General features: G+C 41.0%; 1 protein-coding gene across 3 annotated transcripts; it reads left to right on the forward strand.

Moving 5' to 3' along the window:
• The first annotated feature begins 63064 nt into the window (after window positions 1-63064).
• Window positions 63065-121637, forward strand: ARHGAP28 (Rho GTPase activating protein 28). Of its 3 annotated transcripts, none has more exons than XM_077933142.1 (15): window positions 63065-63375; window positions 96349-96551; window positions 98385-98602; window positions 99478-99565; window positions 100608-100765; window positions 102686-102851; window positions 106645-106736; window positions 107421-107498; window positions 109029-109191; window positions 110660-110742; window positions 112432-112629; window positions 114655-114798; window positions 115686-115810; window positions 116267-116325; window positions 117299-121637. In XM_077933142.1, exons 1-15 carry the CDS (start codon window positions 63263-63265, stop codon window positions 117388-117390), a joined length of 1980 nt encoding a protein of 659 aa, XP_077789268.1. In that variant the 5' UTR covers window positions 63065-63262; the 3' UTR covers window positions 117391-121637. The 3 variants fall into 3 exon arrangements, with proteins under 3 accessions (XP_077789268.1, XP_077789270.1, XP_077789269.1); XM_077933144.1 differs by having other exon boundaries at window positions 63366-63439; XM_077933143.1 differs by lacking the exon at window positions 63065-63375 and adding an exon at window positions 86927-87179.
• The last annotated feature ends 259 nt before the right edge of the window (window positions 121638-121896 follow it).

Consider the following 121896-nt stretch of genomic DNA (forward strand, 5'->3'; position numbering starts at 1 on the left):
CCCCTGGGTGCCTTCTTTCCGGGATGCCTCGGAAGCGGACCCTTCGGACTCCTCCCCTTCTCTCCGGCGGGCTTTGGGACCCGGCTCTCTCTCCGGACTGCCCATTGCGCCCCCCTCCTGTACATTTGAACTTGGCGCGCGCGCGCTGCCCCTGACCTTCCTTTTGACCGTTACCTTGCTCTCTGATGCAGGCGTGGCTAACCCTGACTCATGTCCTTCCGCTGACGGAAGGCTGCCTGCTGCCGATGTTTGGGACTCCTCCCCCTTACTGCTCTCCGGTGGGAAAGTTGGTCCCGATTTCCAGCTGCTGCTCTCTGAATCCCCTCTGGCCCCTCCTTCCTGGGGTGTTCCCTCTGGCAACCCCCTGGCTCTGACCACTGGGGCCCCTTTCTGTGAATCCTCTGATTCACTGGAGAGACTTAGAGACCTCGGATGGCTACCCTCGCTGACTTCTCCCTCAGATTCCTCTCCCTCGGTCTCTACTTCCTCCCTCTCCTGTCCCTCTGCTCCTGAACCCCTGACAATAAGGGAAAACTGCTTTGCAAAAATGGGTCTAAAGGTAAAGGTAAAGGACCCCTGACAGTTAAGTCCAGTCGCGAACGTCTCTGGGGTTACGGCGCTCACAGGGACGCGGACTTATAAAAAATATTGGGGGGGCCCGGGAAAGCTCATGAATAATAAATAAGCTCATGAATATGCAAATAAAGTGGCGCTGCCTCCTCGTGAGCGAATAGGGGAGAGCGTGCTGCGCCTATTAATCAGCTCCAAAGGAAATTGGGTGGAGCTTTTGCTCGGGAGGGAGGGCAGGAGGCATGCAGCCCGCCCCTCCCTGTGCATTTTGGGCTGGGGGAGGGGCGGCGATGGCGCTCTGCTGGAGGGACGCCGGAGATTATTGGGGGGGCGGAGCCCCCCCAAACGAATTTTTGAGGGGGCTCGGGCCCCCTCAAGCCCCATGGAGTCGGCGCCTATGGGCGCTCATCTCGCTTTACTGGCCGAGGGAGCCGGCATACAGCTTCCAGGTCATGTGGCCAGCATGACTAAGCCGTTTCTGGTGAAACCAGAGCAGCGCACAGAAATTTGTATAATTAGGAGAGATTGATAGAAAAACAAGAACTGTTTTTAAAGATCAGATACTGATGTGGAAATGTGAAGAATGACGTTTAAGAGAGGAAAAATGAGAAACTGAGAAAAAATTGAAATGACAAATTTCCCTGAATTAACTGTCTGAATTAGATTGCATCATTTATATGAATTGTTGTTGCTGTTTTCCAAAAAACACAACTGTAAAAAACTGCCTTTGATAAAATTCCTTCTCCACTGCAATCTGAACCCTAAGCATGCAAAGAAAGCTTTAAATTGTTGTGTGCTGAAGCCCCGTTTTAGCTTTACTAGAAGAAAAGCTTGTCTAAAGATTTGTAGGTCACATTTAACAAGGTAAGTTGTATTAAGGCTATTTTAGGCATTGATTGAACTACTTCTGGACTGTGGAAAAGGTGATATCCCAGTCTGCTCTCCCATTGTGCTTGCATTGCTCCCTGACCAAGGGTTTCATAAAGCGTAATCAAATGAGCTTTCAGAATTGGCCACATGCACACCAGTCCAGCCAGCTGTGCCCTCCAAAGCTCATTTCTGTAAGCAGCTTACTTGATATTTTGGAACTTTTTGAAGCATCTGACATAATCACTATTTACACTAGCAATGAAGCCCCCCCAAAAAGGGGGGGAGGAAGAGGCCTCATAATACCAAAATTACAGTTCCCTCCAACCAAGCTCTAACAGTTTCCAGGCCAAATGTTTTAAAGCTCACCTGACACCTTTGCCCTTCTACTGCAACTACAACTGGTCTTGCCTCTGATGGCTACAACAGGGAGTCCTGCTAGTCTCCTCTGGGTGACATCTCACCTCCTCACTGATGCCTAGAATGCTGTAACAGCCCCACATGCCAAGAAGCCTAAGAAATATAGTCATCCAGTTCACACCATGGATGCCAGATGCCATGTTAAAGTTGCATGTTACATTTTGCTGCTCAAAGTGGGCAAGATGCAGAAGCTGACAGAACTGGCTGTTTAATCTTACTTCAACATTGGTGACAATAAAATGTCCTCTACTGCACCCGAACCAGCTGGCTAGTTTAGAGGGGCCATGGCAAGCTACATAATATCCAGCAGGATTAGGAAGGACTGATAGGGGGCTGTTGCTGCTGCTCCCCATCATCTGCTACCTGAGGCAGTCACCTCACTTTGCTTAATGTATGAGGAGCACCCAGGCCACAATAGTGTGAGATCTCTCTTGGGAGAGTAAGAGACCAAAATGATGGTTGGCATGCATATTCCAGCCATCCATTTTCAAGGGGGCCAAGAAAGATGCAAAATACATGGAAATTAAAGTGCATAGAAAGCATTATCCCTGTTGAGCATGGAGTTAATGGGATTAAATTTGGTGTGAATATTTTTCACAAAATTCTCTGTCTAAAGTTTGGCTCTGCTTGACTCCCGTTTTCAAGGAGAATAAAGAAAGATGCAAAATAGATTATATTCCAATACCTGAAGCAAACCCTCTGGAGAACCATGTGGCAAAGAGGGCTGAAAGAGTTTCAGGAAGTCCCTGAAAATCAGTCAGAGGCATTCCATGAACAGAGCTCCTACTCATGGAATGTGCTTTTCCCCAGTTTGGAGGGATCTCCCCTTCCCTCTCAGTACTTCACCCATGCTATTCAGCAAGGTCCCCTGACCAATAGGAAAGGCTGGGGGGGCTAGCAGCCCCCTCCATTTGGCCTTTGTCCAGAGCCATCCCTACACATTTTGTGTATGCTATTTTAAATCTTGTTCCAATGCCCTTCTCACAAGTACAGAATTTGCCTGTCTTTTCTCAGTAAATCAATACATTTGTTCTCTTCTCAAGGCTTTCCATTATTTTAGAATCCTATTTACTTTTTTGTTTGGATAAAAAAAATTCCATGTGTATTCCATGAGAAGACTAACTTAGAAATGTCCCAATACAGCAAGCCAATTCTGTCCATGGGCACAGCTAACAGAATATAAATTCTCATGTGCAGGCACATAACATTGTACATCCAAGATCCATTGTTGTGTCTGGATGTGTCTTTGAAGTAGGTGGGGTCTGTTTTCCCAGGTCTGAAACCATCAACTATCAACTGAAGGTATTCTGCTTCTTTGCTATCTTCTACTCAAGAAATTCCCTGCCAGAATATGTATATGGTGCCACCTCTCTCCCATCCTTCAAATCCCTCCTCAAGAGCCACTTGTTCCATGTAGCTACTGAATTATGTTCTTAAATCTCACCCCCCCATGACGTAATGTAAGGGCATTTGCCCATATTCTCTTTTCCCAAGCCTTGTTTGTCCCATCACCGTTCCCCCCCCCCCTTTCCCTATGGTCTTCTTTGGATTGTAAGTTCTTTGGGAGCAGGAACTTGTCTATATTGCCTATGAAACTTTGTAAGGTGCAACTATGTATGGCATAAGGAGAAGAAAGAGGGAGGAAGGGGGATAAGGAAGATGGGAGGAGTGGTAGCATGGCATTCCAAAAGAGAACAAAAGAGAGCATGTCTGCTAACAATACAGCATGTCTTCTTCAATATCCTTTTACCACATTTGTAAAATATGATACACTATGGTTTGGGATGTGCTTAGCAGATAACGGCGAGCTTACACTTTTTAAAATTAAAACAATATACCTCTGACTATATGATGTGTTGCATACCATATGAATTGGTAGTAAAATATATATGCTCTTTTCACAGTTTGAATTTAATAATCTAATCAATCATCCATAATTCATGGGCTGCATAATAAACAATCATACAAAACAACTATAACTTTTGCAAATTCAACAGAAGAAAAATAGTCAACTTTTTATTAATTTATTTACGCTAAGACTGCTATTTATGAAGCGTATGTCAGTGCTTAATAAAAAATGATCTCAATAAATTCAGTAAGAAGACAAGCTATTCATTCTTTTAGCATATGAAGAAAATGAATGGGAAAATAGGCTTCCTGTGCAAACGAGCTATTTGAAATCTCTGCCCATGACATGCAATTACCGACTCTGGACTATGTATCACCAGCATTGTCTTGATTTCTGTCTTGCATTTAATTACTGGTAATGCTTCACAACTTGCTGCAGTAGAACATACCTTTTTCCATTCATATTTTATATCTTCCTCTCCCTCGGTTCTTAAGGACATGCTCAGAAATATCTGGAAACCCCAGAGGGTTTAATTTAAAGTAGGAAATAAATCCACACAACCCACAGTGTTGTGTTTTGGTTTTTTCGGAAAAAGTACAGTACAGCACTTTGACTGATGAAGCTAGAAAAGGACATTAATCACCACTGCAAGGTAGTTCCTTTAGGCTTTACTGTGAAGCAAGAGCTTATCTTCTAACTAGTCCAATGGTTCTCTAGTAGGAAAAGATAGCATCAGTCAATTAGAAACAAGAAAACCTATAATTATCAACTTGTAGTCTTCCACAGTCATCAGGGAGAAACATCTTTTGCCTGGCACTCCACTATCTACAACAAAAGAGATTTGATTTATAGTATTTTCTGCTGGCTTCTATTACACCAAGGCTCAAAACTACACAGGGTGTTCAGTTATGCCATTTCCCCCCGCACAAGTCATTTGTTTAAATTTTTAAAAACCTTGAAGGTTGTGACTAAGAGTGGGGAAATGACAGGCAGGGTCATTGGTTGATTTTGCCTGCAGCAAGATAAATTTAATAAAAAAAATTATGCCTATACTAAATGGCAGCTGTTCTTCAGAGTTTCAAATGGGGCATTCCCAGCCCTACGTGGAGATGTTCTACCTCTGAGGCACGACTCTTCTCTGGAGAAAGACCCATATATTTTCTTCAATGACTGGGAAACCAGCTTGAAAGTGGGGACACTGCCAGGAAGGCAAATGTGAGGAAGGCTATGGGTTAAGGAGTCCCATCTCTCATCACTCTTTTAGCTCTCAGTTGCAGGTTTTGAGTTTTAAAAAATCAAGCTGTCAAAGAGAATCGTGCAACTGTTATTGTTTAATATATGACAGAATCAGAGGGTGGCCTTGTTAAGGGCCTTCCCTTTTCCCACAGGAGTGAAGGAACCTCCTTTAAAAATATATACTGTTATGGGTCTGTGGCCAGTGGCGGAGCTTCATGTTCCAGCACCAGGGGCAGAGAGCAGGCAGGGGCAGGGCTGGCATGCGTCCCAAGGGTGGGGTGCCCAGCACGGGCAGGGGGGCAGCCGCGATGGCACCCTGGGGGTCACACTGCCAGGGGCGATGCACTCTCCCCGCACTCCTCTTCCTCCACCAGTGTCTGTGGCCTCCCCATGGAGGATCACTGTGTCTTCACAAAGCAGCAACATTAACAGTAAACTCCTTCAAACCTACCACCCATAAACCTACCACATTTATATGTTGCTGCTCAAGACTGAAAGCAAAAAAACCCCCAAAATTGCTGTGCATCCCTATTACTCCACTGAACTTTTGTGATCCGAGGCTCAAAGATGCTTGTCAAGATGCTCTTGCGGTGCATTTTAGAAGGAGTGGGATTTCAAACAAATGCATTGCAGGGAGGGACCCAACTGAGTAAATGACTTCTTGTGCTCCTTTAAGAAGCATGCAGAAGAAAACCTGTATTCTAGGGGGAAATGATTTGGCTTAAGCACATAACACTACCTGCTGATGCTTTCAGGAAGAAAAGTTTCTGACATACCTCTTAATTTGCTGCCATTTGATACTATGAGAACAAGTGCATCTTTTGTATGTGTGTGTGTGTGTGTGTGTGTGTGTGTGTGTGTGTGTGTGTGTCTGTGATCTCTTCCACAAATATGTGCAAAGAGGCCATTTGATTGTGGTCCAGTTTCCTTTTTCCTCTCCCCCCCCCCTTTTTTTTTTTTTTGCTTAGCAATGAACTGTGCTTATTTTTTGCTTAATTTTTTTTATTAAGTATTTTCTTGGTTTACAAAGTACACACCTTGTCACTTTTTAGAAGTTGTATAGCTTTTCTACAAATCAGTTACATTTGTTATGAGACATTAGTGTTGAGTACAGTATAAGGTCACAAAGAAGAGGGGGAGAGAGGAGGAGTGGTGGTGAAATTGATATATTTTTTGCAGTGTATGTGTGGGGTTTTGTGTCAGCATCAACTAGATAGGTTCTATTTCTATTCGCTTGTTACATTTCCGTGGTACTAAGAGGTTGGGGGCCCAGGGTACAGTCGGTTGTCTGTGGTTGTCTTTTTGAGGGAAGGAGGGCTTGTTGTGTCAACAACTTCTTCCAAAGGACCTAGTTGGAGAATTTGTTGAGTTCCCAAGAGCACTGATCAATTTTTGCATCTGAATAAGACATGTTCTTGCTTTCTTTTCTACCCTACTGCAAAGGCTTGAGTAAATAATTTCAAGAATTCTACATGAAACCCATATAACATCACATCTTATCTTTTAGCAACTGGTTATTTAGCATTTCCTTTGGGCACAGTGTACAGAGCTGTGGCCCACCTAAGCACATTTACTGAAACTGACAAGGCATACTCCTGAGAAATGTGCTTATGACTGAAATAGCAGACTTTATTGTATCAGTTTAAACACTAATATTCTCATTCCCTCTATGTAGAGACAAACAATTCTTTTGCCAAACTCTCCTGATAGAAAACACTGAGATAGTTAATAATGGTAAATGACAGAACATGAATGTTGATAACTAACCCCAAATATTGTGTATTTCTTCTACTTCTACTTCTACTTCTACTTCTACTTCTTCTAACTATCATCCCTCCTACATAAATTAACCTATGGTTATATTCCCAAATTTTGCTGACCCTTCATTGTTTACAAAGAAATTACTTCCATAATGTCCTAGACCTAGAATATTAAATAACCGAATCTTACTTCATCTTCCTGACTCATACACTAGGGGACCTAGAAGTACAGTACCTCGGCCGCCTACTGTTCTTTACAAATTACTTTTCCTTGATACTGGATAAAATACAGCAAGGCTCTTTTATTTAGCCTTTTTTTTTTCTTTCAGATTCAAAGTGAGACCTAGCAAATATGCTGCCACCTTATGGGAGAGAAAGACATGCTTCTTTTATTTTTTTAAACTTACAATGCGTAATGGTTGATTCTGCATCTTTGAATTCAAGGGAAGCTCGTTGCTGACTTCAGGGAAGCCAAACTACAGAAGACAGCTTGCCATGTTGTGTACATCTGTTTGTTTAATGATGAGCATTTGGTAGTATAAATAGTGTCTTTGTAATACTTCTAGAAATATCAGTAGCATCTCAGCTCTCTGCATGCAAGGATGTCTCAACAATGGCTGTGGGAATAAAAGTTATTAAAGAAAAAAACAATGGAATTAACACTATGTATATAGAGGAGGCAAAGGAGAGTGACGTGAAGAAGGCTGTTAAAGAAAAGCTTCTAAAAGTCATGCATAAGAATAATACTGGAAAACAAAAGGAAACCTTGAGAAGAGCTCAATTTGTTTCTGAAAGCTTGGCATATGGTTCTGCTAATTCATGTTGATGATATAAAAATAAAATATGGGGCTAAAGAAGAAAAGCTGCAAAACAACAATAAGTTAACAAAAAACTATTTAAAAAATCACACTTAAAAAGCAAATTTATTGTCTGATAATAATTTGCCAATGATGGGTCTTTCCAGAAATGTTTGCCATTTCTAAAATAAGACTGAATGAAAGCTCCCACACCACAGTGGTACATGCATGGTTCAGAATTTTGGGAAATAAGAATGAAAAAGGCAAGCATATGAGTGTGATGGAAGTACATGTAAGTATACCAAGATAAGAATAGTTACGTCTCAGATAAGGGAAAGACTTTTTAACATGGGGGGAGAAGACATGATAAAGATGCACAGTGTAGAGAAAGTAGATAGGGATGCATTTTTCTCCCTCTGCTGAAACACTAGAACCCAAGGCCACCCAATGAATTTGAATGGTGGGGGATTCAGATCAGGCAAAAGGACATAGTTAGACTCATACCCTCCAACATTCCACTGAAGAAAATTGGGACACTCCTCTTTCAGTCAGCTGAAGTCAGCTGACTTGCGTGACAGTATGGCACCAGTGCTGGCTGCAACCTCTCCCCCCCCCCCCCCCCCCGCCGAGCTTGGTGGCAGTGGTGCTGAAGGGGAGAAATGGGACATTCCAGGATACAATCAAATCCAGGATGGTTTCCATAATTCTGGGATGTCCCAGGAATATCGGGACAGTTATAGGCTATGTAAATGATGGGTCTTTCCATTTCTCAAGGTCAGAATGGATGCAGCTTGAATGAGAGCTGTTGCTTCAGCCATGAAATGGGCCAGACCAAAAGGTTATATAGGATTTGGAGGCCCCATCCTTTCCTGGCTCTCAGCCAGGCCCTCAGCCAAGCAGGTGCATCCATGCACTGTCCCTTCCTTCCAAGTAGCTTCACATTGCTGCTAGCTGAGTACTTTGGAGATGGCAAGCTTGAGATCTGAACAATGACAGGAATTCACAATATGTCAGTGGTGCCGTTGGGGCAGAAATACGCCATGGGGGGGGGGGGCACTCAACGAAATGAACAGGAGGGGCCGCAAGCACAGCAGGGCTGCCTTATCATATTTTGAAGTAAATGAAATTCTACACATCATTAGCTAAGACTAGTAAGCCCAGAGTCTAAAAAACAAAACAAAAAACCTTAACTTCTTGATATAGAGATGGCCACCAATTTTAATGGCTTTTCAATGAGATCAGACAAATTACTAGAGGGTATCAATGATTACTGGTCCTGCAGTCTATATGACTTCTTTTATCAGAGGCAACATCTTGCTGGTTACTATTTGCCGGGGCACATGGGCAGGAGAGTGTGCCTCTGCTCAAGTCCTGCTTGTAGGTTTTCCATAGACATATGTTGTCGTCTCGTGCTGACCAGCCATGGCAGAGCTCAGTGGTGGGAGAGGCCAGCCAACCAGCCAAGTCTCAGGAGGGTACTTGTCTGGAGGCCAAGTCCTTATGAAAGGTTCAGTCTAGTCCTAAGGTCAGGAGTATCTCAGTTCATGTAGTCAGACCTTCCGGGGGTCAAGAAAGCCGAGAGTCCAAGGTCATGAGAAGCAAGAAACAGCAAGGTCTGGCCAGGGACTGACTGAGGCTGGAAACCCTGCTGAAGAAAGCTGAAGCTAGCTGGTTCACATCAGGAACAAGAAGGCTGACCAGCAGTTGGTGGAGTCACTTCACCTTCTGCTCCTTCAGGCTGCTGCTCAGAGGTAAACCCAATTCCTGGCCCATGACAACAAATGCTTGGCCACTGGGGGAACAGAATGCTGACCTAGATAGTCCCTTGATCTGATGCAGCAGGGCTCCTTGTGTATAAATGTATTAGTCACTTAATATTTTGTTGGGCATTGTTATTTATGTAGGTTAACTTTCATTACTATCAGAAATTTTGCAACCGTATGAGTCAATTCTTTCTTCCCATACATTTTCTGTGCATCCTGTCCTGCTGCATCATAGCTTTAGTGGGAATGGTTTATCATCACATGCTTACAATTAGAAACTATGAGATTATGTCACTTCTACTTTGTTCTGCCATCATCTCTTGCGGTTCTCAGGGAAATTTCCGGTCTACAAAATCTAAATAAAACCCAAGCGTAGCAACATTACTGCAAAGCACCAAAAAGCTCCTTGGCAGATAATATATCACTTTACTTGTTATGACTCACAGGTTGCTGCAAGATTATAAATGTAGACTGTTTGTCTGTAATTATGCAGCTAGCTATATGCAAAACAACTGCAAAGCTGTGTTGGCAAATGGAGGGGAAAATGTGTTTTGGCCAGGTTTCACAAAAGCAACAAAAAAACCCAAAACCAATGTTCAGGCGGCAGAGACTAGTTTAACTGGGAGGATGCCAGTGGCTCCTAATCAAAACAGAGATGCTTTACTTAAGGCAAATATACCAAAGTACATGGAAGTGAAGCCATCACTTTGGCATTTGGCTAATGACAAAGATGCTGTCTCGTTATTAAAATGGTAAATAATTGACTGTGTTAGGAAACATTTTCAAATAAATGTTCTCACACAGTTCTGACTATAGCTGTATATCCTGTTCAGTGCATCAAAGGCAGCTTAGAAGGTAGATCCACCAGTTGTTTATCCTAGTATACCAGGGAATTGCTGCTGCAGGGCATCTCTGTAAATTCCATAGGCTTGCAATATATGCCTGTGCACAGAGACAGAAAATTGGCACTGCTTCTGCAAAAGATTGGTCTACTTGCCACAGCCGTGTAATATGTCAGCAAGCAGTTCACACAGGGCATTTTTCTTCCACGAGCTATAAAAATCAAAAGTGTAAAGGGAATGAGCAACTATGTGTTGGTTGCTCACTTTTTACACTGCTCGCCTGGATGGACTGCTCATGTGAAGAACTATCTATCAATGGAAACAACTGTGGTCATTTTTTTAATCACCAGAACTAAGAGATTACCAAGGATAACACATCAGGCATCTGAGGAAGTGGACTCTGCCCCCTGCCAACTCTTATGTCATCTTGGAACCAGTGTGGTGTGCTGTAGTGGTTGACCCTGGGAGAGAAGGGTTCAAATCTCCCTTCGGACATGAAGCTCACTTGGGCAACCTTGAGCCTCTCAGCTTCACCTACATTGCAGGGTTGTTGTGGGAATTCACTAATTGTATGACACCTTGAGCTCCTTGGAGGAAAAGGTGGAATAGAAATGTATGAAATGAAATAAATTAATTCTATATAAAATAATAAATTATTAGTCTTGAAGTTACTGCAAAAGGACTTGTGTTTTCCCCAGAGATATAATATATTACCCAGCAGTGCCTTCCTTATACAGTCATTTTCTCTCTCTACCCCTCTTCAGGCATTTTGCCGGTTAGTGTACATGGCCAGTTCCATGGCTTCTGTTGACTGGTCGCCCTACGCTTCTGGTCATTTCTACTTCTGTCATTCGCGAGGTCACCAGTATCAATGATGAAGGCAAGTTTGGTCACCACTTGAATGGCACCCCCTAGTTCTTCATTTTTCGTTATGACTGCCATCCATTTTTTTGGGAGGAAGGAACTGAACGGTCGCTGCAAATTGCTGTAAATTCAGTTGGGTGGGTCACTCCAAATGAACAGCCAGGGCCTTTGACAAATGAAAAATAGTGAATGATCCTTTCCTGGATGTTTGTAGTTTACCCCCAAGGGCAATTCTGTTGCTCAGAGCTGTGGTCTGTGTGGGCAGTGTTTGTGAGAAAGGAGTTTTGGACTTTGAACTGAAAAGGAGAGCTGAAAGTTCAACTGGAGTTAGCTAAACTGGGGTGCAACTCTGGAGCTGCCAGCTACACCTGTCTATGAGAATCTGGCCCAGAATTAGCCGGTGTGCCGTCTGCTTCTGAAAGTGTAGTTGTCCCCACTATGCTCTACTTTGAAATTTGTAAACAAAGCCCTAGAACTTGTCATGACTCAAAAGTAGAAAGCTCTTAATGTTATACAGTGACATTTGTTTGATGTTTTATTGGACTCTGCCATGTGCTTAAATAGCTAACATGTTTTGCTTCAAGGAAAAGAAGAAAATTTATGTGTTTCTCAGCCACCTATGCTACCAAGTCCACTGACTAATTAATGAGAATTGACAATCTGATCATGTCCCATTTGTTTTATTAACTTTTAGCATTTCTCATTTCTCCTGGAAATTGTTTCAAGTTTTATTTGAAAGGATTAATCTCTCTCAAGTGCATTCCATGAGATGGAGAAGTCTCCTTTCTGAGCAACTTTCTGAAGATAGAATCTATTGATGCTCACAGTGTTCCAGCGACTTCATGGAGACCACATTTCTCTCAGCTTGCCATTTAAGAATAAATTGTTTCTGGAGCTGGACCTATGATTATGTAAATAAACCATTAACACTAAGGAAGCTACACAACCTTAGATCAGCCGTATTTGTTGCCTTTGTTTTATGGTATTCCCAATTTTTATGGGGACCACCTGAGAACAGCATGTCTGTTTGAAAGTCAAAGAGCTGTTATGTCAGCTGCTGCAGTGGCAGTGAAGAGAAGACAACATTTCAAAAATATATTCATTTGTGTTGCTTTTTTCTGCAGCCCTTTACAAAACATTCATTTATTTATTTCATAAAATTTATATACCGCTTGATTGGAAAAGGGGGGAAAAAACAACCTCAAAGCAGTTTGCAAGAGATAAAACAGTAAAATAAGAGGGGGGGTCACAATCATACTTTCAAAACATACAAACACCTCAGGTTACAAACACTTTAGGTTACAAACTCCGCTAACCTGGAAGAGTTACCTCGAGTTGAGAACTTTGCCCCAGGATGAGAACAGAAATCGTGTGCCGGTGGCGCAGTAGCTGCAAAAGGCCCCATTAGCGAAAGCATGCCTCTAGTTAAGAACAGTTTCAGGTTAAGAACGGACCTCCAGAATGAATTAAGTTCGTAACTAGAGGTACCACTATACTAGAACAGAATAAAATAACCTCAACATTATAGCATCAGGGTAGGTTTGTCTAAACAATGATGTTTTAAGCAGGTGCTGAAAAGAACACAGTGGTTGATCTGAATAGGCAGGCCACATTTCAGAATTATTTTTTATAAAACATAGAATCACCAAGCGTCATATAGTCTACTCCCTTGCAGTGCAGGAATCTCAACTAAAGCATCTATGACAGGTAGCCATCCAGCCTCTGCTTAAAAACCTCCAAAGAAGGAGAGTCCACAACCTCCTGAGGGAAACCATTCCACTGTTGAACAGCTTTTACTGTCAGATAGTTCTTTCTGGTGTTTAGTCAGAATCCCTTTTCTTGTAACTCAAATCCATTGGTTCATGTCCTACCCTCTAGAGCAGGAGAAAACAAGCCTGACCATCTTCCATGTGACAACCCTTGAGATATTTGAAGATGACTATAACATCTCCTCTCAGTCTCCTCTTTTCTGGGTTTAACATACCCAGCTCTCTCAACCTCATAAGCCTTGGTTACCAGACCCTTGATCATATTGGTTGCCCTCCACTACACACATTCCAGCTTGTCAACATCCTTCTTAAATTGTAGTACCCAGATTGGACACGACATTCCAAATGTGGTCTGACTAAGGCAGAATAGAGTGGTACTACAGTGGAACCTCGTGTTACGTACCATCCCCCTTATGAATGCTTTGGGTAACCTGCTCCTCTAACCCGGAAGTAGATGCCACTAGTTGTGACCTTTGCCATTTCTAGTAGATGCCGCTAGTTGTGATGAGAGCAGAAGTCATGTGCTGGCGGCGTGGCAGCAGCGGGAGGCTCCATTAGCGAAAGTGAACCTCATGTTAAGAATGGTTTCAGCTTAAGAACGGACCTCCAGAACGAAATAAGGTAACCGGAAGTACCACTGTATTACATCCCATGATCTGGACACCCACAAAATTGTTAACTTTTTTGGGGGGGACAAACCCCAACTGTTGAGCTTTTGAGAAAACCTAACCCAAAAATAGTGATTTTAAGCTTTTTGAGCTGTTTCTGTTGCTTTTTCTCTCATGTTGCCATACTTCTGGGTTTCTCCTGACATTCTGCTGATTCGGCAAAATTCCCTCCAACATCATTTTTGCACCAGGAAACCAGGACATGCCAGGAATTTTCCTGATGCATGGTAAGCCTATCAAAACAATACCATTACCTTATATTTAGTTTTGCCTTCATCTACTAAAATTTAATTCATACAGGGACCTTATAAAAGTGGCTAATCCATATGCAAATTTCTGTATGTTATTTATCTTCCAATATCATCTAGCAAGCCATAACACTTGTGCAGATGTTCTGAAGGATGCAGCTCATATCAAACTACTACAGTATTTCTTCTTTTTTCTTTACTGTCTGCAGGTTTTTTCCCCTTCTCTCAAAAATCAAGCAGAATGTGATTGCAGATAGATTACATCTGGCAAACAGCTGCTAAGCACTGAAAAGGAAGAGCTAAAAGAATAATATACAAATTTCCTATTGCTAAATCCCCTTGATGAAAAATTAAATTGACAATTCAACACTTCAGAGAAAACCATCCATCCAGATACTGTGCACACATCTGCTATGTTACAAACATTTCTAGTAAATGTATCTTCAGGGTGTTTATTATAAATTGGCTATAGAAAACACCGATAAAAAACAGGTATTGCCTTTGAAGAAAAGTACTGAATAATCTGCAATCTGAAAAAGTAGATGATAAGGTAGTTTTCAAGGCAAATTCTTCACTCCATTACACTTTGTGCAGTAAGGAATTAGACCAGAAAACGACCTACACCTTCCCCACTTAGAAAAAGATCTTGTTTCTAATCTGAATCCCACAATGTATAGAAATTACATTCAATCAGGACAGTAAATGTTACATTTTACAAAGCAGGCTTTGGGTGCATTTGAGATATCGTACAGTGATTTCAGTAGATTATGTAACATGCTGTGCAATCCCAAGAATGTTTTGTCAGAGAAGAAAATACCACGTAGTTCAATGGGACTTGCTTTCTAGCAAGGCTGGCTATGACTGTGGAAGTAGGGTGCAGCATTGCCTGTCATCATTGCTTGGCTTGCTAGAAGATGTGAGACCTGGAAGAAAGGGAGCAGCACAAACTGAGCCTACCCTGTTTTGCCTGTTTTGTATACATTGCCATTAGATGACCATGTATTGATGGGAGGCCTGTAGCTCTGTAGCACAACGCATAATTTAAACACACAGGATTCTGGGTTGTGTTCATGGCATCTACAGGAAGAGCTGGCAAAGATCCCTGCCTGAAACCCTGGAAAGCTACTGCCAGTTAGGTAGACAAAATACTGAACTAAATTCACTGCATCGAAGAGTGGATCAGCTGGTAAGTGTAAATCAAGGTGGAGCACCTGTGGCCCATTGTGGGTGTAGCTCCCAGCACCCCTGACCATTGGCCATTTGGAATAGACAGAAGTGGACTAGATCAGGGGTCAGCATGGCTTACCGGCCATGGGCCAGATCACTCCCGTGGTGGGACAGATCACTCCCGTGGGCCAGAATGACGCAGCGCAGCATGACGCCAGAAATCGTGTCTGCACATGTCTGCGGTGCTGGAAATCACTTCTGCGCATGCCCAGATGCTGAAAATCATGCCTGCGCAGAAGCAATTTTCAGCTTCTGGGCATGCACAGAAGCAATTTCTGGTATCTGTGTATGCGCCGACGTGATTTCTGGCACTACTTGGAGAGCTCCTGCTCCACGCTGCACTGGTTTAGCGCAGTGCGCAGGGGACTCACCAAGTGGGCAGCTCAGTTCGGGGGTGGCTCGTGGGCTGGTAAAACGGTCTTCATGGGCCACACGTTGCCAACTCCTAGACTAGATTAACCAAACTATCCAACTTAATGAAAAGAAACATCACTTGTCCTCAGATGCAATACTTTGTAATTGCGTCAGTTCACACATTTAGCTACTACAAGCAGATATGCATACATGTATGAACTAGCAGGTCAAATATTTTTCATAATTTTCTGGGAATGAAAAATAAGTCATCCGTGTTAAAGCAACCCACATTTGTTCACTCGTCCTTAAAGTTTATCTAAAATGTGTTCCGTTTTCTGTGATTGGCCTCCTGTCATACAATCTGTCAATCTGTCAAGCCAGGTTGCAAGGCAATTTGAACGGGTGCCACACTCATTTTCTCCTTCTTCTTTATTTGCAAAGTTTCTGAGTATAAGAGCATAAGGAACTCCTTCTGGATCAGACCAAAGGCCCATTTATTCCAGCATCCTGTTCTCACAGTGGCCAATCAGATGCCCACAAATATCTTTATGCAACATAAAAAATAATATACATCGAAGAGCTGAAAATGCGAAACATGTTCAGCTACACACAGAGCACCTATATTAATTGACCCAAATATTTTGTCAAAATGTGGCTAAATAAATATGCCTTTCATATCAAAAGAATATTATTTGCTGGTAATGTGAAGGGCAAAATATAATGACTCATTCAACCTATTGGCTAATGAAGATTAAAGAAAAGATTATTAATGAAGAGGCAAAAGCTATAAGTTGGTTTAGCTAAGTATGTGAAACTCAATAAAAAAATAGATTTGTTTTGTATCTTATTTGATAAAATTTCACTTATCTTCCACACAGAAGTGTGTGTAGAGGACATAAAATACCACATGACTGCCCTAAACGGTACTTCACTTTGTCACCTGCTGTGAGCAAAATTGACTGGCTTTCTTTTTTTTTATCTCATAAAGAACGCCACAGGAGAAAGAACTACAGGGAGAAGAAGTACGCTCTGTGATGCCTTGTATTTTGACACACAATGTAACAGATGACAATTCAAAAAGGGGGAAAGACTGCAATCCTACACACCCTTCCCCAGGACTAAGTCCCATTGAATTCAATAGCACTTACTTCATAGTAGATATACACAAGATTTCACTGTTAAACACTGGAATTGTGGCATCTTGGATGTGTAAAGTAAAATACATCGTTATTTGTTTATAAAAATCAAATAGTATAAATAAGATCAATATAGTGATGCTAGCTGGGAATAAAGTGTAACACCTGACAGTGTGTTATGAGTTGCCTTAAAGAGCTCTTTTTTAAGCAGGATAAAAAGAAAAACTGGTTCCAAACTAGGGTCATTCCAAGCCATTCCAAGTGCAATGCAATTCAGAATGCTGAACTTAGGTAACCAAATATGAAAAACAATTATCGTTATTTCATTAGAACTCATGATTAGTGAGGCCTTTGCGATGTATTTTGCTGAGCAGTTAGTTCATATCCCTGCCTGATATTTTTGAATGATATAAACTAGAATCCTAAACAAGCCAGGTTATGGATGTTATTACCCTTTTATAATGTCAACACATTTGTATAGGGAAGTTGTTTTACTGTTCAATGTTTTATTATGTTTTTATATATGTTGGAAGCCACCCAGAGTAGCTGGGGCAACCCAGTCAAATTGGTGGGGTACAAATAATAAAATTATTTTTATTTTATTTTATTTCAGTGGATATTGTTAACATAACTCTAAAATAAAATGAAGCCAAATTCATTGGTAAAAGCAAATATTGGAGAAACTGGTTTTTCTAAACACCCTCAAAACAATAATAAAGGTGCAGAATTCAGATTTCAAACAGATTCAATACCACTGACTAGAGGCAAGTTTGCAGTGGATTGTTTGGCACCAAGGATGAATATATTTATAGCTTCTCCTGTGTCATATTGATGCGATGTGACAAATTAAGAAAAACTTGGAAGCAATTCTCACTTCAAAACAACAGCTTGCGGGAAATCCTTAGAGAGAGAAAATACCACTAAACCCAAAATGAGCCCTAACGAGTCACAGGTATTTTGATATAATATTACAAAAGTTCTCTCCTAATGGACCCACACAATTGCAAACAAACTAATCCATCTTTTCCCAATGAATTTCTTTTTCTGTGCATGTGTTTAATCTATTTGGCTACCCTGTTAAAGACATTACCTTTGTTTTAAAAAGGAACAGAGGTCACCAGCACAGGATACTCCTAGATCCAACACTGTCCCTTTGAGGCTCAGGAGGCCTCAGTGGCAAAGAGTGACTATTTCCAGCTGTGATAAAGTCACCAACTGCAGTTCTTTTTGGACAGAGAAGACTTTGCCATTGCACTCCACAGACTGGATGGTTGCAGTGCACTGCATGGGGCTGCCAGTGAAGACAACCCAGAAACTTCAATTTGTTCAAAATACAGATGCTAGGTTACTGGTCAGCCCTTGCCACCGATGCCACCGGAGCGATGCCACCCCCAGCAGAGCAAAGTGGAGCTGCGCTGAGCCACCTGCACACCTGGGCAGGGGAGAGCCTGGCCAACCGACGTGGCCTTTGGTAAGCGAAGAGGAGCACCTGGCAAGGCTATGCTGGGGTTGCCTGGTTCACACCCACTCAAAAATTGTGTGCCTGGGGCCACGGCACCCCACCCCACCCCACGCTATGCCCCTAACTGGGTTAGATTACTTCCTCAAGTGGATTGTGATATTATATTGTACCCAGTGGCAGCATAACCTCACATATCCCCCCAAACGACTCCCCCACCCCCAATTTCCCACTGATTCTATAAGTAGCTTATTTGGGCTAAAAAGAAAATGAGTCAACAGGTTTCTTTTTCATGCTGCGAATTTTGTCCAGTTGATTTCTCTGAAACAGAATAAATTACAGTAAATGAAGAAGAGAGATTCGTCAGCTCTTTTAGGCAAGCAGTTCCTCCAGTCTGATGTGCTAGAATCTAAAGTGCTACATGATAATTTATGTTGAATTTATGTTGAGCTGATTCAAATTAATAACCTCTCTAGCAATACTAAAGACTGCTGTAAATTATAGAATGAATATAATCTGCATCAAGGCTGTCCCTAAGAAAAAGCAGTCAAGTTGTTCATAGCAACCTTAACTAATCATTTTATTATCGTTAGATGGCCAAATAAACTCTGGGAGGAGATAATGTCCCTAGGCACAAATGATCAAACTCAACTATAATGTATCTATTGACATGTATTATGAAATTACTTGGATTAAGATAATAAGCCCATACAGCCATTGGTTCTCTTGTGCATTCTACCACAAATTAGCAGTTAAATGAGTGGCAAAATTTGCTTACCTCTTGGTAGTTGGATATAGATGAACAAACTGTCCAGGAACAAAATAACTCATCACAGGTTAGTTTAGACATTTGTATTGCTGCATAGTTCCATCTTCCAGAGTAAACCTTTTTCAATGAAACTCCAGGACAAGCATTATGTAAACCACTTTGAGGTTTTTTCTACAATCAAGTCATCATGTGGATCTAGTTAAAGGGTTAAGCAATAAAATGGTGATATGAAGTGGTATGTGATCCTGCTAATGAAGTTTATAATAGGGTTACATGCCACCCCAATCTCTGCCAAGTGATGTGAGATTCCAGGGATCTTAGCACTTAACCAGAGTTTGTGTTTCCTTTGGGGAAAATGAGGCACAGCAGAGACTATAGTGTCTTTAAGATCTATGGTTTTATTTACACACACACACACACACACACACACACACACACACACACGCACACACACACCCCTTACTCTTTATGGAAGGAGTATATTACAGCCCAAGAGTGTCTCTGGTTGCTTCTCCCATAGCTTTGGCAAGCTTGGGCCCAGAGCGGAAGCCAGCCATGCTTCCCAGTCTCTGGATACAGCCTCTCCCTGCCAATCTGCATGGAGTTCTGCCCACTTCCCCTTCCGCTTACGTCATCACCAGAGGTGCCAGCTTCTCAGGAGGATAGAGGGCGCCCGATGTCAAATGTGTGACATTGCGAGGAGCCTGGGGAGGAGCTTAATGTCCTCAGTATATTGAGGAACCACGGCCAAATCAAAAAAATATTGGGTGGCCCAAAGGGCCTCAGCCCCCAGGAGCTGGCATCTATGATCATCACCCACTGTAACCCTGGCAACTTCCTCCTTTGTGCCTGACAGTGTCTTCTTTTTGTTAATGAATTGCATTGATGGATTAATGACTGCCCATTTCAGCCTTTGTTTCTTAATGGCTTATAGCTGGTTAACTAGTCAAGCTGGCATGGCCTATTATCTTAAACTTAATCAAGCAGTGTTTAGCACAGTTTTACTCAAATTTTTATTAATTCTCACTTTACTAATTTTGGGAATTATGAGTGACTTGCACCCATAGCTCTGGTACCCAACTGTGGTCCTGATAATATAGCCACATGGTTTCATCCTAAATTCCCCAGTTCCTCTGGTCAGTGTTCCTCTGGTCAATTTGTTAAGATGAAAGGTGATACATAATATCATTACTCCAGAGGCCTTGCTCATGTTCATGATGCTATGGTCTTAATATACAGTGAGGTGGGTGGCATATCTTTATTTAGTTAAAGGTAAAGCAGAGCAGATTTGTATCCTAAGGACCTAATCCCCCTAGTCTTGTAGTCAGAAACAGTTTCCATAGTTGTAGAAACTTTCTGAGAATGCTCTTGGTAGTAATAATTTTTCATCTATAATCAATGAGTTATGTCTTTCGAGATACATTCCAGTTCTTTTCAGAAAATGGCCTTTCTTTAATCTACTTAATGCAAAAGGTTACAACACCCCATCTGATTGCTGCATTTGAAAACAGGCTTTCCTTTTAAAAAAGGAAAGAGTGCCACCTATCTGCAGATTTAAAAACTCAAATTTTGCTAAGGTGCACTTTAAATTATTATTATTATTATTATTATTATTATTATTATTATTATTATTAAAATTGCACTTGGATACTGCTGCAGGGTTTTCTTGTGGTAATCATACTACCACAGGTCAATTTTTAGAAAACATTTTGGTTCAAGTCAAATTGAGACTCACAGTATCATTTCATTGTGCCAAATAAATAAATAGCTGGTGCAGTCCAGATATTGTGGGACTCCGATTCCCATTAACCTCAGCCACCACAGTCAATGTTCAAGGATGATGGGAGTTGTAGTCCAAAAGTTGGGAAGGCACCAGGCTGGTGATGGATGGAGTATAGGGTTATATCCCACAGTGGTCTTCCTCTGGAGCTGCTGACTGAGAATAATGATTTGTGCATCTAGCCAAGTCAGTTCTAGAACAAGAAAGCTAAAGTCACAATAAATTTGTTAGTCTTTAAGGTGCCACTTGGTTATTTAGGGGCGCAACAGAAGGTGAATTTGACTTGAAGGGGGGGGACTCTTCTTGAGGATGACAGGTGCTTTGAAGGCAGCATGACTGATGGTCATGTACCAAGGAGAGCAGAGGAGCTAAAGATTGCAGGCAGAACATCCTTGTTAAGGATTTCTGTGTATTATACATTATGGCCAATGAATCCTTCTTTAATTACCTAAATACTTTTCAGAAGAATTCTCATTTAGTAGGTGGATACATTTTTAACAATAGGATCTTTTTTTCCCTTTAAAAAAGGAGCAACTGTAAATACCTTTTTATGTGACTGGAAAATTACCCTGGTCATTGAAATGGGGATGCTTAATTTAGCACAGTGGCTAAATGCCAAATCGGTTAACTAAATTCTGCCTGTGTACAGTCTTCTCATAGCTTTTGTTGTAATCTGCTGCAGTTTCAGCCTTCAATTATTTGTGTGCTCACAGCAAAACACTGCCAAAAGGTACCATCGTTTGAATGCTGCATAAAACATGACCAAGAAGGTGGTCTCATATGATGGCATTGGTTACAATATCCACACCCCTACCTGAAGGTTGACTATGTTGAATGACTGCCTAGATGGGGAAGGATGCAATGCCGGATTTATGTATAGGCTAAGTAGGCTGAAGCCTTGGGCCTCTAAATCTAGGGGGCCTTGCCATCCTGCCCTCCTCCCAGTGCCGCAGTCTCCCCTCTCCCAAAATTGCAAACCCAAGACTTCATGCAAGGGCAAGGCAACTCAGGCCCAGCAACTATGAGACTCAGGGCTGGCCAGTGGGGCCCAATTTGAAGCAGTGGGGCGCAACTTTTTTTTTTTTTTTGTAGGGCCCCAGTTCACAGCCAAAGTCTGCAAAATCTTATAGATATAAATAAAATCCATCTAGATTGCCCTGATGCGGGGGTCCCTTAGGAGCGGCACACGGGGCCCAATTTGGCCCAATTGCTCCAATTCCCCTAAGGTCAGCCCTGATGAGACTGTGCAGGGGTTGGACTGACAAGCCCTGCACCTTCTAGGTCCCTGGTGTCACTATTCAGAGTACAGACTCAAAGACTTGTTATGAAAATAAGGGGGGGGCACTTATTGGAAATCAGTTTTGTCACCTCTCCCCTCCCCCAAACCCTGAGACAATGAGCCCAGCCACCTTTTATTCACAGTCCCATAAGCACTACACTACAGCATGGCCATAAACCTGTACGTTCAACCGCTGAAATATACACCCAATATATAGCAATGGAGATTTATGTTACTGCTTTATGAATGAACACTGTGTTTTATGAATGGACTCAGTGTTTTGTGAATTACCTAAGAGCCACCAATAGGAAGCTCTAGAATCTGACAGCTAACCAATTGGGTACTACCAAACAGTGACCCCTATTGCTGAAAGCAGGTAACTAGCAGGGAATGTTTCAGCTCAGCCTTTGCCCTGTTGACTGAAGACCCTCTGCTGTGCAGATAATGGAGAAAGCTCGTAAATTGTATACCTTCTGGCATCCTGGCCAACCCTGTTACACTGGTGTAAACCCTAGTGCACCAGAAGCCCAGAATAGCAGTAAATAAAATCTGCTCATACGTCAGTGACTGATAAGACTTGTCAACCAGTTCTTCCAAAGTCTCCCTAAATTATAAAGCTCCAAAAAACAGGCCAAAAGAGAGCAGGTATGGGAAGAGTGAGGCATACAATGGGCACCACCAGTGAAAAGGCCCTGCTCTGTGTAGCTCCTGCCCTGTCATTTGATAGGGTGCCCACTTGCCCTCCATCTTGACATGGAATGCTCTCTATTGGAGTCTCCAGGTCCAGTACAAAGATCATAAGAAGGGAGAGCAGGGACCTTGAAGTTCCCAGCAGCTGTTAATCAAGCAAGCAAGCACACAGGTCACCTTTGTTGAAGTCAGGATGCCTATGTCCTGGCCAGGCCTGCACCCAATCTCCTTTTTGTGCAATCTTGTTTGTCCTCAGTAACCAAAATTACCAAAACGTTATCAACATATACAAGCAGAAAAGTTGTTTTCCTTCATTTGCAAGGAATCGTACAAAACAAAGTGGCACTAATAAAGAAAAGTTCCAGGGTGGCAACAGAAAGCAAACTGAAAATGCTTTTGCAGTTCATCAAAACTATCCAGCAATATCAAGTAATAAGAAAACTGCTGCTATTAACAGTAATCCTTGTAGCTGGTTAGTTGGTTTGGCAACTTCCATGCACATGACGTGTGATGCTAATTATTTCCCCCAAGAGTTAAATGATAACTAATAAAGGGCAGCTACAGTTGCAAATTTCAACAAAATATCTGTGAAAGGAAGAGGAGCAGGTTTGCTCAAGTGTGCTGCAGGTAGAAATACTGTTTGTAATGTGAGAGCAGTAGTTTATTTGCTCAAATTAACAAGTAAGAAAGTTTTGAAAAATTAAATTCTAGATTAAAATTGATTACTTAATTGAGAAGGGAATTGTAACAAAAACACTGGGGCCTAATTTGAATTGTAGAGTGCCAGGTATTTGGTGGGCAGACCAAAGCACTCATCAGGAGAGCTATGAGATTCAGGTGAGGGTCAGATGCCTTGTCAATCCCAGCCAATTCCTTACCAAGAGGAACTTTTGTAAATCCTGACAGCAGAGGTTTCCAAAAGTTTTGGGCCAATGGGCACATTTACAAACCAGTGAAACTGCCATTGGCACTATACACATACCATAGCCACACACATCACTAACCCCCCCCCACACACACACACACTGCAATCATACACACACATCATGAACACATGCACATATGCCTGCTGCCCCCATAGCATTTTTTGGCAGGGGATTTACTAGCTGGGAAGATGAGACTTAACCCTTCCCTTCCCAACTGCAACCCTCACCGCTGAATCTCCCCCACCATAATTAGCATTGAATGAAGCTTTGTTTTGGGTACAATAGAGAGCTTCTTTGAAGCCTAACTGCACTGGGTGAAGGAGAAATGAGACCCTGCAGACACCAGGGAAGACCTCTGCAGAGACATGTGGTCTGTGGGCACCAGGCTGGTGACCTATGTCTATAGTGTTTGCGGTTGTAACATTATTTTATGTCAAGTATACTGCTGTGGTGGATTTACTGACACATTCTCTATTGCTAATTCATGCAACTAGCCCAGGAACTACTTGTGAAAGACCATTTAAAAACTGAATTGCTTGCATCTTCTATATGAAACCCTATTAAAATGAACAGTGACAGGGAGATTTCTTTAGAAGAAGAATTTTCCCCATAAATGAGGCTTTTCTTTTTTCCTATCAGATTACAGAGATAATCATCATCTCCCAACAGTATATTTCTCAGGTTTATTGTAATTCAGTGACGTAGAAGCTCTTCTTTTTAAAAGTGAGTTGAGAAAATATATCAGATAAAATCTGAACTCTCAGAATGAATTTCATTTTTATCATATTAAGAAGCTGCATTTTTTGTTTCAGCTTGTAACGGGGCGGGAAACCAGCTGGATTAAAAGAACCTGTTCTGATAAATGCTTAATAGCATACTTTTTCTCTTCTGTGCTCATAAATCGGTCTATAATGTTCCTTGAAATTCAATAAGTATAAGAAAGGCCACGGTTTGTATGGTAATCAGTACATTACATGTGACCCAACGGGAGAACCAAGATAAAATCTCACATATTGCTTTAGCCTGAAAAGCAAACCCAAATTTGGATCGATGCTATGATACTTGAGGGCCAGGTTAACCCCCGACCCCTGTACCATTTCTTTAACTGAAAAACCACCTTTCTCCTACCAGTATTCATTTCAGTGTGAGAAGTACCACATGGGTAACCATCAGTTCCCCTCTTCTGTAGTTTGTAGAAGCTGCTGAGTAGGATTTGTTTTGGGGGAAAATTTCAATGGGGGAATTCCCACTTAATCACATCCTATAATGGAACTCCAGTGTAAGTGGTTCCCACAAGGGAGCTGCAGAAAGAAGGTGGTTGGTCAAGGACACCATGGATTCAAAAAGGTTGGAAACCACTGGTGTAGGGTTTCCTCCTGAGCCTTTTCTTCTCCCAAAGATGTTCCACATGACAGTGGGTAAAGGACATTAAGTCCCATTGATCCCAGTGAAGAGATACTATATTTTTCCGTGTATAAGACTATATTTTCCCCCAAATTTTTTAAGTTTAGAATTCGGGGTTGTCTTATACACGGAATGTTGCAATTATTTATTTCTTAATTTGGGGCTCAAAAAATAAGGGTCATCTTATACATGGGGGCATCTTATACACAGAAAAATACGGTATTTGAATGTGCTTAACACTGCTACTAAAATAGATGAGACTTTAAAAGTATTCAAGTCATAGATCATGCCCTTTGGATTATTATTTTTTAAAAACTAGTGTATCTCTCTATAAGATACTGTATGGAGCTCAGTCAGCCTTAATTTTATTATCCTGTGGGGAAATAATGCAATATCATCTGAATTAAGCCAGTTTCTCACTGCACCGGAATATTTTAAGACGTTCTTAATGCAAATTTGAAAGATTGAGACCCAAAGAGGCAACTTCTACTTTTCATAAGACAGCTGATGTGAATAATAAAGATATTCATACTCAGCAGTATTTCAGAGAAATATGCTCACTGGCTTCCTTGTGTAGTCTGGTGAGAAAAGTAATTGTATCGCTGCAGCTCAAAAATGCGGAAAACACATTCATATGGGCAGTAAAAAAGATTTGAGGGCAGTAAAAAAGATTTGATTTCTCTCATCCTGTATCACAAATGGATGAAATCAATCTGCTGCTATAGAGCTGCTGCTGCTGTTCCACTCTTATTTTGAATTGCAGCATGAAAGTGAATATAATTGTGTGGTTTAAAAGACTTCAGAGCCCATTGGAGAATTTTTTACAGACCCTTTCCTCCTATGTGCCATAACCACTCGAACATGTGCTATTTATCTCAAATAAAGGCCTTCTATGTAAGTAGAAAATAGTTGAACACAATTACTTCTGTGGTATATTTAAATTCTTATGTTATTTATCCTCACAACAATCCTGTGAGGTAAACTAGTCTAGTTGAGGCCCACTTACACTGAAAAGTAACCCTCCTTGACTGGACCCATGCCATGATGAATTCAGCTCTGCATTTTCACCACTTACCACCCCCAGGTACCACCTTCCTTTCTCCATAGCTTACCTGCTGGCAGAAGCAAAACAATGAGGCCTCTCTTGAGACTTCAATTCCCTTCAGGTCTGGAAGGCTGAGACAGGAGCATCCCATGTACCAGGGACCCTGGGAAATCCATGGCACCTGCTATGGAGCTCAGGGTGGCCCTGGGAAACTGTTGCTCCAACATTCCAGGTGCAAAGGAATGACAAGAAATGAACCAATCATGCCTTCCCATCATTGTCCTTACTCCTACTAGATAAGGTTTGGGCAGTAGAAAAGGATGGTGAGGTAGGACCTAGGGCAGCATTCGCCAATCTGTCGCCTTTCAGATGTTTTGGACTACAACTCCCATCAGCCCTGACAACATGGCCAGTGGCAATAGATAATGGGAGCTGTAGTCCAACACATCAGAAGATTATGATGACACCAGGTAAAGAAAGACTGACCTTGAGACTCGTAAAGCAAATGTAGCTGAGAACATTGTCAGTGTTGCCTTGCCTTCTATCTTTCATTTGTCTAGATGAAAATTTCTGTCAGAGAGAAAACGTCTGTCAGAGAAGCTGATATAACACATTTCTCTAGGCATTTTTGCTTTGCTTGTCATCCAGAGATCTTTGCCCCAGGTGAGCCAGCTACTATCATGTGAGGCAACCCACCAGACAAACGGCAAGTGCTGTTGGCTTTCCCACATAATAGTTGACCTCCCACCCCAGGACCAGTTTCAGGACCAGGACTCCAGAACCCATTCTAAGGCAGCTACAAGCTGTTATTTCTTATGATGTTCCAGAATTAGACAACATCCGGTGCTCTGGGGCATTGTGGAAACTGAAAATCATGTTTTGCAACAGCCCTCTACTGTTGCCAGGGAGGCCCATGGCTGGGGATATCGTCCTCACAGAAGAAAGCTTGTGGCAGACATTTTGCTGAGGGCTCCCTCCAAGCTGGAGCTGCTCATGGTTTCTACAGCTGGACCGGTGTGATTATGGTAGAAGGGCAAGCTTCATGTGGAAATAGGCCCCTATACACAGCTCCCTTTCATGCAAAAAGTTGCCGCACATGTAATATCCCAACCTCTGGCACTCAGAGTATGATGAAAGTCCTTGTTGGTACAAGGCTAGTCTGAAGGAACACCTGCTGAAGAGATGGTTGGGCTGTTAAACTTTGACAGCAGTGGGAGGGGTTCATTTTAGTCAGTTATGTTTCTTTCCCCTCTCTTATTTGCTTCTCTGTTATATTTACTTTGTGCACTCTGTGGCATTTCTTGTAAAACCAAAAACAAAATGGAGACTTCATTCACTCCCCTGCTTGTTCACTAGAACAGCGATGAAGAAACGATGTCAAAAAAGGTAACTATTGCACTAAAGTTCAGCATGTACTACAACCACTAGATGGCATCGATTCAGCATCTAAATTCAAGATATGGACTCTATAGTAAGCATACTTAACAAATAAAGTTCAGCAACCATATGTGAGTGGGCTTTTTAAAATTTACATTTTTAAAAATATGTTTCGGAAGACAGTGTGGTGCATATACCTTGGTTGTAGGGAAGGAAGGAAGGAACTGCTAGACCAGTTGCTTGCTCAAGAGTAGCTTGACCAATCAAGTTGAACAGGCAGCATTTGGGGATGGGTGGGGCTGGTAAGATGCTGGAAACTTCCAGATGCCTCCTAAGGACTTATGAGCCTCAGATTGCCTTCACTGAGGTTGCCTCAGTGTGTTCCAGGAGGGATTCAAGCTCATACCAGAGATTAAATTTTTCACAATTAATGGAGATTACAGTAAGTAGAGCCAGAGGCGATGGCAGGCAGAGTGGGCTAATCCTAGTTTTATCTTCCTCCCTTCTGAAAGCTACAAGGGAAAACAGAGACTAAGAAAGAGGACCACGGACTGATCTTAAGCAAGGCAACTGGCAGGTGGTGGCTGACAGAGGAGAGATGGAGGTTGGTGGGGCAGTGCCCTATTTACCCTACTGTGTACAACTTCTGGAAAAAGCAACATTTCTGCTCAGATACCTTATGCACACAGTTTAACAAATTCTATGTCTGTGAAATCTGATGCAACCTGAAATGAAGTGCTTCTGATCTGCACTAAAATTGGACCCAAATTTTGCACTTCCCTAAATTTTGTGATACAGGGTTGGAGCCAATGAAGTTTTACTTAGAGTAGATCCATTGAAACAAATGAATTCAATTAGTCATGCACATTAATTTCAATGGGACTACTCTGAACATGACTAACACTGGATGCAATATACAGTTTTCAGGTCTAAACAACAACCCCAGAAACATTTTAAAATGTTAATGTTAAGACAAACGTGTGCATTGTACAATAAACTTGTAAAATATATAATATACTGTTATCAACAGTACAAAATGTACCGCAGGTGCTGCAGTAAGGGAAATGGCAGGTTCTGTACTACCTGGTGGCCATATATATACAATCCTATATATATCTACTCAGAATTAAATCACATTAAGTACAATGGGACACCTAGCTGAAAGGGTATTGGATTGCAGTGCTTGTGTTCATATGCATCCATTTACATACACATGTACTGAAAACAAGATGCATCTATCCCTGTCCAGCTATTTTATGTATGTGACAGCCCCATCCAGTATTGCCAAAGGTCAGGGATGATGGGAGTTATAGCCTAAAATATCTGAAGGCTGATGAAGGCTGGTCTAGGAACTTAGGAGAGCAAGTTGAACCACCGACAACAACTAGTTTAACTAGGTAAAATTAGGGACAGTGGTTTACAAGGGACAGATACCAGAAAACTGAAATTCTCCCTAGTAAATGGAGATCCCCCAATTGTTGGAGGAAAGGGAGTGGCACTTCTGTCTTGGTTTGTTTTTTAAATAATCTGAAACACTTTTGTTTGTGGTATATTGCTCGTGATGACATTGTGCATGTTTACTATTGCTTATTTACTATTTTTAAATTCCCAAATACTTCAAACATGACTTAAAGTCAAGGAGGAGCCAGGGTCCTGGCAGAATGATTCATTATTCCGAACAAAAGTGGTGAAGTTGACTTATGGTTAATGGAACGAAAACAACCCAGCGGGGGCCTCCGTGATTTTGTTATGCCAAAAGGAAAGGGTGAGATTGATTGCACTCCTGAGCCAGGAATAATAGAAAAGCTCCCTTCTACATCGCATCACTTCTACAAACAGCTCCAGTATTTGTTTTGATTATTCACTAATTTGGCCTTTAGTAGAAAGCCATTGTGTAAGTAAAACATTGGTCATAAGGAAAGGGATCAGCTTTGTGATTACTGTAGTATGTAACCAGAAAGTACAGTAGTACATTCAAAGCAGGAATGTCACCATGGCCTCTCATAAAGACCTGGTTTTGTTAATGAAGTGCTGACTTAATTTCTTCATTATGACATGGGCGAAAACTGCCACATCTGGAGTAAATAAAAGAGTACAGAACCTAAGCCCTTCCTTTCATGTAAGAAATGTCCATATGATTTTGGAGAATGAAATGCTTTGATCAAATGCATGATTCTATCCAGATTCTTTCAGTGTGCTGTGTTATCAATGCTCACATGCACTTATGTGCATTAATAAAGTGTTGGGTAGAGGGAGAGAAAATTTAATCTGATTTTGCATGCAGTTATATCAATAATCTTTTGTATTACCACTTTCAAGTGCATCAGCCAAAAGCTGCACACACAAAAAAAGAATCTGGACAGAAATATGTATCATCCAAGATCTGGGGGAAGGCAGTTTTATAGATATTTGCATATATATAGGTGATATGGGGAAGGGAGTGGATGCAAGTGAAATGGAGGTAAAGGCAGCTGCAGCAAACTCTGTATGCTCCAGTTTCTATCGCTCTATTCTATTCTATTTTTATACATTATCCTAGTTGATTAGGATGGATGGTGAAGAGAAAACAAGTTTCCTCCTTAGCTTTAAAGGAGCAATGGGCGGTCTACAACTTTTTGCCTTTACCTCTTCTGAAGTGGGCTGGACTTATATATTTGAAGCAGACGAGAGGCAGAGATTGCACATGTGAGAGTGGAGGCTGAAAGCTCATGGAAAGGAAATTTATTTGTATATGCAGAAAGGAAAAGATTGATGCTCTGAATGTTATAGGGGAAGCAGCAATGGAATATCTGTTGGAGAAAGCAAACACATTTCCTTCTCCTGAACTAGTGGATTCATGTGTTACTTTAAACCACAAGAGGGCAAGACTTGCTTGTAGTCTTTGCTTCATCTAAGTTAACTCCACCCCTAAAATCTGAGCCATTTTTGTTTGTTCTCTCCAGATGAGATGTCTCCTACTTTCTCTCATCTCCACTCATCCTGTAAATAGTTCTTGCATGAATAAAGCCTTTGAACTCCATAAACTGTAAGTGATTACTATAATATAATTCATTCAAGCTGCATGGTCTTACAACAATATCAGTTAAGGCACCCTTCCTCAGCTAGAGGCCCACCTGTTTTGGACTGCAGGTTCCACTTCACCCAGGCAGCATGGCCATGCCACAATTTGTAAACCAAAACAGCTGGAGAACACCAGGTTAGGGGTGGTTGAGCTAAACAAAGTCTGAATCAGTCCAACTCCATTGCCATTGGCCCTCAGATTATACGAAGCCTTGAAACTGCTTGCAAGAAAAGGTCGTGTGCCTTAGTTTGCTCACCCTAACCAAGATAAATGTTCAGTATCTAGGCCCAAACTACACAGAGGGCTTTACACAATCAAGATATGTATTAGTGAATGTGTGAGATGGAGTGGGATCATGCACACCAGCCATGCCTCCCACTTGCCAAGTACTCAGTTTCATCCATGTGACAGGAAGCCCTGTGTGCACTTCTTTCTCAATGATATCAGGCACATGGCACAGGAGGGGCAGGTGATAGGTGTGCACTAGCATGCAAGGGACATGTCTGGCAGGCCTGATCATCCTCCTCCATCAGGTTACATGCAAATGTAATGTATAATGATAGGGGAAAGACCACATTCAGTTAAAGCCATCAGTAATTGAGAAGGGAAGGTTGAAGTTCATGGTTTTGTTTTGTTTTCTAAAGCCTTCTGGTGACCATTATATGCATTTGTGTGTAACTTGTTGTTTGAGGCGTAGTTTCCTGAAGAAGGAAAAGCTTTGGTTTTCATTTTGTCTTAACAAAACACTTTAATCAAAAAACATTGCAAGTCATTTTCTAGGCTAATAAAATGTTCTTGTTTCCGCCGTCCAGCAGTTCACGAGAGTGAGCTAGCTAGCATTAAAACTCCAAAATATATATTTTTATTGCCAAACATGTAATGCAACAGAATTTGATGTAGTGTAGTAAAATAAAGGCTGCGCTCTCGTAAATCTGTGACTGTGGGTTTACGAAGCGACTTGATTCCATGGGTTCAGTGATGTCGAGACCCACTTCCGAAGTCCAGTCAGGAAGGAAGTCTGCAGGGTCACCCTTTCTCAGAGCGCAAGACTTTTTCATGTTATGTCTATTCTTTGGGAACAAGGGTCAGGATGTTTAGGGGACTGCTTTGAAAAGAAATATTATTTCACATTGAGATTATTAGGGGAAAGAGAGGAAGAACTTCAATACTGTGTTCCAAGTTCAGTGGACACTTTTGCCATATAAATGTGCTTAGGTTTGTGAGGTAAAGATGAAGACAGATGTCACATTTAAGACCTGTGCGAAGTGGAAGTGTCATCATCAAACCACATTTGCTGCATTTCAGCATAGCTGTTTCCAGAATGGTGTGTTCAAACAACTTTCCCGTATTTAGACTTTTATGTCTGGCTTCAGTCTAATGCAGACAAACCTAAATAGAAACCTTGAAGAAGACCACACAAGGAGTCCAGCATTCAGTATGTATTAGAAAATTCAAATCGTAGACCTGAAACATTGAATCTGAAACATTGTTTCCTGTAAATGGTAGTCATTAACGCCCCAGCACTAGACACAATGTGCAATGCATGCTTGGAGAAACATCTGTTTGCTAGCCTCTTTTCGGGGGGGGGGATTCAAAGCAAGGGCAGTAATATCATTGTCCATATGGCAGCTTCACCTCCTAACATATCCTTTCCATTTGTTGCTGTTACATTATTGTAACTTATTCTTCAATATTTAATGAGCAGCATCTTGGCTTTTAAAAGATGAATAATTCAAAGGTGTGGAGAGATGCTAAGAGCTTTGTTGGCCCTCTGAAAATGGCATACCCCTAATCACGTTATATTTGCTTTGTTTCATTGATATTTTTTAACGTGGGGAAATGTATAGAAGAGTGGAGCATAAGAGGAAGATCACTAGTTTTCTGTTGCTTTCCTGTTGACTTTCACATACCCAGATACCTGGACTTAGTTTAGTTTAGAAGCCTCATAAACTGCCTGAAGTTTTGTATCAAGGCTGCAGCCTGTTTTTCCCCTTAAGGCAGGGGTGGGGATCTAAAGGCCCTCAGGATGTTTTTGGACTACAAATCCCATAATCCCTGATCTTTGGCCATGCAGGCTGGGGGTAAAAGGAGCTGTACCCAACAACATCAAAGGGGGGAAACAAGCTGGAGTCTTATCCCTGGTTTCCTTGAAGTAAGCAGCATTGAACTCAATTGAACTTATTTCTTTGTATTATTATTCACATTTATTAATTTGATTTATATCCTATGCTTTCTCCTGAAGGAGTCCATGTACAGGATTGTGTTCTTAATGCATTCATGCATTTAACTTCACATCTGGCCTTTAGCCACATAAATTTTTAGCTTCTGAAAAGGGAACTACCTTTATAGTTTGTCCAGGGAAAGGTTTTTGTTAACCTTTTTCTATAGTTCTTGAAAAATTCCACTTTCTGTCATTCATAGTGATATATCAACAGGCATCCCACTGAATATTAATATCTCCCTTTCTCCCTCAATATTTGTGTCTCACTTTCCCCTTTGCATCCCCCCATTTCAGGCATTTCCATGCTTTCCTGAACGGATATGCCTGTGAAACATAAACTCGGCTTATGTTGATTGTGTATCTTATCTAGCACATGTTCCTCATGGCTGTAGCTGTAATGTTATAGAAACAGAATGCATTTGTTTTGAGAAAACGTATTGCCTGCAGTAAGTGAGCCTGCATTTATACTTAGTAATTTATTTAATTACTGTTACTAAAACTGGCGACATGTTTACTCCTCATTTTATCATTTGCTCTTTTTATCATTACCACTTGTTACATAATGGAGAGCTTATTTGCATCAGAAAAATCTGTGCAACGGCAAGGATACATTTAAGAGATTGGGGTAGTTCTTTTTTGGTTTTTTAGAGGCACTGCTGGGATGGTTGGGGCAGTTCTAATCTTTAATAACAATTTTAAAAGTTAAGACTCCAATCCTATGCATGCTTCCCAGTCAGAATGTAAATGGGGCTTAATTGTGAGTAGAAATGTATTGCACATGATTCTAATGTGTATTTATGCATGTTATTGTTGTCGTACATTTATGAAATACATTTGTGAGCATCAGGGTTCTGTTGACTCAAATCTGTTCACCAAGAATACATGTATTCTGGTCTCCCTAGGGCAACAGGATCCCCAAATTCATTTCTTAAGAAATATGGGTAATCTGGTTTCCAGATTGGTACCGTCTGGAGACTCAGAGATTTTCTTACATGGTATATCAGGAAAACAGAAGAGATAACTTTCAGAAAATTAAGAAGGTGTTCCATCATTCAGAGGCCTAGGTAAGGGGAATTCCACAGCGGAAGTGGGATAGCACACACAATTGCAAGCAATTTTGCAGTTATGTATGCAAGAATATGTGAATAGAACAACTGGAACCATTTTATGATAGCCAGTGATACCATGCATATGTTAAAATATTTCCATGAATAAATAGGGCATTGACCCACACTGTAGTTCTGTTAAAGGGGGGAGGGGATGCAGATAAGAGGCAGCTAGGACATTAAGCAAATGTGTGTGTTTTTAAAAAATGAAACAAGTATTCAATGGCTACTACCTCAGCTCACTTTTGATTGTGGATGGTAATGCTAAACAGGATTCTTGGAGTGGGTCTCTGGAATTTCCCTTGTTAAACTTCATAATTTCTCCCATCCACTCTAAAAAAGCATTAATCTTTCCTAGATGAAACAGGGAGCAAAAAATGGTGCACTACCCATTAAAAGTAATCCAACCCTCAGAGAGAAGAGATCTCGGTGGCTCCATCTGTATAGCCTGAAAACAAAGCAGCACATCTAATGCATAGACCACCAAGATAATTCATTGCTCATATGGGAGCCACTATACCCATGCATTAAAAGGTAATTTCCTCCAACATGATGGAAATGTTTTCATAAGAATTGAGCAGATGTACACAGATCAGGCAATTTTAATGTAAATGTAAAGCTGGGTTTGTTTGATTTGGTGGTGGTTGCTTTTTTAAAAGAATTATTTATTATTTCATTTGGGTCACTTTATTAATACAAAATGCCACAGGCACTCTGAAACAGCAAATGGAAAAAATGATCCCTTTTGCCCCCCAAGAATGAGGGGGATATGGCACTTATTGAAGTTAGAAGGAAGTAGCAATTTGATTCTCAATTTCAGAGGGCAGATATATACAACAAAAAGCGTCTGTTTTACTTAAGGCCTTCCAGGACATATCCTTTATACTGTGTGCCTTACTATTTTGGATGTGTGTGCTGCCTATCCTGTCCCTCATTGCCAGGCAAAGAGCTTAAATGCCCAGCTCTGTTTCTGCCCAAGGTGTTAATGCATAGATCTAATTGGTACATAGAGAAGGCACAGGTTACAGAATATGGAAGATGCATAGTAGGTATAGACACATGGCTATGCACAAGGAAGATGTTCCCTGAACCTTCCTTTTGAAGGGCAAATGAACTAGGCAAGCAAAAGGCTTGCGATTTGGGACCTTTCCTCCTGTTTACTCCAAAGGCTTAAAAAAGTTGGCCAGGTCTGGTAATGTGGGCTTGAGTGAGCACATCTTTGTTTGAGACACTTTCATGCCATGTGATGCCTAAAGTCTTCCTGATACAGCACATGTGGAAGGCGTTGAGGCATCGCTTCCATAAAGCAGCGAGCGGAACAGGCAAGCCTTGGTAGACCTTCATTCTTCCATACCCTTTTGGAGATGCAAGCTACTGCCGTAGCTGCCTTTCTAATAATGTTTGTCTAGCTCAGTGTCAATGGAGAGGTTGCTGGTTATGGTGGAACCTAGGCCGACAAAATAGTCTATCACCTCAAGCGTGTGGTCACCAGTGCTGATGCATTGAGTGCTGATGACGTCCTGACCCAGGATGATGGCCTTCAGCAGGCTGATGGTAACTCCCTGCAGGCTTGGGCAAAACAGTTGATGAGTCACTGTAGATTTGGGCTGCACTGTCAAGGCTGTGTCATCTGCAAACAACATCTCTCAGATAAGAACCCACCACAGTTTTGCCTTGGTGTGGGGACATGCCAAGTTGAACAGATGCCAGTCACTCCTCAAATGGAAGTATGGTGGTACCTCGAGTTACAAATGCCTCAGGTTACAAACACTTCAGGTTACAATCTATGCTGACCTGGAAGAGTTACCTCAAGTTGAGAACTTTGCCCCAGGATGAGAACAGAAATCGTGTGCCGGTGGCATGGCGGCAGCAAGAGGCCCCATTAGCATTTCTCCTGCAGCTGGCACAGTGAGAAAATCATGTTGACAGTTGACTTCTAAAGCCGCATTATGACTCTGTCAGCCGGGGAATTGCATGGTAGTTGTTACAGTCATGGTGGTCACCTTTGTTCTTACAGAGGGTCACAATGCTGGAGTCGAGCATGTCTTTTGGCATGGATCCTTTTCCCCAACACTGCAAGAGGAGGCCATGGAGGTGTCTTACAAAGATGAGACATGAAGGTTGGCAACATCAACCCCGCCATATGGGAATCCCTTGCAGACAACCGCAGTGCCTGGAGTCAGAAGGTCAGGTCATGCATCCGTAGCAGTGACCAAAGGAGGAATGCCTGCTAGGAGGACTGCAGACAGAAGAAATGCCATGGTGCTTCTGCAGCAACACAGCTGGATGCCTTCATCTGCCCCAGCTGCAACAAAACATGTCTCTCCTTTTTGGACTCTACAGCCACAGCAGGCACTGTAACCTTCCAGCAGTTGGACTTCACCCACAAAGTATGCCACAAAGGCACACTTCTCTATTGTCTCCCAAGGTAGACGGATGCCAACAACAGCTGAGTTGGTTCATAAGAAAGATCAAATTGCTATTGAAGACACAGCATCAGGTTGGTCAGTTAACAACCCTTGCAGCTATTTTGCAGAATAGCCTATAAATAGCTTTGTAGTTGTTCTGCGTGATAAAGCCTCTGATCGGTCCCAAAATATATAATGATACCGAGAGTATTATGTGTGTTGACTAACACAATACACATCTTTGGTTTTACTGAATGTATTTATTTATGCTCTATACAGGGAAGATTTCATTAAGATCAGTTTGTTCCTCAGTAGGCATTTGAGGACAGTCACTGGCACCCTGACAACAAAAGCCTGTCATATGATTCAGAATTTCTTCATTCCACAAGAGGTCAGATAAACAGAGCCTCCCCAGCTCTCCCAAGGGAACATCTAAAGCATCTCCAAGTCACAACAAACTATGGGTGTTCCTGTACACAATCAAGAGATGTGCAAATAACATTTGAGGTCAGCTCATGTTTTAAAAATTCATTCTTAGAGATGCACAATGGAGAAATGCTTTATTAATCTGTGGTTGTATTATTTTCCAGCCATGAATAGTTATTTGTATTTCTATCAAAATTGTACAAATGTTAACACAGTGACACATTCCTTAACTATAGCCTGATAAGATCCTGAATGTGTTATACTGTTTCTGCTGAAACCTGAGTCATGATATTTTTGGGGTTTTTTTTGGGGGGGGGGTTTGCTCAGCAATTCTCATGGTAGAAAATGGAAGGTGGAGAATTTTTCAGGATCAAGTGCACATTAGGCATTATGAGATTCTTTCTTCAGCTGGTGCTTAAAACAAAAACAAAAAAATGAAGCCGCTTGAGGGAGATGGAAAACAGGGAGAGACTGTTAAGTCCCCTCCCTTTCTATTTTGCAAGCAAAAACCCAGCCTCCTCAAGCTGATGTTTCTCCCACAATAAAAGGGAACTTACAGGAAATGTGTGCAGATAAAAGCAACACTCTGTTCTTTGGTTAGGCTTTCTTCGCTTCGCTGAATTCTAGCTCCCTAACTCTATTTGCAAGTTTTGCAAGTTTGTATTCATTAGAAATTACCTGTTTAATAGGAACGTGTTATGTACTGAGTTGAATATGATCAAAAAGGCAGCAGTCTGATTGGTCCTAGAACAATAGGATTCAGAATGAAGCAGTCTGATTGGTCCTAGAACAATAGGGTCCAGAATGCAGCAGTCTGATTGGTCCACAGGAGCCACCCAATCCAGCTCCAGGTGTAAGTGAATCCGCAACCAGATTGGCCTACAGGTGAATCCCGGAATTAGCCAATCACGTGGGGCCCATTGTGTACATAATGTATATAAAGCAGACATTCTGGGAGAACTTCCATTCCTCCTCACCACTATGAGCTGAATAAAGAGCATGAAATCCACTCTTGACTCCAAGTATATTTCAGAATGTGTCTACTTAATGGTTACTCATTCTGACTTTTGGTCCACAGCAGCAGATCCTGCCCTCCCAAAGTTTTGGACTAAACTTCCATAACTCCTAAACAGGTGGCCTTGGTAGCTGGGGCTGATGGAAGTTGTAGTCCAAAACATCTGAAGGGCACCAAGTTGGGGGAGGTTGTTCTAGAGAAACTGGCTATGAATTTACTTTCTGTACACTGTAGTCCCTCTGAACTCTATAAAGTTCAGTGGTATTAACAGATACCCTTTTAAGGTTATAACCCAACAGTTTTCTACCCCTAACATAGAGCCCCAACTTCTGGTCTCCTCTCTTCTAAATTTGGAAGTGATAATTATTTTGTAAAATTTGCTATTAGAATTGCACGTGCTCTTCCCCTGGTATGGCCTGAATATATAATGAAGACTTACTGTAGATTTCTCTTCAGAGTCTGTGGCTACTTGTGTTAAGTGGCTTCTCTGAAATAAGATTTTCTTCTTCTGTGAGATCCAGTTCAGAGCATATGGTTCTGCAATTAATGTTTAGCAACAAACACCAATCTGACCTGGCCTGCTACACAGATTTTTATCTTCAAATTTGGATCACTCAGTACCTTCAAAGCTCTCCCAACATATGGGCCATCTTGATTTTAGCTTAGATGCTGTTTCGCTTTGGGAAGTTTTCAGTCAATTTGAAAAGCCACCAGACAATCTCATGTCTTAGGTTCAGAAATAATTTAGTACCTGGGGTATTTTGCATGCCAAAAAACTTTTACTTATTCATCGAACTTTATTTCTGCATTTTCTAATTTTCTGTATTTAAACTATGAGTGTTTAAGGCTATTTTGAAACTATTTTGTGTTTTTAAACTATGACAGCCTTGGAGATTCGTTCTGTACAAGCTTGTTTGGAACAAGTTCTGCCTTACTGGCACTGCTAATTTAATTCACATAATGTAATTGCTTAATATTTAATAGCTTGCTTCCCTGAAATTCTCTGTCATGATATACATTTGCTTGTCCTTTATTAAAAGAATTCAGAGGTTTATTTATGGTTTAGAATTTTCTTTGCATGTCCTCCAAAATATTTCTCAAAAGCTCCTGTAGCATTTTGGTCATCTTATATGAAATGCAGTACTAAAAGGATAGTATTATATCCATGTCACAGTGTGTTTTAGATTAATTTTAAACAACTGTAATTTAGATATAAGTCCAATATTACCTGTATATGAGATCTCATAGTGATGTTCTGCAGATGTACTGCAGACATCTGCTACATTCCATGTGCAATGGCAGTTACACTTCAACACACAAAGCTCAACAGCTTTAGTGTACATGCTGGAACTATTGGATGTTTTCAGTGCCTTTTGGAGTCGGGGAGAGAAGACTCCAAAGTTGTTTTAAGAAAGGAAGGAAGGAAGGAAGGAAGGAAGGAAGGAAGGAAGGAAGGAAGGAAGGAAAGAAGGAAGGAAAGAAGGAAGGAAGGAAGGAGTCGTGGTGCAGCTGAGCTAACCAGCATGGAGAATTAATTATACAGTGGTACCTCGGGTTAAGAACTTAATTCATTCTGGAGGTCTGTTCTTAACCTGAAACTGTTCTTAACCTGAGGTACCACTTTAGCTAATGGGACCTGCTGCCGCCGCACGATTTCTGTTCTCATCCTGAAGCAAAGTTCTTAACCCGAGGTACTATTTCTGGGTTAGTGAAGTCTGTAACCTGAAGCGTCTGTAACCTGAAGCATCTGTAACCCGAGGTACCACTGTACAATGAAGCTTTCCACCCAACATGATATGATTCCAGTTTGTTATCTGGACATGTATAATAGATGGCGGGTGGGTGGGTATCTGTATTCTTGAACAGTGAGACTGCAGACCTTGTACTTCTTAATCACTTCCTTCTTTTTAAAAAGTTGTAAAATTTAAAGTTTAATGTTCCCAGAAAATTCTAATAATAGAAATTACCGTAACATGCAGTACCTTCACTTAATGTGCTAATTTTCTAAGCAATGCCATTTTTTGTCCTATTCCATTAAGTTACTTCCTTTACTTATAACTGATTTAAGTCAACAGTCCTCTGCTTTGCAAGATCACCTGCAACATGGTTGGTCACCATTCATTTCGCCTCTCTCATCCTTTCTCTTTCCTTGCCCCTCTCTTTCCCTTTTATTCTCTCAAAAAATGCCAAAGGGTGGAAAAATGCAACCCTACCAAGGCTTGGTTTCCTTTGGAAGGATACTTGCTCATATTTTGTAATACTTATTTTTATTACATATATACAGGTTGACCTTAGAGAGGGGTTCAGCATTAAACACCCCAGCAACATCCCCAGTTCACTGTAGCTGCAGGGAGAACGGCTAACATCTTCAGAGCCCCAACAATCCCAGCTCTGGCCTTTCCTCAGTCTGCCAGTCTGTTCTTTTCATTTTCTGCTTCTACAGAGACCTGGGTTACCACATTCCTTAGCTGGGAGGGGGCAGAAGAGACATACAGTGGTACCTCAGTTTAAGAACAGCCCTGTTTATGAACTATTCAGTTTACGAACTCCACAAAACCGAAAGTAGTGTCCTGGTTTGCGAACTTTACCTCAGTCTAAGAACGGAAGCCGAACGGTGGAAGGGCACAGGCAGCGGGAGGCCTCATTAGGGAAAGTGCGCCTCAAGAACGGACTTCCAGAACAGATTAAGTTCATAAACCGAGGTACCACTGTATCTCTTTCCGGAACAGTCTCATTGCTCATTCCCTAGACATTGTGATTCAGCTATTGAAAACCATTGGCCACCAGCAAGTCCAAAGCTTTGCCCAAGTATGCCTTAGGCAACTGATAGAAAACCCATTCTCAGGAAGAGAAGAAACCCAAGGGAGCAATTCACACCATTCCACCTCAGTTTGCAGGATTATAGACAGAATGCTCAAGAGTTTTGAAGTCCTATAAATGTGGCGGACATCATGGTTGTCAAACAGAGAACCTTTAGCAGTGGAAGCTGACCCATTAGGGCAAATAAGTCCCTGTCCCACCAACATCAGTCTTCCCTCAGCCAGGCCCCACCTACCTGCCATTTTACTTATGAGTCCTGTCACCTTCCTTCAGCCTGTCAGCTTCCTTCTCCTTGGTCTCCTTGTTTAAAAAACTCTTCAGACTAATCATGAAAGTCTAAACAGGAGCCGACACACCTGGGATGTTGGGGGTTGTGGTTCTGTGTGCACTCTGTCAACACCCTTGGTTTTAGCATTGGTATGTTAATGTTATTGCCTGAAAACACCTTAGAGCCACAGGCTAAAGGAGAGCCGCAGGCAATGATAGCTTGTCTGTTATCATCCTCCTAGCCTTGGGCATCAGGTTATTCAGGGCGGCTGATTTTGCCTGCTATAAAACTCCCCACCGGTAGGCAGTCATTCTGATGGGTAGCAGGCTGTGGGTAGAGATGGGGGGGGGGAATTAATTCAGTTGGCATTAATAGGCAAATCTACCTAATTTGCGCTTTCCAAAACAATCTGAGAACCAAAACACAGGCATCCTTCAAAATTCACACCTCTCATTTTTTTCAGTGCACTTTTCCAGCCAGGTAATGTTTAAGGAAATGCATATGTCACGTTAAACACGCATACAAATAAATGTACTGGTGAAAATAATATACAAAAATGCATTCTATTAGGAGAAAATACTTTGCCAAAAGTGTGTAGATTGGGCAAAATTGCATATAAACATATGTATATTAGGAGAAACCTATGTGTATTAGGACAGAAGCAACATTTGGGTTCATCGGGCATTCATTTAAAACTCTTGCCTTAATTTTTATCCTGAAAGAGAAGCAAAATAAACCCTTCTGTATAAAATATGAAAGTATGTATAGCAATTATTATTATTTATTATTCTGTCTGTGCATCAAAATATAATCCTTTGAAAATGTAATAACTCTTTATCCAGCACTTGGCCATTACTGAGCAACTCCCAAAGAGGCCTTTCCTTCTCTGGGCTGAAGTTCCCTCAGCTTGTCCTTAATATTATCTGAGGCTTTAATGGAAGCAAAGAAATCGTAAAAAGTCATCATGTACCTTGGCAATTAATATTTAATGTGCTTAGTAAAATACATTTCCTGGCAAATGCCTCCTGCGGAGATGGTTTCCCAAACCCTGGGGAATTAGTTCTGCTTTCCTTGTAGTCCATGGTTAAATCTCTTTTCCAGAATGAGCCACTAGCACAAAGAAAAAAAGTTTAAACGTGTACTACTAAATAAAATCAAGAGAAAGAAAGAAAAAAATATATCGGAAGAAACATGAATAACATTGGTTAAGAAGGAGAAACCTTACTGTGTTTCAAGCAAGAAAAGAAAAGATGGATAGGAAAGGTGCCCTTACTGACAATTTTAAGAAAATTATCAATAGTGCGACCAAACTTGGAACACTGTGTACAGTAGGAGTGGACAGAAGAGAGATTGGGATCTAATGAGGATCTTTGAGGGATTTACAGTAGATCGGCAAGGGGGTTCTGACACCCAGCTGCTTAACAATAGTCAACAACATGACTTTTCCCACTTAATAAATTAAGTTGGTGAAGCAAAGAAAGCTCACCAAGAATGGACTTCCATGCAAACAGGTAGTGAGTTAGGTTCAACTCTTGCACTGAAAATGAATTCCTAGGCTCAGAATGTGCTCAGAGGTACCCTGATCTTTTTATTCATTTGCTACTGAGTCACCTTTATTTGATATTTATAATGCTTAATCCCGATAGACTATAAGCAGTGCCTTTTTCTGGGGGTATGCAGTGTCAGGACCTTTTTTTCCAAATGTTAGAAATGTGGCACTTAGTGTAACAACTTCATGGTGAGTATTGGCTCCTTTTTTCTATTAAAAAAAAAAGAGCACCGACTATAATTAATTATTATCTGCCCCCTGTTGCTTGGCTTTGCACATTTTTTTAGTCTTGGCTTGGAGTTTTCCTTTGTTCCTTGGTTGCTGTGTAATACTGAGCAGTTTGTTCCTTGCTTACTGAGCACAGAGACTGAAAAATAGGCATAGCAGAGCTGGTATTGCCATAAGAAGAAGTCATTGCTTGTGGAAAGAGAAAATCTTGCACATCTACCCACATGCACTTCAGGTTTACCCCCCGCCCACCCACACATCATAGAAGAGCCAGATTCCGCTTGCAGGCTGCCAGCTGCCTATCTTTGGTTGGTATGAAACCAAGAATTATGGGTGGAAAATAGTCAAATTGCCATCAAAATGCCCTCAGGAAACCAACTGCATGGACCAAATATTCATGCTTTTCAGACCTCAAGCGAACATGCATTTTGTGCCAGATAGGGAATCTAGGAAGGAAGCAAAGGCAGCCTTTTACATCCAGCTGGCAGAAAAGGCAGTGCCAGTTGAAAGTGTATACTTGCAGGATTTAGCATTGAAATAACCACAGGCAAACTGTTATGACAAACATTTTATATCAAAATCTGGCACCAAAAGAAAGCAAATGTATAAAAGAGCTACAGTAAAATCCTACATATGTCTACTTGGAAACCCCACTGAATTTAGTTAGACTTACTATCAAAGTGTGTCTAGAACAGTATAACTTATTCAGTAGTGTGTTGGAGTAGCTGTTTGCAGCATGGATTCTGAAGGACAGTTGCAGAGCACATGCTTGGCTTTTAGAAGGTTTCAACCATAATCTGCAATGTCTCTAATTTAAGCAGGACTGGGGAACCTCCAAATATTGATGGACTACAATTCCCATAACCCCTGGCCATTTGCAAGGTTGATTGGGCTTGATGGGAGTTGTAGTCCAACAGCATTCTGGAGGGCCACAGGTTTCCCAGTCCCGATCACGTATAGGAACGCCTCCCACCTGACCCCAAAAAGTTGCCATCAGAGCATGACTCACTCAGCTTCATCTGTTCAATGTTAGATGCAATACAACAGTAGTAGTAGCAAAACTTCACTGCTTGAGTTACAACTTTCAGCCTCTTGAACACTGATAGCTCTGGTATTTTCATATCACATTATGAGCAAGTATGTACTCTTTGCCCATGGTAATGCTCGCCAACAAAATGTTTGAATTAAAGATTTGAATGCTGCTTCAGATCTAGTAGGGGATGGGAGTCCGTATGGTCAGTTTATCTCAACTGCCCAGTGGGTGGTTGATTTGGGGGCATAAGCTGCACCATTTCCCCTTAACACTTTCCAGTCATAAGGTTGCTGGTCCCAGAATGTCACTCATGGCAAAAAAAAGGCAGAAACTATTCTTGCTGCTACTTCCTTCTCTCTGTAGCCCTCCGAAAAGCTTCTTTTGAGGGTTGGAGACTTTTTAAAACAGTAAAGGATCTGATGTGAGATGCTGCGGGCAAATGGGGGAATCCTTGAAAATCACCTCCTTTCCTTTCTCCAGCAGGAACCTCCACTGGATCTCAGTTCCTTCTGCAACAGGGGGGCATAGTCTGAAACCAGCCCCTAGTGTTTGAATTTGTAGCTGCCTGGCAAGCAGTAAATAGCAGTGCCATAGTCCCAAGTCTGTCACAGATATTTTCCCCAGATGACATTAGTCAGCCTCGCCCAAATTACTGTGGGCTTGAAATTCCTTGAGAGTGCACAAAGGTCATGGCTACTTGCTCCAGTTCCTCTGTTTCTTGTCCCAGCTACCTTACTTTGCAGCTGTTAAGGCCTTCTCAAGTTTTCTCCCAACTTCACAGATGCCAGTTCTTGACATATATTAATAGATGCAGTGAGTGGGAGGAAAATAAGGACAACATCAACATACTTTGCATTGGTTTCTGCTTCTTTATTGCCCCACCCCATAGCTGCCTTCCACATATTGATTTAGCTCTGGTGGTTACATTTCCACTGTATTTTTTCACTCAGCTTACCAGTGTCTTGGCAAACTGTCCATGTTCTTAACCCATTTGCCCAGGTGAAGCTCTCCAATACGCACATGGAACCAGTGAAAGCAGAGGCAAACTCAGAGTCTTTAATGTCAGAGAAAAGTTGCTCCTCATGTTCACATTCAACAAAGCTAGCCACCATACAAAAAAAGAGGGCTAAGAATACTTTTGAGGTTGTGTTACGAGACAAAAATGAATGCAAGAATCTAGACAAAAGTACTCACAGAGAATTATTTTTGTGTAAAATGAACAGCATAACCTTCAGAGCCTTCCAATAATTTTCATGCATCTAGGAGTCACTTTTAGCCACAATTTCTAGAGGGATAGCCATGCTAGTTTGTTGTACAAAAACAACCTGTGCTTGTTTTTCATACATATCAGCTTTACCACAATTGTCAGAGACCACTTTTTGTTTTGCATTTCCATCTGACCTCATCATTTCCTTTTCTCTCTCTCTCCACCCAAATACATATGCATGTGCGCCTAAGTAAACAGTATATTTGTGTGTATGTGTGTGCGCACGCTCATCTGTATCTATCAACTGAAGATAATGCATCTGATGAAGTGGACTGTAGTCCCCAAAGCTCCTTTTATGAATTGCTTAGCGATCGTTTACATGCATAAGCTGTATAAATAAATAAAAGCTTATGCCATAATAAATTTGTCAGTCCTGAAGGTACCACAGGACTCTTTGTTATTCTCAGCTGCTTATCTCATAGCCCAGTTAGCTGCATGGAGCATGCCATTCTACATCTGGAAATACATTTATCTTTCAGAGATAGTCTGTTAACACCCTTTAAAGTTCTCCTAGGATCTTCCTAGGAACTCTTCCAACTTTTGTGTCATAAGCTTTCTGTCTCTATGGACTCTGACTCAGTAATCAAGTTTTGAATATATACGTCTCATGGTGGAAATTTCTATTTTGCAATGGAAAAATACTAATGATTATAATGGGGTCATTCTGGATGTTTTGGGTGTTCACATAAAGAGCAGAAAGGGGTAAAGAGGAAAAGAAAGGAAAGGAGAGAGAGAGGGAGAGAGGGAGGGAGGGAGGGAGGGGGAGGGAGGGAGAGAGAGAGAGAGAGAGAGAGAGAGAGAGAGAGAGAGAGAGAGAGAGAGATTGGTTATTTCAACACTTCCTGTATTTATTTTACAAAATTATATGTGGGTCACATATGCTAGCAAATATTATTTGACAGCTCTTGAGTCCTTTAGAAGTGCTTGTGGGCTTAGCTTTTAGAAATTTTTTAAACTGAAAGAGAAAACACAAGTGGGTATCACAAATATAGCCTCTTTCAGCCAGAGTTGCAAATACAGTGCAACTTCACTTATCTAGATAGCCTTAAGGAAATCTATATTATCCAGTTGTCCAGATGTATGACTTGACAAAAGCTATAAGTTCAAAGTATTATATGGAGACATGGGATGTCAGGGCTCCTTCTGGGGCAGTATGTCTATCTTTGGTCCCCGCCCTGCACTAAGCTCTCACCTGTGGCTTGTAGAAGCTGTCAGCAGGTGACAGCAGCCACAGTCCAGGAACATCTTTGACTGGCCAGCTAAACCAGGTGAAGGTAGCCAATGGGTCTCAAACCCTCAGTGAGTTAGGGACTTCCCTGCTTGTGAAGACAGGCTCCAGCAGATCAAGCAGACAAGACCAATGGTGGGTTAAGAAGGCAGTTTATGCACGTGCTGTAGAGGGAAGTGAGGGGCAGATAGGGCTTGTAGGAAAAGGAAAGCTCTGATCCTAACCTCTGCTAACTTGCAGGATATCTTTAGGAGAAAAAAAAATGGTTAAGGAGTAAACCCTACACAAATCCAGAGTAGATTCCCTAAGACGGTGGTACTCTTCCTTCTGGCAACTCCTGCAGCCAAGTTGGTGCCAAACATACTGCTCTGCTTTCCTTTGGACTACATCAGTGAGGCCCAGAGGGGGTGTTGCCATAGACCTCCATACACACTGCTCAGGCTTGTTCCGCAAGGAGGTCACTTTGGTGCTGCTAATGTAGCAGTTTGACTTCACCCCTGGAGGTGCACTCCATTGTCTCTCGAGACAGATGGGTGCCAACAATATGGAGATGTAATTATTATGTTATGGGTATGGGGAGCCAAGTTTTAAATCAGTGGCAGCTAGTGCTCATTGGAGCTGATAAGGCAAAAAGCAGAGAAGCCAAATAAAGGTAGGACCAGAATCAATGAGAGGCAGAACTAATTTTAGTTTTGTCCCATCCTCCTCCCTCCTGAGTTCTACAAGAGCAAAACTGAGGCTAAGGAGGAGGAACCTGGTAACCATGGACTGACTGACTGTAAGCAAGAAGGCAGGCCGATCGGGGCTGGCTGAGGGCAGAGTAAGGTTAGTGAGGCAGTGCCCCTAATATACCAGCCTCAGCTGCTCCAACTCCCTGCTTTTTACTTCCTCAGAGCATTAATTTAATGCAGTGAGATACTTCTCATATTTGGGATCACTGAAACAGAAGAGTTGCCCCTCAGTTCATAAGAGATCCAGACTAGGCACTCTTGCTTTGTAAATGTAAAACACATTGGTGGGCCTCAGGGGCTCTAGTTTGTTTGTTTTTAAGCAGACCATGGAAGACTATAGGCAGCCCACCCTTGAAGTATATGGTGTGGCAGACATGGCAGCAGCTGTTCCCAGACAGATGCCTGCCACAGCAAGTATTTCAACTCTGACAGGCAAGGCTACGGGGATTTGGGTGGGGAGATGCTGCACATCTGTTTTGTTGACTCAGGCAAAAGTCTGCTGACATTAAAGCTATTAGCAATCCTTTCTAACAGGACCAGGACTTGGGTCTGGGCCACCTCTGATATGTCATCCTCCAGTTCTGAATCTGCACTACATTTTCCACACTGAGAATTAGATTACTGGAGCTGGAATTAGAATCAGGTTGTGCCATCTGCATTGAATTCCTTCATTTCACCAAAGACCACTTCCTTTAACAATTTGTTCTGTAAGGAGGAAGGGAAACTGGAGCCACGCCACTGATTATGTTCTTCCCCAAATACACAGCTTGTAATTAGATCATCTGTTGTGAAAGAAGTGCCAAAAACAAATTCCAGTCTTATCTCTCTTTCTTCCCTCCTGCTTTTAAGAACGATAAATCTGATGGGGACCTACTCAAGTGTGCCCCATTTGCCCTGATTCAGCAAGGACTTCAACATATCTATTGCTCTGCAGATTTAATATACAAAACTGTGTTGTAAATCTGGTTCCTGGGGCAGGCTTCTGGCATCTAGCACACTCAAGACCGTGTGCACATTTCCTGATACTGAATTGGCAGCCATGGGTGACGCCAGGCAAATGCCAGGCATGGTCAGCTTTGATGGCACTAATCCAGGCCTCCCTCCTCTTTCCTCCCTCTCCTCATGAGTACTTCCTACACTTCCAAATGCAGGATTGGCACTGTGTGGGAGCTGAATGTGGAGTTATATTTTACATGTTGTGTAAGTTGTCTTACAGGAACTCTGTTTCTTAAGAATTCACTTCTTCCCACACAGTTGTATTCTCCTCTTAGGGCCATTCGACTGACCAACCTGAGAGTGGGGAAGTTGTCCCAACTTAAATCCACTTTGCAATCCTCTGCGCTTCTAACACTGCCACCATCTCCTCAAGGGATGGGACATGCCAGGGAGTGTGTCACTCCAAATATGTAACACTTGAAGTAACACTTGAGGCCTAAGAAACTTGGTCCTATATTCATATTTGTGACCTGAGCCAACGTAAGAAATGGCAAGATAGAAAAGATTTGTTGAACTAGGACCACATTTTTATTATTACAAACTGTTGCAGGGGGGAAATGAGCAATGTGGGAAGCTATTCAAGTAAAATGAGATAGTCAAACTGTCCAGGACAAGGTCATGACCTCTTTACCTGGGCTAGATTGTTTAGGTGAGTAGGAAAGCTGTCCTGACCTCACTCCCACCCACAGCACTACAACTCCAGGCAGAAAAGCAGGTTCGTCTCAAGGATGCTCCATATATCTAGCTAAGGGTCCCACAGCCCTGAACAGCTGGCCTTTAGAAACTCCCATCACTCTCAGTTATTGTTATCCCTTCCAGTTAATTTCTACTGCCTTCCTGCCACAGGGCAGGGAAAAAAACTCTGTTTAATCCCACTAGCCTTATCTGCCAATGATAAAATCACACAGGCCCCACCTGTAACCCCTTCAGGAAGTTGTCATAACTCAGATCTGACAAATTAATGTCATCGACACACTATAATTCAGCCCTGGCCATCTTAACTTCAGAGTTTGGCACCACAGCTCTCCCTGACCTGGCAAATGTTGGATGTAGCTCCCTATCAACTTTCTTACATTTTGCATGTCACTCTGCCACTGATCCTATGTCATGCCATTGGCCCAGCTACTGGATGGTTGCTCACTGGCTGAATCCCAGTTGACTTTAATCAGCTTTATTCCCCACAAGAGAGTTATTATTATAATTATTTGTTTCCCTGCATTATCTTCTACCAAAGCATTTGTTTAAAATACAAGGACATCAATAATAAATTTATTCAGGGACAATTCATCACCATTCCCTCAACTATGATGAACATGAAGAAATAAAAAGACAGAACTTATGAACAGAAGCTTTAAATTAAAGGCACAGTGGCCTTTAAAAGCAACACTAGGCTGATGGGTGCTGTGAGGCAGAGCCTCAAAGCTAACTTCCCAGCCATGGGGCTACCAGCCACTGCCACATACTGGCAGGGGGTGATGAGAAATGATGGGGAGGCTGCACCAATGGAACCAATACAGTATAGCTGCATGGCATCAACCTCCCTGCCATCTTGCACTTTCCCTCTTCCTCCTGCGAAATGGCAGCAACCTCACTATTGTGAAGCGAATATTGCAGATCCACCCCAGAAGTTGAGCTGCGTCTGCATTCTTCTCTGTAAAAAGTAAACAAACAACAGGTGACAATTCTGGAGACTAGAGTTAGTGTGGAAGCAACCTCCTTCTTGGGTTCTGAACCACATCACTAACTGAACACATATTTATTGAGAGATCTGTTTTTTTCTTCTTATTTTAGGTTAAAGCCTGCTTTGTTTTACTAGGAAATCCTTTTTGGCTGATTTACAAGTATGCGTCAGATAAATGTCTTGCTACGAAACCTGTTTGCTGTAATCACAAGACTAACAAAACAAGCAGTTATAATTTAACAATTCTTTTTGTTCTATCAGTAACCTAGTCCTGTGCTTATCACTTAAGATGCAATTCAAGCTGAAACTGTGAACTAACCTGCCAGAGCATATCTCTAATTCTACTGCTTTGAGGGGTTCGTAATTTAACATGACAATGCATTTTTCACAGCAGATTACTTCTTTTTGGAATGAAAAAAGAATTCATGAAACTTTGCAAGCTGACTTTTCCAGGCATTTTGCATCAGATATGCAGGTACTTCTTAGTTTTGAAAAGATCCAGTATAAATTCATATCATGGGCTTACAAGCATGCTGCAAATTGAATTATTATGTAATGGTCCATTTGAAAAAAATAACATGTTGGAATGAAAGGTCATGTAAGTCCACATAACATAAAAGAAAAACAAGTTTAATATAATGAAGGTTGGAGAATGGAGGGTGACCATCTGTGTAAGATGAAGGGTTGATCATTCCTGCTCCTAGTCTTACTTCAGCCATGAACTCCATATGGAATCCTAGATGAGCCACTAATTATTTCAGCACTGGTGGAGGAAGAGGAGTGCAGGGGGAGCGCACCACCCCCGGCAGCACGATCCTGGCAGGGTGCCATCACGGCTGCCCCCCCCCCCCGTCCGCGCTGGGCGCCCCACCCCTGCAGGCACCCCGTCACACCCCCAGGATGCTTGCTAGCCCTGCCCCCACCTGCGCTCCGTCCCCCGGTGCCAGAGGATGAAGCTCCGCCACTCTATTTCAGCCCCATCTTCTGTTAGCAATAGATGGATTCTAATACTGGCCTGAATTACAAGGCTGTTGTGAACGAGTTTATTGAAATATTATATTGTCATTTCAGATGCTTTCAATTCCGGGGTTAGAGACAAATTACAGTTAATGCTTTGTCACTGGTTCAGTTCAGACATCATACCAGGTCATGATTAAGGAAGATTAACTATGGTTTGAAATTATCTGAATTGACAAACCATTATTTGTGGTAGTCCAATGAACCACAACAAGAAACCAGAGTTTGAAGTGGGCTTGCAAATCATGGTTTGCACCAACTAGTTTGACATGAATGTCTTGATAAATCATTACAGACCGTGGTTATGAGTGGCTATTGCAACTACAGACTGGAGTGTTGAGCAGTGGAGGTAAACATGAAAGCATACAAATATTGCTTACCTCCATGGCTGCATACACAGCATTCATCTAAAACACATTTAAAGCATGATTCACCCTCCACAAAAAAAGAATCCTAGGAACTGTAGTTTGTTGAAGGTGCTGGGAACCTAGGCTTCTTTGCAGGGGTGCTTAAAATGCCTGGTTTGCACAGAGCCTGTTTGAGAAGTCAAACTATGGTTCAAGTTCTGAATTACGACCATGGTTTGGCATGACATCTAAACCGATGATAAACTTGGAAGTGATTATAGAAGGCATCAAAGAGCAAGTGAAGAGTCAAAATGAGCTCTGTGCTCCAGACAGAGGCAACATTGACACACAAAGGCATTTCAGCTTAGTAATATGCTGAGTAGGCTAAATGTTTGACCAGAGAATGAGAAGATGGGGGAGAAGGGAGGATAAGTAACAGAAATGGAAACCAGCTGTGTAGGCTGGGTGGTATGTTTATGGCTTCCCTGCTATTGACTCAAAGAAAAGTTGGGAAGGATCGATGTTGACAGTGATGTGAAGATTTTAATAAGCAACTGATAGTGAAAGTTAAAAATGAGAGGTAAACTGCAGTGCATTTATCCAGTAAATGTAAACATTGCCTAAAATCTTCATAGTTCCGTTTCCTTCAGGACAGCTATGACATATATAAGTTACCCACTTTTTATTTGATTTTGTTTCAGCACAGATCGACCAATGAGGTCTAGAACTACAACAAAGGGCCATAGAAAATGATTTGGATTTAGAGTAAACCTTTAAAACTCTACTTCTAGAAACTGTTGTCCCTGTTCACTAAACTCCACCCCACCTTCCCGCTCCCACATGCATACACGTAGACACCACACCAGGCAGCTTTTGAGGTGCTTTCCAAAGGAAGAGCAAATCCTGCTCTGGCTGCCAGTTTTTGATATTGTAGCCCATCAGCACTAAAAGATAAATGCTTCTGATTTTCCGCTTTTGAAGCAAAGCAGACTAGAATGTATTTCTGCGACACAAACATACTGGCAAGTAAAAATCATCTGGAGGTCACAGGTCAGCCTGAGCATGAAAGAGTCTTGCCATGGTGTTTAAGCTCTTGCTTACCATACAGTATAAAGTTAAACAACAGATAGAAAAGAAGAGGAAGAGGGAGGGGAAGCATCTATGGTTATGTATCTAGATTGTAAGGAAATATCTGCACCCATGATACATAGCTCTCTGTGTGAGAAAAGGGCACAAAGTAAGAAACTGAAGAACGGAGATTAGTGAATTATACAGAAAGTGCAAATCACAAGGCAGAAATAGCCAGTGACTATACTGAGGAATCATAAGGAGCAAAGTAAATGAGGGAGGAACAAAAATGATCAGCCATGTCAAGTGAAGTGGCAATCTCAAGGAAGAGGAGGTTAGAACAAGTTTAAAGTGTGGCATGTTAACGACATTAGCAGAGGCAGATTCCACAACAGACTTGTCTGGTTCCAAAGAAAAAGTTAAGATAAGGTAAATAATTGGCATGTTTAACCAAATCTGGAGAGAATGAAAAATGAGATAGAATAGCAGAGGGATAGAAATACATTAAGTGAGAGAAAGGGGTTCTTCTAGAACTAAAATATTGGAGCACTCACCTAAATAATGGGACACTTTGTCTAAAAAGGAAGGAAGGAAGCAAGGAAGGAGTGGACTTGAAATAGGAAATAAATTTTGGCTGTTTTTTTCTAGATTAGTTTTAACTGCTTTAAAATGGCTACTGATGATTACTTTCAGACATACGTTGAGGTAACATTTGTTGCAGCATTATGTAATTTCAGTCAGTCAGTGTGATTTCAAACAAAGGAAGCATCATGATTAACTGATGGACTAGAGTTCTCTGATGGTATTTTTTTGTCTGGCAAAAAGAGAAACTGGATTAAAATTAATACTAACTTCAAAACAGATTTTTGCTTTGTCTTAATTAAATTCAAAAATCAACATGTGTTTGTTTTTTCTGTATTAAATTCACAGAAGCACCTGCTGCGCTCTTCACCCCCAGCACTAAAGAAGTGCCACAGCAGGGCTGCAGTGCCAGCTTGTTTTAAGGCCTTTGAAGAGATAAACAAGTTAGCATAAAAATGTAGATTCCAATGTGGCCCTTTTTATGTCACTTTAATTGTCCCTTCACCCACAGTAAATTTCCTTAGCACACCCATTCCTCTGCACCCAAGGGGAAAATAGCCCAGATTATTTTAAGCGGTGGGTCATAGCTATTTCTAGCACACACAAAAAAATCTGCCTGAGGACATTTCTATACAGATAGAAGACAATGTTCTGAGGGGGTGGGGAACCTCAAAAGCAAGTTTCTTTGGTGAATGGCTCCGCCGGGGTTCATTTCAAGAGTCATAAAAAAATATAATTTTCATAGCTTGACCTCAACGCAGTTTACCCAGCTCCAAAAAATTAAATTACTGGTTCCTCTCTCTTTTTTTAATGATAGCAACGAAGTATCTTTGTCACAGCTGAGTTTTCAAAACTAGGTCACATTTTTTAAAAATGTAATAACAGGTGTATGGGGGGGCAGAAGTAAAGGAAGGGTTTGGAAGAAGAGGTCCTAATTCATAGTCAGAGGCAGGTCAGGCAACCTACAGTCATCTGCAAATTTACAAAAGCGAGAGATCTATTCAGACATCTGGCAAGTGTTACCTCCCTCTTCTGATATCTTTGGTTCTGCCTATTGCTGGCATGCAGTCCTGGACAGACCATCCCAAATGAATGTGACCAAAAAAAGGTTTTCCCCTGCTCCAAGGGGTCTATAATCTCCTTGAGATCTTTTATTTATTTTAAGGGTCATTATGAATGCAACACACGGGATGGGGAGGCTTAAGCCTTCCCTCTCCAACCACAATCCTGGTGAAAATTGGGTGCCCTGGGGAAATTGTTAAGAGTTAGGGGCAAAGGCTCGCATTGTTCCCAGTGAACCATGGCTGTAAGAGAGACATCTTTCCAGGAATGTTGGGGCCCTGGTGAAGATCAGACCCCTAAATAAATTTAAGGGTCTGCCTGCCTTCGCCGTCAGGGGAGGTGGCTAACATGCTTTTTGTTGAAAGGGTCTGCATTTATTTGGGTAGGTTCCTAGAACTTTCCTTCGATCAGTTCAATATGCAGCCATACAGAGCTCAAAATTTCCCTCCGTGTTCCTGATCCTATCAGTGTTGTGTGATGATCCATCTGTGTTTTGGCAGTCATGCACATTCTGGGGTGAATAATAATTCTATAAAATTTGTTTTGCCAATGTTAGAGAGAAAACTATCAGAATCCGATTCCATGTGTTGCTCAGTAACTGTGTTGAGCTCTGTCCACGAACTTTTGTCAATACTTCCATCGGTGAAATTGTTGGTTTCAGATGAAAAGTCAGTTAGCTTTCTTCCTGCAGAGCAAGCTTATAGTAGTTATTAGCATTCATGCTAGTAAACTTAAACAAGGGGAAGAAATTATTTTAAAAAATAAAACCATAACAACAATAATAGAAGAAGAAAGGTACAGAAGGTGAACAATGACGAAGGAAAGTAGGCTTAAGATTACTAAAACCAAAAACCAAAAAGAAACACCCAACCCAGCTGGCGTGTTGTCTAGAAAGGCTTTTCCTGTCTTTAGTCTTAACATTTCTGTCTGTTCTCTAATCACATATTTCAAAGGAGCATACTTAGCTCTGTTTTTATTTCCATGAGTATGATAACCAATTTCCTGGAGTGTTGATGATTTCTGAAGTAAAGAACTAGAATTCGTTTACCCTTCTGAACCTGAACGTTACAGATATTAAATTCCTGTACATCAGGGGTAGGGAACCTGTCACCCCCGCCCACAATGTTGTTGAGCTTAGATTCTCAGCATGGCCAATAGTCAGGTACGATGGGAATTGTAATCCAACAACATCCAGAGGGGCACAAATCCCCATTCCTGCTCTTCACAAACCTCCTGCTCTCCGACAACCTCAGCAGCCCAAATAAGGTTTCTTTTAATGAAAAATATATGCTTCATTTGCCTCTCTTACATTGAAAATATTATATACAGTCACACAATTCTGATATGAAGGCCTTCCCATTGTAAGGTTTTCATACAACAACAAAATAGGGCTTATTGCCTTTTATGTGAACAGGAAGACGGGAAAATCACAGTGTGCTTACTCTTTATATTTTCAGAGACAAGTGAGTAGAAGAAACTGACTCCTTGCTGGCCCTAGACGTTTTCATGAGTGACTTATTAGTAACAGGAATCTTAATTGTAGTAAAATCAAGGCATTCCTTGGTAATTGTTAAATAACTTTAGAACATGTTCTGTGCTATATTAAGTTTTCCTGTAATACACAACAACTCATGTAATACTGTATAATGCAAAAATCTCACTACCACTGCTCATAAGCAGAAAACAATGCTATCACAAGGGCAAAATTACTAACATAATGATGAACTGAGCTTTTAGCAAATAAGGTAATCACTGTTTTCAAACAGAAACTCTTGTTCAGTAAAGTACTTTGCTCAATGCTGAATTGCCTAATCAAGTTATTGTTGTATATTCCTGTACCAATTCATAGATCATTTTCTATGCACTTACGACTTGGTCCATTTTAGTATATGTTTAGCAGCACAGATTGCCTCAGGACAACTAAGCATTTGTTCCATGTCTGAATAATTGTTTTTGTCATAACTGTTTTCTGGAAATTTTCTATCCAAGTAGCAAGCTGCCACATAAATCAGTACTGACCAGTACTGACCACAGCTCTTAACCCTTAAGAGCTTGTTCCAAGTGCATCAGCATCAACAAGAAATAACTTACCTATGACACTGTCCGCTTATCGTTCTACTTAGACTACATAGGTTGTGATTTACCAATCTACTGATGCTTCAAGTACCCACAAAAATAAATGGCATAAAATAGATCTTTCATTGTTGAATCAATAGATGCTTTAGTAGTTGGATTCAGGGCTCCTTAAAGAATTCACCAATCTGTTTGTTCCCTTCTCTATTTCAAAAAAAATGGTGCCTTCTGCTATGCTTTTTCCATGCTTTGCAGAACTGTCCCTGTTAGTTGATGTACCACTTCTGACCTTCTAACCCCACTTTTTCAGCAAAGCTTTTATTTGGTCATCATAGTGTGGCTTTTCTCTATACTGTCTGCTTACTTACCAGTCTAAAGACTCACCCAGTCCTCTGCACTGCTTTGCTGAGCATTGTTCTGTTTCTTCAACATAATCTTACATATTTTACCAGGAATTAGATTCCTCTGACAAAGAACCATGTCACTCTGTGTCTTTCATCTACTATGTGGCTGGTTCTAACTAAAACATGGGAAAAGCATGTTCTTTGCTTTCCCTAAGGCATCAATTAGAAGCCACAATATCAAATAAGTGAGTCTTATGCTAAACCTCACATTGATGTTCTAGGGATATTGATCTCAGTTAATACGAATAATATAATATACAGTGGTACCTTGGGTTACAGACGCTTCAGGTTACAGACTCCACTAACCCAGAAATAGTACCTTGGGTTAAGAACTTTGCTTCAGGATGAGAACAGAAATCGTGCAGCGGCGGTGGGAGGCCCCATTAGCTAAAGTGGTACCTCAAGTTAAGAACACTTTCAGGTTAAGAATGGCCCTCCAGAGCGAATTAAGTTCTTAACCCAAGGTACCACTGTAATGGCAGACATCCTTTCCTCTTGTGACCTTATTAAGCTCTAGGTTGTTGCATGTTTCTCCCCATTTTTCTCCCGAAGCTTGTTTCATAATTTATTTGTTTTTACAATATTTGTCTCCCACCCGCTATCCATGGAGGCAATGTGAATTTTGCAAACCAAACTAGCTACAAAGATAGAAAACAAAGATGCCAATCCTAAGAACACTTAGTAAATTAATGGATTTAAAAACTGAAGTACACAGACTGGAGAACAAAGTGCTAAAAACAACCTTGAGAAGGCTGGAAAACTTGGTTGTATGATTCATTACCCCAGATGCAAATGGCTTCTTCTTGACTGAAACACATTGGATACGCATAGGCCTTCTTTATTACCATTACTGCACACACTAAATGTAGATAAACATTGAAAGATTCTCTGCAAGTAACTGAAGCTGAACACTCCAAGTAGAAGGGAAATGAGTGTTTTGTTTTCTGGAAAATCTTTTTAACTCACTGGATTTGTACTCGGGACTTTATTGAACTTCACTGGTGTACCCACAGAACAAAAAGGTCCAGATGATTTGACCATATGGACCAAACCACAGAGGAAGAAAAAAGTGTATATTTAGTTATAATGCATCAAAATTATATATAAAAAACTAATACCATTTACATGCAAATAGAAAGTCTCCTTTTGTGCTGTTGCTTCATTTATGGAGCTCTTGTTCCGCTTCTTTTGCACAGGAACATGGTCCAAGCACCACTGCATCCCTGATATCTTTAGCAGATGGAAGCAGAAAGAGGCACATGAACTCGTCTGCTCACCAGTGTATGGACTGGAGATATGTATTTGAAAGAAACCCAGGGCCCTTGCAAATATTGAATGGAATCCAGCGCTAAACTGCTTTGAAAAACTAGTGGTGTGTAACTTTGTTTCTGCTTCAGTGAAGCTTTAAAAAGTTATCTTGGATCACTGAATCTGCAGACAGATGTGTAAGGAGGGAAGCAAGGTTGACAGGAGGAAACTGCTGGCTGCCTTTGGGACAGAGTGAAAGCTGCCTTTTAAAATGCAGAGATTTGCACTTCTATGTTGGCATATTAATTCTCAATATAATTTGCAAGGAAGACTCAAAGAACACCACAGACAGTTTACACTGAAATGCTCTCAAGTGCTGATGCATCCATTTGTCATGTCTGAAACAAATCCTGGTACTCACTGGCACCAAAAGGATGACTTCTGGTTGACCTCTTCCATCTGACTGCAAGCCTTTTCAAAGATGTGTCCCATGGTTGAATTCCCTGGTATCTGTCTTCCTCTGTTTATCACCGCTTTCCCAATGCAGTTAGACAGTTTGCACTGCAGCAAAGGCTACAGTACTAGGCAGATCACCTTTAAATGGGGAATTTTGGGATATAAATGGTTGGTATATTATAACTAGTCTTATAGCTGTTCATGATCCAATACAGACCTTACCTTTGAACTAACCTAGGAATATTGCAGGGGACTGGGGAGATTTAAGCCCATTGAGAGTAACTGAGTACCATATTCTCCCACCCGTAACATGTATAAACTAATTACTTTGTAGTCCATCAATCATTACTCTCCACTATAAGTTATGTGGAGTCTTACAAAGCTTTCTATCCATAATGATTGCTTTGTTATGGGAATATAATCACACTGTCTCTGATCAAACAAGAGCGAACGTGTTGCTTCCTTTTGAGAGATATCTACAAGATCAAAGCTTGTGTGTAGCCATCACATAAAGTAGTGCAACCACAACACAAATCTTCACGTTGCTGAACTAGCTTGCTAGTGTTGTCCCACTGTGAAATATTGGACTTTCATGAAATTTAAAATTCTGTATTCTGCATTAGGGCAATATCTTTATCAGGCATGCAAGCTTTCAAGTTCTCCAGAATTCTTTATCATTCTGCATGATAAGCAATGCTGGGAGTGGAGGGAGGGAGAAGAGAAAGTTGTGAGTCTGCATATTGTAGGAGTCTTAAGTTGGAATGTGGGACGTATTCAAATAAGGCTTTGTAGGTGCTGTGCAGATTTCAGGTTGTACCACGACCATTTGAGAAGAATAAACAAAAAAATGGTTGATTCCCCATCTTAAGAATTTTTACTTGCTTGCTTTTTCTTATGAGCTAACATAGCAACATTCTTTTTTGTATGACAATCAAAGTTTGTCATGGACCTACTATTCACTACAGATTATACTTTTATTCCACAAACTCTGCATTTTGTAGGGTACGAAAGCACATGAACAAAGCCTTTGTGCACACAGTTCAAACATGTGGGAACCACATGTGCAATTCTGCTCCCTCTCCACAAATCAATTGTACATTATTGGTAGACTGTGGAAAAAGGTTTCAGTGTTGTTTGTTTGTTTGTTTGTTTTAGAAAACTCTATAGTTTTTCATAATGGGAAAACTCCCACACAGATATATTTGGGTCTAGCTTACGCTTTCTAATTGTGACCATTCCTTTCTAGCAGCAATGGTCACAAGCAGTTGTGATTTTGAGACCAGTGCATCAGGTCTTTGAAGTGTGCTTTAAGAACTGATTCAAGTCTAGCCCAGCTGGGAGTTAATATATAATTTGTTTCCCTTTCATTGCCCGAATTAGTATGTTGTGTTATAATGTTGAAGATGATAGAGGTTCAGGCACCACTGTGCACCAGCAGCTGAAGTTTGAGCTATACAGGTACAATATATTTTATGCTGAAGACAAGAATAGAATTAATGGATCTATTCATTTGAAATAATAGGGCAGAATACTCAATGGAAAATCTTTAAGATCAACCTATATATAGAATGCCTTCTACTATTAAAGTTCATTTTGATTGCTAGCAGAAGTTGTTCTACAGATGCATCATGGGGATTATGCAAGTAAAATGTGAATTCAGCCAGCTACAAACACACAGTAAACTGTGATGTGGACAAGCCAACAAATTAGAAAATAGAGATGAAGCAATTGATGGTGGGGAACTAGACTCTAGCAGCAGAACACCTTTTATAGGCTCAGTTATTAGCTATATTATGGACGCGGGGTGGCGCTGTGGGTTAAACCACAGAGCCTAGGACTTGCCGATCAGAAGGTCAGCAGTTTGAATCCCCGTGACGGGGTGAGCTCCTGTTGCTCGCTCCCTGCTCCTGCCAACCTAGCAGTTCAAAAGCATGTCAAAGTGCAAGTAGATAAATAGGTACCACTCCGGCAGGAAGGTAAACGGTGTCTCTGTGTGCTGCTCTGGTTCTCCAGAAGCGGCTTAGTCATGCTGGCCACATGACCCGGAAGCTGTACGCCGGCTCCCTCAGCCAATAAAGCGAGATGAGCACCGCAACCCCAGAGTCGGTCACGACTGGACCTAATGGTCAGGGGTCCCTTTACCTTTACCTTTTATTAGCAATATACTTACTGTTAGAGGCCACCCCAATCTCTGCAAGATTACAGGGGTCTGGGCACTTAACCAGGGTTTGCATTCCTTTAGAATGAGGCACAGTGGATACTATGGTGTCTTTAAGAAATATGGTTTATTTACACATATTTACATCTGAGTTTTATGGAAGGAATGCAGAACATTACACCCCAAGAGTGTCTCTTGTTGCTCCTTTAATAACTTCAGCAAGCTTGGGTCTAGAGCAGAAGCCAGCCATGCTTTTACTAAATTAAGAATTGTGGGACCTGCAGCCCACAACTCATAGCGTTATGTTCATTAAAGTCATTCATTGAGGGCTCATCTTGTGTTTATTTAATCTCCTTCCATTACACATTCAACATCTTTCTCGGTCTTGGGTTCTACTTTTGTGTTTTGTCATTTTTATTGGTATCCGTCTGTCTCGGGAGAGAAGGAAGAAGTAACCCTCTAATTTCTCTTTCCTTTACAACTGGGAAGGCCACTGTGATGGTTTTCTTTAGTTATGGTTTTGGTCCTTAGCAATACATCATTGGAGCCAAATCTCTTGTGGTGTGGAAAAGCATTGAGTTAGTTGTCCTGGAATGCTAATGCTGTGCATATGCTGCAATCTGAGGTTGCTACAATGGAATGAATTGTGAAGGAATTAAAACAGTGGGGCAAAATCTATTTGTTGTTGTTTAGTTGTTTAGTCGTGTCCGACTCTTCGTTACCCCATGGACCAGAGCACGCCAGGCACTCCTGTCTTCCACTGCCTCCCACAGTTTGGTCAAACTCATGCTGGTAGCTTCGAGAACACTGTCCAACCATCTCATCCTCTGTTGTCCCCTTCTCCTTGTGCCCCCAATCTTTCCCAGCATCAGGGTCTTTTCCAGGGAGTCTTTTCTTCTCATGAGGTGGCCAAAGTATTGGAGCCTCAGCTTCAGGATCTGTCCTTCCAGTGAGCACTCAGGGCTGATTTCCTTAAGAAGGGATAGGCAAAATCTATAGTGGTGTGCTATTTGCCTTTTTATGCTGTATGTAGATCCCTGCCCGAATGCTATTTTCTGTTTGCAACCTTTGTTGCTTCTGTTGTGTGTATGCCACTGTCCTGATGTAAGTTCCCTTTCTGCCACAATGCCATACACCAAATTCCTTTTTGTGTTTTGAAGAAGTGCCAATTTTCCCCACAGCTTCTAAGCTAACTACTGGTTAGCTTAGCTTCATTGGTTAATGTTTACTTCCTGCTTCAGCAAACCAGATCACAACACAGGAATGATGTCAGTACTCTGAGCTGAAACAGATCAAAAGTTGCATATAAGAAACAGAAGCCAACTAGAAGAATACAACATCCCTTTTAAATTAAGGCTATGTGAATGATAAACAGCAGATAGATATAAGATACAGAAAAAGTAGTTTTAGAAGCCCTAGAAAATTAACATTAATTGTTACCATAACATTGTAACTTGCTCTTTGAAGATTTAATGAAATTGCCATTGTGTTCTATATTAAGATGCGAAAGACAGCTACTTAATAAGTTATCTGGTGGATTGCTTTTTTCACCTGTGTGTGATGACTATTATTTCTGCTATGAAGAGCAGATTAATCATTTCTTCTAAGTCTGCATGTTTTGGAGACGGTGGGCGCCTCCTCACTGTCCCTATTTTGTGGAAGTGGTTCATGTGCCAACCAGAAATTTAGGTCTGTGTAATTAAAATGGATTAAAGCACTCTGTCCTGCTAGTGTAACAATCCCACCTAAAATAAACAGACTTTATGCAGATAAAAAAGTGATGGGGAAATCCTCTGAAAAGTGTGGGATGAACTATTGAGTGTTAATCTGTCTACTTGCCCAGAGGATACAAACATGCCCTTAACCTGCTTTTTAGATGTTACATTTGATAGTCCGTTTAAACAATCTGAAGAAATCGAAACTTTTTAAAAAGTTATTGCAGCTAACTGAATACAGTAATGCTAGCAGAGGAATAACTTTCCAGACATACACTGTAATTTGTAAACAATAATCCTCAAAGGCCTTAATCTCAAAAGACTTCTATTCATGAGTTCGGATTTTTACTTCATAAGAACGTCAATTTATCAATTAAGCACATCTGCTTCACAAGCAAAACAAGGTGTAATATTTCAAAGTACACATGCCTCTTTCAACAGAATCTCTCAACGATTTATTCATCAACAATTACCTGAGATGTGGATTTCAAAGAACATATTTTCTTTATCTTATATCTGCATACTTTCATAACCGCCATGACTTTATATAAATGTATCATTGGAAACAATGAACAAAGGAGAGAAATGTAGCAAACTTTCATTCCATATATGGAAGGCTGAAAATATACTCCTAAAACTGATATATATTTGAAAGCAGTAAGATGAAAATTATGCTTATTGATGGAAGAACAATCGGAGGGTATGAGACTTGTTTGCCCTTTGTTACCAAAACCCACATTTCAGTATTGAAAAAACTCAGGCCACAGACTGACACCCTGTCATTTTGTATTGTGCTGACCCCAAACATTAGAAAGACGTTTGATACATTCCTCACTTTTAATTGAGGCCAGATCACCCATCTCTTAATTTCATTGGATCTCTCACTCACTATATTTTGCTCAATATATTAAAGTTCAGGGGAACACAGAAAGCTGCCTCGTACCAAGTCAGACTATTGGTCCATCTAGTTCAGTATTCTCCACACTGACTGGCAGTAGCACAGCCGCAGAACTGGGCTCTTTGGCATGCAAAGCACATGCTCCAACCCTGAGCTACAGCCCTTCCCCATGCCCTTTGATACAGGTTGAAAGGAATCTTGATGAAGCTTACTTGGGAGTAAATGTACACATCAAAACTCCTTGAAAGGGGTTTGCACAGAAGCAAGAGGAGGGGTGGGTGGCAAAAAGCCTCAAAGGAAACAAACAGGTTTAAAAGGAAACCAGAGGGTCTTGGCTGATCTTACGGAAATACAGTATTTTAATGCTCTTGTGACCAAATAAATCCAATTCGAAACCTGACCTCAGATAGACAGTTGCTGCACATGGAGGTTCTACTTTTAACAAACAATTTGCATTTACTGGAAGGAACGCTCATTTTCCCTTTGGTCATACAGTCATAATATTTAACAGGATTCCTTTGTATTCGAATGATATATTGCCTACTTTTTATGCCCTTTATCAATAAATGTGTTGAGGTGCTTTTGTTTGTATATATGTACGTATGTATATGAATGTATGTACACTGACACGCATCCGTGTTAGCGTACATACGTACCAAACTGGGTCTTTGAAAGCCTAGTTTCTGCCCTGCCCTGAGGAACGATGATCTTCATTTTGCCTCCCTTGCCTTGGCCCAAGGACTAGTTCTGAGTCTGTATTCTGAGAGTCAGCATGCGCCACGAAGGATTCCTTCAGGAGAAACGCGGGTCCTCCTCGGGCGGAGGCGTGGCGGGCGGGGGGCGGCGTTTTTGAACCTATGCTAATTCCGCTGCTGGGCCCGGAGGAAGAGCCCCGAGGTCTCGCCAGCCCGGCAGCAGCGCTCGGCGGCGAGGGTGGGGAGGGGGAGGCCGGGGCGAGTCTTAAAGGGCCCGAGCATGCCGCTGCTTTTGTGACAGGGTCCTTTGATCCCGAGGAGCCGCGCCGCCGCCGGCTGAGGCAGGCAGTTGTCGCCGGGCGGGGAGGAGGAGGAGGAGGAAGACATGCGCGCGTTGCCATAATGGAGATAAAAGACACGGGCAGCGTGGTCCTGACAGCCTACCACTCTTACACCCCATCCCGGCTGGAGCCCAGCTTCGCTCCGGAGAGCCCCCCCAGCCGGTCGCCTCTCAGGTAAAAGGAAGCGCGCGGGGAGCTGGCGAGGGGCGCGCGGGGCTCGGCCAGCTTTTGTCTCGAGGTCAGTCATTGTGTGCGCGCGCGCGAGAGAGAGAGAGAGGCAGACAGACAGACAGGAGGGCGCGTGAGGGTCGCCCTCAGACACGCTCCTTCTCCCGTCCCTGCCTTTCTCCTCGTTTTCTTACGAGGCGCCGAGGAAGTCTCCCTTCCTCTTCCCGCTGCAGTTTTGGCTGCGCCCTTGACCAGACGCGCGTCGAGGGAGCGGGAGGGAGGGAGGCAGGGAGACGGGTTGGCGAAAGGTCTTCCCTTTAAAGTCTCCGGAGAGCTGCGGATCAAGTTTGTTTGCTGGCCGAGATGAGCGTCCAGATAACCTGCCGAGAAGCAGCGAGGGAACGAAGCGGGAGGGAAAGAGAGCGGGGAATGGTCACTTATGGACGAGACGCACCGTTTAGGAAGGGGAAGAGTCAGCTGACAGCCAGAGCCGGCTTCATAGGCAAACTTGAGCAGTTTCCCCTTCTCCCCAGTTTATATATAAACTCACAGAATCAGAAGGGACCCTGAGGAATTTGTCGCCCAACCTGGGGCTCGAACCTACGACTCTCAGATTAAGAGTCTCGTGCTGAGCTATCCCAGTGTAATCCTAGGCATGGCTACTCAGAAGTTGAGTCGCCCCGAATTCTGTGGGGCTTTTAGCTAAAGTGGACACAGGATTGCAGCCTAGGTGATTTATTTATTTCTTTGGAGCAGGGTTATTTATTATCATTGCACACCCTTTGGTTTTTAGATATCTGCTGATAGTATATGAAATGCCTAACCCATCTCATCCCAAGGGCAGGTCACAATAATTTATGCAATGCAGAAACAAGATTGAACAGAAACAAGGATATTTAATGTATTTATTACATTATAAAATACTTCTCACATACAGAAGGTCAGGAGAGATGACCATTACATGAGTTTTCATCCAAACGCCAGCAATCCCCACAAGCAGGAATTTCACAATATGAAGTGTGCATCTTGCAGACATTCCTTGCATTTGTCCCAGATAAGTTTGCTGATAAAGGAAATTGTTTGGGTAACATCTTCCCTAGTGATACCTTTGGTCTTAGTGAAGCTGACCTTTCTTCTAAAGACCAGCCTGTTTTAGCTAATGTCAGCAAATGATATGTTTGTGGAAGTCTGTAGAGTTGGGGGGGGGGTCTTTTCCTGGAAATGGGAAGTCTCCTGTTTTAGAAATGGAAAAAGTTAACATGCATACAATTAAGATATTAAAGCAATAGTCATATGCTGCATTCTTGGAACTTTAACAATGACCAGTGCACATATTATGGTAGCCAAACTAAGGGCATGCTACGTTCTACATTACAGCCATCAGCAGGTGTCAGTTTAAGTTTAGAGGCCTACCATGTATATTGAACTATTTTCTCCACACTGCCACAAATGACCAAAGGTGTGCAGGTGTCATGGGGGCAATGAACAATATGCACAATGAATTGCTTTTTGTAAACAACTTGCCAGATAGTGTTTTAGTCCTATGTGAAATAATTTAAAACATGGATAAGGAACATGTGGCCAAGGCTGGACTTAGAGCTGTGTGAGCAGTGTTCATGTACTGGGCGCTGAGATGAGGCAGCTGTCTGAGGCACTGCCTTTCCAAAAGTGAGTAAGGAGGTGTCTGGCTTTGGGAAGGAGGAAGGAGGGCTCTGGTAGGGTCCTAGAGCCCTCCCACCTACTTCCCAAAGCTGGGAAAGCGCTAACTAGGCTTGGCTTGGCTTTGGGAAGGCAGCACAACAGCTGGAGAGGGAGGGTGGGTGCCAAATTTTGGCCTTCCACAGGGTGCCACAGTACCCAAGTCCACAACTGTTGTGGCCCTCCAGATGTTGTTGGACCCTATTCCCATCAGCCTCAGGCAGCATGGCTGGTAGTCAGGTGTGATGGGTGTTGTAGCCTAACAGGGATGATGGGTGTTACAGCCACACATTTTCTATTTTGGACTGAAAGCAATTTCCATGCCAGTCGTCATGTCATTGTCTACCAATCCAAAATTAGAAGAAATAGGCTGGACTATAATATATGACAGTTTGGTACGGATTATAATTCTTCTGTGGTGTTTGTGAATGGCTTGTGGCACGTTGTCTCTGGGTTGTTGTTGTTTTGTTTCATTTCCCCATCTGGAACAGTAGTTGTGATATATTTATAGGATACCCATGTCCATAAACAGTCTTCTATTTTATATTCATTTTATAGCACAATTTTACTCAGAATTAGGGCCAACTGTGGTTAGTAGCATTCATTCATGGCATATTTGCTTAGGATTGCAGCCTGGGAATTGGCATTATAGTGACTGTATTAATTTACTCAGATTTCAAAAATATATTGTGGGTGTTAGCTGTTTTGTGGATCCAAGTTGTATGGAAAGGTAGGATAGAAATGAATTAAATATTTAAACATTTTGCATGAATGAGTGTCAGTGCGTGAAGGCCCTGGGATCAATGTAGGTTTGCTTTTTCTTTTCTTTCTTAATGTGATATCAAATGTATTAAAATGATAGGAGGAAATTTGAGGCCCACATCCCTAGCCCTAAGCCCAGTGGCCCTAGAATTTAGTGTGAGTCCTAACAGGGAAATAAATATAGCCTCTGGTAGATTTCAATGAATGAATCAACTTGTAATTCCTTAGAACCTTGGACCTAATGAAACTAGTCAAAGTCCAGTCTATCCAGTCCACTTGTCATCTAGATAGTTTCACAGCAAAGATGGCACTGACGTTCAGTTATCTAGCAGTGTTTGTTGGGGAGAATGTTAAGTATTTTAATGCTGATGTTCATGTGTTTGGTTTGATTTATGGGACTTGAAATCTATGGGACTTGAAATATGCTTAATTTAGTGACCTTTAAAAAAATTATAAGGTTAGCCCATCTGGCAGTTGTGGGTTGGTTTTTTTTTGGGGGGGGGAGATAAAATGATGTTTGATATGCATAGTTGGCATCCCAAGTAATAAAAACAACACAGTAATGACTCATTGTTAAATTATTGCTGAAACCATCATTTCATTATCAGGGAGCAGAAAGAAAATGGCTTGGATCCAGAGCACTCAAGAGACACTCCTACTAGAGGAAGGGAGGAGATGATTTATTTATTTATTTATTTATTTATTTATTTATTTATTTATTTTTGCTGAATCCTCCTTCACATTGCAGACCTTTGTGCCCACTGAAAAGTTGCTCTGGAGGAGTGTGGAAGGCAGGATAGGGAGCCACAGGTGAATCAGCAATACCCATTCCTCCAGTAGCAGCTTCCTCTGGATCTCATCCCCTTCCACAAATGGAAGGAGCCCTTCCATTCACAGAATGGACCCAGTAAATTTAAAAATACAACATTTCTGTTACTTAAACAAAAGAGTTATGTTGTGTCAATTCATGTTGCTTCTAACAATAGTTTCTAAACTTGCTTGAGTTCCAAACTCTGAAGTTGTGCCAGGAAAGAATACAAATAAGAACTACTATTTAGAAATATAAATGAAAACGTTAAGCTAATTTATAGGATATACATATGAACAGCAAGTTTCTTAAGCTCCTGTAATGTTTTACACACACACACACACACACACACACACACACACACACACACCCCTCTCCCAGTGAAGTTGCCCACTTCCTGCAGCTGTCTGGTTGCAGTAAGTGGTTTTTGCCATATGGGCAGTCAGAAACTCCATCTGTGTTTCCGAAGCTTGCTGTGGAAAGAGGTTGTATTACCTCAGCATGTGGTCCAGTGGAATGCAGAATGCATGAAAGAAAATGTACTTGTTGTTTTAGCAAAGGACAGAAAAGTCTGTGTTTGAATCCATGGCCTTTTTCCTTCTTCAAATTCTTTATAATAAGTATTGTTGTCATAATTATTCTCCGTTTTCTGTCTCCAGTTAGTACAGTGTGTTCAGTTTGGGTTGATTAAGACAGCAATCAGGAAATGGGGTTTCTGTAGCTAAATATATTTTTTTTATAAAAAAAAACCTACAGTTTTTCTTATGTTTAGTAATTGGACCTTGGAGTCTCATTCTACTTTGACTACTTTGATTATGCAGATGAAACATGCATATAAAATTAGTTGAATAATTTGTTATTTGTACCCAAAATGACTTAAGTATATGGTATTATTTAGTACATTTTAAAGTGTAGAAATGAAGAATTTTAATTTATAAATTCAGTTTCTTGCTTTCATTAAAAAGCTAAAAAAATGAACAGCAAAGTTTAGTTTTAACATAGTATTGACAGACCTCATGGGGATACTTCACTCACCAACACACACACACACACACACACACACACACACACAGTCCACTAGAGCTAGCTATTTCCTCTTGTGTTGCACTAGTGTGGTGATTATGCAGGAAAATATACTTCTAATTTGTATGAAGTCCATTAACTGTTTTGATGTGATATGATATGATAAGGGTGGCTAACCCTTTTCCTGCAGGAGCTGCCTGCTAAAGTGGCTGTGGCCCAAATGGAAAAGTAGGACATGGTCATGGTCTAAAAGTGGGTGTGACTGTGGTGGAAAATTAATACCCTTTTCATTACATGCTGAATATATAGAATAAAGCATGGCTGTGGTTGTTTCTCCTTTGTGATTTTCCTGGTACTGAGGAAGTGACTACTTTTAGCTGGCATTCCAAAATCCAGTGGGTTCATCTTGTATGAAGTGGTTCTTTGCTTATACAGTGGTACCTTGGGTTACAGACGCTTCAGGTTACAGACGCTTCAGGTTACAGACTCCTCTAACCCAGAAATAGTACCTCGGGTTAAGAACTTTGCTTTAGGAAGAGAACAGAAATGGCGCAGTGGTGGCGTGGCGGCAGCAGGAGGCCCCATTAGCTAAAGTGGTACCTCAGGTTAAGAACAGTTTCAGGTTAAGAATGGACCTCCAGAATGAATTAAGTTCTTAACCCGAGGTACTACAGTACGAGCATTGGAAAAACCTGTTCTTCCTGATAGGTGGTCCCAAATCTTAAGTGGGTGTTTCTTTGTTGTTGGAAAATTTCTCTGTGGTTATGCAGAGCTCATAGAACTCCAACACTTCCATGGTTCTTTGTGGCAAGATAAGTTCCATTTGATATTCCTCTGGTATATTTGATAATTCCACAGTAAAGTGTAACACCAAAATGCTGTTTAAGGTTCTGGAAGTGCACTTGCACCCGGGGGTGCTTTCGAACTGCTAGGTTGGCAGGCGCTGGGACCGAGCAACGGGAGCGCACCCCGCCATGGGGATTCGAACCGCCGATCATGCGATCGGCAAGTCCTAGGCATTGAGGTTTTACCCACAGCGCCACCCGCATCCCTCAAATGCCTTTATAATGCCCCACAATTGAATTGTCAACATTCTTTGTCTGTTGTGTTCCATAATCAGCTTTACTCAGTATTACTGTGCTACACCTTGTTATATGACTGCCAGTAGCCCATGATGCTGTAATAGTCAGTGATGTGGGTTGCTTTGTAATGCCAGCAAAGTTATAGAGATTGTGACATCACATTACATTCATTCATAAGTTAGCATGCAATGTCATAAAACATGTGCCAGTGTAGTGGCTTATAGGATCAGGCTGTAAGCATTTTTATTTCATTTTCTTCACATTACTTAGAAGCCGTTGGCACAAGTTAAAACTTAGTTCATAGGATGAGTTCAACATTTATTTATTTATTTATTTATTTATTTATTTAAATGTATACACTGTTAGATTGTAAAAAAAACACCCTCAAAGCTGTAAACAAAGTTAAAATACTAAAACTGATTGAAATTATCTCAGCTTTCTAAGCATATGGGTAGGCTTGTCCAAACAATAATGTTTTCAGCAGATGCTGAAAAGGGAATCGTGAAGGTGCCTGCTTGAGTTAGGCAGGGAGTTCCAAAGTGCATGTTTTGCCACTCTAAATGATTGAGTTCTTACTTCTATGTGAAACAGGTATTATGTGGCACCTGTAGTAGTACCAATTTCACTGAACAAAGCACGTGAGTGGACACATGTGGGGTACAGTGATATCATGGGGAAACTGGTCCTAAGTCGTTAAAGGCTTTATATACTAATAGTAACACCTTCAACTTGGCCCAGTAGCAAACTGGCAATCAGTGCAAATCTCTGATCACAGGTGTTATATGCTGACAAGGCCTCATTCCTGTCAGCAGTTGTGCCACAGTATTCTGCAGCAACTGCAGCTTCCAGATCAAGCACGAGGGAAGCACTACATAGAGTGCTTTGCAATAATCCAGTCTTGAAGTTACCAACACATGAACTACTGGGGTAAGGCTTTCCTGGTTCAGGAATGACCATAGCTGTCAAACCAGTTGCAGTTAGTAAAAGGCACATCTAGCCATTGAGGCTACTGGAGGCTCCAGTGACAGAACTGGACCCAGAAGTGCCCCCCAACTGTGAACCTGCTCCTTCAAGGGAACCTCAACCCCATCCATGGTAGAAAACTGACCAATTTCTTGGACACAGGAGCTACTCACCCACATGGAATAAACACAGAATTTAATTTGTTTTAAAGGTAGGGATTTTTCCATTCCATTATTGTTCTGTGAGTTTGTTCTACTGAACATTTTGCTCCATCTGCTTTCTGGTTTAAACTACTAGAATGTCTTAAAATTCTTAAAAGCTTTCTAGGACTGAAAAAAAAAAGTATCTGGATTGCTTCACAGTTAAGTTTATTTTTCAGTGTACTCTAGAGAATGTTAGCTCCATTGTTTTATTTGCTATGTTTCATATACCAATGATTAGATGCATTATTCATTGCTGACTTATTTACATTTTCTTACTGTTTCTCATAAAGGCAAGATACTGGCAGGGTTTCTTTTTTACTCCAACTGAGTTCATTAATCTAACTCAAAAAGAAACGTGTGTTTCAGCAGAGGTTAATCCCAAATTCATTTATCTTCATACTAGGTTATTTACTTACAGAAGACTAGTCTCCAGGGATAGTTCAGTATGCCAACCAATTTTGGAAGTCACCTGTAGCACATAGGGGCATGTACAAACATGAACATTCCTTTTTACTTTGTTTTACACACTTGCTGAGTTTCCTTTTCCGAAAGGTGAAGTAAGCCTCCATGGTGGCATGGTTCAGACATGCCATTCCCAATCCAACAAACCGTGGTTTGTTGGAATACAAATGACCATGAGCTCAAGCGTTCCCGTTCTCCTTTTGTATGCCCAACTGCAGAGGAAACTACCACGTGTGATTTAAAGTACTCTTCACAAGTTAGTACCGTATTTTTCGCACCATAGGACGCACTTTTTCCCTCCTAAAAAGCAAGGGAAAATGTGTGTGCGTCCTATGGAGCGAATGCGGCCACAAGCTCCATGCGCTCTTGCGGGCTTTTCCACAGGAGGGAGAAGGGACTGACTGGGCGCATCAGTCCCTTCTCCCACCTCCCAGGAAAGCCAGGAGAAGCCGCGATCTCTTTAAAGGAGTTGCGCGGCTTCTGTGGGCTTTTGCGAGAGGTGAGGGAATCCTCCCACCTCCCAGGAAAGCCAGAAGAAGCCGTGCAGCCCTTTTAAAGTGCGCGCGGCTTCTGCCGGTTTTGCAGGAGGTGGGGGAATTCCCCCACCTCCCAGAAAAGCCAGGAGAAGCCGCGATCTCTTTAAAGGAGTTGGCGGCTTCTGCGGGCTTTTGCGAGAGGTGAGGGAATCCCCCCACCTCCCAGCAAAGCCAGGAAAGCCCTGCGCAGCGTCTCCCGGCAAGGAGAGGCTGCACGGGGCTAAAGGAGAAGCCAAAACGGCGAGCGGGATCCATCCCGCCCCCTGCCTTGGCTTGCTCCATAGCTGCGTACAACCCCTCCGGCAAGGAGAGGCTGCACGGGGCTATGGATTCTTTAGCCCCACACAGCCTCTCCCGGGAGGGGGAGGCTGCGTGGGGCTAAAGGGGAAGCCAAAACAGTGAGCGGGATCCATCCCGCCCCTTGCCTTGGCTTGCTCCATAGCTGCGCACAACCCCTCCGGCAGGGAGAGGTTGTGCGCAGCCTGTACGCTGCTCTTTGGGGCTGGGGGGGGGGAAAGATTTTTTTCTTGATTCCCCCCCCCCTAAAAACTGGGTGCACCCTATGGTCCAGTGCGCCCTATGGTGCGAAAAATACGGTAATCCAAACCAGGGAGCACTTAAATCACAGTGTCCTGTTTTGGATATCACAGGGAAGTTGTAATTTAACAAACCAGGAAGCCTTTTCTATAGCTGAATGTCCAAGAGGAGGAAGAAAAGAGCGGAGAGGATCTCATGTCCATCTCTAATTCTTATAGTTTGTTGGAATACTGCATCTGACCCAGGTTGATATCTCATAAAGACTCTCCTCCCTGCAAGAGAGGGGAGTGGTTGTGGCAGGGAGCCGGACTCCGCCTCAAGCAGGGGGCGTTTGCCCCCTGCCTCCCACTCACCTGGCTGGTGCCCACGCCCTCGGCCAGGCACCCAACCAGGTGCCTTCAAGGGGGGGCATGTACAGCAGCCTAAATTGCTGCGGCGCCAGCCTCCAGCCCTCACTTTTCGTTGTCCCGTCGCGAGTCACCCACCCTCCACTCCCTTAGAGCAGGGTTCCAGTTTTCTTTTGGCCTTGCTATGGACCTTAGGTTGGTCACCCTGGTTGTCCGGTGGGCCTGGTAGGAATTTTTCCATTTGGCATTAGGCTTTTTGGTTTTTTCGCCTACCTCGTAGCAATCATCACAACTTTTGTGGTATTGGTGGGTAGGTTAGGCATTGGAATAATGTGTTGTGGTGTCGAAGGGCTAGGTGTGGCCATCGCCTGCGCCTTCAATTTTTGGGTATTCCGTTAAAGGAATCCAGCGGTCGTGTATTCTGTCCGATGCCTGCGTGGCGGGAGGCCATGGCACGACCCTCGGTGACATCAGGGGAGAGCTTATAGTTGGATTAGCATCGACAGGCTCCACCTACTGGTGAATAAACCCCCCTGTTTTAGACTCACCCCTCTCTGAGGGGGTGGAGTCAGATGACGTAATCCAATGCCTAAGCCAATACATTTTCACTTGCTGTAATCAATAAAGTTGTGGCCTTTTCTTGCCCATTAACCTTATATCACGTGTCCTTGTGTTTCATTCCACTGCGCGGGGTACGGGTCCTCGAACCACAAGTAAAGACTCTTAGAGATAAAATACCGATTGCAATGGTTCCTGTTGAGTGTTTCAGGTATCAGACATATCAGTTTAGTGTTACTGCACTTTTCAACTATACGTCTATTCTTAGCAGAATCAACACCAGTGGCAGAGTCGAAATCGGCACCTGCAGTACCAAATGTGTGCTTCTGCTTCAGTTCTCATCAACTCTTTTTTGATAGGTAAAGCAGTAACGTATAAAGTCCCCTAAGTGAGGTCATTCAATACTGTACCAATACATTTGTGGCACTGCTCCATGGACTTCTAAGCAACTGTGAAATTTTCACCATTAAAAAAAAAAAGTATCCTAAGCAAATTGTTGAATTACTTGATAATGCGTTGGTGCAAAATGGTTTAGAAGCCACTGCGTCTTAAGCTACCAATCTTCTATACCTGCCTCCCTCACTGATGTGGAGAAAGTATAGCGGCACTCCATGGTCACTATAATCTTGGTCTGATTGTCTGGCAGATCTGATTGAGCAGGCCCTGCAGTTCACATTTATATACAAATGATGTCAAACCCCTTCTGTTAAGGTGCAGTGTAAACAATCTTAACTATTTTTGATGTTTATCTCATGGTACAATAAACTTTCTCAGGGGACAGGAATACACACACAAAAACAACCTTCTTTCAATAACATCTTTTAAAACACCCCAAAGTTTTCATAGACATTGAGTATTTGCTGTTGAAATCTTAAATTTCAGAGTGCATCAAAATTCTAAAATAGAACTTGGTTTAATTCAGTTGCTCATGTAAAATAAGCTGTAACCTAGGAAAAATGTGAAAGGCTATATCTTTTTTTGAGGGGTAGTGGTAGAGATAAGGGAAGAACAGCATATGACTTATTTCAGACTGGAATTTTAAACAGCTTCTTAACTGGAATTTTAAAACCCATTTAAACATCTCTCTACAAATTATTATTAAACCATTCAGGAGGTAATGCTTATAAATAGGCAGACAATAGTAGACTCACTTTTTCCTGTAGGCTTTAGAAACATCTACAACATGTCCTCTGAGACCTTCACTAAGGAATGCAGTATTTATAGTCTTTATAGAATTTCATGTTATGGTTGAAACTAGAGTTGGCTTCTCTGATTTCTTTAGTATGGTGCCCCTGCTGATTTCCCTGGTGCTTTCATATGCAGAACTTATGGAAAACATCTGGCACTGTCTTTTTGATCAGCTTGTCAGTTGAACATTTGGCCAGCTGCCATCCATTCATTTTAGCCATGTCACTTATGGCACACTGATTAAATGATGTTTAAAGCTGCCTGGAAAAGAAAAAGAAATAGTAGTGGATTTAGGGAATTAAAAAAATAAAAATAAAGAACAGGGTCCAATCTTCTGGGTCAAGGAAAGCCTAGACAGAAATGTATGTCTTTACAGGTTGTCTGAAGCAACTGTATGACAGAGGGACAAGATTTTATGGTACAGGGACAATATTAGAAAATGCTATTTTGGGGGTCATCCTCCTATGATATTTCTCAGGGATCATACAGGTCTATACTGGGGTAGGTGGTCTTTCAGGTAACATGGTCCTGAGTTGCTCAGGGCTTTATATGAACAAGAACAACACATTGAACATGGCCCAAGATCAGCCCTTTAAAGCTTTTCTGTTTTGCCATTGGTAACCAGCATCAGTGCAGCAGTTCATTATAGATTTACATCACAACTTTATTTAGCCAAATAACACAACAGTAAGTCAAACTAAACAAGAAAGCTCGTATAATGTTACATTGCCATAGAGATTTGTGGATGATATGGTGAATGAAGTTCAATAATTGAAATGTTTAATAAATTAGTTTTAGATAGTGGCTTTTCTAGGTTATATGCTCCTGCTCCTTTTATTCCTCTCTGTGCCATATAAAGTATTACTGGACATTAGCAGTGACAATTCAAGGAACCAGAAAGTGAGGCTAATGGGTAACAGATTGCAATTGACTATACTTTTCACTTTTCAGCTTTTCTTTGCTGGGGCTTTTCTTTTCAAGAATTTACTTTCTTCCCTGCCTGCATTTACTTTGTTCACCTTTCCAAATCTTCACCGAACTACAGTTTAGTGAAGAGCTCCAAAAACAAGTATGGTGGAGGAAATAATACCTCCTGCTTTGCTTTGTTCATGTGTAACTTTTTTTTAATTTCCTGGATATGTGCTTCCCTTTGATGCTATTGCCCATGTTGCTATTTCGTTCTTTGTGTAATAACTTCAACCATGCTTACAGTTGAAAATGGAGTTCAGTAGCTCTAAACTATATTTTATTAGAACATTTTCATGCCATCTGTTTGCACTGAGGTGTGTGAATGGAATTTTCTCCAGTTGTTGAATATAATTCAGAGCATTATCTTAAAGCAATTTCTTTTGTGTAACTTGTTTTATTTCTTGAATATGTGCTTCCATTTGTTGGTTTTGTCCATGAAACAGACATGGTTTCAGGGTGAGCATCAGCACCTTGGACAGCTGCTGGGGTTCCAGTGTTCCAACAGGGCCTATCACCAACTCCTGCCTTGGGGGTCCTTTTAGGTGTTTTCATTTTTCTTAGCCTGATATTTAAATTTCATACCATGCCCCTGAACAATGCTGTATTAGGGGCACTGTAAAAAAAATAATATGGCAGCTGGACCAAAATGTCTGGCATGTTGCTACAGTTACTAACAGGCAAGCGTGCCAGGAGCCAATGGTGGGCAATGATGCTTAAAGGCTCCTTCATGCTTCCTTTCACTTACAACTACTAGCAGAACAGAATACAGTCGTACCTTGGACCTCGAACGCCCTGGAACTCGGACGTTTTGGCTCCCGAAAGCCACAAACCCGGAAGTGATTGTTCCGGTTTGTGAATGTTCTTTTGGAACCCGAATGTCCAATGGAGCTTCCGTGGCTCCTGATTGGCTGCAGGAGCTTCCTCCAGCCAATCAGAAGCCGTGATTTGGTTTTTGAACACTTTGGAAGACGAACGGACTTACGGAACGGATTCCGTTTGACTTCCAAGGTACAACTGTATATCTGAAGACTTTCAAATTTAACATTAAATATTTCTATTAAGTCAGGACATCTGCACTGTACACACATACATTCACACAGGAAACCTGTAAAACTTTTAGCTTCCATCTGTCTTCCTGCTGATTCACAGAATATATGGCATATATGTAAAACATGTTTGAATCTCCAGCATTTATAAAAGAAAAAATAAAATATCACATGTGGAACGCTTAACATTTTCTGCTGAAAGAAACCTCACAAGTTGCTGCAACTGATACAAAATGGAGTAATGTATATGTTTCCTCTTGGTGTTAGTAACAGATCTTGTTAGAACCCATTGATTTAAATGGTGGCACAAGAAAGGATCTCTATTTTAAGTCATAAAAGGAAGGAAGGAAGGAAGGAAGGAAGGAAGGAAGGAAGGAAGGAAGGAAGGAAGGGAGGGAGGGGGAGAGAGAGAGAGAGAGAGAGAGAGAGAGAGAGAGAGAGAGAGAGAAGGCCAGGTTTATTCTGCAGATGTGCCCTGATCTGTGTTTCATCAAATACAGCTTTTTATTCCTAATGCAGTTTTGGCATTCATTGTTATATTACACGTATAATTTTAAAAACAGGACTTCGTGAAGCTAGTGATAGTTAAAATCCCTGGCAGTGATGAAGCAGTAATGTCAAACCAGCCTGAAGTATAAAATGAGCACGGCCACAAACAAATATGAAATTAATTATCAGTTATAACATTTTCTGAGGCTAGACTTTTCTAACCAGTCATTGTTTTCTGTGTGTGGCGGGGGGAGGGGGGAATGGGGACCACAGCATGAAGCTGCCAGAACAAAGTTGTTATTGAAATGCAACATGAAGTGCCTGTTCATGCATTACTTTGCCCTCCTCATCCCATAACCCTGTTATTATCCCTAATGAGGATCTATATTGCTCCCGCCCCTACCCTTCACTCATACCACTCACTATGGAAACAGGTGAATGCTTAATGACATGCAAGGTCTTAAAATGGGGGTTGAAGCTTTGAAACTAATCTACTGCTAAGGATGCCCCCCTCTTCCAGTTGTCTCAGAAAACTACAGGTAAAATTTCCCTCCCATTCACTCTATTGGCAGATTTCCCATTTGCCGGTCTTCCATTTGCCCTCATTTACCCTTCTTTGGAACATAGGAAGCTCCCTTATGCTGAGTCCATCTAGTTCTGTACTGTCTATACAGACTGCGAAAGACACTCCAGGATTCCAGAGTGGAGTCTCTCTCAGTCCTACCTAGAGATTTCAGATTGGACTAGGAACTGCAGTTCTTTTCCCTCTCATTCTGCCCTGACACTCTGTCTAGATGCAGCCATTTATGTCTTGCTGCCATTCCTCCATTCTCCCTCTCTCCCAATTCTTCAGTAGCTTGTACTGCATGAATATATCACAATTAAGACGATATTTGTTGTATTATCTTTTAATAAACCTCTTTTCTGGAACAAGTCCTAAAGTCTCAGCTATGTTTCCTCTTCCCGGAAACCTTACTTGGTACGCCCCACTGTGTAGACCAAAGTTACCCATGCTCTTCTGCCATTAATTTGGCAGAAATGCTAGTTCCTGAGAAACAGAGCAAGGACTTCAGAGGGAAGTTCTCTTAGCACCAGGTTAATTTTCCAATTACCTGTTCTTCCTGAAGGGTTTTCCCCCCCAAACATAGAAGGAGTTCATTAAACACACACTTCTCAAAGAAGAGTTGAAATAGTGGTGATTGTCACTCACAAGTGCTGCTCATTAAATGAGTTGTGTAATCTGAACACATGGTGGGATAGCATTGTAGCCCCTTAACCCACCTGTGACATCCACACATCCATCACAATGTCTGAAAATAGTTTAGACAGTTCCATATCTGTGCGGTAGTCACATGTTCTGGTAACCATGCAAGGGTCAGGGGGGAGGCTAGCAGCTGAATTTCATGCACATGTTCATATGGAGTAGGTTTTAGATGGTTTAAAAAAAGGGGTTAGCCCAATTCACAGAGAAGAGACATGAAATATTAGCCATGATGAATAAAATTACATAATGAGACATGATCACACCTGAGAAATATCTATATTATGCTATGCTCAACCATTTCTTCATATGTGTGTGGGGGGATATATATTGTATGTGGTGCTTAGAAAGCTGAGCAGAAGCTGTTCAGGGTGTAACTAAAAATGGGTTCACACAGCACGGAGTGGGATGAGTCAGAAAGGACTAATTCCTGGTGAGCCAATTATACATAGATTTTAATGGAAATCTGACACAGTAGCCCCCATTCTGCTATGTCAAAAGTGTTGTATAATTCAACTAACAAGTTTTAAATGACTTTTAATAGCACATGTAAATGGAAAACTGCATGGCATTCTAAGTTTATTCACTTCCATTTCCCACATAAGCACCAGGAAGCACATCTGCAGGGGCAAAAATATAACCTCTACATCATAACTGTTTTGAAATAAAAAGTCATTACTTAGCAGTTGCATGGCATGGGCAATGCCCACTGAAATTATTTCAGGAATTTTGTGTTGCTAATAACAGCTTGAATTTTAGACTAGCCCTGCCAACTGCAGCTAAGCCTGCGTAGGCTGACAAAGTACATTCCTGGCTGCATCAGTAAATGGAGAGCTAGATTACATTACAGACTCTGTGATGATCTTAAATGAGTTTTTATCATCAGGTTGGAATTTATGTTTTATCATACCCAAAATAACATATCTGACTTTGAAAGTTCATTGATCTTAATTACTTGCATTTGTTTCTGTTTTATCTGATTCCACAAACAAAATTCTGTTGGAAATGACATTTTTGCTTCCACTCGACTTGGATTGGTGGAGATTTTTAAGTTTTAGAAACCTATCCATAAGAAGCTGGCATAAAGCAAATTAAGCCTGCATAGAGTTGCACTCAATCCAAACCCTGTCAGCAGCAGGGTTGTGCAGCTCTGCCTAAGTCTTTAAAACAGTGTTTTATACTGGGGTGCAAGTCATGTGGCCAAACTGAACAGTTTTAGAATCCACCCTAAGTCCTCCCTCTCTGCTTCCACCCGCAGCTCACCCCTTTTTGAGGACTTACATTGGCCTCATCTCAGCCAGCTTTGGCTCAGCTGGCTGAGTGGAATGAGCAAGATTTGCTGGCCTATCTTCTGCGAAGCTGGGGTTGGGAACTTAATAATAGCTGAACCAGGAATCAGGCAGCTAAGCCAGAGTTGCTCATCCCAGTGGACCCTGCTACAGTAATGTCCCTAAATATCTATCATTTTAAATAACTGCTATGGGAAAACTGACAGTTTCTCACATTATTTCCCCCCCCCCCCCGACTCGTTTAGAAGGTCTCTGGTGAATCCTGCTTATTCAGGCCTCAAATTAATCATCATCATTAAAAATATTTATTTATTATATACATTTTAGCCTTCCACCCATCATAAATAGATCCTAGGGCAAGATACCATAACCAGTTTACAGTATGCGGATGTCATATATTCAGTAAAAATAATTAGTGCTATTTTTCTAGGAAATGAGGTGCCGGAACTCACCATGAACACCTGCCTCCCTTGTTCTCTTATAATGGAAATGGTGCCCACCTGAGAGGTACTGAAACTGAGTTCTGGCGAATTCTGGCTGGGAAAAAAGGCCCTGAAAATAATCAACTAAAGCAACTTGACAAGAAGAATAGCTGAAAATATAACATTAGAAGTACTAAAACACTGCAGAGTGGGTTACTTGCTGTGCATTAAAAATATCATACAAATGCCTTGTGCAAACAGACGAATCTTTATTTGGCATCAAAATGCTAAAAGGGTAGGTGCCAAACATGCTCCCAAATGGAGGGCATTCCACAGGTAGTCACTGCCACAGAGAATGGCCTTTCTATCACTGTTGCATAATGTCTATCTCCCAGTGGTGGAACACAAATAAGGGTTTCCTTTAAATGTGACATGAGCAGGAACAGGGAAAAACACTATTTCAGTGATTAGGGTCCTAGCCAAGGTCTGATAGACCAGTGCAAACACTTTGAACTCTTCCTGGATGTGTAAAGGCAACCAGTGTAAACAATTCTGATTTGTATCATGTGATCCCAGCCAGATGAACTGGTTAACAATATGGCAGAAGGCATACAAGTGGTATGTGCAGAATCCTTATAATCTGTACTCACAAAACTGCACGACACAAATTGTTGGAGAAAACTGCTGCACATACAGTTTGCACTCAATGACTTTACAGAAGAGCCCATCAATGTGTGAAAGTTCAGGACCAGCAGATACCATCTCATACTTCCAAATGATCATTCCCATATTTTAGTCATTGGCATAGGTCTCTTGTGTTGTTCATTTTATTATAAACCACTCACATATACCTACTAACTAGTAATAGAAATGACCATAGTGTTGTTTACAGGTACATATTACAAACAGTTATTAATTCAAAAGGCTATTTTCCCTCACCTTTTGTTACATGATTTATTTTTTAAAAAAATTTGGAACCAACTCAAAAACTTTTTGAGTTGAGATAAAATGAGAATTTTATCACATGTTAACCTTGGATGCAAAACTGCAAATAAAACAATGAAGCAACACAGATCTTCCTTCCTTTTTCTGATTACATCACTGGAACCGTTGACTAATATAAAGGGATTTTATTTTATTTATTTATTTTTAAAAAGAAACTTCTGAATGTATTTCTCACAGTCCTCTGTGTCTGAATTCCTCTGCATCTGTAATGCTTTGTTAGAGGAAATCAATTATAATGAAGTGAAGCATGAGGCAGCTATAAATTCAACAGAAATAAAAACAAAAATGTATTTACCAATACCAAGTATTTTAAAGATGGCAAAGGCAGATACAGAAGCTCATGTGGATTTTGTTTGATCCCGTCTTATCATTCTGTAGTCAGGTGTGCTGTGTAGTGACAGAAGAGCTCTTCACTTTTGTTGAATCAAAGGTAAAGACAGGTAACAGAGGAGCTGTTGTGTGGAACTTAACAATGTTTCTGCATCAAATAAAAGCCTGCCTAGGTACTTGGAAGAGATGGTTACACTTTGAATATATTCTATGAGTATTTGTAACACAACTTTCGTTTCATTTTCATTTTTATCTTTACAAATGCAGTATTGTTTCTTTTGTTTTTCATTATATATGCAGTACTATTTCTTGTGAATATATTTGTGACATATTAAAGTGATAAAAGATTGGATATAAAAGCTCTATTTTTGTCTTCTATCTATTTATCTGTGTAACTTCTTTCTATTGTATGCTCTTGATTTTGATTGGATGATAGCAATGGAAATAATAATTTAATTTATAAATTCAGGCTGTTTAAGATGGGAATAATGTTGTTTTGTGCTAGTTCCATGGGCAAGGGTGTATTTTATGTATTTGTATGAGCTAAAGCATGGATCCTATGGTAACAGGGTACAAACTTATTTGAAAGCCAAGGTGTTTTTTTTAGAAAACACCCCTTTCTTTTAATTAAAATCTTAAATAACTAATTGAGCACATTTTAAAGATGCATAAGGCAAATCCTTATTCATCGTCTCTCTGTTGATAATAATATTGGTCACAATGCGGAGCTACTGTGTTTACTAATCCTAAACTTGTTTACTAAGAAATAAAGCCACACCGAGGAGTTAATCCCTCGTTATTTACAACACAGGTCTATAGACATGCTTAAATCGGTGAGAGAGACTGCAGATAATTTTAAAACCAATGGATTCTGTAAAAGACATATAAATAGATTGCACAGAAAGTTTTTCATGTAGGTAGATTTAAGCAGTTTTTGTTTAGGTAAAGTCAGGTTAGTTCCATTCAGAGTTATGGCTGTGTTTCAGCAAGAAATGCCTGAAGGAAACATGTCTCAATACAGAATGCAATTGAATAAATATAAAGGAAGCAACAGCATCACAGTCCTTGGAAGATTTGACAAAGTGAATCCCATTGTAATAATAATAATAATAATAATTTTTTATTTGTACCCCACCCATCTGGCTGAGTTTCCCCAGCCACTCTGGGCGGCTCCCAATCAAGTGTTAAAAACAGTACAGCATTACATATTAAAAACTTCCCTGAACAGGGCTGCCTTAAGATGTCTTCTGAATGTCAGGTAATTGTTTATCTCTTTGACATCTGATGGGAGGGAGTTCCACAGGGCGGGCACCACTACCAAGAAGGCCCTCTCTCTGGTTGTAAATGTGATTTGACTAATAGCCAATGATAGAGATGCCTAGACACAGAACCTGTGCCTGGCCACAGTAATAGGCTGCATGTGGGCCAATAAACTCAAATGGAATCTCAGAAAGATGTAAGCCCTGCAAGTAAATGGTTCGCAGGTCCAGGAAACTGGTCAACTGCCTGGTCTGGAGGGGATCGCACTCCCTCAGGAGGATCAGGTCCTTAGTCTGGGGGTGCTCCTAGATGCTTCTGGGGGTGCTTCTCTGTCACCTGAGACCCAGGTGACCTTGGTTCTTAGGAGTGCCTTTAACTAGTGTTGCTTCGTCTCCCAGCATTGACTCTTCCCATATATAGCTATAACTTGCCCACTGTGGTTTATATGCTGGTAGCCTTGAGGCTTTACTACTGCAATGCACAAAATTTAAACTCCAGATTTAAAATTTAAGCCCTGGGGCATCACCTTAACTAATCCACAAGTTTGGTCTGGCAAACAAGATAGTGCCATAGCTCTGTGTAGACACTGACTTGAACAGGAGGGGGCTGGAACTTCTTGGCTCCATGTGAAAGGAAACAGACCTTGGTCTAGTTCTGATGGCCAAGCACTAATAGATGGAAAATAATCAGTGTGGACATATGCTGGTGAGGAAATCTAGACTTGTTGGCTTCCACCCCTCCCTGTGATGCAGAACACAGAATTTCCACAGGCATTACCTTATCAATTTTCATTTGTATGAAAGTTCTCTTTAACAAAGAATAAAATAGTACAATTTCTTAGGCACTGGAGATTGTTACAGATAGTTTGAGCAAGAGTGCCAGCTATGGATACAATTTTTCCTTCTCTTGCTCTTTGAACCATATACCTTGGGCTTTAACATGTTTCATGTACATCCTGAATGCAGTCTTTGAGGTACACCTTAGCAACTACTGGGCCTTGGAGCCACTGTGGTTGGAATGCTTAGATCAGGATGAGGGAGAATTGGGTTCCATTCCCTTTTCGCCATAAAGCTCCCAGGGTGACATTGAGTAAGTTACATTCTTTCACAGGAAACTGTGTGGGGAAAACATGGCTCCCCCCAAATAAAAATCAGAGCCAGACATTGCCCCCCCTGTGCAATTTCCTCTGAGAGTGATGGAATGTCATTGTGTGTGTCAAATTTTGGGCCTGCTCTCCCCCACCACCACATGTGACAAGGCAGCATTCGGCTTGCGGGTTCCGTATCCAAGTACTCTTGCAGCCCACTTGGTATGAAAAGCTGGACCATCCTGGTGAAAATTCTAAGTTTATGCCATACTGTGATCCTAACTTTGCATGACAGCAGCAAATTCCTCTGTAAATGGATGCATAAAACTGTGGTTTGGGGCCCATTTTAAGAGCAAAAGGACTGCATAGTGCTTTCAGTGCCCCTTCTCCCCACAGCTTTTCTACCCTCCACACACACACCTGGGTTCCAGCTGTACCAAGGAACCATTACCCCTGCACCTCCACAATAGAATTGTATTTGTTTTCTGACTAGTACAACTGGCTCAACAATAATAGAAAATTAGATAACTTGCAAGAATCCTGAAATGGCATTCGTGTACAACATTGTAAAATGACTGTCACTTCACTGCGACCAAGGGCTTTGGAAGATAAGAAGCAGCACCTGCTGGGGCACAATGCATTCTAAGCTCTGTTTCCACTTTTCAGGTCCTTGGAAAAAAGCTGTGTGGACCTTATAGAAGTCAATAACATGAACCCCAAATTCCAGTCTCATCATGCCCACACTAGCCTTCAGATACCTCAGCCCACACCACTTACACCTCCATGGTGCAAGAGTGACATGGGGGAGAAACTGCTGTTATAGCCCAAAAGCAACTCCACAAGGCCTTATGTGGTAATCAGCAATTTTCCTTCTTTGTTACTTTGCCACACCTTTATGGAAAGAAAGGGAATGGCCAGTCTATGAATATGACTATTGCCCCATGGAATTTGGCTCTGGCACTTCAATCTCACCCCATCCCACTAAACTGAATGAAAGGAATGTTTGACTTCAGTAGCCCACCTTACAAATGTGCTTTGGAAATAATTTCCCTCTCTGCCCATGCCTCCTTAAGGCAGCCTGTTCCATCGTTGTAATAATCAGGGCTATGCAGTGTTTGGAAAACTTTGTCTACCATTATGATGACTGATTTAATACTGTCAGTGAAGTTGGGCAAGTGTGTTGCCAGCAGTCCCATCTGAAACACGATAAGCTTATCACTTCTGTTAAATTTCCCCACTTTGATCCACCTCTTTTGTGCACTTCCTCAAAGCTCTCCTCAGCAACTTTTTCTTGCAAAAGCTGAGGAAGCATTAGGTTATCATTTTCCAGCTTTCCTACAAACAGATAAAATGCTTCTTTAGATGATAATTGTGTGGACCAACATGCAGTAGTATTGTGATGTTAAGCAGAATATTCCAAGTGGTTGAAGAGAAAATGCACTTTCACATAATTGCACCACTCTGTGGAGGAGGTATAATGTAAACATTTCCCAGTAATCACAGGTTGAGTTAAAGAGCTTGTTGGAAGCCTGTGGTGGAATGCTCCAGACTGGACCTGAAATGGTGGGTTTTATTTATTGTATGAGCCTAACTAGGCATTTCATGCAGGTACTTGTAGAAAAGAAATTGACTGTAGTTTGAGTTCATCATCATCAACATCATCATCATTTTTTATTTGTATGCCGCCTTTCCACAGTTAAAAAAACAATGCTCAAGGCGGCTTACGGCATGACAAGATTTACATAATTACAAAAATCATAAACAATAAATAAACCACATCAAAAAAAATACACAACCAAATGGGAAACAATTTCCACATAAATCAAAATCTAAAACTAGGAATACAGCATTAACATCACAGTTTAAAATGACATAGGTAAAAAATAACAGCAATTTAAACGAAAAAGAAAAAGAAAAGAAAACGGAGCCCTCTCTGCCCAGCAGCAGCAGCAGTGGCAGCAGTCCTTTATAGAGCCCATCAGGCCCCGCCCTGGGCCAGGTGGTGAGTGGCAGGACTGGGGCCCTCAGGTGCTGAGCAGGGGAGTTAATAAGTTTATTGTTGTAGCCAAAGGCCAGGACAAACCTTTATTAGGCAATAGTATTAATAAAATAATACAGAACACGCATCCATAATATAAAAATCAATGACAACTTTGCCAAGGTCCTGAGCATTAAAATACAGTTTCCCTTCTGCATCTCTGACAGTTCCAATTCAATATTTATTAGCCTTTTAAAAATGAAATCTGCCAGCATCCATGATGTAAGAAAGAAAAGTTACTAGAGACACCAGCAGACTCAAATCCGGCTTGATTTCGGATTAAAACTCCGAATCATCACAACAATTTATTGCAATTTTATTTAACTCCCTTTTTCTGATTATTGTTATTTTTTGCAGCCAGTGCATAGAGGGCAACTCTCTGTGTTATAAAGATATTATTGTCACTCAAAAGAAACCTCATCATTTTTGCCAGGGTGTGCCTACTTCTTTGTGTGAACAAAGATTTCAGAAAGTGATCTCTGGGTCTCTTAACAGAAAATGAGTGATGTCTTCCATCTGAGGTTGACGACAAATACAAAGTCTGTCTGCATATGGGACTTTGTTGTAGAGCCATCCAATACTGCAGTGAGCATCACTTGGAAACACAGGTCAATAACTGCATTTCTAAAGGAAATTTGTGAGAGGTTGGTCAGAGAACCAGTTCTGCAATGCTCTGTTCTTAAGAGTGAGTACCAAGGGGGGAAATTGGCGTCCATTTTCTGAATTCTGTCAAGAAGAGCCAATCCCTTACTTGACACTTCTTCAAGATCAAAGCAGAGCTCAGTTCTGGAAATTAATAATAGTCTTACAGATCTTAACAAACTGCTTTCCAGAGGTGCTTATCTTTCAACTCCATATAACACAGCACTCAATGGTATAGTAGCAATAGTAGCATAGTAGCAATTTTCAAAATATTTTAACTGAGCGCAGTTCACTCTTGCCTTAATTGTTGGCCACCCAGATTCTGTACAAAGAAGAGCTGTTGATATTCCTGATGGTAGAGAGTATAGGTGGTAATAATAGTAATCATCATCATCATCATCATCATCATCTACACAGTTTCCAAAACTTCAGTGGAGTTCACATCAGAGCACCTGATTTCAACACCATAGAGCATTTCAGTAAGCACCAAATATCTTTGCAGTATCCCTTCTATTACAATAAGATGTGTTGATTGTGTGTAGTTATTAATTGTAGAAGTTATCAAACAGGCCTCAGTTCTGTGACAATTTGCTGGTAGACATCAACAAGATTTGGATATTTGGAGTGTCATGTGCCTTCAGACCATTCTCTTAGCATTATTCTATTTCTCTATGTTCTCTGGATACATAATTCAGTTACATACAATGGTCAACACTAGGGTTGCCATTTCAAAAAGTAAATTTCGAAGGAGACCATTGAAATTGTAGGGCTTTTTTTTTACTTTACAAAATTCCCTTTGAGATGTCTTATTTAGACATTTGTTGTTGTTCATATATCTATGTCATGTTTTAGTGTTAAAAATACGGCTAATGTAATGTGATTTCTCAAGATGTGCTGGAGTTACACTACTTGATGATCTTTTCAGAAAGTTCATGCGTTTTTTGAGGGTGTTTCCAAAAATCAAAGTGCTGGAAGATGCATATAACACATAGAATTCTGTACTCTCCCAAAACCCTGTATTAATTTACACATATTATAACTGCCACTGATGGAATCTGGATCCCTGATCCCTTTAGCTACAGTGGTGTTCTAATGCTCTATGGTTATTGTGTGAAACAAATCTTGTTCCAACTCTTTTGCAAATGTTAAAAGATCCACCTTGTTACACAGGAGACTTTCCCAAACCATAATGGTAAATGTTTGTTTTTCTTAAAAGTTCTTTCTAAATGTTTTGTGCATTTTCATTTATTTATATATTGCATTGTGTACTAGCAGTCTGGACAAGGCAGTGTCAATACAAAGAGCCTTTTTCATTCCTCTCTTCTCTTTTTTCCTTTCCTTTTTTTAAGTTAATGGCAAATGACTTATAGCCTTCTATTGGAAAAGAAACAAATCATTTTTTGTCTCTTAGTTTCACTCTCACAACAGGGGCTCTTATGAATCTCCAGGGCTACTAGCGGCTGATTGAGCTTTCATTTCTTTTCTTGGGAAGTGCATGAAAGGTTTTAAGTCTTGACACAAACAGGAAAACAGAGTCCAAGCATTTGTCCTAAAGGCATGAAACCCTAAATAGTCACTGTGCAGTGATAGTCTATTTCCCTCAAGGACCAGCAATTCTCTTGTTCCTTATTCTTTCAAGACTAGAAGCACAAAGCTTTATTTTATCTCATTTTCAACATGCTTTGAAAACTCAGAATGCAAATGCTTGTTTAAGGAAGGCTCTATTGTCACTTGGTTATGGCAAAACTTGTTCTCTCTCACTCCCATCTTTAATATATCTTCACTGAAACTTGGATCTGCTAAAGGTAAGATTTGCATATTTGTGAAGAGTCATTATTTTCTTTATGGGTTTTCTTTATGGGTTGAAAATCCTTGTTATATATTGATAAGATATCTGCATGTATGTAATCGTCTTGATGGGCAAAATGGGCAAAAAAATGTTAGTACCACAGTACAATGTATACTGAGACTAAGTTAGTTGCATTTAATTCCCATTGAAATCGAAGGAACTTAAGCTATGGCTAAAATTTCACACTGATTTCAGTGTGACTTAAGTACAGTGTAATTAGTTTGGATCAAACACACTTGTTATTCAAAACCCCTGACAGAAATTATGGTTAATTCAATAAATTTAATATATATCACAGTTATTCTAATTAAAGAAAGTTTTGAAGCTTAAACCTTAAAGATATACATGAATGTTCTAAGAAACTAAGAAACCCACCCCAGGATGTAAAATCCAAGAGATTAAAACTGCCTTAAATGTTCCTGCTCTTCTTATGTTAGATACAGAACAATATTATGTCAAATATAGTATATTAAAAGCATGCAACACATCATCATATTTTAGCAGATGTAGCCTGTACTTGCACAGGAAGATACTAAAAAATTCTGTTTAAATCTAGACTGAACGGATTGACCATAAACGACAGCCTTGCCTAACATGTATTTCAGTAGGAAGTGGGCTTTAAAAGCTACATTACAGTAAAAGCCAGGATAAACAATTTGGTAGGCTCCTGGGAAGATAGCATTACAACCACTTATTGTGCTTATGTTCCTAGAGTGCTTGCAGAGAGAGACAGAGAGAAGCGAGAAAACCTTCGAAATATGGGAAATCATCCATAAAATATTTGCTCATATAAGGGATTTATCAATGCATAAGGGGAAACCTTGCAAAGTTAAAAGGATCCTAATTTTTAACAGCCTTTTTAGAGTAGAGCATCTACATGCAGCTGATCAAATAATGCATCACAGATGCTTGGTGCACCCATACTGTATCATCCTGAGAGGCAACCAATTCTGAACAGGAGGCATATTTTGAATTGATCAGTGGAGCATCAGCTATGTTGGATTTTCCCTTTGCCACAAACAAAGGGCTCTTGTTAACCCTTTCTTTGCAAGTATAGAGAGCAGCAGAGGTTCTGGAAGAGCTACCCCTTTGGGCAGCCTGGCAGTCCATCCTTGCTTGTTTGCATCTTGGAAAATGAAGTAGCAGCTGAAGTGCACAAGGGCAGAATTCTGAGAGTTGCTGCTTATATGGGAGGAGAAGGCTAAAGAATGCTTACAAACAGGGCTAATGTGGTTAAAGTGAGACTGAAAGTATACAGAACCTATACAAAAAAGGAGGACTCACTAGTAGAATCTGGTAATTACCAAACGCTTCAAATTCTGATGTTCTTTGTCATCACTTAAACCAGGGGTGAGCTATCTCAGGCCCTGGGAACAATGCAGCTCTCTGAATCTCAGTGTTGGGGTCTCACAATAAGCCACACAATATCCCCAGGCCACAACCTCTTTCCCCAGGCTATATTCCCTGGAATGTGCCATTGGACTGTGACAACTCCTCTTGCTTGGTGGGTGGAAAGGTTTGTATTGAAACCTTACTTTACATGGCTGGAATGCAGCTTACAGTACAAAGGCAAGAATGTCATTCATTGGTCTGCCTTCCTTTTCCTTTAGTGCCACCCATTTTTGTCTCTGTCTCTACCCCGCTATCCTCCAGTGCGTGTGACATGCACACATCAAAGGTTGCCCAGGAGCAACACCTGAACAGATATATATACAGCCAATTAAATGCCACAGAGGGTTGTCATATACATCTATTATTGTTGTTGTTGTTGTTGTTGTTGTTGTTGTTGTTGTTGTAACATTTTAAACATACACATTTTAAATCATTTTTGAACAATCCCTTTTAAAGTCTGAATGATCGGTAACCAAGTCTTTCCATAGTAGGCAAGGAGTACACTGACGATTTGTTGTGTATGTTTTTATAAATTCTTTTGGGAAGCACTTTGTTTGCAAAGCAATCTATATGTCTCAAAAATAAATAAAATAAATAAATTGAAGCTCAAGTTGTGCTTCTAACAAAAAAACCCCAGGAAGGTACATAATAACAACCAAATGGTTCTAGCGCTCTCCAGACAATTTTACAAGTTAATATGGCAAGCCAACCAGTGAAGAATAACAATTTACTATGCTGCTTTATAAGCAATGTCTTGTATTTATTGCAGTTAATATCTGGATGCTCAGTGTAAGTAAATGTGAAACTAGCATTCCACTGGGCATCACATTTGGAATGGTATTTAGGATGTTGTATTGAATCACTTTTATCAGCCATGACTTATTTGACAATGATTTTTCCTGAAAGAATTTGCTCCATGTGCTGTATATTCTGATATACTCCTGATTAGGCCACTGTAACACAATCCATGTGCAAATTAAAAAAAGAAAGAAAGAAAGTTGTTTGGAAGTTGCAACAGGTGCTGGATGTGGCGGCCATGTTAATGTATTGTGGTGTTAGTCACATAGAGCGTAAAACATGGATTCTCTGTGAGCTCCAGTGACTACTAGCTTGCACCAAGCTAAATTCAAAGTGCTGGTGCTTCCCTTTATGAACCAGGTCCACTTGAGGGAATGATTTCCTGTAAGTTTTTGACTGGTTGATTTTCTGTCACATTAGTGTGACGAGGGCTTTTTTGTGGGTGTTGAACAAATTATGGAAGCAATTGCACATTGAGTTTTGTCATATTGCTAGGCTTTAGAGACAAGCTTTTCATGGTTGATGTCTAATTGCTCTACTCTATATATTTTCTGATGCTTTTAAGCTTTCTTCTTGTTCTCTGCCTTGAGAACTGTTATACCAAAATGTGGGCTATACATTTTCTAAGTAAATAATTGGATTATGCCTCCCTTGCCTTTAGATCTGAAGGTGGTTACTTATACCCAGTGCTTTTTTTCTAGGGGGAGGGCAGGAGTATGCATACCCCTAAACATTTTGTGAATCTAAGTTTGGCCTCATTGAGGGGCACTATTTCAATATGAGTAGGAAAGTGAGAGTACCCCCTAAACATTTTTTAGAAAAAAGCACTGCTTATAACTCTCTGATATGCAAGGTTTGCCAGACACACATTTTGAATAATGCATTGTCAATTGCTCTTACAATGTTGTTTACTCTTTCATGGAACTGAAACAAGGAGAAAAATACATCGAGTAGCAATAAGGCTTTACTCTACTGCCCATGGTTTCCTAAAACATATTGTCAGCATTAGATTGGAGATAAGCGTGTTTCACTCATGTCTCCTGCACCTGTTCAAGGGATTAATCACAAAGTTAGTACATTGCCTTGTGCAACACAAGAAGCCATGTGGCTGTTCAAAACATTTATGTTGTCTTTGATTCAGAAGTAGTCACTTAAGAATAATGAAGAAGAAGAAGAAGAAGAAGAAGAAGAAGAAGAAGAAGAAGAAGAAGAAGAAGAAGAAGAAGAAGAAGAAATAAACCAGTATAAATGACATCTGGCTTTTTCTTCCCTTCCTTCTTTACTTGATGAATTATTTAAGCTTCTCCCAATTTCCAGGTTTCTTAAGTTTGCGGTAGCAACTGTATCTTGTACTTGTTATAAATAATTTGTATAGCAGCATGTGAGTTGCTGGCAAAGCCCTGCTCAAAGCCACCCTGCCGATTCAGCTGCTGTTTTTTTACTCTTGTTTGATTTTAGTGATGCTGCAGGCTGTACAGTGCAGACTGCAGCCTTGGCAAAAATGGGAAATAGTACATAGTGTTTGCTAGAGATATTAGTACCTCCCTCAGACACCACTAGAAGTCCTTGAATACAAAGAATTAGATGTATCTCCATTTTACAGCAAGTGTGATATGATCCATATTCTCATGTGGCAACTTCAATGTATGCATCCAAACCCTTATCCTATTCCTGTTCTTAATCACAGAGCTGCATGGTCTAGTTGTATTTCAATACTGTTCAGGGTTTAAGTCCACCAATTTATCCATCTGTAAGCTTTTAGTACTAATTTTAATTTAGTCTTGGTTCAGACAGTAGTGTTTACTATTCTTCCCTGCTCTCTCTTAGGGTATATATTATACACTTGTGTATTTTAGTATACTCTGAGACGTAGAATATTCCTGTATATCATAGCTACGTAAAGTAATATAAGGACTAGGGATGCAAGTTGGATTAATCTAAAAGCCTTTAATTGACAGAAAGTTGGTCCCTGATTAATTGGACAGCAGATTTAACTTTTTTAAAAAAGTTAACACATATAAGAACTTAAAAAAAAAAAGATAGCAGCAAGCAGCATATTTGAAAAAAAATTCTGTCACACATAAGGGAACGACTCTTTTAGGCTGGTGGCTGAAGTATACACGTCCATGATTATCCAAATTATTTTATTTAACAAAATGTGTATTCCATTTGATTGTATTTCTTAAAAAACCTGTAAGCGTTCCACAGGGTTTTTTTTAAAAAATAAACATTAAAATGATTGATTAACATAGGTATTTATAATTTTCAAATGATTATTAAAATCCAGAGTAGCTAAAAAGAAATAAGACACACATGACTTATGTATGGACAGGCTTGCCTAAAGAAAAAATGTTTAAAGCAGGCAGCAAAAATAGTATAGCAAAGGTGTCTGCCTGATGCCAACAGTCAGGGAGTTCCATAGTATGGGTGCTGCCAGACTCAGACTGATTTCTTACAAGTGTTGGAATTAGTATTATGTGCAACCTGTAACAGTGCCAGTTCTGCAGGTCAAAACAGTCAAATAGGGATATAAGGAACATGAGGAATAAGGGGAAGTATGCATCCCCCCCAAACTGTTGGCCATATGCAAATTAATGCAGATTTTATTGACCAAGCAATTAAAACACAAACGGTGGGTGACCTATGAGTATCCCTTATAACATGCCACCAGGTCAGTTGTCTACCTATCACTATGTAGCAATCGGGGGCTGCTGAAAATACAATGAAAAGTGCCAAGAAGGCAGGTGATGATGTACAATATCTGCATTTTCTCCCACACTACTCCCACCTGCTGTAAGGCAAAACTTTCTGTATTAAACAACAACAAAAAAGATTGGATGAAGAGACCACAGAGAAACAGAGCAAGAGAAGCTGAGACTGCCCTCAGCTTCCCTGCTCTGGGAGACGTAAAATAGATGTTTTGGTTGCTAGTTAGCAACTACCAGTTGCATTCACACACCAAGTTGCCCATTCCTTGGTATGTTTTGGTAGTGCATCATCTGTGACCACTGTGATCACTTAATTGTGGGGTGGTGGTTGTTTCATATTCTATGTCCAAGACTTCTCTGGCTTTCATACAAGAGTGATTAGTGAAACATTAACATGTCAGAAGCAGCAACAGTTTTCAAGCAATGCTGAAGCACAAATGAGATTTTCCACCTGAAACCAATATAACATCATATTCTAAGTTTCTCAATCTCTTAAAAATGCAACATGTGAATGATTTCTAAGTCGATGAAAGGAAGAACTGAGGCAGGTGAGCTTTGAGGTAGAACAATAGTGGGCTTTTTTGTTCTACAGTGTTTATCTTCTAATTTAATTGCACTCCTAATTTGCCATTTCCTCATGTTTGTGTACATGAGCACATGTGCACACTGCTCAGGCTTGCGTCCCAGAGAGGCAGGGTGAACATAATGGGTGTAAAGCAAGATTCATCACTTGTGGATGAAACGGCGCTCCTCGCTTATCCTGGCTGCTCATCAAGATAGCTTTTCTCAGAGACATTAGGCTTTACTTTCTGCAGCAATAAAGCTGCCAATAAAGCAAAATTAAGGCAACAGCTATGACAAACTCCAAGGAAATTACCAGGTAGCCATACAAATACAGAGTTTTACTAGATGTCTATATTTACTATAATTATTCAGTTTAATTTGTAGAAAGAGCCATAGTTCAGTGATAGAGAACGTGCTATGCATGTAGAAGGACCCAGATCCACTCCCTGGTGTCTTCAGGATCTTTGGTAGAATTTTCAGCTTGAAATGTGAGTTGTTACAAGCTGGATGATACAGTTCTGGGCATTTATAATGCAGTTGGACTATAACACAATAGTTGTGCATATGCTTTGTATGCAGAAGTTCCCTGTTTCAATTCCTGGCTTCTCTGGGTAGAAGGTGAGTTAGCAAATGATAGGATAGGCCTCTGCTAGAGAGTCTCTGTGAATCAGCAGTAGCCAATGTTGGCTTAGAATGACATGACTGAGTATGTGGCAGATCTATTGGTTAATATGCTGACTGAATAGATATGTAGTAGGGCTTTTGTGAGTCAACTAAGCAGGCCTATCCTAAGAAGTGAGAGCTGGACCATCAAGAAGGCTGATCGCCGAAGAATTGATGCTTTTGAATTATGGTGCTGGAGAAGACTCTTGAGAGTCCCATGGACTGCAAGAAGATCAAATGCATCCATTCTTAAGGAAATCAGACCTGAGTGCTCACTGGAAGGACAGATCGTGAAGCTGAGGCTCCAGTACTTTGGCCACCTCATGAGAAGAGAAGACTCCCTGGAGAAGACACTGATGCTGGGAAAGATGGAGGGCACAAGGAGAAGGGGGCGACAGAGGACAAGATGGTTGGATAGTGTTTTCGAGGTTACCAGCATGAGTTTGACCAAACTGCGGGAGGTAGTGGAGGACAGAGGTGCCTGGCGTGCTCTGGTCCATGGGGTCACGAAGAGTCGGACACGACTAAACGACTAAACAACAACAACAAGCAGGCCTGGTTACAGATTAAAGGCCCTACTTCCTTTATGCTAACTGCTTTGGGGCAAACATTCATGATTACTGGAGCTTCCTATCCATGTAATGATATACGGTTGATTCTAAAGTTACAGTAAATGTAAAAAAGTATTGCATGTCATCTTTAAATTACGCCTTTTCAGTATTTACCCAGGCTAATTATTCTGCTTCATACTCAGTGCGTGAACATAATGATCCACTGCTATCCAAATAAGAACCCTCTCTATAGAAGAGGATTAAATATGTCTGTTAACTACAATGTGGTTCTGTTGCAGCTCTTCTCTTCTATGGATTCTTTGCTATGCATCGCTTAATTGAATGGAAAGCACAGTCATTCTGCTATCATTACTCAGCCACTGATTAGGTGTCACTAAACTAGCTCTTTGTGTAGTATGATTTATTTAGCCTTTGAGTACATGAATGTAACTGCTAATTAGATTGATAAAGCCTATACAACAATCAATGTGTCTGATCGACTTTTAAATGTTGCACCAGTATTATGCAGAGACATGGTAAAAATCTATGTGTATCAGCAAGGAAAATAACTAATCCCTGTTTTATTCCATTACTAATGGAAACATAATGGTCCATGAAGCTCATGATCTTTCTTTGCCAACAAAATGATTTCCCAGGGAGCTTTTCCTTTGCAATTTTTTTCTGGGATGAAGTTAATCTAAGACCAGGATGCATTGGAACCATTTTAGTGCCTTGCATATGCAATAAACACTTGGCAAATGGCAACTGCATGGTGGTGTTTGTTTTACACTGGGGGGAGTTCTCAACCCCACCAATCATCCAACCAGACAGCATCATTCTATATATTTCCCACATATTTTATTGAATGCATCTGGCTTAAAATTGAACCCCACGGATCTCATGTTGATCTGTTCAAACTGATTTTGGCTGTGTGATCAACTTCACATCAGTTGGAAGGTAGGTCAGGTCAATGGAATAAGCCAAACATTTTGAATTAATAGACTAATGATAAATTCCAGGTTAGCTGAATTGCAACAGTTTCACTTTCTTATACAGCAAGCCCAAAACTTATACAGAGGTTATGTTCTGGGCTTGGTGCCTAAAGCCAAAATCACGTACTGTATGGGGTTCAATGGCCGGCGAGATTGCCAAAGTCATTTTTCTTTTCTGTCCCCTTTAAAAAAAATCTCTTCTTTGCTTTGCAAGTAAAACTGAACACACACACACACATTAAATCTGAAGCTCAGTGACACAGGTTGCTTACTATCACAGTTCCATTTATAGTGCTGTCACAATGCTGTCACATGTTAATGTGTTTCACATGTTTAACTTTCTTCATGCAAAAATAAAAATCAGTGTAAAAGTGAAGCTGCCCTAGGCTGTTATCTGAAAAAAATATTAACTAGAAATAATCTTTATTTCAGTCAATAGGACACCTCCTTATAAAATGGTTTTAGAGTCATGCCACTATTAGTAATAAGTATGTGTCTGGCTTGCAAATACTTCTGCAATTAAGAGATTACTGATGTGTTTATATTTTGAATTTGTGTTGAGTAGCTGTGATTTTGCTTGTGAGTATGTTACATAGATTTGTTTAATATTGTTGGTTATTTTAGATTTTGAAAGCATTACACAATCTGTTCTGTGTTTGTTATATGGTTGATAGAACACCTTGTTGCTGGGACTATAAACTCTTTCTGCCTGATATGGGAGTGTGCATCACCAACTGGGGCTAACTAAAGTGATGAAGGTGTGAGGCGTGGGGATGGCAAGGTTCATGGTCAGTATTCTCCCTCTAGGAGGCTGGAAACATTTTAATTCCTTCACAGTGACTGACAGAGAATGTAATCCAAGCAAGCCATATTATGCTCCTTATTCTCTTTAGCCATCAGCTAAAGTCATGCTAGCCACATGACCCAGAAAAACTGTCTGCGGACAAACGTCGGCTCCCTCGGCCAGTAAAGCGAGATGAGCGCCACAACCCCAGAGTCATTCGCGACTGGACTTAACTGTCAGGGGTCCTTTACCTTTACCTTTTTAAAGGTTGAAAAAAAACCTCTTCCAACCTATGGGTGGAAATTAAGCAGATATTGATTTCATGCTCTCTGTAGCCAAACAACAAACTAGCAGGAAGACAGCTTTCTGCTTAAGGCTGAAGCTTCCTGGTTGATGGTTTGAAAAACGATAAGCGGCTATGAGAGGCTTCAGATTCAGCCAGCATAAGCGCTCAGTTGGTTTGAGGAAGTTACATGTTTCCTGCTGAACTGGTGTTGAGAATGTAAGAATGGCGTAGCCATGGCTAAGCCGGGAGAGCCCCAGATCCACCTACTCCACCCACTCATTCCAGCAGATTTTAGATTTGGATTGTGCTGTTAAATCTTTGCAAATACACTCAAAACTTGACTAGTAAGGTTCTTTTTTTAATTCTTTAATCTGTGTCTTTCTACAGGAAATCTCTTCCTCGATGCCAAAGAATTAACAGAATGCTGTCCAATGAATCCTTGCGGCCTCCAGTGTACAGCCGCTCCAATTCTCAAGCCTCTGTTGACAGCACTTCTATGGAAGATTTCTGGTGTGAGGTAGAAAATATCAAAGAGAACACAGAAGATAGGCAAGATGAGCAAACCCTATTAGATGTCAAGGCTCCGGACGGTGTGTATAGACACTTCAAATACATCCTTACATACGCTTGCCTTACATTGTGCTGGCAAAATGTGACTTTGCCCCCTCTCCAAATCTGCTTCAGAGAGGCAGGAGAATGCCCAAAATGGCATGCAGGAGGAGGCGAGGAGTGATGCACAAGAACTGCTTGTGCTGATGGAATGATGTCCTTAGCACAACATTAAATACAACCCATTACATCTGCTTTAAACTTGCAAATTCTTTGAAAAACTCCCTGTTTTACATAAATAACTGGGTACAATCTATAAGTAGTAAATTTCACAGCTTTCTGGACTGCACGTTATATGTGTATAAAATATAGGTGTAGTAATTTAAGAAAGATGCAGGTCTTCAATGAGTGGTGCATGTATTGGGCACAATCCACCTGTGACAGTATGGGCCACAGTCTGTGCCATAAGAGAGGAGGGAGGGAGGCAAACACCAGGTAGCTCAGTCCCATCCTTCACCATTGAAACCACATGGATTTATTCCCCCTCCTCAAAAAAAAATCTTGATCTGCTAAACAGTGCTTTGACATCTGGAACATTTTAAACTAATCTCACATTCTCTCTCTATAGTGGGTAGACTGGTTAGGTAATAAATTGATTAAACATGGTGTGAATAAGACCTCATACAATCTCAGGTTTTTGTAGGGTAGCGAGTTAACAGTTTTTTGAAAATATTTTATTTTTAAAAAAGAAAACTTAAGAGTTTTAAATATCTTCTCTATAGTCATACAAGTTGTGTAATTTTATAAACTTGCCCTATAATTCATCAAAGGCTGCACCTTAATTGGCTCACTCGTGTTTTTAAACAGTAACATCTTTAAAATCTTGGCAACTGTCCAGCCAGCATTAAGGTCATCTTTTCAGTCCCTCTGATTTCAAGTGGAGTAAATTCCCTGGAGCTAAGCAACTTTCTAACTCTCCCACTGAAGTCAGCGAAGCAGGCAGAATGACCCAACATGTGTTCATTTCTGAGTACTCCCACATAGGTCAGTAGGACTTACTTCCTAGCAATTCTGCTAAGCGTTGCAGGTTTTAAAGTGCTTAACGTTGCCTAGATTATGCCCAGGCTCTCTAAATGTATCCCAAACAGAGATCCTTTATATATTGTATTTTTTAAAAAAAGTATGTGAAAGTGCCATTGAGGCGACCTGGAGGTTAAATATCAGCTTGGAGACAGGAGAATGAGTTATTAGTCCTGTTTGTGGTCTTCCAAACAGTTTCAGAAGACGCATACAGTTTCATTGGCCTCAGGGGCCGAATCAATGAGTTGGTCATGCTGCTATACTGAGATTGTGTTGATAAAGATTACGAGGAAGCATTCTCTCAGGCTGGGAGAGGGAAAACTTCACTTTCTTGGAGCAGATGGCAATTTAATTTTCTATGTCTGTGTCTGCAAGACTAGTCCAACATTTTCTGAGAGGCTTAAGAATTGGCTGGGATATGATTTTCTAATTTCCTTTTTTAATGTCTGTCACTTCTTTACTTTCCCCCCATAAAACTGTGGGTTCTGCTCAGCTAAATCATTGTGTATGTGGAAAGAGTTTCATGTGCACAATGGAATGTCCATCACCCTCTTTCCCCATACATCCTCCACCCCACCCCCCAATGATCTTAACACTCTCTGCTTACCTACTCTCTCAAGGCTTCCATTGCCCATTGGGGCCCAGCTCCCCATCTGAGGATCCACTGCCTCATGCAGATTTTAGGCCAGATGTTCCAAAGAGCAGAACTTATTAAGGAATTCTGTGCTGCTGCTGCTGCTGCTTCCCTTTCCCACTCCTTATTGCCATATTAACACATGCCTACTCTTCCACAGAAGGGGAGCTGGAAGCTGAATGGTTGCAAGATGTCGGTCTGTCTACATTAATATCAGGCTCTGAAGAGGAAGATGGAGAAGCACTGCTGTCCACTCTGACCCGCACTCAAGCAGCAGCAGTGCAAAGGAGATATAACACCTATACTCAAACCATGAGAAAGAAGAATAAACATGCAGTCAGAGATGTGCGTGATATTTTTGGTATTCATGACACTCCTGTAAGTAGTATGTTTATTACTTTGGAAATTGTTGGAACTGTCTTTTATTAAGGATAAGGGTTCGGTTTAAAGGGCCTTTGGGCATACTAGTGGGCACCTAAATGTTGAGGAAATGCACTGAAAACACACCTTGAATTTTCCAACCTGCAAGTTAAGCAAATGCGCATTTTTCCAGGAAAAAGTGCTGCATCGGTTTGCTTAGCTTTGTATAACCTGTCTCTGTTTAAGAGCCCATACATTAGAAGACTATGTAAAGATGGTAATTAGTAGCAGAAACAAAAATATTCTGATAATCCTGAATGTGCAGCAGAGGCAAACTTCTTTCCACCTGCCCTTGTGATATGGATTCATCTGAGGGACTGATGCATTGCATCTGTAATTCTGCCAATTTCTCCCCTCTTCTTTTGGTGCTTAGTGCACCCCAGACCCCAGACACTCATGCATCTCTCTCACATGCACACCACAGACATCTGTCCCTTTCATAACAGACCACATATACCTCCCTCCCACCGCCTTCTGTCCCCTCTCTTTCACACTCACACACATATATAACTTCCTTTCTCTGCCCAAGTGCATCTCTGCCTCACCTAGACCACACTTACACACAGACCCCGTTCTCTGTGCCCAAGTGCATTCATCTCAGTCACACACAGAGAGTGTACCTGAGCACTCCCTACACACTTTCATGGGTGAAGGAAGTGCATGTCATAAAAAATAATAATAATCAGCTGCCACCACCACCCAGGTGCCCATTAGGTGCTGATATCTATAAAAACGGATCCCATAAAAAGTAAATCATAGAACAAAAATAAAACTCGACACAAACTTCATATTGCATCTTTGTATTAATAATTCCTATGCTTTCTTGTCCTCAGCCCACATTCGAGGCCATACCAGTGTCACCTGTTGCAACCAATGGCACCCAACTTCCTGCACAGAAACCAGGTTGGGAGAAGGTTAACTGTAAGTACACACTAAACAAAGTGCTTATGGACTAATCCCAGTTAATATAGGTTGTGTTCGTAAATGACAAAGGGCACAATCCGGCTAAAATCAAGCACTTTTAAGTTCCATTATTTCAGTGTTGGGGAGAAAATCACATACGGCTTTCTGATAGCAGCACAGCTTCCGTCTTTTCTCCACTCCTTTTCCTCATTTCTTCCTCTCTAGGTCAGGGGTAGCCAGTGTGATGCCCTTCATATGTTCTGCTCTATAATTCCCATTGCATATGGCTGTGGTTGGTTGAAATTGTAGTTCAACAATATCTGGAGAAAACTACTTTGGCTACCGCTGCTCTAGCCAAGCCATTTCACGTCCCTGGATAATGCACTGCTAATGCTGTTAACACTAAGCCAAGAAATGGGATTATCTTGCTCCATCACTCTGTGGTAGCAATAGCAGGAACAGCATTCTTCTGGGTACTCTTTCGGTAATGCACAAAGAATTATCTAGGTTACACCTAATGGTGCTGGTGTGCAGAATGGCTAGAGCCCATGCTTCACAAGGGGGATGCACAGAATTGCATTTCTTTGAATTCCCTTACCCAGGTGTTGCTTTCATCGCTAGTGCCATAGCAATAAGCCATTAAGTGCCTCACCATTTCTTCACTGTCAGATGCTTTGTCTGCATCAGAAACTCAGTAAAGAACAGAAGGGAGATTTCAGTTACAAATATATGCAAGTCTTATGTGAATCTGCAAATGGCTTCCATCTATAGTTAGCCTTCACTGTAGGCAATCACTGATGGTTTAAAACAAGAGTGAGGAAGCTGTGGCTCTCCCAGATGTTGCTGGACTACAACACCCTCATCTCTAACCAATGGCTATGCTGGCTGGGACTGATGGGAGTTGGAGTCCAGCAACAATGGAGAGCTAACCGTTTCCCACCCCAATTTAAAGGTCTTCTGACTGGAATGATTGCTGCTTTCTCAGTTGCTAGCAGTTTTCTTTCTCTGTTATTCCTCCACAGAGAACACTGTATTCATTAAAAATATCTCTTATTTTTAGCTGGTAGCTGCCTAGAATGTGAATTCGAGAAAGACAGTCAGTTGGTGAAAGAAGAGCTATCTTTTGAGGTCTCCTTCTCCGAATCGATTGTGGTTATTCCAAAGCACAGAGAATGGCACAAAAACCAAAGATTAAGAAAGGATGAATCTTCCTTGCCTGTAAGTTGAAGCTCTTCCTATTTTGACATTATTTAATCCTTCAGTTGGTTTCTGCTTTCTACTACAATGGCTATCTTAAAAAAAGATTACAGTACCTTGTGTGTCTTTTTTGGGGGGTTGTGTGAGGGAGCAGACCTTGTTTTAAATGTTATGGTTGTGACAGTTTTATCTGTGGTATTTATCTTGTTAAGTTGCTTTGAGACTTCTTATTTTGTATAAAGTGACTTACAACTATGAACAACAACAACAATGATAATAATAATAATAATAATAACTGCTGGAATACTGGGGATGGTTACTAGGTGAGTAACAAGTTGCATAGATGAAGCTACCAAAATTGCCCACCCTGGGACTTGCCTTGTTTTGGACGACTCACAATATTTTCATGTTGGAACAAAAGAAGCATTGCCCCTGACAGAAGTATGCCTCAGGAGCAAATTACAAAAGACAAGAGATAATCTGTTCATTTACTTCTTCCTTGAGTCCACTTCATCACCTCCTTTTCTTTTTGTTAAAAAGAAATGCCTAATAAAGTCAAAGCATTGTTCGTGGATCAATTTTAACATCAGTAAAGCTGGATCAAAATCAAAGTATGCCCTGAAGAATGGATGCTGCCTCAAGAATTCATCCATTCATTCCATTCCATTCCTCTACCACTTTATATTGAGGGGGGGGGGGGGGGGACTCAATGCGGTTTACAACCTACATTAAAACATCAAATAAAACATTACAGAAGAAAATCAGATATTAAAAAAAATGCATTCAAAGCAACATAATTGACAGGAAACTATTATCTTAAAATATTTCAAAATGAGACATTACAAAGGAAGGTCAAGTATATAATACACATTTAATGACAAAATAATAAGTGGCAAAATTGTGAGGGAAATCCCATAATATAAAAAACATGAACAAATAGCTTTCCCCCCTTACTGTTAAACAAAATTTTAAAAGGATGAATGCCATAATTCATTGCCCTGCCAAGCTGTGTAGCTGGATCACTATAGCTGTCTCCTAATAGTTTCTAAACAGAGTTTCATTTATGTAAATAATGCATGAATTCAGTTCTCAGTGGGTTTCTTTGCCCTTTAACATTAAAGTAATTTATTGTAATTGAATAATGCAGGCAAGATGGCCTGTGTTCAGACATTCTTGTATCTTAGTCCTGTACCAAAGCCATTAGACTTCCACCCCTCAGCTTTCCCTGGGGATGCATAAACTTGTATTTGTATTCATACCAAATTACTTCAGAGGTTCTCATAAGATGGGGAAAGGCAGAAACTGCCCTTCCACACAGGTAACATATTATCTGTAGACTTTTGTAACTGGTTGGATGTCCTCTTATCAATCTGTGGAAGTAAAATATCAGATGATTTCTAAAACTACAAACTATGCATATGAATGTAGGGTCCAAAGAAGTATGGAGCTTTCTGCAAGTTATCTGCTTGAACACTATGCAATACTACAGGATGTGTTTCTGCCCTTGCCTATAAAGTTAATGTAGAATCCATTCTGCCACCCTCTGCCAATCTGGGACCCTCCAGAATTTTTTTACTACAATTCCTGGCAACCCATTTGTGCCAAAGCACCTGGAAGCCCCAAGCTGCCAAGCTGCCATGGTAAAACTGTAACAGTATTTCCCCCCGATGCTGTATGTGAATGCATGTTTTCTTTATAAAGTGGGAGATATTTAGCCCAATATTTGGACGGAAAACCCACTGTGTTTAATGGGGTCTACAACAAAACATGTTTCATAGGATTACAGCTTTAATGGCATAATTGCATTCTTAAGTCATAACTTAAGATTTCAATAGTAGTGCAAACATATTTTAAGATGAAATTTTGCTCTCTCACACAAAAAAAAATTAATATTTTTTTCCAAAACTTTTAATTAAAGCAATTCTTTAACATATATTGTAGAACTTTACGATTAGGAAAAGCCGTTTTGGACTGACGGAAGTTGGAGATTTGTCTCTTGATGACATGAAGAAAATTCGCTATCTCTCTCTGATTGAGCTAACAGCCTTCTATGATGCTTTAGGAATAGAGCTGAAGAGGAACCGAACAGAAAGAGTCAAAGGACGAGGTAACTGCATGTGTTGACGAAACCGTGGCTAATAAATAAAAAATAAAAGCAAAAACTTCTGAGAATTTTATTACTCAGTAAGGCTTTTTTTTTAAAAAAAAAAATGTCTTTTTATTTTACATTTTTAATTTTTTTATTAAATTACACAATACAAATATGCAGTAAGAAAAATAAAGAGATTGCAAGCTATTATCTCTATATACACTAAAATACAATATCAGAGGTGAGTCTACATTTTTATTGCTTTTTTAAATTGCAAATTCATTAAAGAAAAAGGAAGCAAAACCTGAAAGGAAAAAGGGAAAAAAATAACCATAAGGACACACACACCCCATCTCACATTAACAATGCATTTAAAAACCAATACATCCATCTTAGGTTACACATTTTGATCAATAAATATGTATCCAAGTGAAGTTGGGTTTATACTCAGAAGTGTGTTAAGGGCATCAAACCATTGCATAATAGATGGCAAGTATTCTTCCAGGTTTTAAGTACAAGTCTCTTAGCGACTATTAGACCATAGCAGCCATAAGATCTATTCTGGTCCTGTTGTTAATCCCTATACAATAGGAATGTAATTTAAAAGTACGTTACCATCCACAAATTTCAAGGATTTTGCCAATACAAAACTGATAATTAGAGGAAAGATATATCTCATGGATCCATTCTTTTCTTCTTGGTGCCTATATATACATTTATATTTACTATCCCTTGTTTTGGCACTTTTAAGTGTATATTTTTAGAACCTACTTGATTTTAAATATTGTGTTGTACATGTGTTTTTTTAACGTTGTAACCTGCTCTGGGACCTTAAGGTGAAGGAGGGATAATTAATAGTAGTAGTTGTAGCAACAAGGTATTATAAAAGTTTGTTACCTAAATGTTTCTGATGGTCACTAACATTATATGAATGCTAACTGATGTATTTATTGACTCAAGGTTTACAAAACAATAGACCAAACAGGAAAGGAGGAGGAGTATTATATGTAAAGGATATGTAAAGGATATATACACATGTGAAGAGATCCATGACCTGGAGCATGGGATTTGGAGTATATAAATAACAATTATTGGAGAGGGAAACAACAGCGAGCTTACTGTTAGTGTCTGCTATAGACCACCAAGACTATAGACTGAAGACTTGGATTATGCTTTCCTACAGCAGTGAGAGCTGGACCATAAAGAAGGCTGATCGCCGAAGAATTGATGCTTTTGAATTATGGAGGAACTCTTGAGAGTCCCATGGACTGCAAGAAGATCAAACCTCTCCATTCTGAAGGAAATCAGCCCTGAGTGCTCACTGGAAGGACAGATCGTGAAGCTGAGGCTCCAATACTTTGGCCACCTCATGAGAAGAGAAGACTCCCTGGAAAAGACCCTGATGTTGGGAAAGATTGAGGGCACAAGGAGAAGAGGACGACAGAGGACGAGATGGTTAGACAGTGTTCTCGAAGCTACAAACATGAATCTGACCAAACTGCGGGAGGCAGTGGAAGACAGGAGTGCCTGGCGTGCTCTGGTCCATGGGGTCATGAAGAGTCGGACACGACTAAACGACTAAACAACAACAACACAGCAGATTACCAAACATTCAAAAAAGAGAAATATAGTAGTCATGGGAGACTTCAACTACTGTGATGGCCTGGGAATCTGATTCAGAGAGTGAATCAGAGGAATCCCAGCCTGCACAGGAGTCCCCGCCTCCAGGGCCAGCTGAACTGGGGCAGGGCCTTGATTCTGAGGAGCATGCACCTGTGCCGGATCCTCAGGAGCAGGCACCAGGTGAATCCATTCTGGCTCCAGAGGTGGTTGAGGACTCAGTGCCTACAGGTGAGTCTCCCCCTGGGCCCAGTAATCCTTCAGCCTCTCCTGAACTGCAGAGGCTTAGGGCAGAGAGGCGAAGGGAACTGGTTTCTCCCAGGAGGGGTGCTCGCCTTAAGGCCAGGAGAGGCGGGGCTCCTGGGGGCTGGGACCGCCCCTGGCCTCAAAGAAGATAAAGGCCAGTCAGCCTGGTCCCAGGTTGCGGGAGCAATGTCGTCATTGAAGAGCTGTTTCGGCCAGCATCCAGTCCTGTTCCTCCAGTGTTCCTGTTCCCCGCCCGGCTTCCTGCTTCTGACCTTCCAGCGTTCCTGTTCCCCGCCCAGCTTCCTGCTTCTGATCTTCGAGTGTTCTTGTCCCCGCCCGGCTCCCTGTTTCGGACCTCGCCTCGCACCTTGTGGACTATTACCAGGCTAGTGACTCAGGACTGAACTTTGACTACGGTAACAGTAACCTTCCCCCCAGGACCAGCACAACTACCCCGATATCTGTTGGAACTCAAAGTCTGCCAACAATGTAAGGTCCAACAAATTCCTCCATTGCCCTGCTGACAATTTCATTTCCCAGAAGGTGGAAGAAGCAACAAGGGAATCATCTATCTTGGACCTGGTCCTCACCAACAGGGAGGAACTGATCGAGGATGTGGAAGTATTGGGAATCTTGGGTGGAAGTGATAATGTCCTCTTAGGTTTTATGCACAGGCAAGGGAAAGCTGAGTGTAGTTGGACATTATCTCTGGACTTTGTAAGAAGGCTGATTTCTGAAGGCTGAAGGAACTACTGGGTGAGATCCCATGGTCAGAAATACTCAATGAAAAGGGAGTCCAAGGTGGATGGCAGTTTCTTAAATGTGAAATATTAGAGGTACAATTGCAGACAATTCCAACAAGAAAGAAAAGTGAGGGCATGTAAAGCAGATGCAGCTTACAGATGGGGTGAGAAGGGTATATATAAGAAACTGAAGAAAGGGGAAATCCTGAAGAAATAGTGTACACAAGTAGCCAACAGTTGCAGGGAGAAAGTCAGGGAGGCCCAAGCTCAGAATCAGCTCAGGCTTGTAAGAGAGGTTAGAAAAAATAATAATGGTTTGTTTGGCTATGTTTGAAGCAAGAGGAAGAATAAACTAGTAGTAGGTCCTCTGCGTGGAGAAGAAGGAGAAATGCTATTGGCTGACAGAAAGGTGGAACTGCTCAACATCTACTTTGCCTCTGTCTTCACCTAAAACAAAAGCAGTGCTCAACCTGGTGATAACAGAATAAATGATGCAAGGAGGGAGCTACAGCTGAAGATACAAAAAGAGGTGGAAAGGGGACACCTCGCTACATTAAATGAATTCAGATCTTCAGGACCTGGTGAGGTGCACCCAAGGGTGCTAAGAAAACTTATGGGAGTAATCTCAGAGCATCTGTCTATAATCTTTGTGAATTCTTGGAGAACAGGTCCCTGCAGTCTAGAAGTGGGCAAATGTTGTCCCCATCTTCAAAAAAGGGAAATAACAGGATTCAGGTAACTCCAGACTGGTGAGCTTGGCGTCAATACCAGGAAAGATCATCACAAAGTCAGTCTGTGAGCAGTTAGAAAAAGATGCTGTGATTACTAAGACCCAGCATGGGTTTCTTAAAAACAAATCATGCCAAACGAATCTCATTTCTTTCTTTTTTGATACAAATTACAAGCTTGATGGATCTAGGGAATGCTGTGGATGTAGTGTAGCTTGAATTCAGTAAGGCTTTTGACAAAGTCCCCTGTGATATTAGAGCAAAGAAGCTGGTAGAATGTGGGTTTGTTGACTTATAGAACTTAAATTGATAGCGCTTCACAGGACTTTACTGTATAATTCCCCCCTATTTATTGTGGAGATTTTCTTTTCTTTTCTTTGGTTGTTCCTTTAACTGATATGCAAGTAATTTACGCCATTTGACAGCAATATGTTATTAATCAAGAATCTCTCATTTTAAATTCTCTTTCTAAAGAAAATGGCCTTTTTGGTGTTCCACTAGCAGTCCTGCTGGAAAATGATCAGAAGAAGATCCCTGGAATAAAAGTTCCTCTCATCTTTCAGAAAGTGAGTGGAGCAAACTGACCTCAGTTCCTCACTCTTTGTATAAATGTATATTTCACTTTAGATGCATTTGAGCTTGAATCTTTATTGTGAGGTTTGAGAAAAATAACTGGGGTGACTTCTCATATAATTAATCCAATTCAATGTGACCTTTAAAGTCATATTAAAAAATATGGGACCAGGTGAACAGAGGATTACTTTTACTTGTACCAAACTGCCCATATCTCAAGATCTACTTCTCAGGCCCTTTGGATTTCCAGCGCCACGGAAGCGAGTCCCTGCGCCACACTGCGCCACTTTAGCGCAGCATGCGAGCGGGCACCTCGGATTGGGGGTGGCTCATGGGCTGGTCAAACGATCTCTGTTGGTTACCCCTAGTTTAGGGTTTTATGGCATTTGTTGACATTTATTACATTTTTGGTCCTCAAGATACCATGAGATACTATGTTCTTTAATTTCACTTAAAAACTAGGATCTTCTTGTATAAAAAGCTGTACAGTGACTGGAGTATCTAACTACTTATATAAAAATAGTGGAAGCTATCTAGCCAATGAAAGAAAAATTACTAACTCTATGCTAGCTTTGCAGCCTTACCATTTCATGTTTTCAGAGACTTGAGTGTTCAACAAATTGTGAATGTTTCATTTCTGCACCAACAAACAGTATCTTTTGTATGTGGTGCTTTAGCTGTTGCTCAAGCTTGAAGAGACGGGTCTGGAAACAGAAGGAATTCTTCGAGTGCCTGGATCTGCTTCAAGAGTTAAAGTACGTAGGTTTTTCTCACCTATTTTAAAAGACCAATGAAGCTTTCAAAGACAGAAAGTGGGCAAGCTGTATAAAAGCATTTGCTTGTGTAAGGCTGCATAAATCTATTTTGTATAACCAGTGCTTGCTTGAATTCAAGCCCACTGAAACTGATAGGTCAAGATTCAGCTAAACTGGACTGTGTGTGATCAAGATGGGGAATAGAATGAAGACAAAATACTTAGGAGACAAGGTTTCATTGTTGAGGAGCAGTTATTGACACTGAAAATGCAAGCTGGCAACCGAGTGACCAAGGCCTCAGCTCCTGAGCAGCTGGTCATGGGATTTCAGATTTTTGAAGAAGGACCAGATGCATACTGCCCTGGCTGTTACATGGAGGAGGAGAACTCGGACCCATTTCCACACATGACTTCTCATTCACTTCCTCGGCACCTTTGGCCTCTACCTGCTTGAGGCACAAATCTTGAGCTATTTTACTAATTTTTTATAATCATGCCTGACCTTTAATTTCCCTACATCAATATGAGAAGTGCAGTAACTACCCTTTTGTAAGTTCTTCTTTAAGCCATTTTAATATTCCACAATGAACTTAAGACCAGCATGTAAAATCTAATCCTGCTCATAACAACCCTACCAAATTTATTTTCTTTTTTCCCCCTCAAGCTCCCTGCCAACCACCACACAAAGTCAGACTGTTGCTACACATTGTGTCTTTTGAGAACGATTAGCGAATACAGTTTTAAGTTGTCCTTTGGTGGTGGTGTGTTGTTGTTTTTTTTTTTAAAAAAAAAAACCCATACAATTACTGCAGGGTAACATGACTAGTTTTTTAAATTTATACATGCATGGTTTTGAAGTGGTTACATGAGAGTCATCGGAATTCCATTCTAGGCCACATAACTTTCCAGATACATTTCAGCCCATGCCAGCAACATAAATTTTTATGTTTTGGTTTGTTTGTAATCAGTTTCCTCCCTGCATTTTTTCTCCTTAAAAGGCACAATTAAAGCCCTTGTTTTCCTTTTGTTTTTAGCAGTGTTGTTTGGCTTAGGTCACTGTGACTGCACACATTTTCTGTCCTAGTAGTGTGGGGAATAAAAATATTTGGGATTTGTTGCCTGAGTCCCAAGTTGGAGTTCCCTTGTGCCTAATATTTATTTATTGTTTTGGCACATAAAGGGTGTGTCCTGAGGGCTGCGTCTAATTTCCTCCATGTACCGACCACCCCTGAATTGGAACATCTGCCACCTACCAACAAAAGCAAGTTGGTCTGCATTTTGACAGTTAACAGCTGAGAATTATGGCTTTGTTTTTTAAAAAGCTACCTAAATAGGTACTAGATCATATTCAAGCCATATAAGATGATTTTCAGAAGCTTAAATTTAATAAGAGAAAGATTTATTTTTACTCTAGTGTTTGCTTTGATTCAGGATGTTACATTCTCACCAAACAGGATATGGCAAAATTAAAAAGGCAGAATTCTCTTTATTAGCAGTAATTTATAAATGCCATTTTTGTCTTGTCCTGTAGAGCCTTCGCCAAGAAATTGAAGCAAAATTTGATGAAGATACATTTGACTGGGATCAGGTACGCAACAATGATGCAGCAGGTCTGCTGAAGATGTTTATACGAGACCTTCCAAGCCCACTCTTCACTGTGGAATATCTGCCTGCTTTCATCACATTAGTGGAAAGTAAGTAGAGAGGAATTAAAGTTGTTGAATTGTTGTTTTTTAAAGTAAGTCAGAGGGAGCAGGAAAAACTTCATACATTGTCTCTGCATCCTCCAGTCACTATAAGACCCTGAATACAGACCATTTGAAGACTTAAATCTGCCAGAACATGGCAATCCCAATATATATTTACAGAGATGGGTTTATATGGTGAACTGAGACTAACAGAACAATAAATCTATGACCTAATGATATCTGGGACCTGAACACCATTAAACAATGTGACACACACAAAAATATTTGAAAGTGAATTATATTGTTTTACCTTGAGACTGATATGTACTATGTTCCACTAAAGACTGCTTTGAGCTACAGGGCAGGCTTTCTGAGATATCAAAGAAGAGTTGATGGGAAGCCTGCAGTGAAAGATGTCCTGCTCGTGACCCAAAGGATAAAGTATGAAGGGAATTTGTCCCTGAATACAAGGCTTCCTTCTAAGAGACTTTCTCCTTTGAAACCAGAACAGGCATTATCTGATTTTATTTATGTAGGATTATCAGCCTGATAGCGTGTGTAAAGTGTGTAAAGCGGGTGGCGCTGTGGGTAAAAGCCTCAGCACCTAGGGCTTGCCGATCAAAAGGTCGGCGGTTCGAATCCCCGCGGCGGGGTGCGCTCCCGTTGCTCGGTCCCAGCGCCTGCCAACCTAGCAGTTCGAAAGCACCCCCGGGTGCAAGTAGATAAATAGGGACCGCTTACCAGCGGGAAGGTAAACGGCGTTTCCGTGTGCTGCGCTGGCTCGCCAGATGCAGCTTTGTCACGCTGGCCACGTGACCCGGAAGTGTCTGCGGACAGCGCTGGCCCCCGGCCTCTTGAGTGAGATGGGCGCACAACCCCCGAGTCTGTCAAGACTGGCCCGTACGGGCAGGGGTACCTTTACCTTTACCTTTACCTTATCAGCCTGATAGCGTGTGTAAAGAGGAGAGAGAACGTTTACTCTTGAGTAAATCCCACTGTTTTTTGGGGACTGGGTTGCAATCAACTAACTTTTACTCAGAGTAGACATGCAGAAATTAATGGACTTGAGTTAATCGTGGCTGTTAATTTTGATGGGTAAAAGTTAGTTTAATACAACCTGCTGTGCATCGGATTAAAGGGAGAGATTAAATGCAGAGCTAAGGAGATCACTCTGTCAGCTCAAGCATTTCTGTTTGCCTGGGGGAATGATTTCCCCTCTCCTCCCCCCTTGTGCGCTTCTGGGAGTTCCCCTTCCCACCCTCCTCAGCTAGTCTGGGGTGTGTGGATGCAGAGGGAAGCAGGGGGAAAGCTCAGTTGTGTTAGAAGATGACATTGCACAGGCTTTTGCATCCAGCCCAAAGCCAGTATCTTAGGTATTACAGTAATTTTTTAAAAACCCTAAATATAAATATAAAGTGTCAGCTTTCCCCCAGACGGTTCTTTAACAGACTCTCCCCCATCATTTTATTCTTAGAAATCTCCAAAGTCAAATTACAGCTGCAAGCTTTGCATTTGCTGATCATGTTGCTTCCCGATGCCAGCAGGGACGCAGCCAAGGTAGGCACGTTGCTCAATGAGGTTTGCCATCTGTATTTGTTTATTTTTAAACGAGCCAATTCTATATGTAGAACCTAGAAGCAAAAACTCCCCAAACTTGTCATTTTCCTTTCCTCAGCTCGGGAAAGGGCTTTCCTGTGGGGAAAACGTAGAGAAGGCTAGTTGAATTATTTCTGTAATTAATGGAACTCCTTCTTTCGCAAGCTTACAAAAATGCTCCGCAGCAAGGACTCTCGGTTTCTACACACACACACACCCAGCACTCACGTGAAATGGCTGAAGCCCACCAGTCACAAAATGGTGATGCAAGGGCAGAGTCAGTCACAGATTAGTGGCAAATGAAGACAGTTTGGCATAATCAGCTGACAGTTACTGACATACAGTGGTACCTCAGGTTAAGTACTTAATTCCTTCCGGAGGTCCGTTCTTAAACTGAAACTGTTCTTAACCTGAAGCACCACTTTAGCTAATGGGGCCTCCCGCTGCTGCCACACCGCTGCCACGCAATTTCTGTTCTCATCCTGAAGCAAAGTTCTTAACCCGAGGTACTATTTCTGGGTTAGCGGAGTCTGTAACCTGAAGCATATGTAAGCTGCAGCGTATGTAACCCAAGGTACCACTGTAATTGCCTACTCATATCTAATTCATCATTGGAAATTGCTAAATTATTTGCCACAGCATTTTCCTTTGGCAAGGAGTTCCATAGATCCAGTTTTTCTCACGCTATGCACAAACCTTTGCTCTGAAGGATTGTGACTCTGCTTCCCAATTTACAAAGAATGTGTTCATGCAGAGACTCTTAAGTGAAGGCAGCCTTTTATTTAATTTTGCCCTTTCCGCTGTCGCATACCTTTCGATGTGTTTTTAACTGTCCTGTAATTTCTCCTCCCCTTCTTTTTTCACACCCAGTTTTTAACTTTGCCCCAAAACCCAAAATACTGTTTTGTTATTATTATTAATAATAAATATCAACCTTTTATTTCACTTTCTAAATTCCTTCAACCCCTCTAGTCCTTTCCCCTCAAAGGAGAGAGACCTCCCTTCCCTCCTCTCCCCTGGAACTTCTTTGTCTCCCGGCCACCCTTTCGTCAGCATGCAAGGAGGTGCTGTCCTTGGTCCAATCAAAAGCCTATAGCATGGCTGTGGTGGCAGGAGAGGAGGCACTGGGGGCTGTGGTAGCACTCAGGCCCACCTGAAAGTGGCCCAAATCCCACCAGTATGTCCAGTTTTGGAAACATATCTTTACACAATATGTTTAGTGGAAGTACATGCAGGTCGAATTGAATAACTTGTTAAATAACATCAATGGCACCTTGATTTGCTATTCATGAATGATTGTGCATGCTAATTAATTTCAGGCATCCTTTGATGTTTATTTTGCAAGTGCCACAATTCAGTACTGAACTATGCATAATTGAATCCATTGAAAAGTCGTCCCTAGCTTATGTGTAACTCAGTAGAACATGAGACTCTTAATCTCAGTGTTGTGGGTTCAAGCCCCATGTTGGGCAAAAGAGTCCTGCATTGCAAGGGGTTGGACTAGATGACCCTCACAGTCCCTTCCAACTTCCAATTCTATGATTTACTTCGGCTAAACTGAATAAAATTAATAGATATGCAGGTCAGGAAACACCCTAAAGGGTCTCTGTGATCCAGTAAATTGAGTCTGAGTAGCCTTCTCTCTACTAGGCCCTTTTACAGTTCTTGAAGAAGGTGGTTGCAAATGAAAGGAAAAACAAAATGACTTTATGGAATGTATCCATGATTGTTGCCCCAAACCTCTTCATCTACAAAGGCAAACGTGCAAACCAAGAAGAGATGCTAGCAGCAGCCACTACAGCACATGTCGTGAGACTTTTGATTAAATATCAGGATATCCTGTGGATGGTAAGCAAAAGTTTTTATTCTGTCTTATTATTAGGTTAAATAGACTTATCACATCTCCTTCGTAGAGCTCCTGTGATTTTAACTGATGGGTGCCAGGCAGAATCCAACAGATGCATATTTTCAAAACATGGAAATGTATTGATGGAGAATGCTTGTGGAGTTTATTCCTTGTTTTTCTGAAGGCACCCCTGTATCGGGTAGTTTTTCATATCTGACGTTTTATTATGTTTTTATATGTACTGGAAACTGCCCAGAGTGGCTGGGCTGTAAATAATAACATCAATCAATCAATCAATCAATCAATCAATCAATCAATTAATCAATTATGCAAGCAAACTCTGAAGAAGCTCTGCCAAATATGAGATAAAACTGATGCTAGAGAATATGCTACCTTGATAATTCCAAGCAGTTAAGATTTATTTATTTTTTAATGGATAAAATTCTGTTACTTGAAAAATATAGCAGCTAGGGCTTAATTTAAAATAGTTCTTTTTGTATATTAAGATACGAATGAATTTCCATACAGGTATAGCTTTCCCACTTGCAGGCTTTCCAGATTACTCCTCTTGTTGTTGCACAGCAATATACTGGCTTTTCTGCATACTGGTCTCTGCATACCAGATGAACATTACTTCTCCAGGTTTGATTTAAATGACCATGTTTCTTGACCAAGAAGATCCACTTTTGAGGATCATCAATGATACCTCTGGGACGCGGGTAGCGCTGTGGGTAAAAGCCTCAGAGCCTAGGGCTTGCCAATCGAAAGGTCGGCGGTTTGAATCCCCGCGGCGGGGTGTGCTCCCGTTGTTCGGTCCCAGTGCCTGCCAACCTAGCAGTTCGAAAGCACCCCTGGGTGCAAGTAGATAAAAAGGGACCGCTTACTAGCGGGAAGGTAAACGGAGTTTCCGTGTGCGGCTCTGGCTCACCAGAGCAGCGATGCCACACTGGCCACGTGACCCAGAAGTGTCTTTGGACAGCGCTGGCCCCCAGCCTCTTGAGTGAGATGGGCGCACAACCCTAGAGTCTGTCAAGACTGGCCCGTACGGGCAGGGGTACCTTTACCTTTAATGATACCTCTCACACTTGTTTCTGAACATTCACTCTAGCTGGCAAGAGAAAGCACCTCTGAGTATATACTGAGTACCATTTTCCAGTGGGGGGGGGGGAACAGGCTTCATGCCAGCCTAATCTCTGTCTTGCAGTCTTGGAGACCCTTGCAAATGCATCATCTCTATTTTTACAAATGCTAATTTCACAGTCTCGTGCTGAGGCGGCTAATTTTCATACAAGCTGAACAAGTCCAGGCTGAGAACTAATGCAGATATGTTTAGTAATTTCACAGAAATAGGGACTGAAGTGCAAAATATAAAGCACACAGCATTTATAGGCAAACTCTTTTAAAGTAATAAATCAGGGGAACAGCTGTAGTAAAGGCACACATGAAAGATATATTTGTTAAAGCTTCTTTCTCTTAGCAAGGATTTGGGAAACCTAAGGCAGGAAGCCTGAGAAGCTGGAAGAATGATAACCCAGTAGTGACAAGCATTTTTCATCTATAATCTCTTTGATTTGTCATTATGCAAGACCATGAAGGCTGGGCTCGATCCACCTTGTTACAAATGGGACTTCTGAAGCTTTGTAATAAGTGCACTGTTAGCATGTCAAACTATTGGTACGTTCAAGAACTTTGCAGTAGGAAAAAGGATTAAAAGGGGATATTGCAGGAACTCATCACCTTTCTCTGTAGAGAATTAAGAAGCTGAATAAGTAGATTTATAGCCAGAACTGTTACTTCAATTTCAGGGATGAAAGCTATGATTGATGAGATAGTGCAGAAAATGCTACTTAAGATTCTGCATGCTTCTTTTCAGGAAGTTGAAATGAGACCTCTGTTTTCAAGATTGTACACTGGGATTTTCTACAGTAGGATTATGTTCCAGGAGTGTGTGTGTGCACTGGGGTGGAAAGGCTTTTAGGAAGTAATTTGTAATGCAGACTCAGTTTTATTTTCTCCCTTCTTTTTAGGTTCCAACATTTCTGATATCTCAGGTGAGAAAGATGAACGAAGCTGCCATAAACAATACAAAGAGACAGCTGATGTTTGACAAGGGTGTGCGAAGGCTATTGAGAAGAAAAACTATGGAACGGGAGAGGCCTGAAAGAACAGAGGTGGCATTAATATTTTTACTGTTTGTGGTGGTTAGTTAGTTGCATTTATTTATTTTAAATAAAAATTATGCCAGAGGCAGTTCACAACAATGGCATTAAAAGAATGTGATACAGGGAAGGCTGTTCTGGGGCTTTATAGAATGAAGCCAACACACTGAATTGTGCCAGTGGCAAGGCTTTTCAACTACTGAAGGACAGATGTATTATAATTCGGGCATGAACCCCAATCCTTCCATACAAGGGGCTCCAAGTGGAGTCTGAGACATCAGCTGGAGCCTAGGACATGCCTTGGTGTCTTCCTTCAGAGCTTTCCTTGCACGACTCCTGCTCGCTGTTTTTGTTCTGTGTGGTTTTGCCCTTCTTAAGCATTGTTTTATTTTGCTTCTGTATTTTATTTTTATTGCTTTTAAGGTTTTTTTGAATTTTGTTTTTTAATTTACATTAGCTGAATTGTTTTCTGTTTCTATCTGCTTTGGGGGGGGGGGGAGTTCCTCTAAAATGCAGGGTATAAAGTGTTAAAATATGAATGAGTTAAGTAATTAAGAGCCACCAACAGTCTACTCAAAAGGCCCAGACATGCCTTAATTTATTTCCAGGCAGTGCAATTCTACTGGGTGGGTAGTGGCTGACACACCAAATCAAAGTTCTGCTTGGGCTTGGGCTCCGTAGGACAAAAGGTGGGAGGGGGAGAACAACCTATCTCCGGCCCCCCACCCCCAGCTTCCTTTTAGAGTCTTTTTCATTGGTCCCAGGGCTTTTCAGAAAATGAAGACTAGCAGCTATCCCATATTATATTAGATGAATGGATGGTACTGCCTTTGAAAAGCATTCTTTGCCCAACCAATTTGTTGACTTTAGCAAGTTGTTTTTCTCCTCTGTTTCTACAGTCTGATATACCAGAAGGGGTGATAAGAGTTCATGCTCCATTGCATTCAAAAGTCTCTATGGCAATCCAGCTGAACAATCAAACAAAAGCCAAAGATATTCTGGCACGGTTTTACTGTGAAAACAGGTGAGTAAAAGCAAGAAGATGAGCAACAGCTCATGGGAAGATTTTGGAGGAGAACCATACTATTCCTTTCATTATTCCAACTTCAGTTGTATCTAACTGTGTGAGGAGCAAGAGAAGCTTCCATTCATTCTTTACATTCTTCTGAATGGTTATACATGCAAGTTTCACACAAGCAAGAGCTGACAAGAGTCAGGCTAATGTAAAGCTGCCAGGTGATTGCTTTGCAGGCACACAGTTTACAGCCCAATTTGTTTTCACCAGTCATCAAACAACTTCCAATAATTTGTTGCCTCTGAGCATCAAACAACAACAGCTGAGACCATTATGGGAGACAGAAAGGTGATGCAAGCCCATCAGGGCACTCTGTAGGCGGTTAAAATCCCATCAGATTAAAATTTACCACTACCAGCAGTCTGAGGATATGATTGTTAATGCTTTGTTTGTTTTCTTTTGTAGCCACGGATCATCAGAGAAGATGCAGATTCAAAGTTTACATGAAATCGGAGGAAATATAGGTTAGTGCTTAAATCGAAGCAATAACAACCTTGTCTTCTAGATTGGTTTTTAGATATGTGCCTAAAGTCAACTGTGATAAGCAGCAAGCAAGGCAGAGTCATCTAGCTTTGCCAAGCGAAACTGACCCATGCGCCACATACTACTGAAATAATGGAATCATGGGGTAGCATTAAAAGTCTCATTCTGCTGCCTCATGTATAGCTCACCATGAAAGTACTCTAGCTAGAGTGGGTAATAAAATCACCTGCCCAAGGCCCCAACCTGAGTAGGGACAAAAATGGGCATCAAAAATATCGTTATTATTTCAATAATTATTAAATTAAAGTCAAATTTACATAATGTTGTAGCTTTTAAACATTAAGGTATGTTTTGAATGTGAAAGATGAAAACACATAGAACTTCTTGCTCACAGGCTTTGTTGAGGGACTGGTAGGAAGAGTGCAATTTTTCATTTACTATGTGTCTGCAGGAACACCCTTAAGACCTTAACGTATGTTCCGTTTATTGCACAGAAAATGAATTTGTTCTTCCTTATGTCCCAATCCCCCTGTCTTCCCTGTTTAGAGAGTCCCCAGTTCAAACAGAAACTACAAGGCCAGCAGATAAATATTTGTGGGGTTTACTGCAGTTATGGGAGTTCCTGTACCCTGATGGTTTTACTGAATTTCGAGCATCATTCAAAGGCAAAAGGAGATATTTCAGGAAATGTAGAATTCACACATTACAGCTATGGAGGATTTATATTGGAACAGGGAGAAGGAAATCTGTGGCCTTCCAGTTGTTGTTGGACTGTAGCTCTTGTCATCCTTGACTATTAGCCTTCTGGTGGGGGCTGACAGCAGTTGTACTCCGAGCAGTATACAGCGTGCTACAGGTTCCCTGTCCCTGAATGAAAAAATTGACTTTATAAAAATCTACCACAGCTTATAAACAAAGCTAAAAACTTTTTTTTTAATCCTATGTTTCTTTCAGGACAGCACTGTTTGGATCCAGATGCTTACATGCTGGATGTTTACCATGCAAATCCTCAAGCGGAATGGGTGATAAAACCAAAAATAAGTTGAAACTTGTAAAAAGACACCTTGGCAAATCACTTCTGAAAATGCCAAAAGGATGGTTGAAAAGCTTCCACATGAAGAAGAGCCATCTTGCTAAGGATGAAACCAAAGTAGTTGCTACTCTGCATGATCTTCTGAACATATTTTATAATATTGTCCCTTCCAATGCATCATACAACCCAACCTTAGGGTTTGTTATAATAATTTATTTTGAAATGAGTACATTTTAATACTGGTTTTACTGGTGCCTGTTTCAACTGACATGAAGGAATATAGATAGAACTTTTTGTTTAACAGAATATAAAAACTGGATTTTTTCCCCTATCTTGCCACCTGCCTTTTATATGGAAGAAATTCTGAGGCCTCCCAGGAGACAAAGGATGAACCACTAATAACAAGATAGTCAAAGGAAAAGAGGAAGTATCATTCAATATGGAAAAAGGCAGTGCCAAAATTCTGTGACAACTCATTCATGTTGAAAGGAAAGCTTTTATTGTCAAATGTTAATACCTGTGCCTCAGTTCTTATTACTACTGCCAATGAGAAGGGGGAAACTACTATGTAAAGGCATTTTTTTTTACTGTTAATTTACTGTGCATGTATATAAACATATAGGTATTCAGCATTTTAATGGCATTTCTCTGACTTTACCAATGTTCAAATTAATGTGTAACAAATAATACAAGTTGATTTGTAACAGATTCATTTCACATACTGTGCTATTGATTGAGCTACACGTGAACCACTTGGAAAGAACTAAATGATAGATGGAGGCCTTGATTGTTCATGAAATTTTCAAGTCTGCTTTAAAAAACCAGCCATACTGTTAAGCATTCTCAGCCTATGAGATGTGATGACTTATTTGAGAGGTGCCCATTCGTCCTTTTATTTCTTTTGCCTTTTAATTTTGAACCAACAGCGTTTAAAACAATGGCTTCTCTTTCATGTTTATAGAAATATGGGAGAAGTGATCTTAGATTCTTTTAATCAGAGCCTTAATGACGTGTGTTTTTAGTAAGAGGCATTTTAGACCATTGGTTTTCATCTGTTGGGTCAGGGCCCCATTACTGCAGAAGTAGATGTTTCAGATTGTAGCTCTCATCAGCCACTCCCAGCATGATCAATAGCTTAAGGATAATAGAAGGTGTAAATTTCACATTGGCTACCCCTTCACTATCAGGTCCCAGCCTGATCTAAGATGGGTCACAACTGCAGCACTATCACCATACAAATATATGGATAAAAAAGAGAAATGAGTCCCCAGACACATGTTGGTATTAAAGGTCCCAGGTCTGAAAACATTGAAGGCTATTTGTATAAACTTTGGGGAAATCCAGACAACACTGAGCACTTTTAACTGGAGAATTGAGTATGTGCTTAAATCTCTTGCATAACAAGAAAAAGAAAAGTGCCTAATGTTGGCTGAATTAGGCCTTTAATTAAGTTGAATTAAATAGATTTAGGGAGAAGTCTGAGGCTAGTTCTGCAGCATGAATCTATATTTCCATTTTTATTCCTATCTGTAGAAAGATTTTTGTGGGTTTTTTGGTAAACCTCATAAGATGCAAAGCAGAATCTCATTTAAATTCAAATACTTACTGCACAGTTAATTCAATGTGGTTTGGGTTTCTCTTAAAAAGCTGGGCTGTGGGCCATGGAAAGGAAGAAGGGTGGGTATTTTGAGCTATAACTAGTACTAACTCAATGGGCCTCGGCATAGTTTTTTTCCGGATGGCATTGAACAATGGGAATGCCATTGATTTCATTAAATGAAATCAGTGTAGCATATATTGATGTAGTCACTTTTGGATATAGGGGGACAGTTCAAAACATTTAGAGGGATATTAGGCAGAGATGGCACAAAGTTTACACCCCATAGGCTGTATCCAGTGCTGCACCAGCAGGACTCTGCTTATGTGCTGATTTTGAAGGCATGCAGGAGTTGGAGGGGACAGAAGAGAAAGCTCTGTTGTCTGCCCAGGAGTGAGTGGAGAGCCTGTGATTGTACAAAAACATAATAAATGTCTTAAAAGGCTTATCAGCCTTTCAGCTAAGATCAAGTACTGGAACATTCTATAACAATCAGTTGCTCATGTCTTAACAGTGCAAACTACCTCATTGTATTATTTTTTTTTTAGACTAATACATGTTCAGCACCTTTGCATTTAATCCAAAAGGACCCAAATACCCAGTCTGCACTGATCCGCTCTTCATTGGGGTGGGTGGATTTCACCAACCGCTTCCCCACTACATGTGATCCGTGCTAACTAAACTTCCCCTCTGGGGGTGTGCATACAACGCGGGGGCAAAATGTGGGGACATTCAGCTTGTGGGTTCTACTTTCCCTTCACTACAAGCTTACTGAGTTATTATTAATTTTTATTTGCATGTATGAACCTGTGCTAAATTGCCACAGAAGTGAAAGGCAAGGTTAAGAGAATGCATTTTCCGCTCTTGACTCTACCTTTCCTACCTGGTCTTTTTTGATGTTCATGTGTTATAAGCTTATCTGTGTGTTTTTAACAGCCGAAGCTCTCTTCCCTTCAGTGTCATGAAGTGCTATCTGGTTCACACAATGGTTGTCTTTTATCTAACTATCCAACTTTCAATCAGCTGGAACTAGATCAGTGTTTATTTCCTGTGCCACTATTTACCTCTCTGCACATGACCAAGTATTTTCCACCAGTGCTTCTTTCCAATGCTTTCCATTTCAGTTTGTCAACCACTCATATCTGTATGGTTATGGAAAGAGCCATCTTCCCATATTTTTCTTTTCACCCAATGGAAGATCAGAACCCAGTTTCTCAACTGAGCCATTCGCTTTCCACAACAGGATCAGAGTCAAGAAGGGGTAGCACAACTGGAAAGGCGCTGTGCCAACCACACTTGCCTCTTCTAACCTACCCCACCCCACAGTGTATCAGAAACTACAAAACTTTCCTCAGTGGAAGACAGACACTGGGATGGAAGTAAACAGATACTGGAGAGCTCTAGCTGTCAATTTGGTCAGCTCTTAAGCTGCAAAGGATACTCTCCCATTGTCAGTGGGACAGGTGGGCAAATTATTCACGTAATCAAGCCAACTTTGTTCTTTTTATAAACACTAGCAGCCTTGTTTACCTGGCCTTGCTTGGGAATTCTGAGGAACCCAAAAAATCACTGCAGTTCTGACATCAGTGGTTAAAATAAGTGCAGTTTTAAAAGGTTCATGAGGGCATCTTGATTCATCTAACATGGATGAAAAAGCCTGCTCCTTGATCTCAGGAAGCATCGTGCAAAATTTGGTTATAATATCTTAACAACTTTCCAAAATTCATAGTAGACACATACACCCCTTTAAGTTGCAAGCAAAGAGTATCACTTGTACCATATATTATCTTAGGTGGAAAGTGAAACTGGGCTCTGGGGTAATGTTCCTAATGGTGCTTATCCCCACAACCCAATTTCCCCCCACCTATCATATAGGCCCCAGAATAGAGAGACGCAAACAAAAAGCTGCTTGCTTCCCTTCAGCCTAGCTGACAGCAGGTACAGCTAGTGACCTGCGCCTACACACTGCTGTTGTCCTGGCTGCATGAAGGCAAGTGTGCATTGGCTGCTCTTTTCCTCCAATTCGTTTGACAGAAGGCAAGGATGCCCCCCCCCAACCCAGATTCTAATATTTGTATAGCTGCAGGAATTCCCTTCTATTGCAACATCCATTTTTCTATTATATAGGGAGTGGAAACTATCATTCTGCAGTTTTTATGTGTGTGTTTTCCATGGTTAAATCTGGACTTTAGCTAACGTTTAACATGTTAAGTGTCTTAAGTATTGTACTAGATTAAAAAAACCAACCTCTGCACTTTCATTTCTGTTCATACTGAATTCAGCTGGAAGCTAATGTCAGAGGCATATCACTTTTTAAAGCAGTCCTTAAAAAATAATAATACTCTAGTAGTATTTAAACACTCCTTTAAAATGAAATCTGTTAGCATTTGTTTTCATTGACCATCTGTTGTGAATGTTTGATTACAGCATTCTGACTAAACACAGAGGATTTAGAAAGTAGAGCATGTGTGTACTTAATTCAGGAAAACAATTAAAATGCTATCAACTAAACCTCTTACATTCTTACTTGCATCTTGTATTTAAAACATGGCTTCCTGAAAATGAGTGACTTAAAAATGAAATGCATAAAAAGGACTTGATATATAGGCCTATTTAGATTAATCTTGTATTCCTAAACCAAATAAATAAGATATTTTGTTGTGTCTTGTTTGTGTATTAGATGGCCAGGATTTTTTGAGGCATGAAAATGTTGTCTTATGCTTGAACAATTAACCCCAGTGAATTTAGTTAATGGTTCATGATGTGATCTGCTACAAAGAAAACCAACCTACACTTCAAAATCAAACAAACATGCCTAACAACTCCTTAAAAGGGGCTTTAAGAAGACATTAAGCTTTCCAAATTAGTTGAGTGCTCCCAGAATAAATTTAGATTCTAACAGCTATTACAGACTTTGGCTGC

Source organism: Podarcis muralis, chromosome 8 (assembly GCF_964188315.1).
Source record: "Podarcis muralis chromosome 8, rPodMur119.hap1.1, whole genome shotgun sequence".
NCBI classification, from domain to species: domain Eukaryota; kingdom Metazoa; phylum Chordata; class Lepidosauria; order Squamata; family Lacertidae; genus Podarcis; species Podarcis muralis.

Bases quoted from the DNA above. Each gene is read 5' to 3' on its own strand.
- ARHGAP28 (XM_077933142.1), top strand. From the start codon at position 63,263: ATGGAGATAAAAGACACGGGCAGCGTGGTCCTGACAGCCTACCACTCT. The intron at 112,630-114,654 runs GTAAGCAAAAGT...CCTTCTTTTTAG, and splicing joins ATCAGGATATCCTGTGGATG to GTTCCAACATTTCTGATATC. The intron at 115,811-116,266 runs GTGAGTAAAAGC...TTTCTTTTGTAG, and splicing joins CGGTTTTACTGTGAAAACAG to CCACGGATCATCAGAGAAGA.